This window comes from Gopherus flavomarginatus, chromosome 1 (assembly GCF_025201925.1).
Source record: "Gopherus flavomarginatus isolate rGopFla2 chromosome 1, rGopFla2.mat.asm, whole genome shotgun sequence".
Taxonomy (NCBI): Eukaryota; Metazoa; Chordata; order Testudines; family Testudinidae; genus Gopherus; species Gopherus flavomarginatus.
Genome location: NC_066617.1, coordinates 71571467 through 71693362, shown reverse-complemented (window position 1 = coordinate 71693362; position 121896 = coordinate 71571467). Strand labels below are relative to the sequence as shown.

Below are 121896 nucleotides of genomic sequence, written 5' to 3'. Positions count from 1 at the left end.
CTTGACAGCTTGTGTGTGGTTTAGCCATATTCCCTATATAACATTACTTTCACAGGGTTATTCATACAAATATTATAGAAATATATTGTGCAAGGTTCTCAGTATTTTGCTCTAGAACATTCTAAAGCAGAACTCAGTTAAGTAATTTGATACTTTTAACTCATGTAATATACTAGAACAAATAAAGCATTAGATTTTCTGTTACATAAAAAGAATTACTCAAAAGGCCAATGCTCAAAAGGGAACAAAGGTATCATGATGCTTCCAAGCAATTTCCTGTAAAACAGGAAATTAAAGGCTGTGGAGATGCTGAGTTCTGAATTCTTGACTTTTGCTGAATGAGTTTTTTAGTTATTAACTGATGAGAGATAACACACTGATATTAAAAACAAAATCCGTACTGATTCAGCTAACCCTTTGCCATGTTTGCTCACAACAGGTATGAGAAGTTTAAATAGGTCTCAAGTCATTGCAATGATTTGCTTTATCTACTGAAGCCTTTTTGTGTCAATTTAATTTTGCTTTGGACAGTACCAGCATCATTTATAATAGTAAGTTGCTCCAAAGTAGGAGGGGGAAATACTTCCTTTGTCTACTCACTATCAACAATGGCTTTGAGATGAACAATATGTTCTACTCTGAAGAAATCTGATTTCTCTCTTGCCCGTCATTACCCACTCAAAACAAAATTTAAGTGACTTGGGACATAGGTAATAGCAGTTTCCATCTTCTACTTGTTTTCTCATATCAACAACCAGACAATTAAGTTTTTTCTCTAAATATGATTTAATTAAAAAACACTAAATTGGTTTTGAGGTTTATTTTATAATATGTACAATAGTTGCAAAATAACAATGAATATATTGAATCAGTTATGTTAAATACCACAAGACTTCAGAAAATCATACAGCATGGCATGGTATAAACTCACACTGCCTTTTTCATATACAAAAGAATGTTTTATTAAGATCATTGTGATTAAGATTTTCTAAGAGTTTTGTACCTGCTTTTAAATGCCCCAAATAGTCTGACATAGAAACAGTGTAAGTAGGAGTTTACTGATCAGTTAATATACTACTAGCAAATTTAATAAACATTATTGGTAAAGATAAACTTCGCAAGAAATTAATTGTAAAATTACACCAGGTGTAGGACTGATCAGACCCACAAGAAATAGTAATTATTTAGAAAATAGTTTTCAAAAAGAGCCAGGTTGAAATTGTTGTGTATTAATTTGGTCAAACTGACTAATGAACAGTCAAGTTTATTCAAATATTGAAAATATGCCTATTCCTTTAGTATTCACAAATAATTGCTTATGTAGATAGTATATATATGTGTAAGTGAAGAGATGTTAAATGTAAAAAATATATTGTTTATCCATTCCTGGGTTACACAAAATTCAGTATCTGGACATTAAACTGCATAAGTCAAAACGTCCATTTCAAATGTACATTCAAACAGCAACAAATATTTTTGTAAACATTTGAGAAGGAAAAACCTCTGTTCATTCACAAAATGTTCCTCTTCTGGAAATCACCATCTTTTCAGCATGGAAATGCTGTACAGGAGCTTCAGTTCACCCATTTTGAATCTGATCAAACCAAAGAATCACCAAAGCTCAGAATAATAAGTCAAAACTCAGTAGATGCATCATTTCCAAATCACCCAGCTTGTAACTATTAGCCATTTCCAGTTCATTACCAAAAAAGAAATGCACTTCGCTACAAAAATAGTAAGGAATGTTATTGAAAACAAAAGGCTATTTTGGTAGAAGTAACTACAAAAATAATTAGGTCAGGTCATGTTGTAAAGCTTTAATGCAAGAGCATTACAGTACAGAATTTCTTTCCAAAACCTTAAAGCTTAATCAAACACCAAATTTTAAACATCCACCTCTCAAGTGCTTGAAAAAAAAGAGCTGCAGTAAAGTGTCTCTTCAAGAATTTAACCAAGTGTAATTATGTAGGTGTCAATCTTTGGGCACTATGTGTCACAGCCGTGTGTTGTGCGTTATCTCTTGTTCCATTGGCAGCAGTTACAGGCATTGAGATATTCTGATATGTTGATGAAGAACGCCTCATCACAGTAACATTTTCATCTTCTCCAGTGTCCGAATCTGGTGTTGTAACAGCACTGGTCTCCATCCCCAGGACCTCACAAACTGCTTGAGGCAATTCCTATGAGGAGGAAACATTTATCATTTTATTTTTTATTCTATTAAATTAAATTGAAGAGTTAATTGAAACACATTAGCAAGCATATTACTCTTAATGACTTCTTGAAAGCACTTATACAGATGAAGTCTAATCTGTAGTGAAAATATGTTTAAATATTAATTTTGCATAAGGGTTGATTATTTTCAAGAAAATTGCCAGCTGTATCTTTGCTCCCTGAAAAGATCTTTACAGCTGATAGGGAAACCTTTATCCCACAGTCTAAATTATATTCATGTAATTATTATCTGATTAACATTGCTATTCATATTTGCTCTGAACCCAAAGTATAAGTCAAATCCAATCAACCATTATAAATTTCATAACACTGCCTAAAACTTTTTCCACCAATCTATCAATACACAACTTTTCAGCACACACCAAAACTAAGTGTATGTGCTTTTAGTCCAGTAGGCAGCAGGGTAACTCAGACTCCCCTCTCATCGCTCCCCACACATCGAATGACAATTCACCTATATACCAGCTAATCTCACCTAAACAAAGTAAAAACAACCTATCCAAGGGCAAAACTCCAGCTTTTTTCTCACAAGTAATACACTTTTGATACCGAACGTACAACTCTTGCCTAGATAGGTGCATGAAGCTTTTATACATATCTAATCAAAGGCTGACAGCAGATTCCCATCACATCCAAAATCTGAACTATTTCAAAAGGGATTATTTCAAAACTATATGTGTATATGAATGTGGACAACTATATTCTTTTACTGTCTCGAATACTCATCAATATACTTTAAAATAACTTTACCTTGCAATTCATCATCTGGATAGAAATTGCTTCCGCTTTACAGAGTATATCTTCCACATCAATTTTCATAGACAGTTCATTGATATGCTAAAAATATATTCACAAAAAATAAGAATGGCAAATAGACTAGAAAAGATATGCTGTTGCATTAAAATAATATTCTTCTCTATTGTAAGTGCTACATTGGAGATTAAGGGGTCAAACCTGCAAAATGCTCAAAACATTGTACATGGATTGATAAACGGGAGCTGAATGTGCTCAATATTTCATAGCAATTGGTCAGCATTTTATAGGATTCTTAAAATGAGTCCATATCAGTGTTCCTTATTCTAACGTAATATACAATAGCATATCACATCAGACAATCCTAATTCACAGAGCTGAAGAGGTAATAAATAAATAAATTTATAGAAGATGAAGTAACAATGATTTAGATTTATGCAACTTCCTAGGCGGTTTAAAAAGAACAAGTACTAATATTCTATCTACTAAAGTGAAAATATTATTGACACTTATTAACCCAACATTAGAGGTTTAACCTCTTAATATAGGTGAAAAATTTCTGACCCATAATTATATTCATTGGGTTGCCTTGCCCCTTAAAGAGTTCTGGAATGAAGTAACTATAACCACTCAGGCGACACACTGTACATCTACATCCTTTTTCAGTGTAGAACCAGCAAAGAATCCATTCAAAGGGTTAATTTACACCTAAAATTAAGAACCTCAGCAGATACCTTTAGTATTTCATTAAAACCATAATGCTTATCCATTATTTGCTGCTTTTCAGATTCCAGGATAGCACAACAGATGAGAAGATGAAAATTCTGGCAAGGCAACTCTGTCCACATTACCTGTTAAAATATTAAAACGGCTTTTGAAATTGGAAATGAGAATTCATGCCTTTCTTCTGAAGAGCAAGACAGACATTGAAGTATAACAACTTTTCACATTTAATAATAATATAGCTTCAGTATGCCTTCTGAGCCTAATGGTTTAATTAAAAAACAAGCTCCTTTTTTAAACCAATTAAATATTCCTATCACTGGCTGAAAAACACTTAGTGATAAATAAATCTAAGTAGTTACATGCTCAGTTCAAGATCAGTTGGTCCGCTGAAGATGTCTATGATGGATACTATCAAGCCCAATATGCTTTCATGGTACTACTGATGCCTGCTGGCTGTCCTAGTTCAGGAAAAAAATCTCTTACTCAAACAAGAGGACAGGTAATTGTATACAAAACATTTATGAATTCTAATTGTTTTCCATGGCTTGACAGGTCTTGGTATAAAGCCTGGAGAATCCAGCAAATTGGCAGAAACGCTTACTGTGCTTTCAAATCTTTACAAAAGCTTCTTATAAGCCAAACCGTCCCTCCATCCTCACCCCACCACTCCATAACAACAAGCCTGCAAGTCAAAGAGCACACATGCCAAATAATGGCTTGCTGCTTCAGGTCAAATACTGATCAAAGAAATCAACAGAAAAACCCCTTACTGAGTTCAGTGGGACCAAGATTTGGCTCTTTGAACACAGTACACTTACAATTATGATGGCTTCATTTTTACATTAGGAGTGGCGACTAAAAGAGTAGATTATAACCATTGTTTGAGGGAAGGGGAAGCGGAGAGTCAAGGGAGTAACCCGTGACCATCCCCACATGACCCTACCCTTAGCCCAGGACCCCCACACTCTCCCCATCCTATCCCTTCCCACCTTATCTGGGAAGGACCAGGGTAGGATGTGTCTGGCCTGGCTGCAGCTGTTCCGGCAGGCTGGGCAGCGTGGCTACCGCCTGCTCCGGCGGGCCAGACCAGGCGGTATGGCCACAGCATGTTCCAGCAGGCTGAGCCATCGTGCTCCGACAGGCCAAGCGGCGTGGCCACACCCTGCTCGGGGAGGCGGGGCCGAGCAGCCTGTCATCCCCGGAGCTGCAGTTGCTTTGGAGGCTGTGGGGAAAGCAGCATGGCCAGAAGCAGAGAGACTCTGGCCTCACCTCTTCCCTTCTGGCTCTGCTAGCTGTGCTGCCTCTCTTTGCTCCCTCTGTTGGGGGGATGGGCTGTCCCCCATCACTCCCTCTCTATATCCATTCATAAGCCGACCCCCTTCTCTGGTGCTTCCCTTTTTTACTAAAAAAAAATTCGGCTTATGAACGAGTATATATAGTAATTAAAATCCCTCACTTTGTATGGATAATTGGGATTATGTTTTCCATTGTGCATTAATTTGCATTTATCAACACTGAATTTCATCTGCCATTTTGTTGCCAGTCACCCAGTTTTGTGAGATCCCTCTGTAACTCTTTACAGTCTGCTTTGGGCTTAACTATCTTGAGTAATTTTGTATCTGCAAATTTTGCAACCTCACTGTTTACCCCTTTTTCCAGATCATTTATGAGTATGTTGAACAGCACTGTCCCAGTACGGATCCCTGGGGCACACCACTATTTACCATTTATTCTTTCTTCCTACAGCACATGAAGCTATTGATTCACGAACTAATGTCCTGCACCCAGCATTTCTAAGGTAAAATATACTACTCTCAAAACATAAATCAAACTACTTTCACATTTTTATCAGAATTTTCTATACATCTTAAACTGATAAAATTTAACCTGTATCAAACAAATGCTAATTATAAAGGATGGTGTATACAGGTTTTTTTTTTTAATACTTCTTTTTGTTTACAATATTTTTTACACAATATTTCCATTTTATATGCAAATGCAATATGAGAACATTCCAACATTATACTGGTAAACAGTGAAATTATGTACTCAGGTGTAACCTAACAGACTTTTCTACAAAAAATGTCACTATACATATATACATGAGTCAATTTGAAAAGACAACTTGTTAGCCCTATCCCATTCCAAAAGTTTTAGAAAGATGTGTACGCTCTCTTCCAGCTTACTCTGAAGAAGTTGCTTAATTATTAAAATTACACAATAAGAATGGAAAGAAGTAGCACTTGGGTGTTAAATGCCCTTCCACACGATTCTATTGCAGGTTAAAATATTTTTGCACAGTATACTTTGACTAGTTCAAGTAAGAACTCTTTCACTCAACCTACTGTATTTAGTTATTACAGGAGCATGAAAAATAGGTTTACTTCACGGTTATAAGGTGATCTTGAAGCATTTAAAGTAAGGAGAGCCTGTCAGCCTTAAACTCATAGCTAATTCAGAGTTACAGCAGACCTTTCAAATTGCTGTAAACACCTGTTGCATTTAATTTTACTACCCTATAGATCTCACTTATATGCTGTAGCAAGCTTTATGAAGGATATTCACCTCTATACAGGAACACGGGAACTGTTATAATGGATCATTAGTTTTATGCTGTTACATCCAGACATCAATAAAGTCCTAAAGCGAAAGCAGACATTTACTAGGCCAGTTAAACAATACTATATTTTGGTGGGAAGAGAAGACTGGTAGCAGGGAAAAGGCATAAGCAATTCCTTCTTGAAACCGCTTGATGCTCTGTTTGTGCCTTTGATATCACGGGTTTGATATTATAAGTAATTTCTATCTTAGCTAGCACAATTATAGTTTCTAATCTATTTAAGATTCAGGGTCACTGCTATTGAAGCTAAAAGAATAGTCTATTTTATTCTTGCACAACTGTCACTGCAATGCACACAGCCCTTTACTAGAACTGTATAAATCTGAGTGACATCCAAACCAAATCAATTAAAAATGTTTAATTACAATGCAATTAACCTTGAAAGTTTCATTCACTAAGCCATGACAGATTAAGAATCTGTTTCAAATATCTGATACTCCATTTTGTAATTAACCTCAATTCATTCTTTAAAAAGAAAATGAAAAAGGATTGATAAATGTTACAAACTGTATCAAAGTGAATTGCATGCAGAGTCCACTTCTTTGCTAATTTTCTTTTAATTCTGCTGTTCTCACACTATAAAATAAACACACATTGACTGCCACACAAGGATGTTGCTAGCAATCAAATCATTGTCCACCCATCTTCAGTATACTCAAATTTCCATAGTATTATTATTAAGGTCCTAATTCATTCGCAATATTGTGGAAATTGTGGATTCTGAAGTATTAAGCTTTCACTGTAATTTTGCTTTAAATAAGCACACTTCGCACAGTCTACAATTTTACGTACATTTTGAGGTTTGGAACACACACTTTTTTCCTCTACTAGTACATTAAATAATCTTGGAGAGTTTTGGGTAGGGCCCTAACCAGGGCGGGGCAAGTGGGGCAGCCGGCCAGGGTGCATAGCTGGAGGTGGTGGTGGTCAGGAAATGGTGTGGAAAAATGGCTAAAAAGGGGTAGGGGCAGAGCCCTGCAGTGGGCATGGTATTGCCATTCTTACCTTCTGTGCTGCTGCTGGCAGCACTGGCACTACTTCAGAGCAGGTGTCATAAACAGATAGTTAAGGGTTAATGCCTCTTTTACCTGTAAAGGGTTAAGAAGTTCACCTAGCCTATCTGACATCTGACCAGAGGAACCAATGGGGGAACAAGATGTTTCAAAGGGAAGTTTCCTTTGTTTAGTCAGTTTCAGCTGGAGTGGAAAAGATCAAGGAACCAGCCTCTTATCAGAGTAGTAAGTTTTAGAAAGGAATAAATAGGTTTATGTTTATTTTCTTCTGTAACTTGTCTTGGTGCAATTAGGGAGGAATTATCAAATTGGGTATTCTTGCGTGTGTGTGTGTGTATTAAGATTTCTGCCCAGGGGAACATCCTGTGTTTTCAATCTATTGTCCGAGAGATACGCTGGTAGGCTCTCTCCCAGAGGGTTTATTCTTTTACCTCTCTTTTCTTTAATTAAAAGCCTTCTTTTTAAGAACCTAATTGATTTTTTCCCTGTTTTTTAGGTTCAAGGAAATTGGATCTGGACTCACCAGGGACTAGTGAGGGGGAAAAAGGGAGGAGGAGGAGTAATTCTTCCTTGTTTTTGGAGATCCAAGGGAATTGGATCTGGACTCACCAGGGACTGGTGAGGGGGAAAAGGGAGGAGGAAGGAGTAATTCTTCCTTGTTTTTGGAGATCCAAGGGAATTGGATCTGGACTCATCAGAGAACTGGTGGAGGAGTCTCTCAAGGCTACCCAAGGAGGGGAAGATTTTGGGGGGAAAGGGAGTGATCCAGGTACTCAGAAATTCTGGATGGTGGCAGCGAGACCAGATCTAAGCTGCTAATTAAGCTTAGAAGTGTCCATGCAGGTCCCCACATCTGTACCCTAAAGTTCAGAGGGGGGGTGAGACCTATGACAGCTGGGCAGCCGGAGAGTGGCGGCCACTGGCCAGATGCCCAGCTCTGAAGGCAGTGGTGCCAACAGCAGCGGCACAGAAGCAAAGGTGGCAATATCATGCCCGTTGCAGGGCTCTATCCCCTAATGGTTTTTTATCATTTTTCTACACACACCGCCTTCCCCTCACGTGCTCCTCTCTGCCCTCAGCTTTGCAGCCTGGATGGCTGCCCCACATGCCCTGCCCTGATCATGGCCCTGTAGTTGCACCAAATTGTCTGGTTATCAAAAAAAATCAGAAGGCATAACATAATAGTTGAGTGTTTATATCGTTCAAGCAAATTTTTCTTAAACAAATACATCTACTGTGGCTTTTCCAAATTACGGCTATTAATAAAGGTCCATTATTACTTTGCCATGATTTTCCATGTCTTGTCCGCAATTCAGCCACAATTAATTGAAGATCATCCCATGATTCAGGTAGGGTCTTAATCATTATATATAATTAATCACTAATATAACAGGTATAATTACTATTAACAGAGATCTAGCAGCATGTTAAAAGGAATACAGAGCAGAAAATATCACCTCCAGGAATTTAAAATTGTACACCACACACAAACGATAGGATTCCATCGTCTTTACTGTAGGCTGGTGTCTATCAAAATACAGCTTTGGTTAAAGATCTACTGTCAACTTGAATAGTTTTTTTTAAGTTTACATTTCTTTTAAAAATGTGATTTTTCTAATAGAAACCCCTTTAAACCAGATATATTGAATTTTAAAAATATATTTTAAAGAAGAAGTTTTTATAACAGTTTTTCTGCTCCATGTTGAAATCTTATAGGGCCTGATCCAACTACCATGGAAGTATTGTTACATCCAGAAATTTTATTGGGAACAGAATAAAGCTAAGAGGGCAAATGAATGTGCTGAGGCTTATCCCTATCCTATCCATGTACACAGCTGCTAGCTGCTGCCTCCATTCCAGACTTCCTGTTGTTGTTTCTGATAACAAGTCTTTCACAAAGCATGGAGAAGGATGTACACATGAGCTCCTCCAAGGGAGTGCATGACAGTAAAATTACATACTAGCGGATGTGAAAGGAAGTGAAACTAACTAACAAAAATTAAACTGAGCATATACAAGTGCTATCAAAATGAACAATCTCAAAAAAATAGAGAACAAGGCTTCCCCCCACCTTCTGATTTTTCAGATACAGTCATCTTAGGGATTACTTACGTCCACTGCTACCTCACTAGGTATGAATATTTGTAATAAGTACTAGCACAAAAGTCCCAGTTCACCACTGTCATTCAAGTTTTATGTCATTTGAGTTGCACCAGCATAAAATGGGTTTAAACACAGTGGTGAATAAAGCCCTTACATATGTTCAGTTCATATTGCAAATACCCGTGATGTAACAGTGGAATGGTCCAACTCTGCTAAATCACACTTCTGTCTGAAAATATTGCATTTACTGTAGACAAGTAACCCCTACTTTTACTGTATCTGAAAAAAGTCTGACTTAAGAAATTGAGTATTTTTCCTGTTTACATTGTACATTTGACAGCACTCTATTTTTGTATCAGTAGAATGGCCTGGATATAACACTGGAGTGATGTAGTGGTGAATCAGGCTCTAACTTTCTAAAAGAAAGGCATTAATCTTCAGATGGAGGAAATGTTGGCATAAATGTCACAACTTGATTAGATGTTAAATGGGTTTTTGAACATTTTAAAAAGCAAACTAAGCATGTGATTTTTAGCTCCACTTTTCCTGGTAACGAAACTGAAAAATAATGTTTGTACCACATTTTTTAAGATGCACTGGAGGGACCCAACACATTATTTTAGTAGGATTCCACCAATATCTTAGATGTCTTTATTCATTAGTTGAAAGGGTTTAGAATAGCAAAAAACAATCACTACAGAAAGTTAAAGTGTGTGCGCGTGCGTGTGTTCATATACACACACATATACACTTAATATTTAGATATGATATAGAGATGTTATACAAAACTGACATAAAATGTCAAACCAATAATTGGTAATACCAAGTTTCATATTCCTCTATAGATTTTTTAGAAATATCTGTACGTTTATATAGTTCATTTGGAATCAACAGTGCTCAAAATGGTATTATCCTGAACTAGATTTCTCCAGATTAAATTTTGAGAGTCTGATCTTACAGCCTCTTTGTACATGGTACAACACATTGAAGAAAACGATAGCAGCCGTGTACTGTGCTCACAGCACACAACTTAATGAAGATGTTATTGAGGATATATTAAAAAAACCATGAAATATGAGACACAGTGTAAAACTGCTACATCGGAACAGCCTGTTGGGCCACTATCTGGAAACCTGCCTCAGCGGATGCTTCAAAAATGGTGGGATGAGGAACCTCAAAAAAACAAAATAGCCAGCGTACAGTGTTACAATACTGGGAAAGGAAAAGGAAAGAGGTTGGAAAAAGCTACTTCCAAACTCCTCTTTTGTGATCACCTTATGCCATGGAATAACTGGCTAAATTATTTTGTATTTGTGAATTGTGGTTCATTAGTAAATGTTATTTATAAAGTTATCATTTGAAATTCTGATGAACTATTTGGCTCAATAACCTCTTAAGGCAGAAAACTCCATAGGCTGACTTTACATTGGCCAAAAATGATTTCCACTTTGCAGTTTTAAATTTACTGCCCTTCCATTTCTTTGAAAGACTCCTTTTTCATTTGTGGGATAAAGTGAATATAAAGTGTCAAATCAGTTTTCATTGTAATAATAACTGTATATACCTCAATCCGGCTGTCCCCATTTGTTTTCTGTTCCAGGCCAATTATTCAGTTTTATGTAATATCTTTCTACTGCCCACCCTTCTGCTTTGTGCCATTAATTGAACCATTTTATTTATACTGTCTGAACCTTTTCTATTATCTACTATACACTTTTTGAAGTAAGTTGATTATATATTTGGGCTAAGATCATGCTAACATTTAATGTGGTGTTGTATTTCATTTTGTATTTCTCACTTTTAAAAATTATAATCAAGATTTTAATTTGTTTAATTGGCATCATCAGGATCATTCCTAGACCACCTCAGCCCACAACAGTATCCTACTAGCTCAGAGTCCATCAGTATTTCCATTTTTCCAGTAAGCATTGTCTTATATTAATCTACATATTTCTAGCATTGTGCAGCCCAATTACCCAGACTGATTAGATCCCCCAACAGTATTTTAAACCCCACTCCACTTGGATTAACTTAGTTAGCTTTGTGTTGAAAGCAAGTTTCTTGTCTCACTATTCACTTCATCAGATATGTCATTTATAAAAATATGGAACACATTTAACCCCAGTACCAATCCTGGGAATGCCCCAATAGACTTTTCACCCTTCTGAGAAGCAGCCATTTATTTTGGCTGTTTCCTATAACCTAACCAGTTTTTCAACCTTGACCTGAGCATTACCAGAGCATCTGTGGTTATTTTCCTTAAGAGTCTTTTCTGATGGAGTTTATCAAACACGACTTGAAAAGCCAAGTAAATTATAATCATCATATCACTCCAGTATTACAGTGTAACTTTAAAAGTCTTCTTATAGGTCAGAGAGGCATAATTTATCTACAAAATCTGTACACTAGTTTGTCCCCATCATGTCAGATTTATCCCATTGTTTCACTACTCTGCCTTTGATTTTGCTTTGAATCATCTTCCATAAATATCTAACTATGTTCTTACCTCCCATAATCGAAGAATATCTTGAAAGCTAAATTCTCTTTTAAATCGGATCAGAAGCCATCGGAAGCAAAAATAAAGGTATCCCGAGTCTTGAGATTCTACAAAAAGAATGTCACATTTCTTATGAACATCAAACAAAGAAAATATGCATCTTATAGGGCTGTTATCCTGCCATCAATTTGTAAAACTAAGTCTCCAATAAAGTCAGTGGGAAGTTCTGCTTAAATATCAACGATGTAGCTCTGTTATATTTTGCTATCCATGAAAACCAATTAAAAAACCTATTAAATGTTTTTAATTTGAATATTTATTGTTCCTTTAGGACAACAGCATCCCTAGTGATACATTAAGGACTCTGCACTCTAGGGCTCAGAGAAATAAAACAGTAAGTTTCTTTTCTTTCAAAGGCATTGTACTAAAGCCAAATTATTAGAATGTGGCAGTCCTGCATTAATAATGTAACAGATTCATGTTGGAAAAGTGTTTAAGGGCCCTTTAGAATGTCTATGCACATCTCTCTCTAGAAATAAGAAGTTGTTTGAGTTATTACACATACCTAAGTAACTGCAAAATCCACTGTCTAGAAAGCGAAGCAAAGTACTCAGTTGAATTAGCTGTGTCTTCATACCCTGCATTTGTTCCTCAAAGTTCTCGTGCTTGATGGGAAATAATTTAGCACTCTGTCAGGTATTGATACTGGTAAATAGTTCACTAGGTCAAATACTGTTATAAACCACAAAACTATGATTAGTTTACATGCAAGTTAAATTCATTGTCCTGGTAACAGAAGGTCTGACCCTTTAACTGTTTCACATACTAAGCGTTTAAAAGGACGGAGCCAAGGTCTGGTATATTTTTGCCTTCAACTGGAAGCTTAAAGCAATAAACAGTGAACTTTGTCTCTCTGGCTCAGGGATATTTGTACTTAATCTTCCACAGTCATACTTACACTGCAACTTAGAATCATAGAATATCAGGGTTGGAAGGGACCTCAAGAAGTCATCTAATCCACCCCCCAATCCCCAAACAGATTTTTGCCCCTATCTCTAAGTGGCCCCCTCAAGGATTGAGCTCACAACGCTGGGTTTAGCAGGCCAATGCTCAAACCACTGAGCTATCTTGGATACAAGATTTGGTGTGAATAAATTCATCTGCCTCCAAATTGGAGCTAAAGAGTTGTAGGCAGGAATAGACAGAGTAGAGAAAATTATTAAAATGTTATCAGAGGACAACTGAGGGTATTTTATTCTAAACTATTGTATTTGTGTTTCACAACATCCCATATACAAAGTTGTTCTTGGAAATGAGCACTTGTTTAAAATTAATAATAATTTTATTACCCTACAAGAGCTCAGGCATGTACAAAATTCATTTTTGCAGTATATCATATATGTAATAACAGTCATTCTTTATGGACCAGACCCTCAACTCCATCACTGTTGTGCCCAGTCCAGCAGGACAGAAGAGGAATTTACTCACCTTGTGCAGTAATGATGGTTCTTCGAGATGGGTGTTCCACACTAGGTGGTTTTCATCCCTGCACTGCTGATCATTGAACTTTGGTAGCAGCATCTGTTCGGCCCACACATGGGCTGTGCCCCTCCTTGTGCTCTGCCATGAGGCTAACCAGCATTGCGCAGGCGAACCTTCCTCAGTTTCTTTTCTACCATGAGTCAATAATGAGAACTCCAAAGTAGAGGGGAGGAGAGTGGGTCATAGAGCACCCATAGGGACACACGTCTCTAAGAATCATTGTTACAGCACAAGGTGAGTAACTTCCTCTTCAAGTATTGTTCCTAGCGGTGCCCCACTGTAAGTGACTCCCAACCAGTATCCCAAATGGGAAGCTAGGACTTCGGAGTCGAGTTTGCTATAAATGATAATACTACAGGGCTGAATCTAGCATCGACATCAGAGTCCCCCATGACGGCATAATGTTTTGCAAAGGTGTGTGTAGATGCTCATGTAGCTGCTCTGCAGATTTCCAGGATAGGGACATGGTTGAAGAAGGTGACTGAAGAGGAAACCGATCTTGTAGAGTGTGTATGGATTGTAGATGGAGGTACTAAATTGTGAGCCTGATAACAGAGTTTGATGCAGTTCAAGACCCATTGAAAAGCTACTACTGCTGCCAAGTATACCTTTAGTGAACTAATAGAGACTTCTGATTTCTTAAGACTCAGTAAATAGTCTAAGACTAGTGGCAGAGTAGTCGATGTTGGGTAATTCCTCTAGAATGGCACCACATCTGAAATCTGGCCCACTTTTGTAGATAGATATGACAAGTAGTCACTTTCCTGCTGTGTAATAACACTTCCTGTAACTCCTCAGAGCAGGATATCGCTATATGCTGGAACCATGAAGAAGCCAGGCTTTGAGCCGTAGTATCCATAGGCTGGGATGGAGACTGCATCCTTTGTTCTGTGAGAGAAGGTAAGGTGTGGGTTGAAGAGTGATCGGAGGACACATTGCCAGTTGTGACTGTTAAGGGTACCACATCTCTCTTGGGTAGGTAGGAGCAATCACTATGACATTTGCTTTCTCTCTCTTTATTTTCAACAGGACTTTCAGCAAGAGAGGAAACAGGGGAAGGTGTATAAGAAGGCCTTTGTCCCATGAGAGGAAGAGAGCATCCCCCAAAGAGTGCTGTCTGAGGCCTGCTCTGGAGCAGTATTGCGAGCGTTTCTTGTTCTGGTAAGTGGTGAACAAGTCTATTGGTGTGACCCCATTATTGGAGTATGTTGTAGAGTATCCAGGGCTGGCCTTAGGGGAAATGGCACCCTGGGTGAACTTGTATTTTGGCACTCCCTATTACTCCTGCCCCACGGGCTCGCTGGGCTTCCTCCACCCCCAACCACCTCTGGGCTTCGATGCCTCCCTCAGTTTTGAATTTGTGTTGAAAGATATGACAGAGCTCAGTCCTGACACAAATTAAGCACCGGCAGGGCAGCCTGATACCAGCGGGTGCTGACCAGGGGCCCAGCTCTGAAGGCAATGCCACCGCCAGCAGCAGCGCAGACGTAAAGGTGGCATGGTATATGATGTAATGCCACCCTTACATCTGCGGTGATGCTGTGGCTGTTGGTGCCTGGTGCTCAGCATATGGCTCAAGGTGGGCTTCGTGCTGTCACATGGGGGGCTGCATCTTGCCAAAGCCGATGGCAGTCCTGCAGCCCTCTGGCCACTTCTGGCTCGCCAGGGCGCCATTTCAGATTGGGGGGGAGAGGGGGAGACAACTTTAACTGTGATTCCAGGGGATCCTTAGGCACCTGAAAACTCTAGGGTTTTTTTTGCAGATAACTTAGAAATTAGCAGTTGATTTCCTCATACATAGAGAAACCCATAAGAATATTTCCATTAGTAACAACTGACATTTACACATAGGGAAAGCAAGAAAAATGCTGCTTGAGAACTTGTTAGAGTCAAAATTCAGTAATATAAACTTCTGAATTAGGATCGTTACTAATGTACTATTGAATGAATAGTTAAATCAACAAATTATTTCTGGTTTTAAGGTATTTATTTTGCATATATTGACATGTGATATTGACACTTAGTGGTTTGTACAGTATTGTTGTAGTCATGTTGGCACCAGGATTTGAGAGCCACAAGGCCAGTGAGATAATATATTTAATTGGCCCAACTTTGGTTGGTGAAAGAAACAAACCCCACAGAGCTCTTCTCCAGGTCTGTGCAGCTCAAAAACTTGTCTTTTACCAACCAGAGTTGGCCCAAACAAAGATATTACCTCACCCACCTTGTCTCTCTGTTTGTGTTTTAACTCTTCGAATCTCAACTTCTACTGACATTAAAAAATTATCTGACCTTCCCCCATAATTTCCCACAACTGTGGAAAATTAAAAATTAACATACAAAAATGCTTAAAAATAAACAGATATCACGTAAACTAATAAAATAAAAATTGCATTCTATCAAGCCTATACATAAGTCACCAGAGCAGCAGGGTTGAGAACCAGGGCGGGAGGGAGGCATGGAGGGGAAGAGCCTATCCCCACTAGAGTCATCTCCCAGTTTAAAGGCCTGAAACTTTAAATCACAATCACACATTGTCCTCACACTAACAGCAGGAACCCAGCAACTTCCAGAGGATGAAGGAGGCTTGCAGGATATGGGATTAAATCAGAGATGGGAATAAAGAAAGGAGTTTCTTTATTCTTGATGTGGTATAGAAATGTGCAAAGCACTTTCTCCAACAGCTTTGACAAGGCCCTGCTCCAAGGAATTCCAGTATAGTGATAAGTACAACTAGTGGAAAAAGTTAAAATAAGAGAGCCTGAGGGTGGGGATAGGCAATCATGACTGAAAGAAAGGGAGATGGGTTTCAAAGAGGTCACAGCAGAAAGGCACCACCTACTTAATTTCTGATCTGCCATTAAAACCAAACTACAGAACCACTGTGTTGGGAACCTCCCTGGGATAAGGCACAGTGCAGTGAGCCAGCATGCTGCTCCCCTATCCACTGTGATGCTCATTCCCACTCCTGTTCAGATGGAGGGGGGAGAGGCACATGGGGAAGCTGATCTCAGACCCATTTATCTCCTGTGCACCTGCCTGCCTGACTTAGGGGAGGCACCCACTCCTGGGACCAAGTGAGTGAAGCTTCTGAGCCAGGGGAGCAGGGATGATCCCTACCCCCCCACCCTCTCCCTCATTTCCCCTGTGGGAAAGCAACTGTTCCTTCCATACCTCTCCCTGGGGAGCTGCTGCAGCAGCCCTTCCCTACAGCTCCCAGCTATTTGGTGCAACTGCTGTTTGTTTGCCTCCTGGTCTCAGGCTCCAGAAAGTTGGCAGGGTTGGGGGGCTTGGCAGGCAAACCCCGGTAGAAAACGGGGGGGAGGGGGGAATGTGACCCTGCATGCCCCCTCACATGCATCATCTCTCTGCAGAGACAGGATGGGAGCAGGTTGCAGCGTCCTGGTTAGCATGGTGCTCTGCAGCATAAGTAAGTGCTGGGGGGAAAGCCCTTTCTTGGACAAGTGTGTGGCTCTTAGAGGATGATAGTGCATGTCTACCCCCACCACAACCTATATAGCAGGGAGGCTGCTCCAACCCTCCAGCCTGGACACAGAGGCAAGCTGCTGGAGCACACACCCCTCCTTCTCTCCCTCAACTACCACCACTCATCCCAGAGATCAGATTGGGAGCCTCTTCCAGTCCAGCCCCACTCCAGGCATTGCTCCTAAGGGGGCCCTCTGTCCCAGGACAATGGGGAGCCCTAGACACCCATTCCTGCTGTCACCCGCAGAGTTACCTGGCTGAGTGCTTAGTCAAGTTGCAGCTTGGATCTGCCCTCTGCAGTGCTGCATTTCTCTCCCCTAGTTGGCTGCCTGCCTGCCTGCTTGCCTCCCTCAGCCCAAGCTGGCTCTTGGTCGACAGGGCAGGTCATGGGGAGAGAAGGGGTTATCAAACTGCGCCTTCTTCAGTATGTTGCCCTGGGCCGGCGCCCTGATGAAAGGCTGGCCCTGGGAGTATCACCAAGTCTATCTCCCATTTAAGGTTGTGTGGGACCTTGCGGCCAAGACTGCTGCTGTTGTGTTGTGCACTCCCGGCAAGTAGGCTGCTGATATGGTAACAGTGTGGGAGATGCACCAGTTCCACAGCTTTAGTGCTTCCGTAAAAAAGGAGAGCAATCTGGAGGTCCCTTGATGATTCATGTATTACATGCATGCTATGTTGTCCATTGTGACCTGTGTGTGCATGCCTCTGATCAGTGGGAGGAAACACGTGCATTCCTGACTGCTCTGAGCGTGAGGAGGTAGATGTGAAGACATCTCAGGGAGCGACCATTTACGGTTTTTGAGATGTGCGTCCCACCCTCTGAGGGATGCACTGATGGTGAGAAGTGGAGGAGGAGGAGGTTGCACAAATGGCATCACTATGCAGACATTTGCTGGGTTTTTCTACCAATTCAAAGATTGTTTTATCTTGGTGGGTAGAGATAGTGGTTTGTTGGGGCTGTCTTTGTTCAGTCTGTAAACCAAGCTGAACCATGACTGGAGGCATTTCGTAAGAAGTCTGGCATGAGCTATCACAAAATGTGTCCATGGCCATGTGTCCCAGAAGCTGAAGGCAATGTCTGGCCAATATCTGAGGGCTGGTTTGCACTGTCTCTATAAGCGTGTTGAAACTGAGCAATCTGTGTTATAGAAGGAGCGCTCTCACTTGGACAGAGTCGAGATCGGCTCCTATGAATTCTAAACTCTATACTGGGGTTAATGTCTATTTTTGTATGTTGATTTGTAGGCCTAGTTTTCTGAATAAATCCAAAGTCGTATGGGTAACCTGCTGAGATTTGTCGAAGGATTGTGCCCTGAGGAGACAATTGTCCAGGTAAGGGTAGATCATGATCCCCTGGAAATGTGGATGGGTTGCCACTACAGAGAGGACTTGGAGAATACTGTGGGAGCCAATAAGAGGCCAAAAGGGGAGTTCTCTGTACTGGTAGTGGTCCTGCCCTAGTGTGAAGTTAAGATATCATCTGTGAGATGGTATGACTGAAATATGGAAATAAGCATCCTGGAGGTAGAAGCCGAGTACCAGTCTCCCTGTTCCAACACTGAAATAATTGTTGCTAAAGTGTCCTTAGGTAGCCTAACGTGTTCTTCTGGGATGGTACGACGTGAGCTCTGGGTTCCGCATCTGGATGGCTTCGGTACTGTCAGTACCAATGATACCGAATGAACTGGTGGTTTTCGGCTGGTTCAGGGCTCACTATGGGGACTTACGGCTCTTTTTTTAAAACCCTCGTGTGAGTGGCTCATAGGCGTCATCTTAGGCTCACTTTCCTTGGATGTAGAGGGCTGTGGTGAGGATTCCCACTGTCACGAGTCTTGACATGGGTCTGAAGGCAGTTGGAGAGCTGCTTCCATTAGAAGAAGTTTAAGTCTCAGTTCTCTATCTTTTCAGGACCACAGTTTCAACTGCTGGCATAATCCACACTTCTGGGCAATGTAATTTTCCCCAAGGCAATGGACACAGTGGGAATGTCAATCTGTCATCAGGATGGAGTCTTTGCAGCTGAGACGCTTCTTAAAGCAGACTGAACCAGGCATACCCCATCTCGGGGAACGCAAACACACCTACAGTGGAGCACCCATTGGGACAGTGTTCAAAGAAGAATGGTAGCTTTATCCTGGTGCCAAGCAGGGGCTATTTTGGCCACCAGCACAACTCAGAATACCTTCAGGGCTGCAAACCCTCCCAAAAGGGCTATGTTCTTGTGTACAGAGATCCCAGCTGCACTCAGAGAGGAAACAGGGGTCCTTAGAGAAGGCTATGCTGGCTCTGTCACCCGAGACCTCCTCTTACATTAGGAGAATTTCCCCATAGCTGGTAAACTTTCTAGAAGCTTTGTGTTCCCAGAACATCAAAAGCTATCAGAAGCTGTGTCAAGGACCAAACATGTTTATTATACAAATAAACAAATAGAAGAAACATAAGGGAGAAAACAGGAGACTTCCCAATTTTTGTCTGTTGCTAAAGTATATATACACATTGATAAATATATAGAGCGCTTCTGGGTAACACACCGCCAGTTAGAAGCTGGCCATATTGTAACAGAAAGCTGAAAGGTTTTAGTGGTGGTGTACTTCTATCAATCCACAGATGTTGTAAACCTCTAGTGACTGACTGGAAATGATGGGCATTTGATCCTCCTATCTTTAAAAAGAGAAGATAAACAAGTGCCACCTACTTCACATGGGCATAGTCCATTTATTGGACATATGTGCCTCTGAGCTATTCTGCAGTCATACATACACCAATATTAAACTGTTTCTTTCTGCTTTGCAAATATTAAACACTTCTTTTCACTAAATACAACAGAGGAAATAGTGCAAAACTTTCCAGTCTAGTCATGAAGACAAGAGATAAAATGACGAAGTTTTACATCTAAATTCAGATAATGAAAGCTGCATGAACACTATAAAATAAACGATCTTGTTTTTACCATTTGATCCATGTATGATACAAAGCACCAAAAGGCATCCACTTCATTTTCCATGACATACAAGACAGGAGAAAGCAAGTCACTCATTCCCTGAACATACCCTTAAAAAAAGAAATAATTAAACTTAATCTTAGACAGTTAACTTGTGATTTACACAATTATGAACTCTAAATTAAATGATTTTCCTTTTTTTCATCCAAGAAGCAAGCTTCAAATTTGTTACTGAACACCAACTGTTTGCACAATTGTTCAGTGGTACAGCAGATTGTGTAGATATATTCCAAATCAGCATAACCAAATAGTTTGAAAATTCCATTTCCTCTGTATGACTTTAAAAAAATACCTGCATTTGATCATTAAAAGTTTACATTCTGCAAACATGGACAAAAACTGTAAACATGTATACCCTGGATTTACCAAATCTTTAGAAAATGTACACTCATATTTCTATTTAATTTAACTTTATTAACCTTCATAAAGTATATAATTATACACTAAAATATTTTTGAAATGCAATAATACTCTGAAAAGTGATCCTTGCTCACTAACCATTAACTTTTTATAAAAAAAAATATTCAGACAAGTCCCACTTACCTAAATCAAAGTCATACATACAATAGGTCATCAAAATGTCATGAAGCAAGATCAATCCTGGATTATTTTGGCCTTCATAGAACTTGTTTGTTCTATCTGTTCTGTTTACATCTTTTTCTGAGAAATAACCCACAGACATAAAATATTTTCAAAACATTTTTTACTAAGCCTATATCTAACAAATGCACAATGCTTTTTAAGTTATTGATTTCTCAAAACATTATTGCAGAGCTTTGAAGTGTTTAATAACCAACTATATTCACTGAATGTCATTATAAAATGCTTTAAAGGAGCTTTTAAGAGTACTTAAAAGAAAATTCTTCCTGTCTGGAATAAGATGATTTACTTACAAGCAGATTTGCATTTTTTTGTTTTAATTGTTACACACTTTCTACAGAAACCTCATGATTAAATATAAAACATTTTTACTGAATTCAAAGCAACAATGAAGACTACTTTAGATGAGTTAACTGTGAAATGCCACTCGAATGCATATGATATGCACCATAATTTGAAAACTATCATGGGAAAGCTAATATGCAAACAAGCTTAACGTGATTGTTACACCTGTAATTGGTTGGTTCATTATAGCAAGTATTATGAAATTTTAGTTTGTCTTGTTTCTGTAAGAATTACTGAGCTGAAACTGCCTGCTTGTTTCTAGATATAGACTGTACATTTTATGTGTTGTTTCAATTACCAGAGTTCACACTATCTGAATTTGATGACAAACTGCACTTCTTTCGTATGGCTGGTGTAGAGCAGCATCTACAATTTCGCCTGAAGTTGACTGAGCCAAATAGCTACATCAGGAGTAGCAGAATTTATTGTAGTAATGCCTCCTTCATATTTATAAATTGGGCGCTAGGTAGTGATACGTTCGATGGTCTGTCATGGGGAACCACACTCACACCAGGGAGTCCTTGATTTTCCATGTGTGCATTAGATGTCCGCATCTAGCATGGCTGGTTCTAATTTTGTTCAGAGATGACCAAGATGACCATGGAAGATCATATCCAGAAACCTTCTGCGTGGAATCTGGCACAAGGTGCTTATTTTTAAAGTCTTGTTTAGCCCAATCTTCTTTCCAAGCCTCCTTCTGATCATAACCTGATTGCATGAGGCTCAAATGTTCCCAGAAAGGCTTGCGGGACTTAAGATGTTGCAGGGGGAGCCTTCTCAAGGTCTTGGTGAACAGGAAGACATCTGTTTTCACAAGTGTTGAGCTTCGCAAAATGTTGCAGCAGTTTGGTGTACTGGCAGGGGAGCAATGTTAGACAGGACAGGTAGCCATGGTGTTGGAGTTGACTTAAGGGTTCTCATGATGCACTGCATCACTGAATTTAGCTAGGCAGCCACAATTCATGTGTGGCTACATCTGCTCCATATTGGTGCAAAATAGTCAGTTTCTGAATATACAAGTGCTACTGCAGATGTTCACAACACTGATGCGCCCCACATCGTACCTGCTAGTTTCTGGATTATGTTGGATCTTGTTTTTATCTTAAAATGAGATAATAATGACAAACTGTACTCAATACTGCTTTTATAATTTCAGAGTCACTGAAGACCAGATGGTACTCCTTTGGAGCAAGGCAGTGCTGTTCTTCACTGGGGAGGTCTCTAATTAATTGTAGACATGTCCATGCACTCCAAGAAGCTTTTTAAGAAAGTTAAGTGAAAGCTGAGATTTTGGAGCTTGATTATGCAGCAAATTCTCTGGCCACAAAATACACTGAGCAATGGCTCTAGTATTCTAAATCTCAAGAGCTTCAGTTCTCTTTTTTAAAATCCCGCCATTAATCTAATCCATATCCATACGTTACATGCTAAATCTGTTAAAGGAAAAATTACCTATAAGACTCTTATAGTCTCTTAATCTTGAATTTCGTTTTTCTTGCTCATCGCTGACTGATTTCCACTGAAGTTTCATCCTGAAATATTCATCTCTAAAGAAAAAGAAAGGTCATTTTTAAAATGAATGCAATTTGCTAAGTAAATTCACTTTTCATTATTTGAACGCCACTATCTCTCAAAAAATAAAAAAATGTTGCATACAGGAGTAAGCCATGGATAACTACATTCAATTACATTAAACTGTCAGCTTTCTGCAGACTTAAGACGATTTCCACATCGCTACAATAAGCATATGCTTGAAAAAATTCTGAAACTATTTAAACCTTTGTACTATAAAAGTATGTCTGTACTCACGTTTTTCTTTTTTGCAAATTAGTTCTTTCCTCTCTAGTACTGTGCCAAGGAAAATAACCCAAAAGGAATTTCCATACTTCTTTTCTCAAAGCATGGCAGAGTCCCTAAAGAAAAATATGCATATGCAATACATAAGAATCAAAGAAAGTAAGATTCTAGCTCTAGTGATGAAACAATGCCACAATAAGTAGACACATCTTAAAGCAATAATTGAAAAAGATTAAGACGACTTTTCAGGTTAACCGAAGGCAAAGTGTATCCTCCCATAGAGCTTGACAGTACCTACAACCTCACCTTGTTATTAGGTTTCACAGGCTATGTCTATGTTACAAGCTAGGGATGCGATTCCTCAGTATGTGAACACATACTCCCATTCTCATCATGCTAGCAAAAGTATAAATAAATAGCAGTGTAGCCACGGTAACACAGGTAGCAGCAGCAGAGACACAGCTGAACTGTGCTGAGTACATACCCACTGGTTTCTGATGGATTCGTACTCAGCACAACTCTGATGTGCCTCCACTGCCACTGTTGCCCTGGATTTGAGAGGTGTGTATACCCCAGAACATGATTAACTTAATTGCCATCATATTATGTGCATTCAGCCACCCTGAAGTAATGAAACTGAACGCCACATAGTTAAAGGTTAACTTGGAGACAGGCTTTTAGACACAAGGTCAAATCTAGCTGTCAGTTTCTGCCAATCAGTATGGGAGGAGGGGACAGACAACTAAACAACTGAGTCTGAAAACCTTGGCAGTTGGAAAACTTTGTTTAGACGCCTCTGATATTAAAAGTTTATTGAAGTTAGAAAAGTGATGATACAGTAGGGGTCATTATGACCTATGCGTTTTGTAGAAGTAAGTTATAAAAGATTATTAGCTACAAGAGTGCACTTTTAGAGCAGTCCTCTGAAGCCATCTTGAGAGACGTTTTTCCTGACACACTTTCTCCCTGGTGTATAAGCAACTGGCCACTGCAAAACTGCAGTTAATTACTCAATACTGTTTCAGATGTTAGGTAAATATTTGAGATATTCTAAACCTATTGCTTATGTTTCAGTGTGCTTAAATCTTATAAACTGCAGTTTTAGAGCACGCTTACTTGCATTTTTCCTTGATCAGACAGAAGTGCTGAGTTCCTGGTGATTTGATCCTTACACCACCCGAAGTGAAGTAGTTAAGTTGTCCCTGTTGGGGGTTCTGAAAACCCTAGGTAAGACCACTACCCATGCTACTGTGGCCTTACTACTATTTATACTCGCACTAGCTTGACAAGTAGGGCCCTACCAAATTTACAGCCGTGAAAAATGTATCATGGACCATGAAATCAGACTTCCCCCATGAAATCTAACTATTGTAGGGGAGGGGGACTGGCAGGGTTGTGGTTGCCTCACTGGGGGCTTCCATGCACAGGGCTCCAACTACTAGTCCCAGCAGGGCTCAGGAGGGACCAGACTTAGTCTGCATGGCCGCTCCTGCAAGTGATCAGACCCACTTCCAGGTACCTCCCCTGGCTGCAGGAAGCTCCAAGGCTGCATTGCCTTCACAGTTGGGCTCTGAAGCAACCACGGAGCTTCCTGAATCTGGGGGGGATGTCCCTGGAGATGGGTCTGATCTCCCCCGGGCTGCTGGGAGTCCCCAGCTGGGGGCTCCTTGCTGCTAGTCCCGGCCAGGCTGGGGAGGGATGGGACTTGCTCTTTCCTTGCATGGCTGCTCTCAGGAGGGAGATCAGACCCACCTCTGGAACCTCCCCAGTCTGCACGAAGTTTTGTGGCTGCTGCCCTCAGAGCCCAGCCCAGCTCTGAAGGCAGCACAGAAATGAGGGTAGCACAGAAATGAGGGTAGCAATCCAATGACCCCACTACAACAGCTTTGCAACCTGCCCATAAACCTCTTTTCGGTCAGGACCTCCACAGTTACAACAAGATGAAGTTTCGGATGAAAACATGTGAAACCTTGAAATTGACTATTTTAAAAATATGATTGTGAAATTGACCAAAATGGTCAATGAATTTGGTATGGCCCTACTGATAAGGATCTGCACCAGCAGGGGAAATCATAACCCTAAGCTCGTAGTGCACACAGTCACAGACTTGGACAGAGAGAATCTAATTAAATGTGTTTCTAAATAAAGGCTAAAGAACCAATGCAATTTGTTTGCCAAATGACTGGAATAAAATCAAATGATTACATAGATGCTGGTGAAAACTACAGAAGCATCAGGCACAATCTGGCAACAGTGAAAGAATATATCACTAAAAGATTAAGTCACATTTCACCTTACACTTCTCTCCCTTCCCAGAAACATCATGGTTGAACCTTTGTATAAGCATTAAAAATAATAAGAAATTCTAGACTTAAATATTGAAACACTGTACTGTAACTAACAAGTCCAAACTTTAGTTTGCATCCCCAAAACCTACTCTCCGCTAGACCCAATTACCCAATACTTCAAGGTCTGGTGTGCCATTTTTTAATATAAAATAGCCCTTGTGTCACAACTATAAATAAGAGCACATAACATGCAGATGATCCCACCACACAACTCACAATATGGGTGCGTACTCAATAATGTTTATTTGTCAACAACCTTTCATAGTAAATCTGGCACTTCCTACCACATCTCTCTCCTATATCAAGGACTACTCCTGCCTGAACATTACCTGCCCTCAGATAGGAGATGCAAGGGCTTGTCCTATGGGCAAACATCTGCACTATCCCTGTGGTGACAAAACTAACATACTTAACCTCTGTCCATGCCGCTGTTCAATAATCCAATCTTAGTCACTATAACAACAGTATTTCTTTACTCCTCACTATATTCCCCTCTTCTACAAGGTTAAAACAGGCGCAATAGTGCATCAACCTATTTGCACGTGTTTTCACTCAAATTTATCTCCTGTCAATGTAAGCACCCCATTATGACAAAGCAGTAACACCACTTCCGCGAATGATGCTGAACCATGGCTGACATTGTGGACAACACAGTGCAAGCGCTTACACTGTGTGACCCATATTGACATTAATACTCCTCCAGCAGCTGCCTCACCATACCCAACAGTGATGGCTCTAGTCACATTTGTGAACTCCATTGCCCCCGAGTCATGGAAGCCATCCCCTTTAAAACTCTATGTATTTTTGAAATGCTTTTTTCCTGATTGCACTCCTCGGAGAGCACACCTAGCAGTTCTCCCTCGTTGTATGCGACTGTCCAACTAACCTGCTGACTACATGCTCTACACTTGCTCCTGCCTGGAGTGGACAGAAGGTATTGGATCTCCTGGGCCTGCGGGGAAAAGAGGCTGCGCAGGCACAGCTATGGACCAGTCATAGAACATATAAAATGACTGCACATGAGTTGCAGGTGAAGGGGTATGACAGGGATCAGCAGCTTTGCCACATGGAAGTGAAGCAACTGTGACAGGCATACCACAAGGTCAGGAAGCCAAGAGTTAATCTGGTGCTGAGTCGTAGGCCTGCCACTTTTACAATGAGCTGTACACAATACTTGGCGCAGACTCCACCAAGCACCTCACACAAGATACCTCCAGGGAGCCCAAGACCCCTGCCGTGAACCGAAAGGAAGAAGATGTAGCAGGAGGGTCCCACTACACTTTGAGCCAGGATCTTTTTGAGATTCCACCACAATCTAACCAGTTCTACCAGCCAGGCATGGGTGAGCTCAATAAAGAGAAAGGAATCTCAGGTGTGTGCATGCATTCTTCTTTACAGTGTTTAAATGTGAAGTATCAGGAGGTAGCTGTGTTAGTCTGTATCCACAAAAACAACAAAGAGTCTGGTGGCACCTTAAAGACTTACAGATTTATTTGGGTATAAGCTTTCATGGGTAAAAAACCTCACTTCTTCAGATGCACGGAGTGAAAGTTACAGATGCAGGCATTATATAATGACAAGAGAAGAGAGTACCTCACAAGTGGAGAACTAGTGTTGACAGGGTCAATTTGATCAGGGTGGATGTAGCCCACTCCCAATAATAAATGAGGAGGTGTCAATTCCAGGAGAGGCAAAGTTGCTTTTGTAATGAGCCAGCCACTCCCAGTCCCAATGTGAAGATGGAACTCAGCTCAATCCCAAGGCAGAACTACATAGTTATCTACCTTTCATTGTTTTTCTCATATGAAAAGAGATACATAGGTAGAGCTCTTATCTGCTTTTTATTCCACTGTAGGGTTAGGTGGGGAAAGAGGAGCTATGTGGAGCAGTTTGTTTATGTACACTGGGATGTCCTTAGCATCCTCTTGAGAGATCTTGATGAAACTTTCACAGAGGTAACTCTGCAATCCTCTTTTGAAGGTTTCTAGGGATGGCAACCTTATTTCTTCCATCACGATAGGACATTCCCATGCCACTCCATAATGACTTCAGCAGGCATAATTGCAGTAAACAGGTCAGCAGTATACAGACCTAAGTAGCTTTGGGACACCAGCAGCAGCTGTGTTCACTGTGCCTTTGTTAGCCCCAAGGATGAGGTATCAGCTTAAATCATTACTCTCGGTGGAAAATAGTGCCAGTACTCATTGCTATTACCCTGTGCTCAGATCCATGGAAACAAGGGATGAAATTTTATTGTTTTATGCAACCGAACAATTGCCTCATTTCCTACCCCACCATCCATCCCTGGCAGGTCAGACTCCCCATGTGCAGATGCACTTCAAAGCTGATGTGTCAATAAGTACGTCTTATTTAAAACTCTTATGAGAATAAGGGAAGAGAGCTCTGAAACTTATCTTTTGCTTTCCACTGCCATTGTAAATACACCACCACATCTTTCTGTTTTAGCTGTAGCTGCTGCTGTTTTTGTGACCTTGAGGGGTGGCCCCTTCAACACCCATGTGAACATCTGACTTTGAGGAAAAGGAGAAAGAAACAGACTAGGGAGGACATATTCAATGAGATCCTGCAAGCTAGTGTGGCATCAGACTGTGAACAGAGGGCCTGGAGGATGAATATAGCAGACAGCCTGGAGAAGGAGAAAGCAGACAGGAGAAAGGCACAGGAGTCCCAAAAGGAAAAGGAGAGGGAGATGCTATAGGATATAGTGGAGCTTCTCAGACAGCAACACACAAATGCTGCAGACTCTTGCTAGACTACAGATCCAACAGTCACAGGCTCCCCATCGCTGTCAATGGTTAACTCCATTTTAGCACCACTTACGCTTCCTCCCGCCTCCCCTCCCACTGTAGGTGGCATCAGGGGCTGCATCCTTATCACTCCACACCAGGAAACACTAAGGAAAACCACAACCTCACATACACTGACCTGCCAAAGCTCTAAGGTTGGTGAAGGTTTGGCAGAAATAGACTGTAATAAGCAGGAATGTTTTCTACCATTCTAATTTTAAAGTTCTGTTCCATTAATTTAGTTCAGGAATTCTCAAACTTCATTGCACCGTGACCTGCTTCTGACAACAAAAATTAATATATGAGCCCAGGAGGGGGGACTGAAGCCTGAGTCCACACAAGACCCACAGTCCTGTGTGACAGGATTCAAAGCAGAAGCCCAAGGGCTTCAGCCCCAGGCAGGAGGCCTGTAACCTGAGTCCCGCTGCCCAGGACTGAAGTCTTCGGGCTTTGATTTCAGCCCCAGGAGGTGGGACTTGGGCTTCAGCCCCGGAGCCCAGCAGGTCTAAGCCAGCCCTGGCGACCTCATTAAAATGGGACTGCGAACCACTTTGGGGTCCCACCTGCAGTTTGAGAACCGCTGATTTTAGTTTACAAGTTTGCACCATACTTCTTAATTGCACACTATTTTTGCTCTGTAATACATTTTTATTTTTCAGAAATAAAACAACAGCTAGGGCCCTACCAATTTCATGGCCGTGAAAAACATGTCATGGACCACGAAATAAGCTCTTCCCTGGGAAATCTGATCTCCCTGAAATAGTTGGGCTGGGGAGGGACAGGACTTGTCCTTCTCGTGCATAGCTGTTATCCGAGGGAGATCAGACCCACCTCCACGGACAGCACAGAAGTGCCAGGGCTGGGGGCTGCCTTCCCGATGTCTCCTGCCCAGGGTCTGGACTCCTGAGCTCTGGGGTTGCTGCTGCTGCCCCCATCTCCCCCTGCCCAGGCACAAGCTCTGGGACTTCCACTCCCTTCCCATCCTCCCTCCCCCCGACCATGGCTCCTGCCTGGGCTCTGGCTGGGGACTGCCACCCCCACAGCTCCTGCCAGGCTCAGGGATGCCACCCCCATGACTCCTCCCCAGATTTGGGCCTGCTTACCCCCACTTCAGCCCCTGCCTGGACTCAGGGACCTGGACTGGGGGCTACACCTCCTGCAACTACAGCAGGACTTGGGTCTTCCACCCTCTGCAGCTCCTGCCTGGGCTCAGGGAAGCTGCTCCCCCTGCCCACAGCTCCTGTTTGGGCTCGGGGATGCTGGCCCTCCTCCTCGGCTCCTGCCCAGGCTTCCACCCCAGGGCTCCTGCCAGGGATGGGGCACCCATTTTTCAAATTGTCCAGGGCCCCAGGCTCTGACTAGAAGCTAGGATCCCCTGGTTGGGGCATTCCCAGTAGCACTGGGAAAATCAGACCAGCCTCTACCTCCGGGAGCCTCCTCCAGCTGCAGGAAACTCAGCAGCTGCTGCCTTCAGAGATTAGCTCTGAAGGCAGCACAGAAGTGAATATGGCAATCCTGAAACCCTCTTACAACAGCTTTGGGACCCCCGCACAATCCCCTTTTGGATCAGGACTCCCACAGTTACAACACAGTGAAATTGCAGATGCAAACATTTGAAATTGTGAAGCTGACCAATTTTAAGACCCTGTGGCTCTGAAATTGACCAAAGTGAACTGTGAATTTGATAGAGCCCTATTAATAACATGCCTAACGATACTCAAAGCACATCACTTGTAATAGAACAGGACCACAATTCAGATTCAGTGAAAAAGTAGTGTAATAATTATAAATGTAAAGTAGACAGCACATAGTTCATTGGTTCTTTAAAAGTTGTGATTCATAAATGCACACCAATTGCTATGCAATTCCTAGTAACCCTCAAAACTTCAGGGCCAGGTAGAGCATAGTCCAGCTGAACCCACTACCATGGCTGATCATTAACGTGCTCCTTCAAGTTCTCCTATCAGCTACACAGCTTCAAGTTGAGCTCTTTTGGATCTTTCATCTGGCTGTTCAAAGTCAGCAGACAGCTTCTCCACTTTTGCCCTCCACTCCTGCAGCAAACTTTTGCCCCTTTGCCTCACAGACATTAGGCAGGACACAATGGGTAGATATAACCATAGGGATATTTTTCTCACTGAAATCTAATCTAGTGAATAAACACCACCGGCATCCCTTCAGTCTACTGAAAGCACATTTAAGTGTCATTCTGCACCTGCTGAGCCAGTAGCTGAAACTTTCCTTCGAGCTGTCAAGGTGGCCAGCACACAGCTTCATGAGCCAGAGACGCAAGGGGTAGGCGGGGTCTCCCAGGATCACTGGCATTTCAACTTCACCAATGACAATCCACTGGCTAGGAAAAAATATCCCTGGCTTGCAGCTTCCTGAACAGTTCTGCATTCTTAAAGATGTGAGTGTCATGCATCCCTGACCAGTCTACACTGATATCAGTGAAGAATCCCCATTGATCCACAACATTTGCATAACCATACAGAAGTAGCCCTTTCTGTTGGGCTGGTACCAGAGACACTCCCCAGACTCCATTTTGCATTTCTAATCTCCATTTTCTAACCCTAGCTTCCACTTGAATAAGCAGGAGTCACTTCACAACTGAGTGTTGTGGGTCACGTGACCACTGCAAGTAAAATGAGGTACGACCACAAAGTGTTTTTAGGCTGAGCATGCCCAGTGCAAAAGTGGGGGAAAGGTCATGGCAGAAAGCCATGAGTATCTAAGATGGTGACTTGGCAAAAAGCCAAGTAGGGCAAGGTCTTAACTCTGCAGTAAATAACAGCAGTGAATATGTGCAGAATGTTGGCATACATCCAAGAATGAGGTAATGTTTAACAGTGAGCATGCTCAGAAATGACCTGATAGCTGACAGAATAAAAAGGATTAAAAAGATGGGCCGTTAAAACAGTGGAGAGCAGAGCAGAGCAACTGCTGAAGGAAATCAGCAGTGTAGCTGAAAGAATTGAAGAGCAGAGCTAAGAAAAGAGAGAGAACACATGCCACACTGATAACTGACAGGAGCTGGCAACAACGGCAATCAAGGAGTGACATCAAGGGATTTTAGAGTGTTTGCTAATTCTCAATATAGTATAGTGTGGGATTATCTTGAGTACATGTGTGTATATGTTGATAAAGGTGCATAAAATGTTGTGTTCATTGCAATTTACCTATGTAAAATTTAAAGTCCAATTTAAGAACTGCTGTCAGCACCCTATACAGACTGGTCATCTGTAACAGAGCACACCCACTTATCATTCAAACTGTACTGCAGTTTGAGTTCTCTTTAATTTGCAAGAAGAGATGTGTGTTTTATCCATGCTTTTAGATTACACTGTATTAGGGGCAAAGAGTTCTGTGGCACCTTATAGACTAACAAACGTATTGGAGCATGAGCTTTCGTGGGTAAATACCTACTTTGTCGTTTGTTAGTCTATAAGGTGCCACAGAACTCTTTGCCGCTTTTACAGATCCAGACTAACACAGCTACCCCTCTGATATTTGACTGTATTACGGATTATTATAGTAATAAAAAGATACTTTATGCTGGAAAGACCACTGCCTGTGTCAATCATTTTAATCAGAGGGCTATAACTGTATCTTCCAAGTGTTTCCTTGATACCTTGGAGACCCATACCCAGGGAAGGACAGATTAAGGGAAGGATAGGCAGATTATTGTAGGGGTGTCCCAAACCTATTTTTCCAGAGTAACAGGGCTGGGGACAAAATAGGAACATGCACGCCATCTAACACTTCACTGTAGATCAGGAACCCAATAGCTGCAAATCTAGCCACAATATCCTGAACACTGCCTAGAGTCACTGTCCTGCACATCAGGATACAATTAACAGCTCTACACCAAGGATCTTAAACACACGGCCCATGGGCTGCGGGCCGCCAAGCTCCCCGGCCCCCCGAGTTATTTCCTGCGGCTACTAACATCCCCTCTGCCTACTTCCAGGTGCTTCTCACCACTAAACAGCTGTCTGGCAGTGTTCACTGCTTTCCAGGATGGAGTGGAAGGAGCGGAGAGCCGTGCACTCAGGGGAGGAGGTAGAGGAGAGGTGGAGCCGGGGCAAGGATTTGGGGAAGGGGTTGGAATAGGATCAGGGAGGGGGTAGAGTTGGGGTGACTTTGGTGAAGGGGTGGGAAGAGATGGGGCAGGGGTGGAGTGAGGGCAGAGACAGGGGGGCAGGAGGCTTTTGTACCTGTATATGAAAAGGTGTCAGTGATGTGGCCCTCGGGTCAATGTACTAGTCCTCATGTGGCCCTTGTGGTGATTTGAGTTTGGGATTCCTGCTCTACACACTTGCATAACAATGGCAGCCATCACGGATTTTCCAATTCCAAAAAGATCTCCCACTGACAGTAGCAATCCAGCACTGCAAGCTTCCAGAGTGCAATCACCACTTGCTTCTCAACTGTCAGTGCAGCTCTCATTCTGGTGTCTGTGCACTGAAGGGCTCAGGTGAGCACTGTATACAGATCCAGGAATGTAGCCTTTCACATCTGAAAGTTTGAAAGTCACTGCTCATTGTCCCAAACCTGCACTACAATGCAATCGCACTAGTTGGTGCTGTTTCCCAGGCCCAAAAGCTCTTATCATCTGCAGCTACTCCATTAATGCCACCAACAATCTCGAATTGTTTTTCACTATGTCCCACAGCCATCTGTCCTCAAAAGAAATCAACATGTCCTCTGTTGTTCCTGCAGCTCTGAAAATACCAGAATATTGTTCATTCTGTGTTTGCAACAGTCATGACAATAGCACAAAGTTCTACAGGCTCCATGCTTCTCTCACAGATGGTAGATAGCAAAAAGCGTCATGTGGGTTTGTGGGATTTTTAAAAAAGGCATAAAAGTTATGGGATGGGTATGGCATTATGGGATGGGAAAAGCTGCATGATGGGAACCTGACCCCTTGCTCACAACCCTCCCTACACAACTTGTGTGTGCTCCACAGTGCACTGCAAAAATTCTGCAAAAGGTCTGCAACACAGGGTGGTGTGTGGCACACCGCAATACCTACCCATGATGTACCACACTTTACATCAACACAAGCACTCCTGGTGAGTAGTCAAAGACCGCCGCAAGCAGCCAAGTATGAATTCGCAAGTGATATATTAACCACAAAGGCTTTACACCAATGTAACTTGTGACAACCAAAGTCTGTAGCATAGACATGGCCAAAGTTAGAACACTTTCCCTCCCTAAGTAGTTTTGCCTCTTCTACTGTATTGGCCAAGGCCCAGTCACCTATCTCCACCTTTTTACTTCCAAATTCTCTTACCAGCCAATAAAAGTCCTCTGTGTCTTGGGATGGCATTTCTTTGTGTTGCTGCATACTTGCCTTAACATTGTTTGAACTCAACGGACTTTGTTTATCCTGTCCAACAACACTGATAAGTTCAAAGCCTTCTGGAAATTGCAAGCATGATACGATCAGCTCGATGGCAGAGTTTGCAGAGAAGGGGAAAGATAACTAAAATCTGACTGTAAGGGGGTGGTTGACTCAGTTCCTAGCAACAGCTTCATTAATGAACATAAATTACCCCTTTGAATATCATGCGCTTTATAAAGTCAGCATCTAAGATTCTTCCTTCTGAATCCATGTTCTTAGTCCATTCTTCAGCAGACACTGGTTCTCTTCTGATAACGTCAGGTCGTTTACCTAGATCAATCTAAAATATTAAAAACCCTATGTTACATAAATGTCATTGCATTGATCCATTAATTTTCTTTAAAAAAAACAAACAAAAAACACCGTACGATAGTATTAAATCCAGCTCTTGCCTCCATATGCACTTGGGGCTACGGTCACAGCACATGCACTGTGTATAGGGAGTTAAAAGGGAAGGGGAAAACAGACAGATTTGAGGAGCATGCCACAGAGGTTTCTTGCACATCATAGCATAGTAGGGACTTGGGGATGAGACTAGCAGACCAATTGCTGTGTACATACACTGGCCATTCTCCCCTCAGCTCTGGAGAGAGGGCAGTTTTGAAAGTGCAGCAAAGCTCCATGGCCAGGAAATTACTTGCTCCTCAGCCTTCAACCCAAATATGTGAGCACTGAGTAGGGCTCAGGCTTCAGACCAAAGTTTCTATTTTAGCCCTGATGCCCAAAATATTTTGCCCATGGCAGCAACAAAGTCTACTTCAGCTCAAGTTGGTTTTAACTGCTTAGAAGCCACAAAAATTTAGCATATCAAGGCACACAGGTCAATGTTATTTCAAATAAATCATATCTTTTCTGTAATGGCCATGGTTAACTGAATAACTGCTGGGTAGTAAATCCAAGGAATCTACAGATTACGTAGTTGAACTTGCTGACAATTTTCATTTTCAGCTATTGAAGAAACCTGAATAATTTGAGTTTTAAAAAGTTTTATAAACACTGCTTCTGAAATATTTAATGTCACATCAAAGCAGTGGGCTGCTCAACTAATCTCACTGCCATGAATCACTTATATAAATAAAACACAAATTATTTTATTAACTGTAAAAGATATCCATAGAGTTCATAATAAGTGATTCATGGTCGAATTACAAGTGCATGGAATTACTTGCTATCCCCAAGTCTTTATACTACGACTACAACTGAGCATTCAATTTAGTATTTTATTTTAATACAATTAGACCTGTTTAAGTATAAATGGATATTCTAAACTGTTTAAATTAACCATGCAAAAATAAAGTTAATTGCACGTATATATTAAAAGAGACTGAAGTACATAATATAGATCTAAAGCCAAACACAGGAAATAGGCCAAGCGTAAACTGAACCAGTTTCGTTTCTATGGGGATGGCCTTGTAAGATGAGCAACCTGAGTTTCCACTGGTGTCAATGGGAGATAAATCGGACACCAATGTAAGCAATGACACTTCGTTTTCCTCTGAATGCATGAAAGGAAGAATTATGTACATTCTCAAGCTATTAATGTTGACCTTATGCTACGTCATGGTTTATAGTAGTGCTGTACAACTTGATGGGATGCAACAACAAAGTGCCTAGTCTGAATCAGGTGGAAAAACAACTGAACCCTCTTGGGCTCTCCTCCTCCAGCCTGTAGGGTTGGCATGGTGGTGACTGTGTGCCCTGCTCTCGCTGGCCACTGCCACTTTGTGGCGTTTGCCTTTCACGCTGCAGCACACACATTGCACAGCAGGGGCCAGCGTTCAACAGTATCAAAGAACGCAGCTGCTGCCATGCCAACCCCACAGGCAAGAGGAGAGTCAACCTCGTGGGTAGGAAGTGGCAGTGCTGACTCAGGTTCAAGGAGAAGGGTCATGGTCTGGTTGTAAAATTTGCTGACCCTTTTGGGCTCAGAAGGGATAGCTCAGTAGTTTGAGCACTGGCCTGCTAAACCGAGCGTTATGAGTTCAATCCTTGAGGGGGCCATTTGGGAATTTAATTGGGGATTGGTCCTGCTTTGAGCAGGGAGTTGGACTAGGTGACCTCCTGAGGTCCCTTCTGACCCTGATATTCTATGATTAAGTTAGGTGGGCTTGGTTTCAGTCTAAAAGTTAGGTCTGAGCAGACCTTTACTTTATAGACAATACATAAACCAAAGCTTCAAGAGCAAACACAACATGCATCAACAATTTTAAAATCAGTGAATGTAGTGGTGAAGATATTCAGTATGTAAGAAAGGAGCTTTGTGTCTATATTATGCTAATATGCTATCTACACACTCACTCGTGTAATAACTTCAAATCCTGGTTCTTCCTGTTGATTTATCTTTAGTCCTGGAATAGCATCACTGAGGAAGTCTGCCATTTCAGATGGTGGTCGCTGTTGAGTTGAAGGGTCACTTCCTCGCAAACTATCAAAAATATAGTTTGTCACTTTGGAAAATCCTCCCATAGTTGCTGTATACGGATCCTTCTTCAACTTCTATATAATAGGAGGAGAGGAAAACAAGTTAACAGTAACAGCCTCACATTTCAGACAAGTATTCTAACAAAAATATAAAATTATAACCAAGGGTAATTTCTCAGAAGTTATTCTGAAAGTTAAGGTTTTATAATAGCAAGTTTGCATAGTATAATTTTAATGTGTGAAAAAAGTATAAAAATGAGAAATCACAACAAGTATTAGTGATTTAATTTGAGAGATTGGCCAACGATGTGCTAGCTAAATCTAGCCTATTTATATTAGAATAATAAGTCATGTCCAGTGCTTACTTTCCAATGGTGAACCGCCCAAAATGTCTTTCTTCTGTCTAGTAGTTCTCCCTTCACAAAGAAAATACATCTTGAAGCAAGAAGCATCCTGCTAGAAATCTTACAGAAAAACTATCTTTGATCACTAAATCTGAAAACTAATACAATTTAGTCAATATTACCTCCTTTGTAAATCAAATCAATGGGGTGAGATCCTGGCCCCAAAGAAGTCAATGGGAATTTTGTCACAGTCTTCAGTGAGGCCAGGATTTCACCCAGTAATTGGCAGTTATAAAACAGAATAGTTTACATTTGTGCAATATTGTGCACTGAACTCCACATATATTAGGTGAAAGAACATTATTGGTGGGAATAATTCTTTCCTTGAATAATTTACCTAATACATAGGGGCAAGACTTGCCTTGTGTTTCTTTCCCCCCAGTCCCCCATCTCAATGAAAAAAAGTTATGGAGTATATTTAAATAATATAAAATACCTATATCCGTAAGTATAATGCTTTAGGCAAAGCTGACGTAAACAAGCTTTTTCCTATTGAAATAAAATCTGTACAACATGGAGGAGCAGCACTTGGACCTTAAGGAATGGCTGATCATGTGAAAAATAATGAAACTTTATGAACATGTAGTTACAGTATACAAGTAGAACATAAGTTCTTCTCTTTCTATAGAAAGCTTAATTGTTTTGGAAGTTTTTTTGGCAGTGGAAGGGCAGAGGTGTTTTAGATGACTTAGTTTGAAAATCAGAAAGGAATACTGATGAGTAGGTAGGTTTTATACATAGTACATACCTGTATTAGACCATACGTTGGTTCATCAAGGAGATTTTCAAAAGACTGTGAAAGACTCTTGTTCGGACAATTGACAAGAAGAATTCTTTTATCCTGTGGAGATCTGTAATAAAACATGGTTTGTATTACAAGTTTTCCTACAAATTTGTGAGAGAAAAGATGATGCCGAACATAAGATCATTCTTAGTCCCTTTACACAATACACTTACTAAAATATTTACAATATGCATTTTTTTCCCCATTTTTATACACACACCTCTACCCCAATATAACACGACCCGACATAACGCGGTAAAGCTGTGCTCCAAGGGTGGGACTGTGCACTCCAGTGGATCAAAGCAATTTCGATATAACATGGTTTCACCTACAATGCAGTAAGATTTTTTGGCTCCCGAGAACAGCATTATATCGAGGTAGAGATGTAGTTCTCAATCTATTTAAATTGTCAGAGTTTGATTAACAAAATACATTGATAATTAACAGACTAGCATTCTCTAAGAAAATGGTACATAGTGCCTTATGACTTCAGTGCCACAATTCTTCTTTGAAATTACTTTCTGCACTTTGATTCGTTGTGAATTTTGTAACAAAAACATCAGTTGATGAATGAGGAAATGTATGGATGCTTGATTGTGTCTCCCTAGAAGTTTATGCTGAAACATCCTTGAATTAAATAAAGTATAACAGCAAAGGAGCATAAACAGACTGTATATTCCTTATACATTCCAGTGGTTGTTCTCAGCACCTGGTGGATTTCATGCTAAGGTACCCAACAAAAAATTGTAAATGGTATAAGAAATGTAGCATATAAATGCATAAGTAATAAACTGCATTTTCCCAGAACAATGCAAGTCTTCCTGATTTTATTCTGTGAGTTCTTCAATCAACAATATTACAATCATGATATCTTTCAGCCATATAAGCATATAAAATTAATGCAGCTTGTAAATAGCATAGTCATTGTATTCTGAAACAGAACTGTCATATTACAGCCCTGCAAAAGGTATTGTCATTTGGAATTCAAATGCTAAATCCACTCTGAAACCTGATCATCAGATGGTTGAATTCAATGTATTTGAGCAATCCAGTATTTCAGTGAAGCATTTAAAAAATCATGACAAACTCCTCCCTCCACTGCCCTTCACCTGAAGCTCACTATTCAGGAAATCAATTGGTTAAATTCACTATTTCTAGTCTTTGAAACAAAAATTACTTCTTATTTCATTGCTACATAGAACACATGCGTTGCTATTAAAGTCTAAGATAAGAACTTTAATAACTGTTATCTCTTTTCAGTTCCAGCATGACAGGATACAATGTTAATGCAGGAGGATATGAAATTCAACAAGAGATCTCATTTCAAGTCTGCCAGACCGCAGTCCTAGGTCTCTGGCAATGGCAGTTAATAAACCTCAACTGAGTTTTGCTAAAAGCAGCAGAGGGGGCAAAGGTTGAGTCATTTATTATGTTTTGCCAAGCCAGGAGGATGAAAACCCTTGTAAGAAATTTCCATTTTAATTAAACATTCTCTCTCTGGAAAGATACTTGTTCAAAACAAAATGTGGAGCTACACACATTCACAAAAGCATTTATTCACAAAATTCCAGTTTTGACAATGTGGCATCAGAACACGATTGTATTCAATAAAATCAGAGATACAAAGCCAAACTAAATAGCACAGAATGTTCAAAGTGACAAATCCAATAAATATATTTGTTCCATCTCCACCACTTCAGACATACTAAAGCAAGCAGTGACTGAATACTTTCATAACAGAATATTATTAGATGGAAGGAAAAAAGGTTATCAAAGTTCAGGAGGAGGGGGGAAATGCCAGCCTGTCCTATTATATTGTTTTAGAAAGCAGTCAACCTACCCCTATATGAATATCAAGGGCACAATATATATGAATAATGGTAACAGCAAGAAAGCAAAACATTAAATAAATGATTATGTAACATTCGTATATAATATCACAGGTGTCTATGACATCACACAGAGAAAAAATATATTGTAACTGAGGTTATGTATGTCAGGAAATAAAGCAAGGGGATTTACACATAATAAGGTTTTAAGTTGGTTGTTATCACAAGGAACATATGATCTCTTTTTAATTTTTATTATGTTGATCATATTAAACAGACAGAAGTTCAGATATTTGTTGGAGAAACTATGGAAAGGAGTTGGTTTAGAAGAGAGGGAAGATGTGGGGTACAGAATGAGAAAACATTATTCCAAAGTTGAGGGGGGAGAGAAGAGGATTGAGGAATTTCAAAAGTACACATTTATTAAAATTAAGATTTTTTAAAAGCAGGTAAGTCAATGACACTTGTAGATAGTGTGGTCCTATCTCCATGCAGATCTACAAACAACCTCAATTTTTGTTAGCCACCATAACCATGCATAACTCTCAAGCACTCAAGGCACCCTATTTCTCACCATATTAAAATAAAAACCACTATTACTCAAAAAGTCTTTAGAAAGCATTTTTAGTGTTTTTATATCAACATACTATACACAGTAACAAGCTGAGGAGCAAATGATGGGGAGGACAAGGAAACATCTATAATGATGCAACAATAAAAATGTAATAATTTAACAATGGCCATGCTGGGTCAGATCAATGGTCCATCTAGCCCAGTCTCTTTTCTTCTGACAGCAGGAAATGCCAGGTGCTTCAGAGGGAATGCAAAGAACAGGGCAATTTACTGAGTGATCCGTCCCCTGTTATCCACTCTCTGCTTCCTGTAGTCAGAGGCTAGGGACACCCAGAGCATGAGGTCACATTCTTGACTATTTTGACTAATAGCTATTGATGGGCCAAGCCTCCATGAATTTATCTAATTCTTTTTTGAACCCCGCAATAGTTTTGGTCTTCACATCATCACCTGGCAATGAGTTCCACAGATTGACTGTGCATTGTGTGAAGTACTTCCTTTTGTTTGTTTTACACCTGCTGCCTATTAATTTCATTTGGTGACACCTAGTTCGTGTGTTAGGGGAAGGAGTAAATAACACTTCTTTATTTACTTTTGCCACACCAGTCATGATTTTATAGATGTCTATCATATCCCCCTTAGTCCTCTCTTTACCAAGCTGAAAAGCCTGTCTTTTTAATCTCTCTGCATATGGAAGCTGTTCCATGCTCCTGATAATTTTTGTTGCCCTTCTCTATACCTTTCCCATTTCTAATGCATCTTTTTTGAGATGGAGAGACCAGAACTGCATGCAGTATTCAAGGTGTGAGTGTATTATGGATTTATATAATGGCATTATGATATTTTCTCTTATCTATCCTTTCCCTAATGGTTCCTAAAATCGTTAGCTTTTTTGATTGCTGCTGCACATTGAGCTGATGTTTTCATTGAACACTCCACAATGACTCCTAATCTCTTTCCTGAGAGGTAACAGCTAATTTAGATCACATCAAAAATAAAAGTTCTATTATCATAGGGATGTCTAAGTCCTGACCAAGACAAGTTGCTAAAAATTTTAAAGAATGGGCACACTGAAGATAAAACAGAACAAACAAGTAGAAAAGACTTCTCCCTAAACTGTCTTAAGTAATTATTCTTTTTGGGAATTCTACTCCTTCTGAAGCATTTGGTACTGGGTACTAGATCTGGATAGAGAAAACTAATTATATTTAGCGGAGGATTTCAAAATTTGGTTTCATTCCAATTTGCAATGAAAACCAAAAATTTCAGAACTTTCAATGACCCAGACCCTTTTGATGGACTGAGCCAGAGCTAGGGACACTTGAAACCACGGGGAGCAATCTGGCAGGAAACCAGGCAGGTTTCCAATGGAATCCTGCCTCGTTCGGTTAGAACTTTGTCAAAATTAAACTGTCTCTGTGAAATGTTTAGATCTCAACTAACAGTCAAATTCCAATTAAAAAATGGTTCAGTGTGTTTCTGACCAGAGCTAGTGGTCGCTACTAGAAAGAGGATACCACCCTAGGAAGACCACTAGTCTGATCCAACATGGTAGTTCACATGCTCCTAATCAATGCTACTTTGTGGCCAGGTTGCAGCCTGTGCTGCATACCAGCGCAAGGGAGCAGAGGCAGTGGTGGACATGGGGACACCCTCTTACTCCCTTCTGCTCCCTTGTACTACACTGTACCACTGCTTCCTGTGTGCAAAGGGAATTAGGCTTTGCAGAACTGCTAAGTTTCCCCTCCCAGACAGGCTGGCAAGAAGGAAGGGAATCATCACAGCACCCCTCCAACAGGCCTGGCAGCACAGATACACCAATGCATCATGAAGTGTAAACTCCTCCCAATGCTCTAGGAAAATCTGGAGGGGAGACTGACTTCCTAAGCCACAGTCTCTCTCCCAGTCTGCTCCACGAGCAGCCCCTTACTAAGGACTAGATCACAAACTGACAGTCCAGTCTTTGGCAGAAGTATACTTTAAGCAACAGTTATATATTTGGGCTTGGTCTACACTTAAAAATTTTTCTAGTATAGCTAAGTTGCTTAGGGGTATGTTTTTTTGCTGACATAATTATGCAGGCAAAAGCCCTAATGTATATGCAATTATACCAGCAAAAAATATCCTTTTGCTGATATAGCTTACTTCACTTGGGGAACAGGCTATAACATATCCCAGCAAAAGGACTTATGAATTAAGTCTACACTGACAAACTCTCTTAGTGTATCTATACCAGCAAACCTTTTAAACAAGTACTAATAATCCTGCCTTATTTCTTTTTGTGATACTGATATTATCGTGTTTATAGGCAAACAAAGAAGGATGTTTGTTTTGGTTCAGAGCACACTTAACATCTCAAGTATAATACTGAATGAATGTTGTGAGAAGGTATTGACTTTACTGTCAAAAGAGTGACACTTCAAAGGAGAGTTGTCAAGAAAATAAGAGACCATACATTCATCTTTGGGCTACAGTAATGCAACAACAGATCATGGTGGAAAGGAAGTAGTGCAAACTAAACTATGGGCCAAATGGGATAGGTGGCGACAAGGATAAATTATTCTCGGCTTATTCTCCAAATGCATCAGATTTATACTCAGCTACAAAAAAGAAAAAAGCATAGAAACTTGTGCTAACAAACTAAAGTGATTACAATTACTGTATTTACAGATTCACAATTTATCTTGCTATTTGCCATAAATTATTTTTCTAATGTAACAAGAAAAATAAATTACATGTGCTGCTACCTTAATGTTATTTCTAGAAAACATTTGGAATATTGTTTTTAAAAAAAGAGAATTGACTCACAAATATAGATAACATGCTTCGAGTCTCAACATGAAGCACTCGTGAACATGAAGCACGCGTTCTAATCCCCAAAACATATTTTACATATTTTTAACACTAGATAGATCTGTAAGAAAATACAAAGCATTAGACAGCTTTTCAGATTAGAGGGGGGTTGCATAGCGAAAGGATATTTTTCAGTTAGAAATGACTACTGTCTACAGTAACTACGTTAACACTGTGAAGCTTGTCATACAGTGAACTGGTCAAAATATTTATTATAAAATTTCATAATTACTGTTTCTTTTTTCGACAGGGTGGTATGTTGTGGCCTAATACAAAACCATCAGATCTGTATTAAGAAAAATTGTTGGGACAAATGGAAGTCTCAAGTAAAACTGCATTTTCCTGCTTCTACCTCGCAGAGCAGTATAGAAAATCTCCTGGCTAGGCTTCAGTAGCCTCCAGGAGATAGTCTCCTGGAATCAGGCCCTCTCTGTGAAACCGGGAGGGCTCAACTGGCCAGCGGCCTGGGCCAGCTCAGGGGTCAGTCAGTAGCCTGGGCTAGCTTGGCCAGGGCTGCTCCATCCACAAGGGGTTGAGGGAGTTGGGGCTCTGGCAGGCAAGGCAGGGGCTCAGGCAGAAGGGGTGAGGCGGGGAAGAGTCACATGCCACCCACCTAACCCCTCCACAGACTGGAATGGAAGATTTCTACCACCAAATCTCTGTACCCGTGGAGAGCAAGGGTAGAAGAACAAACAGGGAAGAGATAGACAGGTGGAGAAAGATCAAAATACTTCTCTAAAGATCATTTTCTTGGCTCATAGTTTTGATCCCATCTACTGTCTTTCATCACAAGAACCAACTACTTGTCCTAATTTTCAAGATCCTTCATAATCTATACCCACCCTAACCGTTATATCTCATATTCTACCGGGATGCTGACTCACCCCTCTGTCCTGCCTTTGTTGCCATCCTTCATCAGCCACTTGCTTTATTTTCCAAATACCTTTATATTTTCTCCCATACTGCTCTTCTCGCATGGGAGGAAGAGCTCCCCATAAAAATCTACAAAGCAATCTCATTATCGTCCTTCTAACCTGTTCTTTGCCATGATGCTTACAAAAAAACTTGACAATGGTTAGACAGCTGGTGTGTCATATTTAGGCCTTGTCTACACTACAATTTTAGGTCGAATATAGCAGCATTACCTCGATTTAAGCCTGGACCCGTCCACATGACGAAACCCTTTTTTCCGACTTAAAGGGCTCTTTAAATTGATTTCTTTAGTCCACCTCCAACGAGGGGATTAGTGCTGAAATCGGCCTTGCTGAGTCAAATTTGGGGTAGTGTGGACGCAATTCGATGGTATTGGCCTTTGGGAGCTATCCCAGAGTGCTCCATTGTGACTGCTCCGGACAGTGCTCTCAACTCAGATGCACTGGCCAGGTAGACAGGAAAAGACCCGCAAACTTTTGAATCTCATTTCCTGTTTGGCCAGTGTGGCAGGTGAGTGCAGATCTCATCAGCAGATGTGACCATGATGGAGTCCCAAGATCGCAAAAGAGTTCCAGCATGCACCGAACGGGAGGTACAGGAATTGCTCGCAGTAGCACGCAATCAGGAATCATTGCATAACAAAGCATGGCAGCGTATGGTCCCAGCATTTGCTGGCATTCAAACAACATCCGTTCTTTATCACTCTCCTGAGGATAACAGTGAGATATCATTCATGGTCACCTGGTTGAAATACGGTGCTTTTATTAATGAGACATTCAGAAGTGCCTGTTCCTGCTCGGCTGTGGCTGAACAGAAATGTTCCCCGCTGTTAGCCATGCAGTGGGGGGAGGGGTGAAGCGTGAGTGCTCTCTCACACCAAACCAGCAGGCCCTCAATACAAGAGGCAAAATGCAACCTTGTAACAAAAGCATATGTGCTGTGTAATGTGAACAGCAAGGTTTAACACGAAATAGTGTACCCATTGTTCTATAAAATGTGTCTTTTTAAACTACCACTCTCCCTTCTCCTCCACCAGCTGCAAATGTTTCTCCTTCGCAGAGGCTAGTGAAAATTAGAAGGCAAAAAAAAAAAAAAAACACTTGAAACCACTTGGGATGAAATGTTCTCTGAGCTCCTGCTGTCCTCCCACACTGACAGAGCACAGCAGAATGGGTGGAGGCAGACAGTGTCACAGCGCAGGAAAGCACAATATGAACGTGAGGAGAGGTGGCAGGCTGAAGAGCGTAAGTAGTGGGCTGAAGATGATAGGTGGCGTCAGTTTGCTGACAGAAGGCAAGAGTCGATGCTCAGGCTGCTGGAAGATCAAACTCGTATGCTCCAGCGTATGGTTGAGCTGCAGGCAAGGCAGCAGGAGCACAGACCACCGCTACAGCCCCTTTGTAACTAACAGCTCTCCTCCCCAAGTTCCATATCCTCCTCACCCAGACGCCCAAGAACGCAGTGGGGGGTCCTCCAGCCACTCCACCCTAGAGGATTGCCCAAGCAACAGAAGGCTGGCCTTCAATAAGTTTTAAAGTGCAGTGTGTCCTCGTCCTTCCCTCCTTCCCCCATCCACCACCCCACCCCACCCGGTGCTTCCCTCCTCCACCACCCCTCTCGCGCTACCTTGGCAGTTTTCCCCGTTTGTGTGATGAATTAATAAAGAATGCATGAATGTGAAGCAACAATGACTATTGCCTCTGCAAGCGGTGACTGAAAGGGGGAGGGGAGGGTGGTTAGCTTATAGGGAAGTAGAATGAACTGGGCGGGGAGAGGGTCATCAAGGAGAAACAAAGAACTTTCACACCATAGCCTGGCCAGTCATGAAACTGGTTTTCAAAGCTTCTCTGATGCGCACCGCGCCCTCCTGTACTCTTCCAACTGCCCTGGTGTCTGGCTGCATGTAATCAGCAGCCAGGCAATTTGCCTCAACCTCCCACTCCACCATAAATCTCTCTCCCTTACTCTCAAAGGATATTGGGAAGCGCACAGCAAGCAGTAATAACAATGGGAATATTAGTTTCGCTGAGGTCTATCCAAGTCAGTAAACTGCACCAGCATGCTTTTAAATGTCCAAATGCACATTCTACCACCATTTTGCACTTGCTCAGCCTACAGTTCAACAGCTCCTGACTACTATCCAGGCTGTCTGTGTATGGCATCATAAGCCATGGCATTAAGGGGTAGGCTGGGTCCCCAAGGATAACTATAGGCATTTCAACATCCCCAACAGTTATTTTCTGGCATGGGAAGAAAGTCCCTTCCTGCAGCTTTTGAAACAGACCAGAGTTCCTGAAGGCGCGAGCGTCATGTACCTTTCCCGGCCATCCCACGTTGATGTTGGTGAAATGTCCCTTGTGATCCACCAGTGCTTGCAGCACCATTGTAAAGTACCCCTTCTGGTTTATGTACTCACTGGCTTGGTGCTCCGGTGCCAAGATAGGGATATGGGTTCCGTCTATCGCCCCACCACAGTTAGGGAATCTCATTGCAGCAAAGCCATTCACTATGACCTGCACATTTCCCAGAGTCACTATCCTTGATATCAGCAGCTCTTTGAATGCGTTGGCTACTTGGATCACAGCAGCCCCCACAGCAGATTTGCCCACTCCAAATTGATGCCAGATTGACCAGTAGCTGTCTGGTGTTGCAAGCTTCCACAGGACTATCGCCACTCTCTTCTCAACTGTGAGGGTTGCTCTCATCTTGGTATTCTGGCGCTTCAGGGCAGGGGAAAGCAAGTCACAAAGTTCCATGAAAGTGCCCTTACACATGCGAAAGTTTCGCAGCCACTGAGAATCATCCCAGACCTGCAACACTATATGGTCCCACCAGTCTGTGCTTGTTTCCCAGGCCCAGAAGTGGCGTTCCACAGCATGAACCTGTCCCATTAACACCATGATGTGCACACTGCCAGGGCCCATACTTAGCAAGAAGTCTATGCCCATGTCTATGTTCTCGTCACCGCGCTGCCGTCGCCTCCTTGCCTGGTTTTGCTTTGGCAGGTTCTGATTCCACATATACTCCAGGATAATGTGTGTGGTGTTTACAAGTGCTCATAGTTGCCGCAGTGATCTGAGTGGGCTCCATGATTCCAGTGCTATGGCATCTGGGCTGAAAAAAGGCACGAAACAATTGTCTGCTCTGACGGAGGGAGGGGTGATTGACGACTCAGCTTACAGGGAATTAAAGTCCACAAAGGGGATAGCTTTGCATCAAGGAGAAACAGAAACAACTGTCACACAGAATGGCCCCCTCAAGGATTGAACTCAAAACCCTGGGTTTAGCAGGCCGTTGATTTCACAGAGGGAGGGAGGAAGCAAATGAATACAAAATAAATCGGATCTATTTCTTGTTTTGATCCACTCCATCTATCTTTTACAACTTTAGGGTGGCAGCAGATGGTGCAGTTCGACTGCTAGCCATCGTCATCTCCTGGGTGCTTGGCAGAAGTTGCCGCATTATGACTGCTAGCCATGGTAATCTCCTGGGTGCTCAGTAGAAGATAGGAATGACCTGGCTGAGTCACTCCCATGTCTGCCCAGGCGCCTCTGACTGACCTCACCAAGGTCGGTTAAAAGAGCACCCAGGAATACGACGGCTACCAGTCAAAACACACCATCTGCTGCCAAAAGGCAATGAGCTGCTGCTGTGCAGCAATGCAGTCCGTCTGCCAGCACCCAGGAGACGGTCAGCTGTGCGGGCTCCATGTTTGCCATGGTATGGCGTCTGTACAGATAACCCAGGAAAAAAGGTGTGAAACGATTGTCTGCTGTTGCTTTCACGAGGGGCGGGGCTGATGACATGTACCCAAAATCACCCACAACACTGTTTTTGCCCCATCAGGCATTGGGATCTCAACCCAGAATTCCAATGGGCGGTGGAGACTGTGGGAACTGTGGGACACTCCAGAAGTTGATGCTAGCCTTGGTACTGTGGACACAGTGCGCCAGCTTAATGCACTTAGAGTATTTTTGTGGGGACACACATAATCGACTGTATAAAAACGATTTCTGAAAAACCAACTTGTATAAATTCGACCCAATTTCGTAGCATAGACAAATCCTTAGATTCTAAGCTCTTTGAGGACACAGTCTTTACATGTTTGTACAGGGTGCCTAGAACAACGGGGTCCTGGTCCATGACTGGGGCTCCCATGGGCTATCACAATACAAATAATAATTAAAAGACACCAAACAACAACTTCTGGAGCTCAATACAGTGGGAGGTATTATGAAGCATAAGCTATGCATCTGATCAGAAAACGAATTCTACCAGCCAGAGGACAACACAAAAGAAGTTCCTGCAAGGCAGAACTCCAGTGAGAAAACCAGCCCCTCTGGTTCTTTACATAAAGCTAGTCTAATAGTGACATCATATGCTATCAGGAAGGTATCAGGGTTCAAGATTTGTATTTAGTCCCTCATTTCTGGGTCAGCAGGAGCATATAATGCTCTGTAACAGGAACAACTTCATCAGAAACTGGAAGAATCCACGGTCAGGTTTCTTGGCCAGTTTTTTTCTTTTCTTCAAATCCTTAAGAAGAGAATGTGAAGTTGTTAAAAATAAACAGCAGTAAATGGATACCACTTTGGAGGAAACATTTATATATAGATTTGGATGACAGGGTGGTGCTTTTTTTTTTTTTTAAAACAAAGTTTAACTTCCAGACTCGTTTATCCTAACAACGACACCTAAACTAGGAATCATCATCAATAATAATTAATTTGCTTATATACGAGACACACAAAGTGGGTGAGATATCTTTTCTTGTACCAACTTATGTTGGTGGAAGGGACAAGCTTTTGAGCTTCAATGATTTTCAGGTCTGGAGAAGAAAGCTGACAATCCAAAGTGATTTACATAGGTTGACTATTATCACTCCCATTTTTAGATGAGGAAACTGGAAGAGAGAATAAACTCACAGGTCACAAACTCTGACAATAGTGAAGTAAGCAATAGAACACAAGTCTCCTTATTCCCATTCTGTACCCACTAGAGGGTGCTAATACCATGAAACATTGTAGCTTTTTGCAGAGGTGGTTTGATTTTCAGTAAATTGATGAAGCTTGTTTAAATATATCAAAAAAACATTTAAAATGAAAACATGAACTATTAAATCAATTGTTAGAAATGAGAGATTATTAAAGTAGTGAGAAATAAGATTAAAGGGAAGGGATTTTATTAAGTTGTGTTAAATTTTCAGAACCTACTTTCATACTGGCAAATTTATTACTAGAATTTACACTTGCCATTATTTACATTTATATTATATATTAACATAATTAAGAACTGTATGATACTTACTCACACAACACCACATATTTTTCAAGCGACACAATCAATAATTTGCTATCACCATGATGGAAGTGAAGAGCTGGAAGGATGACATCATCCTTTAGACAGAATACCAAATAAGACCATCCCATGCCTTCTTTGTTTTGTTTGATTGACTTCAGATCTGTCAAACTGAACTGGAATGACCACTTGCTTTCTCCATTTGCATGAGTTGCGGCATCTTTAAAGACAAAATTGTGACAATTACAGTTCGGTTTCCACTATTAGCATCTACATATACCCAGGAGAGGATTTACCATGAAAAACTGTGCAGTGGCACAAGGGTTCCAACAACGGGGGGCCCCCAAAATGCAGGACAAATCTCATCTGACAACCTGCCCTCAAGTCCTGGCCGGTGGCACAGCAGGGCTGAGGCAGACAGGCTGCCTGCACGCTGCTCCCAGAAGCCGCCGGTTGCTGACACATCTCTGTGCACCCCTGGTGGGGAGAGGGGGGCTCCACGTGCTGCTCAAGACACGCTGCCCTCCCTCCCCTCAAGGAGTGCACAGAAACGTGCCAGCAGCCTAGAAGCCACTGCCAGACGGGTGTGTGTGCTGGTCGCTTTGGGAGCCGTGCCACCCGAGGTAAGCACTGCCCCCCTGGCCCTCTCCTGCACCCCTGCCCCAGCCTAGGGCCTGCACCCAGATTTCCTCCCAGAGCCCAACCCCTCACCCCTCACACCCCAACCCTCTGTCCCATCCCAGAGCTGACACCCAGCAGCCAAACTCCCTTCCAGAGCCCACAGCCCTTACTCCTTCTCCTGCATTCCAATCAAGGTACCTCACTTTATTTTCATTTACTTCACATTACTTATAATATAGGAGGAGGATGAAGAAAAAAAGAATGAAAAACAGGGCAGGCGGGGGGGGAAATGAAGCTGCACACAGAGCCCCACTAACTAAATCCACCACTGCTTATACCCCATATGAATACTGCCAACTTTTCAGAAATGTAACACTAGCTCTGAGAATGGAGTGTGCACTGCAGCATTCTTCAGTTCACACTATATCTGTCCACATCCCAGAGGTTTCTAAACATTTAATATAGCTATCAGACTTCATTTTCCTGCTTATTTTCTACCCAGTTTATCTGTAAATTCAGTGGCTGAATAAAAGCCCAGCTACAAATGCCATGTGTCATGATCCACCTAACGGCTCCAATCAGATTGTACAGTGCCTAGCACAACAGAGCCCCAAACACATGGGTAGGCAGACTCCTTGCCTCAAATGGATCACTATCTAAAGCCCTGATGCTGCAATCATATACATGTGAGTAGACCCCTCACCCAAGTCAGAAAAAGACAGTTACTCACCTTTGTAACTGTTGTTCTTCGAGATGTGTTGCTCATATCCATTCCAGTAGGTGCGCGCGTGCCGCGTGCACGTTCATTGGAGACTTTTACCCTAGCAACACTCGGTGGGCCGGCAGGGCGCCCCCTGAAGTGGCGCCACCATGCCGCCGGTTATATACCCCTGCCGGCCCGCTGCTCCTCAGTTCCTTCTTGCCGGCTACTCCAACAGTGGGGAAGGAGGGCGGGTGGGATATGAGCAACACATCTCGAAGAACAGTTACAAAGGTGAGTAACCGTCTTTTCTTCTTCGAGTGCTTGCTCATATCCATTCCAGTAGGTGATTCCCAAGCCTCACCTAGGCGGTGGGGTCGGAGTGAGACGTTGCGGAATGCAAGATTGCTGAGCCAAAGGCGTTGTCGTCTCTTGATTGCGCAACGAGTGCATAGTGAGAAGTGAACGTATGCACTGATGACCAGGTAGCCGCGCGGCATATCTCCTGGATGGGAATGTGCGCCAGGAAGGCGGTCGAGGAGGCTTGAGCCCGAGTAGAGTGGGCAGTGAGACAGCCAATCGGGATGTGGGCCAAGTCGTAGCACGTCCAGATACAGGACGTTACCCATGATGAGAACCTCTGAGAAGATATAGGCATACCTTTCATATGCTCCGCCACTGCTATAAATACCTGGGGCGAGCGCCTGAAGGGTTTTGTCCTCTGGATGTAAAAGGCGAAGGCTCGGCAGACATCCAGGGTGTGAAGCTGTTGGTCCCTGCTTCGGGAAGAAGACTGGTAGAAAAACATCCTGATTAATACGGAAGGCAGAGACCACCTTGGGAAGAAAAGCCGGGTGCGGGTGTAGCTGTACCTTATCTTTGTGGAAGATCGTATATGGAGGGTCTGCCATTAAAGCACAGAGCTCCGAAACCTGTCTGGCCGATGTGATAACTACCACGAAGGCCGTCTTCCAGGACAGGTACAGCAGCGAGCAAGTGGCTAAGGGCTCAAAGGGTGGGGCTGTGAGCTGAGTCAGAACCAGGTTGAGATCCCAGGTAGGGGAAGGAGGCATAACCAGTGGGTAGAGGCGCTCCAAGCCCTTAAGGAACCTCGAAACTATCGGGTGAGAAAAGGTGGAACTGTTCGACTCCCCCTGATGGAAGGTGGAGATTGCGGCTAAATGCATCCTTATTGAAGAGAGTGCCAAGCCTTGTTCCTTGAGGTACCACATGTAGTCCAGGACAATAGGGATCGAAACGGCTTCAGGAACTAGGGAACGCTGTGTACACCAAAGAGAAAACCACTTCCACTTGGCGAGGTATATCGCCCTCGTGGAGGGCTTTCTGCTTCCCAAAAGGACCTGTTGAACCTGGGCAGAGCAGCGGAGCTCGGAATGGTTCAAACAGACAGGAGCCACACTGTCAGGTGCAGGGACTGCAGGTTCAGATGGTGAAGCCTGCCGAAGTCCTGCGTTATAAGATCCGGGCAGAGTGGCAGTGGTATTGGAGTCATTAGGTATAGGTCGAGCAGCATGGAATACCAGTGCTGTCTCGGCCATGCCGGAGCGATCAGGATCAGTCTGGCCCTGTCCCTGCGGAGCTTGAGCAGGACTCTGTGGACTAGGGGAAAGGGTGGAAAGGCATAGAGAAGACGTCCTTTCCAGGGGATCAGGAACGCGTCTGACAGAGAGCCCGGGGAGTGGCCCTGAAGGGAGCAGAACACCTGGCATTTCCTGTTCTCCCTGGAGGCAAATAGGTCTATTTGGAGAAAGCCCCACTTCCGGAATACAGAAAGAAGGATGTCCGAACAGATGGACCATTCGTGGGACAGGAAGGACCTGCTCAGGTGATCTGCGAGAGAGTTCTGGACTCCCAGAAGGAAGGAGGCTACAAGGTCTATCGAGCGGGCTATACAGAAGTCCCACAGTCGCATTGCCTCTTGGCAAAGGGGGGAAGACCGTGTGCCTCCTTGTTTATGTAATACATGGCCATTGTGTTGTCCGTGAAAATCGCAACACAAAGGCCCTGTAGATGGTGTTGGAAGGTCTGGCACGCCAATCGGACCGCTCTCAGTTCGCGGACATTGATATGCAGACTCAGCTCTTGCAAGGACCAAAGGCCCTGGGTGTGAAGGTGCCCTAAGTGTGCACCTCAGCCCAGGGATGAAGCGTCCGTCGTTAGCAACACTGAAGGCTGCGGTGGGTGGAACGGGTGACCGGCACACACCAGGGAGGGTGACAGCCACCAGTTGAGGGAGTCCAGCACTTTTGTTGGGACTGTGACTATCATGTCCAGGGCATCCCTGCGTGGACGATAAACTGAGGCAAGCCAAGTCTGGAGAGGGCGCATGCGTAGTCTTGCGTGCTTCGTCACGGAAGTGCACGCAGCCATGTGGCCGAGTAGAGCGAGGGTGATACGGACAGAGGTTGTTGGGAAGGCTTGTAGCCTCTGGATGAGGGAGACTATAGCCTGGAACCTCTGTGGAGGTAGACTGGCCGTTGCAAGATTCGAGTCCAGCATGGCCCCGATGAATTCTATTCTCTGCGTAGGAAGCAGAATGGATTTGTCTAGGTTGAGGATCAGACCTAGGTGGGAGAATAGGTCCTTGATGACGTTTACGTGTGCGGTAACCTGAGCCTCGGAGGTCCCTCGAATAAGCCAGTCGTCGAGATATGGGAAAACATGGATTCGACGGCGACGGAGGTAGGCGGCGACTACTGCCATACACTTTGTGAATACTCGAGGGGCCGAGGAGAGGCCGAAGGGAAGGACCGCAAATTGGTAGTGATGACGATTTATCACGAAACGAAGGAACCTTCTGTGTGGGGGGTAAATCGCGATATGAAAATATGCATCCCTCATGTCGAGAGCAGCGTACCAATCTCTGGGATCCAGGGAGAGTATAATGTTTCCCAGGGATACCATGCGGAACTTGAACTTCGTGATGAACTTGTTCAGAGCTTGCAGGTCCAGGATGGGCCGGAGGACCCCTTTCGCCTTGGGAATTAGGAAGTATCAGGAATAGAACCCTCTTCCCCTTAGGTCCTCTGGAACCTCCTCTATAGCTCCCAACGCAAGGAGCCTCAAAACTTCCTGCAGAAGGAGTTATTCGTGAGAGGGGTCCCTGAAGAGGGACGGGGAGGGAAGGTGGGAAGGAGGGGACAAAATAAACTGGAGATGGTAGCCACACTCCACCGTGCTGAGAACGCAGCAGTCCGATGTTAGCTGGGACCATGCAGGGAAGAATGCGGCAAGGCGGTTGGCAAACTGAAAAGGATCCTGGGAGGCAATTGGTACAGTGCTCTCGGGCGCACCCTCAAAAGTTTGGCTTCGGTCCCGCCGGTGGTTTGGTGGGGCCGGAGTTATTACCCCCTTGTGGGCCAGACTGGCGTCTCCGGGAAGTACGGCCTCTCCTTTTGGAAAAGTCCTGTCTTGGCCGAAGTGGGGGATAGGGGCGCTGGGGTTGTGGGCGGAAAGATTGCCTCTGAATCTGCGGCATATGCATTTCCAGCGAACGCATGATCACGCAGTTGTCCTTCAAACTCTGGAGGCAAGGATCCGTCTTTTGGGAAAAGAGGCCCTGACCGTCAAATGTTAGGTCCTGTATCGTATACTGCAGCTCGGGTGGCAGACCCGACGCTTGCAACCATGATATGCGCCTCATAGCAATCCCGGAGGAGACAGTTCGAGCTGCCGAATCAGCGGCATCTAACGAGGCCTGGAGGGAGGTCCGTGCAACTTTTTTGCCTTCCTCCAGGAGAGCCGAGAACTCCTGGAGGGAATCCTGCGGGACTAGCTCTACAAATTTCCCTACTGACTCCCAGGTGTTATAATTGTATCTACTCAAGAGGGCTTGCTGATTCGCCACCCTGAGCTGGAGGCCTCCCGCGGAGTAGATCTTCCTTCCAAACAAGTCTATGCGTCTGGTCTCTCTCGATTTAGGCGCAGGGGCTTGTTGGCCGTGGCGCTCTCGTTCGTTGACGAATTGGACTACTAACGAACAAGGAGGAGGGTGTACGTATAAGTACTCGTACCCCTTCGATGGAACCATATACTTGCATTCGACGCCCCTGGCTGTAGGTGGAACGGATGCCGGGGTTTGCCAGATTGTATCTGCCCGAACCTGTACAGTACGAATAAAGGGGAGGGCCACCCTTGTCAGAGCCTCCGCTGATAGAATGGTGACCACTGGGTCTTCCACCTCAGGAACTTCCTCCACGGGTAGGTTTATGTTAAGAGCGACCCGGCGGAGGAGGTCCTGGTGCGACCGAAGGTCGATTGGGGGCGGTCCAGATGTGGCCGTCCCCACTACTGCCTCATCTGGTGAAGAAGAGGAAGAGACCCCGGGGACCAGTGGGTCTTGAAGTGACTCCTGGTCCTGTGGAACGTCCTGGGGTGGTTCCTGCACATCCGAGACCTGCGCTGGGAGATGTTCTGTACCCGCTGGAGGTGGTCTGCTCACCGTGGCCTCTGGCTCCCTATGTTCGGAGGGGCCCGAGCGCGGCGGCGGATGTGGGGCACCTTGGCTCTGATGGTAGGCCCAAGGTGTCCAAAAGGACCACTGATGAGGGTCCTGCTGATTGTCCGAGTCCCCATAGGATGCCGACCCGGCATGGGAGGAGATTGATGGCTGACGAGATGGCCATGGCGGGGCACAGACCGTGAAGTGATGGTCCCTGCGTCCACTGGAACCGTCCCTACGCAGTGTCGGGGAGTGGTGCCGAGAGCCTCGATGGTGCCGAGATTGCAACTGGGACCTGCGACCAGCGCGGTGCTGGGAGGTCGACCGGTGCCGGGAGCCATCGTGCCGAGATCGGCTGCGGGAAGCCCGGTGCCACGAGTGATGACGAGATCTGGAACGGTGCCGGTAGTACCTGGACGGCGACCGGGACCTCGAGCGGTACCGCGAGTACGACCAGTACCGCGACGGGGAACTGTACCGGGACTGCGAGCAGCTGCGGGACCGAGATCGATGGCGGGACTGTAAGCGTCTGCGGGACCTGGACCGGGACCGAGAGCGACGAAGTCCCATGGTACCGGGCAAAGAAGGTCTTACAAGTGCCGGCTTGCCTGTGGATTGAGGGACCCGCACCGGCAGTGCCGGGGGTCGAGGCAGCTCAGGCTCCGTTAAGGCGATCAGGTCCCGTGCCGTGGAGAACGTCTCCGGAGTGGAGGGCACGACAAGCTCAACCACGGCCCGCGCCGGGGAGCTGGTAGGCACTGGACTCGATGGCTCTTCCGAGGCCGGAATCAACGGTGCGGTGGAAGTCAATGCCGCGGCAGACGGCAGTGCCGGGCGGTCCGGCCTAGCTAAGCGCTCTGATTGCGGTGTGGAGATAGCAGCCGCAGGAGGCTTGCACTTCTTGCTCAAAGGTGAAAGTGAGTGGTGCCGGATAGAAGCTGGTGCCAGAGAAGGTTGGTCGCTTGGAGTCTTCGCTGAAGGAGCGGTGGGCCGGCAGGGGTATATAACCGGCGGCATGGCGGCGCCACTCCAGGGGGCGCCCTGCCGGCCCGCCGAGTGTTGCTAGGGTAAAAGTCTCAGATGAACGTGCACGCGGCGCGCGCACTCCTACTGGAATGGATATGAGCAAGCATTCGAAGAAGTTAAGTTATTCACTTGTAAAGTAACTAAAGTTCTTTGAAATATGGTGTCTGTATGTGTATTCCACTCTAGGTACGTGTCACAAATCTTACCAAAGTACCTCCTTCTGGCCACCTACTAGGACTGTTGTGAGGGGAATCCATGCCCCTCCTGAACTGGATTACTATGGTGTTTCACATTCCTGCAGCCTCAGCTGATCAAAGCACTGGTTCCTCCCTTGGCCTCTTTGGCACATTTCCTGGGCACTGACCCTCAGTCTACTAGCTACCACTTCTCAGAAATGGAGCTCCTCAGCCCACCTGCCCTAAGCCCCCAGGATCAGCACTGACCCTCAAGACACTCAAGTTACTTAACCACACCTTGTCCCAGAATTCCACCACAGACGTGTGAAGCTTTTGCTTTACCGGTTCAATCTTTCAGGGTCACACAAGCAGTTGTGAAGCACATAACACATCAATACTTTTACTTAACCATACAAAGCACAGGAGAGTACAAATCATACAAAACAACAAACATCTTAAACATATAGAGTCCTTCACAAGGGAAGGCGAGCTAGTGAGTCCTACTTGGGCAACCATCTAGGTCCAGGAAAGTAGGAAAGGTGTCCCCTGCCTCAAGCAAACTGTTACACAGTGAGTCATCTCTCCCTCGTGGAGCCCCTTTCCCACCTTGTGGCCCTGCTCTCTCGCACCCCACATTTCCTTTTCCTGTCAGGCTCATTGTTCTTGTGAATTCCCTGATTTCAACTCCTCCTGGTCCCCTGCGCTGCCTCACTTCTGCTCCTGGTAACTTTGCACTGCTCTTACCTTCCCCAGCCCCCTTCAGAAGGGTTATGCTAAAACCAGATTTCTAAGGATGCAACTGCTTTTCAGAATAATCTTTGTGAGATCTAAATACCATTGTTAACCTTGAGTATTTCCCATTGCCCCTGTCTAGTGTGTACCTGTCAGCAATAGCTGATCCCTATACACATAGGCACTCATGATACAGCAGGTTTTCATAATACACCTTCACAATATCAACCAAAATTCATGAACTGAGACAAATATCTGTACAACTTATAGTACGCCTGCACCTCATGTGCCTGAGATAGGAGATTTTAGCTAGCACTGTCCATTTTTGTGCTCAAGCATGCTAAGTAATATGCCTCATACCAAAGATATACAGGGCAGTGCAGAACTAACTGCCACTCCAGTTTTTTGCCATCTTCGAGCCTGAAAGCATAGGATGACTCCAAAGCAGAGGGGAAGGAGGGTTGGCTATGGAATATACAAATGAAAACATCTCAAAGAACTCCAGTTATTGCACAGGTAAGTAACGTTTCTTCTTCAGATGCTTCTCCATATGTGCATTTCATTCTAGGTCACCCGCAAGCAGAGATCTAAATTAAGGTGTTGGATGCTCAGTGTCTTATCTAAAAAGAGATGGAAGGAATGCTCTACCAAAAGAAATGCCTGCTTTAGATCCTTCTTTACAGTATAGTCGTTACTAAGGTGTGTATGGAACAGCAGGTGGAAGTTTTACAAATATTAATTATGGGGTAGTTTCCCCCCCCCAAAAAAGTAGCAGCTGATGCCACCTATGTCCTAGGGGAATGGGCCCTGACAATACTCAGTAGACCTAGTTTAGTCAATTCATGATGCCCTGAAACCCACCTTAACAGCTTCTGAGTAGAAATATGATGGCTTTCATCCTTTCAGCAAAGGAAACAAAGTCTTGGTGAAGATCTAAAGGGTTTTGTCCTCTGAAGGTAAAAGACAAGGACCCTTCAAATACCCAGGGTCTATAACCTCACTTCAGCATCTTTAGAAACAGGGCTTTGGAAAAAATATGGGTAAATGAATGACCTGATTTAAAGGAAACTCAAGAACTTTGGACATGTCTAAGGGATACCTTATCAAATTAAAAAAAACTGTGGGGGCAGCAGCAAAGAATCCTGTGGCACCTTATAGACTAACAGTTTTGGAGCATGAGCTTTCGAAGGTGAATACCTACTTCGTCAGATGCATGTCATCTGTGGGGGCAGGAGAATCAGTCATAAGGGCCCCTATTTCTCCCACTCTCTTTACTGATGTGATAGTTACAAGGAAGGAAGTCTTCACAGACAAGTGCAAGAGACAGCATGAAACCACTGGTTCAAATGGAGGTCTCAGGAGATCTGTCAAATTACATTTAGATCCCATATAGAAGATTCCATTCTTTTGTAGGTGGGAATATCCTTACTAAGCCTTTAAGAAATCTGATCACAGGTAGGCAGAAAAACACCAAAAACCCATGTAAGTGGGTAGTATGCCCTTATGGCACCAAGATGTACCCTGAGAGAGCTGAGTGATAGACCCTAAGGTTGTTAATGACAGCACATAGTCTAAGATTGCAAGAATTTGCAACTGAAGAGGCAAAAGTCTACAATGCTTACACCAGGTGATGAAACTTCTCCACTTCGCATCATAGTTTTTTTCTAGTGGAGATATTTTCTGCTGTTGATCAGAATATTTTGAATGCTAGTACAGCATGGTCTTTCTATTTCTGACACGCATCCAAAATTCACAGAGATGAAGTGTGGATAGGTTGGGAAGATGGGTCTGACTCCCATCCTTAGATAAGAGATCTCGTACTAGCAAAAAGAAACATTAGAGGACTACTGGAGAAACATATGAGCCCCGGAACTCAAAATTGTCTTGGCTACCAATACAGAAGTTATGAGGGAAAGTGTGACTGCATCTTGCCTGGCCTTCCTGAGCACTCCTGGAAGTAACGGAATTAGTGAATATGTATACATCAGAAGACAAGACCATAGAATGAGGAACACATGTACCACAGCTTCTGACCACATCTGGAACAGAAAGTTGGGCATTTCTTGTTCTTGTGTGTCAGAAATAAGTCCACTGAGATGTGACCCCACTTCTGGAAGACTGACTGAATTACAGAGTTGTGTATCTCCTATTCATGATCTGCTGAATAGTGTCTGTTCAGCTTGTCTGTCAATGGTTCTGAGACCCGGTAAGTGAACTTCTCTGAATGTAATGCAATGTTGTATGAACCAATTCCACAGCTGCTCTGCTATCTACACAGGGGAGATGACGTGCCCCTCCCTGCATGTGTATCTAAAATATGACAGTTGTATTGTCCATCATAATCTGAATGTAGGCATTTTGGACAGCTCTTAGCTCCAGAATATTTGATGTTCTGTGTGGGTTTTCCAACCCAATAGAGATGCATTTGTAACTATCACCTTTGCTGGAAGAGGTAGGGAGAAGGGAACTCGCATGCACAGTGTGGGTTCTTCCACCAATTAAGGGAGACAAGAACCTCAAGGGACCACTAGTGGCAGGTACAAACTGTGCTTGCTCAACATATGAACAAACTTCATCCATCCTTGCAGGCAGCATAGGTGCCATCTGGCATGCAATATTATGAAAGAGCAAGAGGTCATATGGCCTAGTAAGCTGAGAAAAGTCCTTGCCAACGTCTGAGGCACTGTCTAAAAAGTAATGTGTTAAGTCTGGCCATAGTCTCAAACCTGTTCTTGAGGTAGATAGGCCCTTGCTGTTTTGGAGTCCAATACAGCCCCAATAAATTCTATTCATTGTATTGGAATGAAACAGCGCAAGCGTTGACTCGCAGACAGAGATCGAAACAGATGGAGAATGGTCTGAGTGGAGGTCTGATGTTCTTGGTAAGAGTTCTTTTGACCAATCAGTTGTCTAGGTATGGAAATACTGATATCCCCTGTTTTCTTAGGTGAGCAGCCATTACTGCTATGTTCTTTGTAAATACTTCTGGAACTGTGGATAAACCAAAGGGTAAGATACTGTTTTGGCCTACCACAAACTACAGGACTTCTGTGGTGCAGGATATACGGTAACATGAAAATAAGCATCCTGTAGGTTGAAAGCTGCAAATTTATCTTTCATATTTAGCAGTGGTAACACAAATATTAAGGTAATCATCCTGATCCTTATTTGCTGAATGAAGGTACTGAGCATTCTGAGGTCCAGGACAGGTCTCTAACTTTCCTTCTTCGGTATGAGGAAATATTTGGAACAGAAACCTGGAATAGGATTGAACAGGGCATGAGGTTGAGCGATTACAGGGATGATACTCTCTGTTGCAAGGAGGTAGCTTCTTAGGTTAATACTTTAGGCCTGGTCTACACTTGGGGGGATCAATCTAAGTTACGCCACTTCAGCTATGTAAATAACGTAGCTGAAGTCGACACACTTAGAGCTACTCACTGTAGTGTCTTCACTGCGGTGAGCCGATGGCTGACGCTCCCCCGGCAACTCTGCCAGCGCTTCTCAGCCTGGTGAAGTACACCAGTAGACAGGAGAGTGCTTGGGGATTGATTTATTGCGTCTAGACTAGACAATAAACAGACCTCCGCTGGATCAATCGCTGCCTGCCAATCCAGCGAGTAGTATAGACATGCCCTTCAATGCCTATGTATGAGAGCAGTCACTGCCACTGCTGCAGGTGATAAACTTTCGATACACACAAGAGGTGTGTATATGTCTAATGATTTCAGGCTTGCTTTAGAGCTTTTGAGCAAGTGTAACATATTGCTTTCTTGCCAAACAGCTCTGCCTCTTCATATAGCAGTCTTTTGTAGAGGTCCTGTACTTCACACACTAAAACTTCTCTGAGAGGAAGTCTAGAGTGCAAGTTCTGTGAAAATATGTCAGAAAATCTTCTCCACTATGCTAAGAGTGAATAAAATATATTCAACTCAAAGGGAAAAGCTGGATAGGCAGGGTGGTAGAAGGTAGGGCCAGCTCTGGGGTAAGTACAGGAGAGGACGTTGATACCACTGAAGTATAAACCTCCCAAATCAAAGAGATATGCAGCCTTCCTGATAGTAATAGAGTCAGGCTCCTCAGCATAACATCCCTGTGCTGATGTTACAACACCCTAATAGGCACTGATGCCCTGGATATAGGAACCAGACAAGTGGTACACTACATTCCACAAGAGATCCACCACTATCCATTCCAGGCCATGGAGACTTGGGAGGCAATTTAGACCTCTCCTTAGAGGATTTATGGAGAGATCTAACTCTAGATTGAGGGAGGTGGATATCCTTCAGCCCTTTCCCCAACATTTTCCTACAGGACTGTTTAGTAGAAGGAGTCCTATCTCGTCCCACATTCTTGCATTACTGAGAGCGGAGCTTGAGGGGCATACTTTGAACTTGCTGACCAATGAACTGGGGGTGGGGGGGTTAGGGTGACCAGACAGCAAGTATAAAAAATCGGGACGGGGTGGAGGGTAATAAGCACCTATATAACACTAAGCCCCAAATATCAGGACTGTTCCTATAAAATCTGGACATCTGCTCACCCTAGGGACTGTTGATGGGTCTGGCTCCCTGGTTGGTCCCAAGGAGTAGTCATACATTTTCAGTCTTGTCCCCAGTTTCAATACCCTTTTTGAAAAGGACTCCCCTTTTTGAGGGGATGAGTGATTCCCATAAACAAAAGACAACGCTGAGTGCGTCCATGACTAAAGCAAAATGCTACCTTGCAAGAAGAGCAATATTTGAAGCTAGGTGATTTAGGCTGAGGCATTCCTCAAAGCTAACTGAAACCTATCAAAAATTATAAACAGCTACAAAATGATAATCATCAACAGGCAAATCACTAGTCTGACATTAAATAACCACTACGTGCAGCAATAAAATAATAAGAGCTAACTCTACAGGAGTGCAGGACACTGAGCACTCCATCACAGTTGTGGGCAGTGAGAAGGAATTGCAATGGTGGTAAGTCCTGCATTGTCCTTTATACCCTTGGTTTGAGGTACAGTGGTACCCAATGTGCATGAATAGACTGAACAGTCACTGCTAACAAAATATCTTCAATATCCAGCACAAGCGGCTCATGTGCACCTGGAGTGAAATACACATGGACATGCACTCTAAGAACCACCATCACTGATGGGGTGCCACATGAACATAAGGGTCCCTTGTGGTCTTTTGCAGGGTCTCTGCTGCCCCTGACTAGACATCTTTAGTTTGCCCCTGAGCAGGGCAGTTCTTAGACCTTCAGCGCTAATTAAATCTAGAAGTATGTTTCAGTTTCTTGGCTGTGTTTGTGGAGGCAGCCTGGTGCAAGGGTGTTACCCATTTACTGTCTCAGGCTGTTCTGCCTACCTTTCCTTCTCTGTAGTCTCCCCTTTTTAGCAGGTTTTGTTATCTCTATGGATGACGTTGTTGGCGCCTGCCTCCATGATTGGCAGCTCTTGCAGCTGCGTGAGGGTGTGGGCAAGCCGTTTGCCTACAAACAGGAGAGGCTCTCCTCCCCTTTCTGTCTACGCTCAGTATGGGATGTGTAGGCGCCATTACAGTCTCCAGTTACGGGACTGGGTCTAATATAGGGCAAGACCATGAATATAAAAATATGGAGGGGGAGTACAGAGGGAGGACAAATGTAACTGTAATAAGATCACACAATTACAAGCAAAACAATAATGGGAAACATTCGAACTGTGCACATTCTTGCTATGCAAACTTGATGGTTCCCAATTCTTTAGTTCTTTCAATCTTACTGTATTTATTTTCTTATTTTACCAAAACTTGAGTGTTAGGTGTGAAATAGAGTACAATTCTCCAGATATTTGTCTTTTTCTGATGTGCAAGCACTCATTGCACAGTAGTATAGTCAGTCTCCCTCTGGTGTTCCAGTAGTGATGTAGCATCTGCTTAATACAGCATTAATCTTCTCATTCTCTCTCCTAACTATTGTATACATTTGTTTAAGTTATACTTGCTTAAGAGAGATGTGAAGGTCGTATGTATACTAAGACAGGTATAGCAATGCTTTACAACACAGTAGGATGAGCTCTTAAAATGCTGGTTAGACATAGCTTCAACCACACAATCCCCCCTACAGTGATTTAGCGGGGAAATCAAATTGAAGAAGCAGACAGCTTTGTGGGTGCAGAGATCAATTCATCTGGAAAAATGGAAGTAATTCAAGCCACAATTCACCTCAGCATTTCACTTCCTAAGGGAATACATTATAGAGTATTTTTTATAACTAATGGATCCTTCAAAACTAAGTTAATCTCAAAGAAAATATTTAAAGTTTCAGAATTTATTTCTGCAAGTACCTCCATTAGAACGTAGCTTCTTTTTAAACGAGACAGTGTTGACCATGTCCCACTCTGCTTCATAATTATTCTGGTGGTCCAACCCTCGTGGAGATTTTTCTTTAGGGGTTTGTGTCCACTCTACAACTGAACTGGAATCCTAAACAAAATTTAAAAAAAATGAAAAATGAAAACTGAATTTTATCAGTAGCTAATTTCAGGTTTAAAACACACGAACACCTTTGGTAAATTGGAGTTAAGGTTGAAAGTACACAGACTTGAGTGTTAAAATCCTCAGAAGAACACAGTTATCAGATAAATATTAGGCGGAAAAAACACAAGAAATTCCATGTTAAGTTTAAATTCAAAAGAAACCCAAACATTTGAAATTTATAGAAAAAGATAGTGAAGATCATCAAAATAATCTTAAACCTGCCCAACTAAGAACAAGTAGAAATTTTAAAACAATCTTATCTATTCAAAATTGACAAATTCATTTCAACCCAGTAATGACATGTATCATTTATTACGCTAAATTGTACAATGCTTGAGCCACTTCCACCCTTCTTTACGACCACAGATAACAGAAAAGGATGCATTTTAACAACTCCAGGTTAAATAAATAGCATTTTAAAAGCAATCATTCCCAGCTGCCCGCAAAGATTCATGTGTCAATTATACAATGGTAAGAAACAGAATTGGCCTTTGTTCTAAATCAAGATCACAGCATTAAGGCAGCAACACAGAAAGAATAAAAGTTATTAAGATGGCAAAGCATTACACTTTGCATTGGAGACAGCTATGTATGAAGCCAGTTCTAATATCAAATGCTTTCATAGGTGCTGGAACTTAAAGTGATTATCATCATATACAGGGTTGGCAGTCTGATTCAATGGCTCTCAGCACCCTCACAATAAAAATGGTTCCAGCACTCCTGAATGCTTTGTGATTCTGTTTCAGAATTCCACTTTCAAAAGTTTTCACATACAGAGTTTTCTCCAAATGTAAAGCGTGGTTCGATCTTTGTAACAAGGGTCCTGGGGGACCAGATTAATTATTCTCCTTAATCTCCACATCAAATCTGATCATTCTGCAAGTAAACAGACATTTTTCTAGCTGTGAGCCCAACAAATTTACCAGAGGCTCTGAGACAAGTTGAGTTCTGCCACCGTGTTTACCACCACCAATAAAAAAGGCTCTGCAAGCTGAGATATGGTTTCTTTCCATGAATAGCTCCCCTACTTGTCTCTGCTGCTGCTTATAACTTTCTTAAAGTACTAACAGAGTGAGACTGGCATTTTTCTAGTTCCACTGCTGTCCTTAAAGCAGAAGAAGGGCAGGGGAGGAAAAAAACTACTGTCTGCTGCTGCTTAGGAAAGTTATTAGAAGCAAAGGAGACACTGAAGTAGTCTGTCAACACACTCCGAAAGACAAGACTAAATTAGTATACATTAGTATGTTATCTTCACAACCAAAGGAATAGCAACAATTTTTTAATTTTAATTTTTTTTTTAATTCTGTAGAAATTGGTGGCTTAGGCTTCCTCTTAACAGGGAAAGCTTCCTAGCAGTGTATAAGGCTTTGTCTAAACTACACAATTTTGTCAACAAAAGTCAGCTTTCATCAACAAAATAGTGATGTGTACACACTACCTACTGTGTGTGCTCCTACCGCTGATTTAGTTCTCCTGCTATGCCGTCAAAATAAAACCAGCTTGACAAGCAACACAGAGCTTTTTGCAGCTAAGGCTAGGTCTACACTGGGGGTGGGGGGGTCGACCTAAGATTCACGTAGCTATTCGCGTAGCTGAAGTCGGCGGATCTTAGGTCGATTTACCTGGCCATGAGGACAGCGGCAAGTCAATCGCTGCTGCTCCCTCATCGACTCCGCTTCTGCCTCTTGCCGCAGTGGAGTTCTGGAGTCGACGGCAGAGCAATCGATAGATGCGATAAAATCGATCCCCGATAGATTGATCACTACCTGCCGATCCAGCGGGTAGTGTAGACGTACCCAAAGTTAGACTGATGCAGTGTCAGTGCACACATTGCACTTGGTTATGTTGCCATAAATGGCCTCCAGGTGGTGCAACATCCTGACTGCTCTGGTCAGCAGTTCAAACTCTGCTGCCAGGTACACAGGCATCTGCCCCTCACCCTTAAAAGGACCAGGAAATCTTGAAACTCCACTTCCTGTTTGCTCAACCTGGACAGCTCACATGGCATCTTTCCAGCTCACCACGGCAGCTCCACGCACTAAACAATCTCCCGCATGGAGTACATCAGAGTTGTTGGTTCTACTGGAGAGGAAGCTGTGCAACCATAGCCCCACTCCAGCTGTAGGAACTTCGATACATACAGGAAGATTTCTCACGGCATGTTGCAGAAGGGCTACAAATGGAACACGAATCAGTGCCATACAAAGATCAATGAGCTGAGGAAGGCGTACTAGAAGCAAGGGAGTTAAATCATTGCTCTAGTGCTACATCGAAGACTTGCCGCTTCTATAAAGAGCTGGAAGCCATCCTCGACAGTGACGCCACCTCCATGAGCCCTGTGCCTACTTCAGGGGAACTGGAGACAGTGGCCAGCGGCCTCAACCCTGAGGACAAAGAAATGGAGCTGGAGGATGAGAGGGGACAGGAGACGAGGTTGTCTGGGATCATGGCAAGTCAGGACCTCCTCTTGACCCGAGGGTTCAGGCCAGTCCTTAGCACTCTGTGGTGTGCACGATGCAGGAGAGGGGAGTTCTAATAAGTGCTCATTTTGATTGGATACTGCTCGGTTACATGAGGAAGAACTGTCCTTTGCTTTGTTATATGCTAGAAGTTGCTTAAGGGATAGAAATGTACAAGACTAGTTGAGTTTGCGTCTGCTTCCCATTCCCCTTTGCAGGTATGCAGTGAGGGCTCTGAGAAACAGTGTGTTAATGCACATACATTTCATGGGTACTCGCCAATCCTCTGCTGAAGGTTCCTTGGCAGAGCTGCTTTGTTCCTTCCTCCCACTGTAGGAAACTTTTCCACAGCCACTGGCAATCACTTTCGAAGGGACCAAAGCGGCACACAGGTAAACAGCATAGGAACCAAGTCTGAAGCTGCACACATGCAAGAGATGCACCCTTGCATCCTTTCTTACCCTCAGGAATGAGATATTGGTTTCAATGACCCCTGCCTGTGGAAAATGGTGGCAGAATTTACAATATTGTCCCAAGTCACTGCAGTGATCCCCTTAACAAAAACCACCCAGACCCTTCGCCCCATCTTGGAAGACTGCACCTCCCCTCACACGGCCAAACTCATGATGTTTAGGGCAGTTGCCAAACTGTGTGCTTGCCAACGGACAGTGAAAAAAAGGTTTATTTATTATGATTCAATGCTCTGAGTGCACTCACAATTAGAGCCCTGTGTGAACACAAAAATGAGGATTCGCATCCGCAAGAATCAACTTGTACCAGAACTGTGATTCGCACTCTGTCTTTAATCTATATATACACATCTGCACCAGCACGCTACCTCACAGTGTCTCTTGGGAGGAGCATTGTGTGAATGCATGTGTGTACTGTATAAAAAAAGCGATATGGCTTAAAAACATGCAGAGGCATAAGAAATTATACAACAGGCATCAAAACAAATAGCCTTTTACATTAAAATAAATTTCTCAAGTCAATAATACTCAAAACCACAAACTGAACTATAAAATAAAGAAGTCTCCCCCTTATTTAGCTTGCGATTTATAAAGTCATCACACTTAGAGCTCAGCAATCCCAGTTTCTTTGCACCAGCCACTGTTCTCCCTGTGGAAGCATGCAGGGGAATACTATCACAGGCTACGGTGCTTAATATTTGCAGGGCTTGTGGGCAACCCTGGCACCTCTTGGGTTGGCAAGTCATCCTCCTAGGGGGCTGCGAGGAGCAACAACAGTAAATTACCCCACATTGGCACAGGAGGGGGGTGCAGGGATGAGGAACACAGGATGGGGGTGAAAGTGCTTTCTGGTTGCCTAGCAATGTTTAATTTTTACCAGGGCTGAGCCCTAGAACCTCTTGACTTGGCAGGTCATCCTCTGCACCCTCTCGGGGGCTGTGAGCAGGGGAGGGGAGCAACGACAGCAGGCACTCCAAGACTCCAGGTCAGTTTCCCTAGGTGGGCGCAGCACGGGGGTGCAGGGATTAGGGGCCAAGAGGGGTGTGCACAGGTGAGGGGCACAGGAGTTGGGTGGAAGCACTCTCCAGTTGCCCAGCCAATGTTTAATTTGTGCTGTATCAGGTCAGTTAGAGAAGGAGGCTGCTGCTTCTGCAAAGTAAGTCAGTATGGATTCCTGACTTACTTTGTAGAAGCAGCTGCATCCATCTCCAACCGAGCTGATGTGGCAATAAAGTCGGGAGAGGTTTCCTAAATTGCTTGACTGCATAAACTGAGGCAATAGGAGCATGGGGAATTTCACTGCCTGTCTTGATCTATCACCTCCCCTTTCTCTTCCTGGGGGGTGGGGAGGAAGGGAATATAGGCTCTGGAAGACGGGGAAGTAGCCTCATAGGCTATGAGCTGCAAACAGCTGCTTCCCTGACTTTGAAATCCTATATTTAGAGCCCTAAAATACATACAAAATTTGTATGTGTATCCAACTGGCATCTGCAAAAATGGTCCGCAGATATCCGCATCCGCGGATGGGGACATCCATGGACATAAAGCTGATTCCTGCAAATCTGCAGGTATCTACTTACGATCATGCCTCTGTTTATTGTTTCTTGAGCTTCTGCAGATGTGGCCTTGAGGGCAACCCCATACACACCAGCAGAGTGCCTCCGCCAGATAAGGAAGTGACCCAGGAGGAGTAAGAACATGTTTCGAGAGATGCTCCAATTGTCTGACACCAGAGATCAAGATCAAGGGGGAGGGATAGCTCAGTGGTTTGAGCATTAGCCTGCTAAACCCAGAGTTGTGAGTTCAATCCTTGAGGGGCCATTTGGGGATTGGTCCTGCTTTGAGCAGGGGGTTGGACTAGATGATCACTTGAGGTCCCTTCCAACCCTAATAATCTATGATTTCTATGATCACAGGATATGAAGAGAGAGAATTAAAAATTAAGAGTAGATGGCCAGGAGAGGAAACAGGGCAAGGAGTGAATGATAAAAGTGATGGAGGACAAAAAGAGATACTGATGTCCCTAACTGCACTCAGGCAGAACACGTGCATGCTCACACACCCTACCCCGCAGCCCATACAGAACTGCCTGCCATGCCCTCCCTAAACTCCACCCACACATTGCTTGCATCTTCCCAGCCCCTCACAGTACCCTGTTCACTCCACCTCTTCAGACACGTTCCACCCAATGATAGCTTGACTTACAGCTACGAGAGCCTCCAGCAAGAGAGTTACGTCCCTATCAAAAAAGCGTTTTTGGTTATTGCTGTTTAATAAAAAGGTACTCTCTGGAAATAAAATCAATCTTTATTTGTCTCCTACACACGGTGGCTGCTGCTAGAATTAATACACAGTGGCAACTGGCACATTTGCAGACTACAAATCACAGTCCGAAAGGAATCACCAAAATTTTCATTCCACACAGCAAGTAAACAAACCATGGCAGAATGCTTTACAAAAAAGACATTACTGAGGCAAACTGTCAAAATTCAAATAGCTCTCCAGTGAGCACCTCTAACAGCCCTGTATCTGGTTGCTCAAAATCAGTAGCCAGGTGATCCGCCTCCACACTCCACCCCAGGGAAACTTTTCACCCTTAGCTTCAAACATTATGCAGCATACAGCAGACTGCTATGAGCACAGGAATATTTTCTTCATTGAGGTCTAACATCTGCCATAAAGGCAGTGCCAGCAAGCCTTTAAACTATCAAACGCACATTCAAAGGTCATTCTGCACCTGCTCAGCATGTTGTTGAAGCGCTCCTTGCTGCTGTCCAGGTTTCCAATGTAAAGCTTCATGAGCCATGGAAGTAAGGGGTATCCTGGGTCTCCCAGGACCACTATGGATATTTCCACATCCCCCACTGGAATCTTTCGGTCTGGAAAGAAAATCCCTGATTGCAGGTTTCTGTACAGGGCAGTGTTCCTGAAGATGAATGCACCATGCACCTTCCCTGACCACCCCATGTGGATATCAGTGAAATGACCATGGTGATCCACAAGTGCCTGCAATACCAGAGAGATGTATCCCTTTCTACTGATGTACTCTGTCATAAGATGATTCAAAGCTTAAATTGGGACGTGTGTACCTTCTATTGCCCTGCTGCAGTTCCTGAATCCCGTTGCCACAAAGCCATCTATATTTCATGTACATTTCCCAGAATCCTTCATACCAGGATGTGATTAATGGCTCTGCAAACTTGCGTGAACACAACCCCCACGGTGGACTTCATGACTCCAAACTGATTTGTGACTGACTGGTAACAGTCTGGAGTTGCCAGCTTCCACATGATGATTGCCATGCATTTTTCCACTGAGAGGGCAGGCTCTCATTTTGGTGTCCTTGCACTGCAGGGCAGGGGCAAACTCCACAGACAGTTCCAGGAAGGTGGCTTCACACATCTGAAAGTTCTGCAGCTGCTGCTCGTCATACCATACCTGCATAATGAAGTGATCCCACTACCGCCCCAGATTTGAGGGGTGTACACCCCAGAATTTGATCAAGCTAATTGCAACTATACTGTGTGCATTCAGCCACCATGAATTAATACAATAGACCTCAACATAGTTAAAGGTTAATTTGAACAAGCTGCAATTTCTGCTAATCAGAATGGGACAAGGGGAGAAAGAGTCAAGTTGAGACTAAAAGAAAACAAGTGGATTTGGGTACCTTTGATATAGACGCTTATTATGACTAAGATTGTTAGGAATGCTAGTTGAGAAGTGTTTACTGAAGTTAGGAGAGGTGATGACCCAGTAGGAGTCACTATGAGCTGTGTTCTGTAAAAGTTAGTTATAACAAGACTAGATAATGTACCTTGGAGCAGTTCTCTGAAACTATCTTGAGAAAATTTTTCCTGATACCAAACTCCCCAGCAGAGAAGCAACCTGCCATCGTAGATCAGTTGTAAAGTACTCAATACTATCTCAGATTAGGTAATTATTTGGGATGTTCTAAACCTATTGCTCATGTCTGTGTGTACTTACATCTAATAAATTGTAATTTTACATAAGAGTACACTTACTTGTATTAATCTTTCATCAGAATTTCTGTGTTCCCATTGATTTATTCCTGACACTGCATGGAGTGAAATAGTTAAGTTACCACTTGTTTAGGTTCTGAAAACCCTGGTAACACCACCACTCAGTGCTTACTTCCTGAGCTCAGTAGCGAAGGTTCACCATGCGCAGTTGCTCTGTGAATACCAAAAGTAATCTAGAATTGTTTCTGTCCATGGCACACAGCAGAGCACACACCACAGATTCCTGTTCAGATCTGCAGTTCATGAAATACTGCATGATCAGCCACGTTGTTCATAACACTTATCACAAGACTAAAGGTCAGTGCAGGATCTATGCTTTTAGGCAGAGATGGCAGGAGCACAATTTACAGGGGCTGTTGAAAAACGCTACGAAACATAGTTGGAAGCCCATGAAATGTCAAGACAGAAAAATATCAGAGGGGTAGCCGTGTTAGTCTGGATCTCTAAAAGCAGCAAAGAATCCTGTGGCACCTTATAGACTAACAGACGTTTTGGAGCATGAGCTTTCGTGGGTGAGTACCCACTTCCTCAGATGCATGTCTGCATCTGAGGAAGTGGGTACTCACCCACGAAAGCTCATGCTCCAAAACGTTTGTTAGTCTATAAGGTGCCACAGGATTCCTTAAGACAGAAAAAATGCATCATGGGATGGGGAGCCCATGCCCATGATGCACTGCAATCCATCCCCGTAACTTCTAGCAGCAAAATGTGGCAAGTTGCACAGTGGGATAGCTACCCACAGTGCACTGCTCTCTCTCTCTGTGCTAGAGCATCAACTGTGAATGCACTCTGACACAAAGAGCGTTGTGTGAACACGCACAAGCAATGTAATTATAGTGGTTTATGATTATCAGCATAACTTGTGTCAACTTAGGCTATATCTGCTCTACAGAGTTAAGTGAGTTCAGTTTTCAACCCCAGGGTATAAAGGGAATGAAAGAGAGAAGTTGGAGACTGATATTGCCATGAGGAAAAGTTAAAGTTATTGGGTAACCTTCTTTGTGCATTCTCGCACTTTTGTATGTTTGTGCTTCTTGTAACTACCAACACAGAATTTCCTGGTTTTCGAGATTTGTGGGTCATGTGTTTTTAAGCAACAACGCTAAAGGATCTTGAACATTCTAATCTTTTATAGGGCTTTTATTTTAACATACTTAGTAGGCAGAGGCCAAAATTGGGCTTATGATAGTGGAGAGGTAAAACCACTATAGCTGAGGTAGATATAAGCTTAGTGTTTGAACACTTAGAAAAATTGGAAGTTAACATCTACATACATACGAAGATTGCACAGATCCCTGACCAGCCCATGCAGAGAGACTTCTGCAACATCAAGAGAGGAGTAGGAAACAATTACTTGTCTTAGGCCTAGTCTTTCTTGACTAGGATTTAAATGTCTGATGTTCACTCATGTTACCCACCTCAATTTAAGGCCTTCCAAAATTCTAATCAAAACAAGGCAAGTTTTATTTATTTGTATTATAATAGCTTTGTTTAAAGCCTAGAGGCTTTAATCAAGATATTTTCTCTCCCAGACTTAAATCATTTTAGTTAGGATGTGTGAGCTAACATCCTAACATAACATCTTTAAACCCTTGTCTAGACAGAGTAATAGTGGTAGCATTCCCCTCTTTCATGCTCTGAAGACCAGGTTTCACTGGATCCTAGCACCCTCCACTCAGACAGCAAAACATAACTGTCTTTTTGTTCTGTTTTTACAGTGCTTAGTATAATGGGGTCGAGGGCGAGGGCTCCTAAGCACTACAGTAACAAAAAATAACTACCACCCTGAATAAACAAACTTCTCGTTTTAGGATCATCTAGCTAAATTTAACTGACGAACAATACAAACAAACCTGCAGAGAGATGAAAAGGTGAAAGCTAGTAATTAATAAGCATACCTTTCCAGCACAGAGGATATTGGAAGAGTCCAAAGTATCATCCGATGGTCTCCAGTCTACTATTACTTCAGCTTCCTACAAAACAAGTTACACTTATGCATCAAACACAAATTCAGTAAGATTATAATTAAGAAAATGCAGATCTATCTATTTATGCAAAGATATACGTATGTTTACTTTATACATACATTATTATAGGTATAGCTGCCAAACATCATGGTGTTCAGTAACAAATAAAAAAAGTGATGATTTTTCTTTTAATATTTTAAACTTGTGAAGGTATGTTAGATGCACTGAAGGTAAATGTAAGAAAAAAAATCTAACAACTGTATCAAATGATTACCTTTTCTATGACACGCAGTACTCCTGATATTATACTGTCCTGGTCATCATTTTTTGCACAGGAGGAATGAATGAAAACCCCTTCTTGTTCATACACAACCTATAAAAAACAAAAATGGATCAACTTCTTGTTTTAATGGCAGAACAACATTTAGACAACATAAGTACCTAGACAGATAATAATGGGGAACTTTACTCACAGTATTACTGTCATGTCCTAAAAATCATATTTACAGCACCAAAATGTTACTATACAATTAGTTTGATCTACAATTTTGATTTGCCCTGCAATTCAAAATTAATCCTGCCGCATAGACACAAAGTCTTATTCTGGACAAAGAAATGGTTGTTACACAAAATGCTTGATTTCAACTTCAGTATATTGAAAGATTAATTTATAGGATCAATGAAATACTGTAGTACAAAGTTACTTTGGAAGAATTTTAGATCATTAAAATTGATCTGAATGGTGATCTTTGAATGTCTCTTATTATTTGACTATCTATATGATGTAAATTTAAGCACACCAAAAGTTAAAGACATACTTACTGTGTAAACTATATCTTCTCAGTGAGATTATATTTTCCCTTATATAAAAATTAATTTGCAAAAATCTAAACAGTGTTCTCCTCTGCCAAGATTCAGCATAATCTCCTGTGCTGCTTGATTTACATAACCTTAATCAAAAGTCTACCAAAGGAAATGAAAACCAGGGTCGTTGGGAACCTGAACAAACCCGCTCATTTGGCTGGGGGTGGGGGAGGAGGGGAGGGAAACCGAATGAAAAAACCCAGATGCTCAATACTAAGGTTTTGAAAAGTGAAACATACAACATTATGTGATTCATTTTGTGGACATATTTGTTCCTCAAATATAAAACAGCATGCATGTTCAAAATGGAGAAATGTACACTTCTGAAAATAAAATGTAATAATCTTCTCTTCTAACTAGCTCAGCCTTTTGTAAGTGTGCTAAAATACCAATACCCTTTAACCAGCTTAATTGCTTTCAAAAAGTTGTTGCCAATTTAGCTACTTTTGTCACTAGATTTAGTGACCTTTTGGTTTCCCTAATGAGAAAACAAGTGTCAAAGTGACCAGAGACAATTCTACAACTTTCACTGCCAATTACAGTGACATTTAGAGAAAGAAGTCACCAATATGTATAGTCAAAAAATTATTCACAAGCAGCTCAGTAGTGTTAATAAAATCCATTCCAGGCTCTTCTTACTACATTCTTTTGCACACCAAGTCAATGTCATTACATCTCAGCTGTAAATGTCCTCAGAAGAAATCACATTCCAGGGCTTCTTGGCCTGAGATCACTATAATCTGCAGGCAAGGAAAAGAAGTCTGTGGAGACTAATTAAATACTTTGCTAAAACCAGGAGTACTTTGGAGAGAGCAGCACATTAGCCAAGGCTTATTTTACTCAAATGTGTTATTTTTTGCTGCTCCATAGTAGGTAGCACACACTGTGATGCAGGGAAAAAATGGCTAATGAAGTGGGCAGGGTGGGGCAGGCAGGTTAGCTAGGGAAGAGAGCTGCATGGATGAAAGTTGTGGTGGGATGAGACAGAGGTCACCAGGGATGAAGCCCTTAGTACAGGACCAAAAGGTAGAACTAGCTTGATTTCAGCTCCCCTTTACTCTTTCCCATGGCTTGGCTTTGGGTTAGCTGCTCAGCTGTTTTCAGAAATCAAATCCTAGAAGTGTGGGGGGGAAGGGGTCTGGATAGCTGATTTTTATTTTTAAACCTACGTTCTTGCAGGGCCGCCAAGAGGATTCAGGGGGCCTGAGGCAAAGTGGGGGAGCTGCAGCACTTGTACTCACTCGACAGCGGTCCAGGTCTTCGGCAGCATTTCGGCGACGGGCAGCTGTTCAGTCGTGCCTTATCTTTGGCAGCACTGAAGGGCCCTCTGCCGACGAAATGACGCCGAAGACCCAGACTGTCGCCAGGCCAGGGCTCGCAGGCCATTTCGGCGGCAGAGGGCCCTTCAGTTGTTCTGTGTCTTCAGCAGCACTGAAGGGCCCTCCCGTAGCCAAAATGTCGGTCAAAGACCCGGATCGCCACCGGGCTAGGGTCCGGGCAAATTGCCCCACTTACCCCCCCCTCCTCTGGGTGGCCCTGCTTTCTTGGCTCCCTGCAGCACTGAGCTCAGGTCAAGTGCATGCCCTCTTCCCTCTGGCTCTGGGCTCTCCATTTCACTAATCTGTCTGCTCAAATCCAGGCTGGCAAGAAAAGGAGGCTCACCTGAAATTAACCAACCCAAGCCACCGTAGGCTGCAGTGTACAGAGCCTTCCCAATGAGCAGAGGGCTGCAGTTTCCTTCCCAATGAGTGGAGGGCACCCTCCTGATGATGGCAGTGTACTACTGTAGTAGTTGCTTCTGGTGTGCTACAGTAGTAAAAAAGAGCATGGAATGGATTTTTAACAATATTATTGAGCTGCTTGTGAATGATTTTGTGACTATACTTGCCTGGACATGCACATGCATGTATTTCTCTAGAAATTTTGCTGCTGACATTTTTTACTCCTTCTGAGTACTTAAACAGCTACATCTAGCCACTGTTCAGGGTTTGACTGTGATCAAATAATAGGCAGTCAGTTGACGGGCTTGCCAAACCTGGCTTTCTGGTTTCAATGGCACCTGATCATGAAAGCCAGATAGAATTTGTGCAGGATTCTAAAACACCACTGTTTACTTAGATAGCATGAGAAATATACACATCTATACAAAATAATCAGCACTCCTTTATGCATTTCCCTGCCTTGGGTTCCTCACCACTCTGAAGAGTTCTTTGGGCTTGGGCTAAGTCCTCTGGAGTATCTGGAATCCTTCTGCGTATTGCTGCATGGATGCTGGAGCCAGGCTTTGGGGCCTGAGCCAGAAATTCTAAATCGAGAGTGTCACCAATAAGTGTGGATGCTCAAGCCCTCGCATTACAAATGCAGAGTACATGGACTCAAATCCTGATAATTCTGGGTTTGACACTGCAGTGTAGACATACCTTTCATCTACTTTGCCTTGTCTTTTAAAAGTAAAGCTCTGAAGTTAATATATCATCAAAAGTCTCATTATTAAATTTGTAGCGCAGCTTCTTCTAGATCACAGGATTGAGGCTTCACTATACTAGGTACTCTACACAGACACCGTATTAAATATCATCTTGAACTACTACAAAAAGGTTGTAATACTCTGTTTTACATATATAGTTTCTGAAAATGGACAGACTCTCACATTAATAGGATTTTATGTCCTACTTTTATGACTAGCATGGTACACACTTCCTCTGCAGTCCATTTTACCTTTAGAAAAAAAAATGTATTCTGTTTTTATTTCAGTACTGTACTGAATAAAAGCTGAGATGAAAAGGCAGATGACGTAACAGAACTGTTTTCTTTTTGAGCGTGACACTCGAATAGGAAAGATATGTCTGGAAGAAGGTGATATCTGTCAGGAGAAACTAAATGAAAGCAAATGGAAATACTACTTGAAAATGAAGCAGAAAGAAAGAGAAGCTTGTCTGGAGGTGAAGAAGATGACAAAAGATGCCTATCAATATCCAGTAGATTCAGAAGGAGGATCTCACAAGCAAGAAATTCTTGTTTGGAATACTGAGAACAAAGATATCAGTCCTGATAATTTTGGATAAAGAACTGAAGAGTGAAACTACCAAAAAGCTGGCTAGCAGTGATCCAGATACACAGAAACAGCTAAGAAATGCAGACAAAGATTTGATTCTACTGAATAAGGTTCCTAAGAACTCAGCCTCTTTTCCATGAGATTCCTGTTGAATACTTTTCCAGTAAACATTTTTGAAGACCTTGCTGAAAGAAAAAAAAAAAAAAAGTGTCCAGAAATTGGCTTGTATGGAGGTCAGCATGCTCAACAACTGATCCGCTTTCCTTGTCTTTTTGATGGATGCAGTAAACAGTTGCAACAAAAGTTATCAGTGCTTGGCATGTCTGATGAACTCAAAAGTAACCATGTTTGAAAGCCAGGAGCACAGTTCTGTCCATTTTTCACTCTACTTTGACTGGAAAAAAGTTTGAAGAACCACACTGGAATTGATGATGCTCTTCAAAAACAAGTTGAGGAAGAAACCATAAAATGGCATGAAATATTTATATGCATCTTAGATGTCATATTGGGTTTAGCTGGTTTCATTTTGCAGATCTAACAGCAAAACAGGGGACCAAGGGAACAACCTTTTTTTTTGTACTTTACAGTTGCCTGAGGTATCAGAACGGAGTTCACAGAAGATAGCTAAAACCGAGTCCTAAACACTTATGCAAAATGTACAGAAAGCATTCTACTATGATATGACTGTTGACAGAAAACCAAATGCTCCCTATAGAGAGCAAATTATTTTTGTTTTGTGATACATTCAAACTCAAAATAATGTATGGGAAATTAAAGAGTGCTGTTTGATGTCTGAGGACTTGGGGGGGGGGGGGGAAGGGGCAGGGGGACGACACTGCAGAGCCAATATGCAGAATGCTTGAAAAGAGTGGTATCAGCCTTCAAAACTGTAGAGGTCAAGGACAGGACAATGGGTCAAACATGGCTGGAATTTCTGAAGGAGGATTTTACAGAAGAATCTTCAGGCAAACTACTCACCACATACTGCATACAGTCTGAGTCGAGTCTTTGTGGTGTGCATGCAGCAGACCTAAGTGCGGACATAAAGAGTTTCTTTGGAAACACTCAAACTCTGCAACTTGTTCAATTCCAGCCCTGCCTGATTAAAAGTTCTACAGAAATCTGCAAACATTTTGTTGCACACTAAGTGGTACTGAAAAACTGAAGCAGTGAAATCACTATCAAAGCAATCGAGAGAAGTTCTACAAGTTTTGGTGAATCCAAAGAACCAAGTTGATTTGTCTGTGGACGTATACAATAAAGTAGAATATTTGTTTGGTTAAAATATTTCAAATTCATTTTACTGGCTTAAAACCCTGCAAGCCATCAACAACGTAAGATGTTACTTCAAGACTCAGAGCTTACATTTGGTGAAGAATCAAGGCTGATGAAATCACCTGCAAGTGAAATGGTGCACCTTCAAGAATCTTGGCCTCTGAATCTTGAGAAGTTCAAACTTGTAGCAGCTGGCCTGGGTCAGAAGAACAGGGGCAGAAAGAGGAAGACATTCTACAACAAAGACAGGATCACCACATATTACCAAGAAAACCAAGAAACCAAGTTCAAGGTTGACTTTATGCTGCTACAGACATTCTTATCAGGGAAATCACAAGAAAATCTGAAACAGCTAAACAAAATCAAAAAGCATTGTTTCATTTATTTGGAACCTGACTACAAACAACGCTAACATCAGCTCAAGAACAATTAAAATGTTACCCAAGAGATTTGATAGAGGATTTTGCTGAAGAAATTCACCTTCTAAACAAACTGACACACACACACACACACACACACACACACACACACACACACACACAGTTCAGAAAAATTACTTCAATTAAGCTGTTATACAAGATTTACAAACAAGGACTACAGAATGTTTTCCTGCAGACCAGGACTTTGATCTAAGGACTTTGATCTTGATACCTATTTCAGTTTCCAAAAAGGAAATGCTCCTTTAGCAAGTTAGCCCTGACAAATTAAAAAAAAAACCTGCTCCCAATCTACCATGGATAAGGTTAAGATTTTGTCATGGTTATTTTTAGTAAAAATCAGGGACAGGTCAAAGGCAATAAACAAAATTTCATAGATGTCCATGACCTGTCCCTGACTTTTACTAAAAATAACAGGCAGGCAGGGAAAAGGGCTGAAGCAGAAACCCTGCAGGAGTGGAGAGGGACTGACAGCCCAAGTTCTGGCCCCTGCCTCTGCTGTGGGGGCTGATGCCAAAGAAGTAAGTTTCCTTAAAGTCACAGAAGCCATGACCTCCGTGACTAAATTGTAACCTTAATCATGAGCTAAGATCACATATCAGCCTTAGTGATGCTGTCAGAGGACAATCTTGCAAAGAGTATAAATTACAATAGTGTGTTATAAAAAAGCAAAAAAGATAAACAAGACGTGATTTGCCTTTGGTGATAACAAATCAGTTTTAAAGTTTTCAACAGCGTTCTTCAAACGCTTTCTTCTCCATTTTGTCCTGGGCCCCCTTAAACTTCTGAGTAGTCCTAAGCCTTAGCCAAATCTAAACACCCTTACATAGCAAAAGCATAAAATGTGGTGCACGTAGATAGGCTGTTGCCATACGCAAGTGTGGTCTCCTCACCTTCATAAACACTTTCTTAGTCCTCCGAGATTTTTCCTTCAGTTGCTGGAAGTACAAATTGTTCATTGAACTGGGTCAGAATCTTTACCAGATTATCTAATTTTAGATCATTTCATAGTTTCCAAGAAAATATAAAAAGGCCATCAGCAGTTATCTTAACTATTGCAAATTATCAGAATGTTAATATGTTGGTGTGAAAGTCACAGACATTAATGTAATACGGTTGCTATCCAACTGAGATGCTGGAACACACAGGTCACTTTTTGAACAGCAAATTAAGATATTTGAAAAGGCTTAAGAAAACTATGAATTTATTCTTCGACTGTATATCAGCATATGATGATTAGTAACTTTAAAAGTTATGTTACATTGTACTGAAACAGAAGTAGAGCAATTGATTGTAATAAGGCTATGTTACATAACTAGTTCCAAGCACAACAGGCCAGAGAGGAAAATGTTTCCCTCATTAGTATTCCAAGAATGGAAACTATCCACTAACTGTCAATGTTTTTTCCGTATCTGGTGCTCTTCTTTAATTCCTTGGATGGGTCAAATTGTGAATAGGAGTATGCTAAGTAAAGAAGACACCGTGTAAGCACCAGCTTTCCTTCCTTTTATGTCTGAACCATGAGGGTTATCACAAAAAACATACCACTATGGCAATTTTTTAAATTATGGGAAAGGAGGAAACAGAGGTAGTTATACGGATCATGATAAAAGTGCAGGCTTTTAAAGATTATGAAGTTTACAGTTTGGAATAACATGCATATCATAAGTTAGCTTAGCAAAACACTGTGAGTGGTAACTGTCTATGCCCTGAAAATGTACCTATATACTGAAAATACTTAGGGTATGTGTACGCTAAAAACTTAAATTAGCCTGTATTAGGTCAACTTGCAGACACTACAGTAATTACTGCAGTGGTGCACGTCCATATCACCCTTCTTGGGTCGGTGGTGTGCGTCCTGACCAGGAGCGCTTCCACCAACCTAAGAGAGGCAGTGCGGGGAGCTGAGAGCCCCATCTCTCAGCTCTGCTGGCAGCTCCCTGCCAGGAGCCTCGCTGCTCCACAGGCTACTGGGCTTCCGGCGGGCCTCCCGGGGTTCCCCACCTCCCAGTTCCCCTGGGCTTCCCATCCCTGGGAAGCAGAGTCCAGCTGCTCAGTGTTCTTGTCCACCTCAGCTCCCACCTGCTCCCAATCATGAGCTATGCAGCTCCAGCATGGAGCTGTGAAAATGACAAGACAGCCAAAGTTCCCAGCTGGGAGCAGGGTCCATTCTTGCCCCAGCTCTAAAGTGAAGCAGGGGGAGCTGGGCTTTAGCTGCCTGACTTGCTTGTCAATTTCATGGCTCCACTGGAGAAAGCTAACAGCTGATATAAGTAATGCAGAGCACAGACACTGCATCCTGCTAACTACACTTCCATAATCCCCAGGCCTCTCATGGAGGTGGAGTTATTATGTCCATGTAGTACAGCACTTACATTGGCAGGATAAGGCTGTACTGTAGACAGAGACATAATTAGGCCAACGTAAGCTGCCTTACATAGACATAATTGTGTAATGTAGAACAGGCCATAGAAATGTTTAAGTACTAACAAAACAGTTACTTATTTTATATTTCAACTAGCTGGAATAGTTGCAACTTTAACCATGGGTCTATCACAAATCTGTTCAGTTCTAATGACAGCTTTTGTGACGCCAAACCAAACCATGCAAAAGAATGCCCATATCTGACTTAAATAAACCAAAAAAACCCAACTCAAGAAGTAGTCACACATGGATAATACAAGTCTGGGAAGGAGTGGAGACAAGGTACTTCTGTTTTATCAACTATAATGGATATAAAGGTCACACTGAATCAATCCTAGCTAGGTATTCCATGGTACAATAACCTAGTAAATGATGAAGCAGTGCTAGCAGTCATCAAAATCTCACTATTGCAAGGTTTTTCCTAGGAGTTGTGGGCTCAGGAAGAACTGAGGCTGAAGAATTAAGATAAAAAGCAGTGCAACAGCTCATATTTGGAAGCTTATCTTTCAAACAGTATTTTTAAATTAAAGCTTAAATTCTGTAGAAATTGAGGGGTTTGGATTCTGACACTGCTAATCAACCATAAGCATTCAAAAAACATGAATCAGGCCCCCCCAAAAGATCATGAGATGGCTTAGAGTTCAGAAGCTTTTAACAAAATAAATAGAGTTTTTATGTGCATTCTGCTTTTGGCGCATTTAGGGCTCACATCTTCGAGCTCTTTCACGACAATGATAAAGACTAGAAAAATCAGCTCTTTTTAAAGTGGAATTCTCATTTCATTCCAGGAGTTGGGGCTTTAAGTAAAAATCTACCAAATACTGTCAGGCTTGCCAGAGCTGGAAACAATGGGAACCACACACACTGGAAAGGTTTCCTACTTGATGGCAATAAGCAAATTTTTCAAGTCCTGCCATAGGTTCATTGAAAATGTCTTGAGCTATTAGAATAAGTGTTACAGCTACTTAATTATACATAACATACATAATTATACATACATAACAGTGGTATTTAAACTAAAAAACAAGTCTCTTAAGCACAGACAGGGTAAGAGCCTCAGGTAGTAATAAGCAACTTTTACTGTGAGCATTTATGCAACAGAAGTTCTTATTGAGTTGGGGGTTTTTTCGTTTATTTAAGTCAGATATGGGCATTCTTTTGCATGGTTTGGTTTGGCATCACAAAAGCTGTCATTAGAACTGAACAGATTTGTGATAGATCCATGGTTAAAGTTGCAACTATTCCAGCTAGTTGAAATATAAAATAAGTAACTGTTTTGTTAGTACTTAAACATTTCTATGGCCTGGTCTTACACTAGGCACAGAAAAACATAGTGACTGCAATAAAGGGCAGAGAACTGAAGCTCACAAGTGTTTTACTGTAGGCGATCATTATTTGAAAAAGAATCTGAATCATGAACCATAATAAATGAAAACAAATTAAGTTAATACTACAAATTGGCCATACAGAGAACAGAATAATCATTATTAAAAGAGAAAAATAGGGCTGTTCAAAGGTATTATGGGAGGTGTGGTAACAGCAAAGAACACAATCAAAGAGTGCAGGAACAAACTATGGCAAAATCTTAGCTGTCATGTAACATCTCAGGGCTTGTCTACATCACAAAGTTGCAGCGCTGGTGAGGGGGTTACAGCGCTGCAACTTAGGAGGTGTACACATCTGCAGGGCATCACCAGCGCTGCAACTCCCTGTTTGCAGCGCTGGCCGTACTCCCATTTTGTCTCGGGTGTAGAGGATCCAGCGCTGGTAATCAAGTGTAGACACTTACCAGCGTTTTTCTTGACCTCCGTGGAATAAGCAGGTATCCCAGCATACCTGAGGAAGCCTCTCTGGTAATCAAGCAGGTCTCCTTCCCCGCGGTTTGCTCCGGTGTTCTCCGAATCCCCCCCCAAGCGGGTCTCCTTCCCCGCGGTTTGCAGGGGGGTTCGGGGAACGCGAGAGCAAACCGCGGGGAAGGAGACCTGCTTGCTCGGGGGTTCGGGGAACGTGAGAGCACACCGTGGGGAAGGAGATCTGCTTGCAGGGGGGTTCGGGGAACACTGGAGCAAACTGGGGAAGGAGACCTGCTTCCCCGCGGTTTGCTCTCGCGTTCCCCGAACCCCCCTTGAAGCCGCCCAACAGCGCTGCAGTGTGGCCACATCTAACACCACTTGCAGCGCTGGTTGCTGTAAGTGTGGCCACTCTGCAGCGCTGGCCCTATACAGCTGTACTAATACAGCTGTAACAACCAGCGCTGCAAAATTGTAGATGTAGACATACCCTCAGGAACATGACTTGTATAACAGAGGCAACATATGATGCAGAAAACAGAGCTACAAAAGAATAAGTACAGCTAAGATGTTGCCCTTACGACTGGTACAACATACAGCCAAGTAGAAAGGGGGAAAAGAGCAGAAAAACAAAAACCATGTACTGTCCTCGACTGTCAGCAAAACTCCAATGAGTATCAAGAAACATTTTGCATGTTTATCAGAAGTAATGTATGATCAAAAGGCAGGACCATTACAAATAGGACCTAGAAAGCAAACGTGACTTGGACATGTTGTAAAAGTGGAATACCCAGTGAGGAAAAAGTGAGTGACTGAGGCCCTCAAGAAGGGACTGCAATAGGACAGAGATAAATATTAAAGTAAAGAAGTGAAAGAATTAGGATCTAGGGTAGTGGTTCTCAAGTTATTACATATTGTGGGCCACACATGCGGCCTACAATGTGTTACCTGGGCTGTAGGGGCTGGGCAGCAGGGCACTGGCAGCCCAGACCCCGACCCTGGACCCTCGCCATGCAGTGACAGTGCCCCAGGACCCCTGCCGTGCAGCTGCCCAGGCCTTTGGAGCTCATGGGGCCAGCAGGCTGCCCCAGACTCCAGAGCTCTCAGAGCTGCCCCGGGACCCCACGGGGCCAGCCGGCTGCCCGCCCAGGGACCCCGCTGTGCAGCTGTCCCGGACCCTGGAGCTCACGGGACAGGATGGCTGCTCCGGACCCCGGGATCCATGCCATGTGGGGCAGACTGGCTGCCCACCCCAGTCTCCCACTGTGCAGCTGCTCACAGGCCCCCAACCCTCCAGGGCCAGATGGTAACCCCGGACTCCCGATCCCACAGGGCCAGTGGGAGGCCAACCTCACCGCACTAGGCAGCAGGGCTGCCTGAACCTGTACTCCCAGGCAGCTGGGAATCTGAGACTCCAGGCACGACCATGGCCTTTAGCACACAGCTGAGCTGGGCCACAGCTGTGTGCTAATTGGGCCACCTGCGGGCCATGGGTTGAGAACCACTGATCTTGGATAACTCGGGAAGCAAAGGGGGAGAATTAATGAAATTTTAGTTTAGTTAATAAGAATTGGCTGTAAGCGTGTATTGGGGTAAGATCTGAGATATTCATTAATCTGGTGGGTAATGTGTTCAATCCTTTGGGATTAGTAGAAATTTTTATATGATGAACAAGATTTTCAGTAATCTTCATCATATTTGACTTGGCTGTCTGGGTGGGAGCTCAAGACTGGGCTACTTTAACGGAACTGTATTTCTGGCTTCAGGGTAACCAGTAAGGTATTGTAGACATAGGTGAGTGCTCCAGGGCTGAAGCACCCACAGAAAAAAGATTAGCAGGCGCTTAGCACCCACCAGCAGCCAAGCTCCCCTCTCGCCCCAGTGCCTCCCGTCTGCTGATGGCCTCACTGATCAACTCCTCCCCCTCCTTCCCAGCACCTCCTACATGCCAAGCACCCCACAGGTAGGGAGAAAGTCAGTGCCTTGACTGCAGAAGCTGTTTTGTTGCTGGCTTGGTGAATCTAAATATTAGAATACTCCCCAAAACTGCTGGTTATCTGCCCCATTCTTCGCAATTTGCCCTAATTGAGCAATCTTAGCCTGACCCCCCTGAGATCCTGGTCACACATGGTTATACTGAGGTAACTGCTCTGGTGCAAACCCTGAGGGCAGATGCTTTAAACTAGCATAAACCATGACTTACATCCATGGACCTTTATCACAATGTAGATAAGTCCTTGGCAGGGGGAGAGAGTTTTCTCCAAGCTCACACGTCAACTTGGGAGTTTGTATTTACTTGGAAAGATCAGCACTCTGCATGTTTTAGCTTGTATCTATGACATTTATGAGCTAGAATGTGAAAAATGAGTTATGCAAAGAATGTAAGTATTTTATCTAGCCTTGCGAAACAGAGTTCCCTTCAGTATTCAAAATAAATGAAAGAAGTTAGTAAAAAATAGCAGTCAAGCCTACAGACTGTCCTTTTAAGATAAAAATTACTTTGAGATCCACTAGTAGGCTTTAGTCTGTTGTTATGGCTTCAGGTTATGAAAAGGGAACACTTTTGTGTTGTATAACACCAGTGTCTACTTTTCTCATCATTACAGAAGCCTACACTAACACTGTTCCAATTTCCATTTCAACTTCTCATTGCTGAAGTTTTCAAAATAATGTATCAAGTCCCTGATTAAGGAAAGAAGAAAGATGGGGATTTCAAGGGAAGAGGCACAGACACCTAGTAATGAAGAGTGACTCTAATGTTGATCATCCAATAAATTGCTGGCCTGTAATGGACACAATTTAAAATTTCACCCAAAATTTAATTTTTGTAAAAACAACCCAATACACTTTTCAATGAATATAGCTCCTTCAAAACAAATATTACCTGCAGCCTTTGAAACAAACATTGCAGCACTAGGAATCTGAAAGTTATACTGATTAAAAGCAAAAACAACTGACTTAGTTGATTTTTGTTCAACTCATGAAAAATGCAAAGTAGTAAACAAAACTCAGTAACAAGTAAACAGGCTTCTTAAAAAATTCAAGTCTAAAATGTCTAGCATTAAATAAATTTGTTTGCAACATATTTTTAAATTGATAGTTTAACAATTCTGGGTGAACTGACAGTTCACCTCATCCAACTTGTAACTAACAATGAAAAATGGTCTCCTGCATTAGCTTCCTTGCAGCCTCTATCTAGCACCAGGACAGCAATCTATTACGGAGCTCTCTTTACTAAATTCTTCCTCTAACTCCACTCAGCTAGATGGACTACTCAATGCCCTCTGAGAAAGGTACACTTCGCTAATTATGTGTGTTCTCTTGAGTTAAGAGCAATACCACTGAAACTGCCATGTTCTGACATTTACAAGGAGACTGAAGTAGGACACCATTCTTTCTTTTCAGACTTTGGTGATGTGCACCAGTGAGCCAACATACCTAGGATTTTCAGGTTCACACCCCAGTAGCTGGTTCTCAAGGGTGGAACATACAAATGTAACTTGTTTTTTAAAAATCATTCTGAACACGAATTGTGATAAGCAGAATTTTTTGTTTGACAATAAAAAACTTGTTGAAGGACAACTTGGATCCAATTTTATTTAATCCCCTCAAAAATTAATGCAAACCAAGATTCACATTAGAGTTAAATTCCAGAATTTCTCTTTGTTAAATCATGGTGCTACAGTCAAAGACAATCAAGGAATTAGAGCTCTGCAATGGGACTTGGATCCTGTGGGTCCCACAGGACTTGCTGCCATAACAGCAAGAGTAGGTAAAAAGTACTTTGTTGCAGGTGGGATCAGGTGAGAAAAAAAACAAACAAACAAACAAAAAAAACCCACCACAACCAGACCGTGGTAATTTGCTGAAAAATACTAAATCTCTCGTCAGTTTAACACATAAAAATTGTGTCTGAATTCTAATTATGTATATAATATATTAACTGACTATTTTCTTTTGTTTGTTTTTTAGTAGCATGGAGGTATCTGTCTCTCTTGTGGGATTTGCAGGAACTAAGGTTTTTGCAGGTGAGAGTGGGATAAAAATGCAAGAAACAATGCAGGAGCAGGTGAAAGTAGGAATTGCAGAGCGGGATGGAACTAAAAAAAATAGTCTCATGCAGGGCTCAACCATGAATCAAAGGTTCAATGAACACACAGATCATACATCCGAAAGTATCAAAAGATAGATACAGTCACTCCACTAAAAGCAGCAAAGAGTCCTGTGGCACCTTATAGACTAACAGACGTATTGGAACATGAGCTTTTGTGGATGAATACTCACTTCATCGGATGCATGTCACTCCACTGAAACCCAACCCACCCTGGCAAAGAAGGTGGCTGCTAAACACCATGGCCAAGGACAATGGGACAACGCCACTTCTTCACAAAAGCGCTACGATTTTAAACAGCCACCAACTGAGCAGCAGCCTGGTATTCTCCACGGAAACACACTGGAGCTGAGCTGCCTCCGCCAAACGAAAGGCCGAACAACAACTCGCCGCCCCCAGCACTGGGGAAACGCTGGGACTGCAGCACGAGCGGCTGGTGGGCCCGGGCAAGACAGACACCGCTTGTCGGGGCCAGGCACCCGATGTCACCAGCTCCTCGGATGGAGGGGGGGGCCCCGAAGGAGGTCGCTGTCACCATACACCTCCCTTTCCCCCACTAAGGGGTCCGTCTGAACCAAGCACAGGGTTCCCGGCCTCTCCCCGCGCTACAGGAACCATCCCCCCCACCCACTGGGCGCCACGGCCTGGGGAGACACACACACCCCGCAGCCGCAAAAGGGATCTCCCTCGCCCCCTACCCCGCCGGGGCTAAGAAGCAATACACCCCAGCAGTACGAGGGACCGCGCCGCGCCCGGCCTCGCTCCCCCACCCCCAGCCTAGGACAGACAGACAGACACGGGGCTGCACCAGGGCCGGGCCGGGCGCTGCCGTCAGCACAGGCCGCGCCTCCCACTCCAGCCGGTGGGCAGCAGCCATCCCCTTCCCCCGTTACCTTGCTGCTGGCAGGAGCCGCCATTTTCTCTACTAGTGTTTATGATGACGTTGCGCGCTTCACGTGCTTCCAACCGCTCCACAACAACCTCGGGACCCCGCCTCTCGCGAGCCCCAGGGCCAAACGGCCGGCGCATGCGCACCGGAAAGCGCGCCTCGTGGCCGCGGAGAAACGCGGATATGGCGAACGAGGGGCGGGGTTGCGTTCCGGAGCCAGAGGTTGTCGTGACCTCGCGCTCTCGCGGCCGGAGCTCCTCTTTCCGCCGCTGGTGAGGCAGCGCTGGGCCGCCTGCGGGTGGGGACGCGGCCGGTGCCGCCGCTGCCGCCGGAGATGTCCCCGTGGTGAAGAGATCCCCCTACCCCAATCCCACGTGCAGGAGCATTGCCTGTCTCCCACACACCACCACTAACCCCGCATACACGTGTCTCTGCCTCCCTACCTCACACACTAGGTGTTTATCCCGTCTGGAGTATGGGGGCCCTGCAGAGTGATGCTGCTCTGGTTCCTTTCTAGTGCTGCATGGCCTGAGTGGGAATCCTCTGCCTCTGAAGTGACCTGTGTGTTTATTCTTCATGACCTAGATATCCTAAATCATTTCTTTCATTAGTAGTAGTAGTGAGGTTTAGTCTAGGTAGTGTAATTTAGTTCTTCCACCCTCAGAGCTTTTCTCTGCAAAGACCATGCCCAGAGCCAGGGTTAAAGAACTGAATTTCCTGCCTTCATTCTCTCTCCAAGGGTGATGAGCTCCAGTGTTGCCTTTATTGCCTTGGGAAGGGTCACATCTCTGTCAGATACAGCATTTGTCAGTCCTTCCCTCCCTGAACCCATGAGGGACGATGGCTCCGACTAAAGAAGCATCTCATGGAGGAGGCCATAAGAGCTCAGTTGGACCTGGGCTAGAGAGGCATCCTCCAAACAACAGCCTCAGTCAGCGGGCAGTGCACCTCCAAGCACAAGCTCAGGAGCGAAAGCCAAAGCAGCTATCTAAACAACTGTTACTTAGGGCTTCTCACAAGAGTAAGGGGCACTGTTGCAAACACAAGGACAATATCCTTTCAAATCTGCACCTAGAGCAGTGGTTCCCAAACTTTAACAGCCTACGAACCCCTTTCACTAAATTATGAAATCTCATGAACCCCCTCCTAAAAATGAATATTTCCAGGGATTTAAGTTTAAATTTCCTCAGTGTGATGAATGTGTTTGCTTTGCTCTGCAGAGCTCTTGCAAGTCCGGAACCACTGGAGAAAGATAAAGTCTCAGGTCTGGTTCAGCATGAGGTCTGTTTCTATATTTGGTTTTCAGATGTGCATACAGGAAAAATGCTTTCTCACATAACTGTTGTTGAAAATGGTAACAAAACTGCAGCAGCTTTTTCTGCCAGAAGGGAGTACTCATTTCTTAAACTCAGTCAAAAGTTGATCAATGACAGATTTCTGAAACTCCTTTTCAGTTCGTAATCACAGGAGATCTCAATCAATTTCTGTTTTTCCTCAGTGTTCAATATCTGTGTTGAGAAAGTGGTATCATCAAAAGGGTTGCGAATCCAGTCATTATCACCTGACATAGCTGGAAAGTATTCCCTGAAAGTTGTGCGAAGTCCTTTTAGGTGTGCAATTATATTGGTTTTAGTGCACTGATCCAACTGAAGTTTATGTTCTGCCAGGAAGTCATGAAGATTACTGAAACACTCAGTTTGATTGTTTTCCAAATAACCTTCCCAGAGCGGCAACTTCTTTATTATGAATTCAACTCGCTCTTGTACATTGAAAACTGTTATGTTGAGACCTTGAAGAGATAAAGTTAGGTCATTAATTCTTGAGAAAATATCTGCTAAATAAGCTAGGCTCTGGAGCCAGACATTATTTTCCATACAGCTGGCAAGGTGGAAAGGGTGGTTATTGAAAAAAACTAGGATTTCCGTTCTAAGCTCAAACAAGTACACAAGGATTTTGCCCCATGAGAGCCATCTAACTTCAGTATGGGTCAACAGAAAATTGTGTATACTACCCATTTCTTCACAATGTACATGAAATATTCTGGAATTTGTTGGCCGTGATTTTATGAAATTTACCATTTTCACTGCATTGTCCAGCACTTCCTTCAGTCCCTGAGACATGCGTTTTGTTGCAAGGGCTTGTCTATGAATGCTGCAATGCCTCCAAGAGACTTTTGATGCAACCTTTTTTGTTCGAGCTACAAATCCAGTATACTTCCCCATCATTGATGTGGCCCCATCAAAATGCCTAGGCAACGAGACCAATCTATTTCCTTTTCTTGAAAATATGCATTAGTCAGATTGAAGATATCTTCTCCAGTTGTACATTTTTCCAATGGTCAGCAAAACAACAAGTCTTCTTCAACCAGACCTTCATTCACATAATGTACAAACAGTAGCAAAAAAGCTAGATTAGCTACATCAGTTGATTTTTCCAACTGTATAGCATAATATGGACTATTTTTCACTCTGTACAATTGTGGTCTCTACGTTATTTGACATGTCATTAATTCTTCATGACAATGTATTATTGGACAAATGTAACATGTCAATCCTTTTTGCAGCCTTTTCTTCAAGCATGCAATGAACTACTTCTTTTATACATGGACCAATCAAGCTCTTTGCTATGGTATGGGCTTCTGATGCTTTTGCTACTCGATAGCTCACACAGTATGACACTTCAAGTGCATTTTCATTATCAGTACTTGCTTTGGATATAGAACTGGTAATGTCACTTTTCCTCTCAGCTAATTTTCACTTGAAAAAATCAACAGGCTTGTTGAGGTGTGCAGGATGCCTAATTTCTAAATGGCGCCGAGGTAGAGAAGGTTTGAGGCCTTTGTTTGCTAGAACATCATCACAAATCACACACAGTAGTTTTGGACGTTCTTGATCACCAGTGAATGTAAAGCCATATTTTATATAATCATCATCATCTTTTCTTTTCTTTGTAAGTGACTTTCCAGGACCATCAGGATCATTAGACTTAGATTTTCCACAGTGCGACTTGAGGAAACACTAGCTGATTCTTGCGTCTTGACACTTTCCTTTTTCAGCCACTTACCCATTGAACTTGTGTACAAGTAAAGTATTACCCTATTTAGGGACATTACAGCACTGGAGAAAGAAGCCAATGTGAAAAGATAACAATGCTCCCCCACTCATCCAGCCAGAGTATTTGTTCACCAGTACCAATGGCTCTGCCGTTGAACTGGAACGTACCTTCTCATTGACCAAGTCAGAGGCTTCAGACAAAACATCACCTCCGCACAGGGATGCTAGCCTGGACAAAATCTCTCAAAGGTCTGGGATCCATCCTTCACCCAGACATACATATCCATGGGGACTGATGGTACCTAATGTCGTAGGGTCACCCAACCAGTCAACCCTTCATACTGGCATTATTGGGGTCCATGGAATCTCTGCTAGACACCTTGGACCCATGTATGAATCTCACCTACCATCTCCTAGGCAAAATCAACCAGCTTTGTTAGAGTACAAGAGAAAAGAAATCAAGCCAGATCCACTGGGACCAACAGTTCCAGAGGGAGTATCCTCCTCACCAGATGAGGTGATTGTCCCTCCATAATCATCATCCCCTCCTGATGACCACAGGCAGTATCAAGAACTCCTGCAGAGGGTGGTGACTGAGGTCTAGATCCAACTCAAGGAAGTCCAGGATATTCAGCATAGGCTCCTAAACATTCTGCAGCCTTCTGGTCCTAGGTGGATTGCCCTTCCAGTGAACAAGGCTATTATGGAACCAGCCAGGGTAGTCTGTCGTATTTCTGCTTCCTGCGCCCTCACCCCCAAAAGGGCTGAGAAGCATTATTTTATACCAATCAAGGGAGTGAAGTTCCAGTTTACACCCAGCACCCAACTCCCTGGTAGTGTTAGCAGACACTAAGAGGTCCAGGCAACACTAATGGACAAGGGTACTAAATGCCTTGACTGCCTAGGTAGGAAGGTATTTTCTTCCACCAGCCTTCAGTTTCAAATTGTTAACTACCCAGTCCTGTTAGCAAAGTATGATTTCACCAACTACTCCAAATTCTTGGACTTTAAGGACAAACTCCTTCAAGAGGACAGTGCCCATTTCAAAGCCCTCATTGCTGAGGGCAGACTGATAGCTAAAACTTCTCTTCAGGCTGCAGTGGATGCTGCTGATGCCACTTTGAGAGGGATAGCTACAGCAATTGTCGTGAGGCACGAGTCTTGGCTCCACTCTTGGGGATCCCCCGAGGAAGTACAAAATACCATTGAGGACCTACCCTTTGATGAGGCTAACTTATTCAGTAAAAAAAATGATGAGTTCCTTCACTCACTCACTCACTCACTCACTCAAAGACTCCTGAACAGTCCTCATTGCCTGTGTAATTCATGCCCCATCTCCAAAGAGGAAACACCACAAACAGATGTATAGGCCAAGATCGCCCCCTCAACCATTCTGTCACCAGCACTCTTACAAACTGCTGTTCATACTCAAGAAGTTACAGAGACCTAGGTATCTGACTTCTTCTAGGTGATGGGGTGTTCACCCCACACCACACCTGAAGGGGTGAACGTGGCTCAGAAGGAACTAATTAACCTGCTAAAACTACACAGTTTTGTCGACAAAAGTCAACTTTCATCAACAAAACAGTGGAGGAGTACACACAACAATGCTCCTCCCACCAATTTAACTCTCCTGCTACGCCAACAAAATAAAATCACCTTGAGAGGCATAGAGGTTTTTGTAACAAAGTTAGATCAATGCAGTGTCTGTGTAGACACTGCGCTTGCTTATGTCACCCTAATTGGCCTCCAAGAGGTGTCCCAGAATGCCCATCATGCCCTGGTCAGCAGTTTGAATTCTATTGCCCTTCAGCCAGGTACACAGGCATCCGCGCCTCCCTCATTTAAAGGCCCAGGAATTTTTTAAATTTCTCTTCCTGTTTGCTTGGCATGGACAGTTCACTCAGCATCTTCCCAGCTGATCATGTCAGCTTTCTGCAGTAGACGTGCTCCAACCTGGAATACCATCCCATCCCCCAAATTGGGGGAGGGATAGCTCAGTGGTTTGAGCATTGGCCTGCTAAACCCAGGGTTGTAAGCTCAATCTTTGAGGTGGCCATTTAGGAATGTGGGGCAAAAATCTGTCTGGGGATTGGTCCTGCTTTGAGCTGGGGATTGGACTAGATGACCTCCTGAGGTCCTTTACAACCCTGATAGTCTATGATTGTTTTATTTTTTGGGGAGAGGGATAGCTCAGTGGTTTGAGCATTGGCCTGCTAAACCCAGGGTTGTGAGTTCAATCCTTGAGGGGGCCACTTAGGGATTTGGGGATTGGTCCTGCTTTGAGTAGGGAGTTGGACTAGATGATCTCTTGAGGTCCCTTCCAAGCCTAATAATCTATGATTCTATGATACACTGGAGCTGTTGGATCTGCTGGCTCTCTGGGGAGAGGAGGCTATGCAGTCGCAGCTTTGTTCCAACCCTAGGAACTTTGGGCTGATTGCTAGTGGGATGTAGGAGAAGGGGCATGAAAGGGACACACTGCAATGCTGTGCTAATATCAAGGAGCTGAGGCAGGGGTATTAGATAGCAAGGGTGGTCAACTGACACACTGGTGCAGCGCCGAAGACATGCCGCTTCTGCATGGAATTGAATGCCAACCTTGGTGGTGACCCCACCTCAAGCACCAAGAGCCCCATGGATACTTTGTAGGGACTGGAGGCAGTGGCCAGCACAGTCAGCTCTGAGAACAAAGTGGAGTTGGAGGCAGATGTGGAACACTTGTCTGGTGGTGCAGCAAGTTAGGATCTGTTTTTGACTCTGGAGGGGACTAGCAAATCCCAGCACTCCAGCTCTGGCATGTCTGAAGCAGGGGAAACGAGCTCTGGTATGCACTCTGACGTTGCACTCTATGTGATTTTATGAAAATATGCTAATAAGTATGAATATGATGTCACTGGAATATGCTTCATGCAAAAGGTCTTTTGTAAGGTAACATTACAAAGCTTATAATCTACTGAGTGTGTTCATCCTATTTGTATGAACGTATTATTCTTGTATCTGAAACTAGAAATATGAAATATAACTCTGAGGGTCTATTGTAATTATGCAAAGTGTGGACCATTAATGATGGTTTGGAATCTTGATGGCTCCCATTAACCAGGACAATTGTCTGTAGATGGCTCTGTTTTACTTGTAAGTCTTCCTGTATACGTGTGTACTGGCAAGTGAGTAATGAAATCTTACAGTGACATGTGATCATGTCACCTGAACTGGAATTCATCTTTACCTTGGTGCTCTTCCATTGAGAAGGGGGAGAGGTGACCCAGAGAGACAAAAGATTCCCGCCTTGTGCCAAAGCTATATAAGGGGGTGGAACAGAACAAAGGAGGCTGCAATCATGAGAAATCCCCTAGCTACCACCTGAGCTGGAACAAGGGCTGTATCAGGGGAAAGGATTGTGCCCAGACTAGGAAGGCATCCAGTCTGTGAAAGAAACTTGTTGAAACATCTCTGAGGGTGAGATTTTATCTGTATTCAGTTTTATTACTGTATTAGGCTTAGACTTGCATGTTTTATTTTATTTTACTTGGTAATTAACTTTGTTCTGTTTGTTACTACTTGGAACCACTTAAATCCTACTTTCTGTATTTAATAAAATCACTTTTTACTTATTAATTAACCCAGAATATGTATTGGAGGGGGAAGCAGCTGTGCATACCTCTCTATCAGTGTTATAGAGGGTGAATAATTTATGAGTTTACCTTGTATAAGCTTTACACAGGGTAAAACAGATTTATTTGGCTTTGGACCCCATTGGGAGTTGGGCATCTGACTGTTAAAGACAGGAACACTTCTTAAGCTGCTTTCAGTTTAAGCCTACATCTGTTAGGGGACGTGATTCAGACCTGGGTCTGGGTTTGCAGCAGGCTAGCAGGTCTGGCTCAAACCAAGCAGGGCACTGAAGTCCCAAGCCACCAGGGTAAGAAAGCAGGGGCAGAAGTAGTCTTGGCACATCAGTTGGCAGCCCCAAGGGGATTTCTGTGATCCAACCCGTCACACACACATTTTGCTTTGATACTGCACAGTGAGAGGAGATTGAGCTGTCAAATATTTGGTTATATGGTAGAGGAGGGATAAGAGCCAGAAATTAACAGATGAGCTTATGCAGCTACTCAGTGGTGGCCTAGTGGAAAAGTTTGTTAATGTACACCAGGATGTCCCAGGAACTAGGAAAGTTTCCTGTAGGTATTCTGCAATCCTCTGCTAAAAATTCTTTGGCAGAGCTGCATTGTTTCTCCTCCCGCTGTAGGAAACTTTGCCGCACCAACTGGCAATTATTTCTTCAGGGACCAGAGCAGCATATGAACCCGCTCTGAAGCCGCAGCATGCAGGTGATACACCCTTGCATCCTGGGTTACCCTCAGGAGTGAGATATTGGGTTCGATTCCCCAGCCTGTGGGAAAGGGTTTCATTATTCAGAACGCTCTCCCTAGGTGCATGTAGTGATCCTCTTCACAAAGCACCCAGACCCTTTGTTCCTTCTTGCCCATTCCTACTTCAGAAACCACCAACCCCTGCCAATCTCACCATATTTCAGGCTCTCGCTGAGCTGTGTGCTAGCAAAGGGATAGTGAGAAAGAGGTGTGTGTAACTAATGATCATGGCTGTGAGCGAATTCACAATATTCTCTGTTCATTATTTCTTTGGCTTCTACAGATGTGCCCTTGAGGACCTACTCCTCCACACTGGCAGAGCGCCTTCATCAGATAAGATGGCAAAACAGGAGGAGTAAGGAGGATACATTTCACAAAGTGCTGAAGTCAACAGATGTAGCACATAGTGAAACAAGAGCACGGAGGAAGACTATAAATGAAAAACTCAGGCGGGATAGCCTGAGTGGATGATAAAGCTGCTGGAGGACCAGACAGATGCTCAGGTCCCTCATCCATGCATGACTCACCTTGCAGGCAATATAGAACTTTGTTCCATGCCCTCCCCAAACTCCTGCACCACATTCCTCACATGTTCCTGGTCTCTTGCAGTACCCCGTGCACTCTATCCCTAGGAACTGGTTTCACAATGAAAGCTGGAGTTACAGTCAGCTGTTAGAGTCGTAACCAAGAGACTGTACCTCATTTCCATGTCCCCCGTTTGACAAAAATATTGTGTTTTGTCCCGTTATTACATTTTAGTCTTTGAAATAAAATGGGTCTTTATTTGTGTCATATACATGTGTGATGGGGCAAGGCCAGATGGCTACAGTAAAGTAGTGAGGAACAGGTATGTTAGCCCCAGGCTAACCAAATCCCTAGTACCATGGTAACCAAATGGCAGTTGCTCCAGGTTAATCAAGATACCTGGGGCCAATTAAGATCTTTCTAGAAGGCAGTGGAGATAGCTACATTGATTGGGCCACCTGAAGCCAATCAAGGGCTGGCTGAAACTAGTTAAAAGCCTCCCAGTTAGTCAGTGAGATTTGCATGTGAGGAGCTGGGAGCAAGAGGTGCAAGGAGCTGAGAGTGAGGGAATGTACTGCTGGAGGATTGAGGAGTAGAAGCATTATCAGACACCAGGAGGAAGGTCCTGTGGTAAGGATAAAGAAGGTGTTTGGAGGAGGCCATGGGGAAGTAGCCCAGGGAGTTGTAGCTGTCATGCAGCTGTTACAGGAGGCACAATAGACAGCTGTGATCCACAAGGCCCTGGGCTGGAACCCAGAGTAGAAGGCGGGCCTGGATTCCCCCAAACCTTCCAACTCCTGATCAGACACATGAGTTGACCCAGACAGTGGGTTCCACCAGAGGGGAAGATCACTGAGGTGAGAAAATCCGCCAAATAAGCGCAGGACCCACGAAGGTAGAGGAGGAACTTTGTCACACATGTTAGTTGGTGCTAACATTCAAACACAGTGATTATAGGCAGGAATATTTGCTCAGTACAATTAACACTCAGGAAGCAAGTACTACAGGGGTCATTTAAGGTGGCAAGTAAATATTGCCTGGCTGAATGCATCACATAAAGACACATTCCTGGGAATCATTGTCAAAATGCTCCTTCAATGGCTCCCTCAGCTGATCTACCTTAGTGCTCCTTTCCCCTCTTTGCTTCACAAATGTTATGCAGAGTTAGTACAGCAGGCTGCAATGACCCTTGGAATATTTTCCTCACTGAGGTCTAACCTGCCAAATGGGCAGTGCCAGCAACCTCCTAATCAGCCAAAGTCACATTCATCAGTCATTCAGCACCTGTTGAAGCACTCCTTGCTGCTGTCTAAATTCCTGGTGTAAGGCTTCATGAGCCACAGGAGCAAGGGGTAGGCAGGGTCTACCAGGATCTCTATGGTCATTACCACATCCTTCGTTTGAATCTTCTGGTCTGGAAAGAAAGTTGCAGCACCCAGCTTGCTATCAGTCCAGTGTTCCGAAAAATGTGCCTTCCCTGACCCTCCCACATTGATCTCAGTGAAACAGCCCCAGTGATCCACCAGCACCTGCAACACCACAGAGAAGTAGCCCTTTTGGTTGAGGTACTCCATCGCAAGATGGTCTTGGGCCAAAAATGGGATATGCATTCTATCTATTGCCCCATCACAGTTAAGGAATCCCGTTGCCTCAAAGCCATCAAGTACTTCCTGCACATTACCGAGAGTTGCAGTCCTTCGTAGCAGGAGGCAATTAATGGCTCTGTGCACTTGCATCATTCCAGCCCCCAGGGTGGATTTTCCAACTTGAAACTGATTCGTGACTGACCAGTAGCAGTCTGGAGTTGCCAGCTTCCACACAGCGATTGCCACTCATTTTTCCACAGTGAGGGCAGCTCTCATTTTGGTGTCCTTGCATCACTGTGCTAGTGTGAGCTCTGCACACAGTTCCAGGAAGGTGGATTTGTGCATCCAAAAGTTCTGCAGCCACTGCTTGTCATCCCATACATGCATCACAATGTGATCCCACCACTCAGTGCTTATTTCCTGAGCCCAGTACCAATGGGGTACTCCGTGCAGCTAGTCCTTGAATGCCAGCAGCAATCTTGAATTATTTCTTTCCATGGCACACAGCAGGGCAGGCACCATCAATTCACTTTCTGATTCGCATCTTATGAAATACTGCAGGACCAGCCGCGTTGCATTCGTACGCTCATCACTAGACTGGTGAACAGTTCAGGATCCATGTTTTCAGGCAGAGATGGCGGGCACACAGTTAACAAGGGCTGTTGAAAAATGGTGCGAAATATAGTCGAAAGCCTATGGAATGATGGGATAGAAAGAACAGCATCATGGGATGGTGAGCACTCCCTTATGATGCACTATGATCTATTCCCAGAGCTTCCAGAGGCAGATGGTGATGAGTTGCGCAATGGAAGAGCGACCCATGATGCAACACTCTCTCTGTCAATGCAAGAGCACCGACTGTGGACACACTCCACCAACACAAGGAGTGTTGCGTGGACGTGCACAGCCGATGTAATTAAAGCAGCTTATGATCATCAACATAACTTACGAAGTGGGTATTCACTCACAAAAGCTTATTCTCCAATACATCTGTTAGTCTATAAGGTGCCACAGGACTCTGTTACTTTTAACGTAACTTAAGTCAACTTAGCTCTGTTGTGTAGACATGGCCTTAGGCTTAACTGACAAGCACTAAATTAAGAAGAGCTCATCTGGGCAAACATGTAAAGCCCGGAAGGGAGAGCAGAACAGGCTGTAATGTGGAAGTCTGCAATCAGTCTCTGGGCCTGGAGAGGAAAGAAGGAGGAAACCAAAGAGGAGAACAGAAGGCCTGGAATCCTGATGCTGAGGGAAGGGGTTTATTGAGTGATAGAGAAGAAAGCCAGCAAATGGCAGAGAAGGAAGAAGGCCAGGGAAATGTGAGCAAGGGTGAGAGGTGCAGACCTTGACCGCTGATTGTAAGGACTCTGGGATGGAACCGAAAGTAGCTGGAAGGTGCAGGTTCCCCGACCAGCCACTGGGAAATGGCACAGTCTTGAATGGGAAGACTGCTTGGAATGGCACCCAGACATCAGGTCTGGTGAGATTTGGTTACCCCAGAAGGGAAAGACCGTATATTGACTTGGCTGGAGGGACAAGCCACAAAGAGGAAGTACTGCAACTTCTAGAGACCAAGAGGGGCTGTGACATGAGTGACTGAAGGAAGGGGGCATCAGGCCAAGCAGAAGTAATCCCCATGTAACACATCTGCCAGGTGGAGTTTGCAGCAAAAGGGCTGGGTTCAATATCTAGGGGTTCCTCTTAACAATACAAAACAGAATAGGCTTGAGCGCCACCCAGTAATCTGGGAAAACATATCACCACTCCTGTGCACCTCCAAGAGGAAATACTTCCCTTCTTGCAAGCACAGAGTCCGTGTATAACAAATGAGAAATTTTAATAAAAGGGAAGGGGAATCAAGCATTAGTTTGGGAAAACACCACAACCACATTCAAAAGCACACAACCGTAAGCAAACACCCAACTGTACAATGTGTTGGGCAGAGCCCTTTTCCTGACTTTCCCACCAAAAGGTGGGAAAGTCTGACAAACTAATGTCCCTTTAACATATCACTTCCCTCTCCCTCTGTTGTACCCGACTCACAGTTGGCTTTCCTTTGTTAGTGAAGACACCAGGTTCAGAGGTGTGTTTGCAAGTGTTCACCTTCCGCCCCAGAAGGGGCATTGAGCAATGTCTCTGTGGCCACTGCGCACCTCAGCAACTGGCTGTTTGCTGCTGCTGCTGCTGCTTTTCTGTGCTGCCACTGGTCACTTGCTGTCACTGCTTTTCTGTGCTGCTGCCATTGGACGCTCACTGCCACTTCTGCGATTCTATGTTCTGAGGTTCCACACTTAACCCAGGTCTGTAGTGATTTCAGCTCTTAGTGATTTAACTGGGTAGCAGGGAACCTCTTTGCTGGTACAGCCTCTGCAATGTTTTTTCCTTTCACCGTTATCCCAACTTTAGGGCTAAGGCTTAGCTCCTTGTTTTGCTTATCACTGAACAGGAAAAAATGACTCTCAATTGAGTCTAATTATCCCTGTCATTAAACGCTGGAGAGGAGAAGATCTAATGGTGTCTAAGACTTTTTAGGCAGAGTCCACATCACCAGATAGGAACACCAGTTCTCACCTTCTCCTTTCACTGGTATTTGACATCTCTACCCCCTTGTTGCCTCAAAGCAGGAAAAAGGTAACCCTTAAAATAAATCAGGTGTGGTAGAGGGAAAGAAAATGGATACCCCTTTTACTCAGAAGTGCAAATAGGACCCACTCTGGTATCTGATCACCTAGTGGACCAATATCCCAGGTATGGTGTGGTGTAAACAGGGCCGGCGCTTCCATTTAGATGACCGCTAGGAATTGGGAGGGCGGCAGACTGCTCCAGTGGACCTCCCGCAGGCGTGCCTGCTGGGGGTCCACTGGTCCCGCGGCTCCGGTGGAGTATCCGCAGGCACACCTGCAGCAGGTCCACTGGAGCTGCGAGACCAGCGGACCATCCGCAGGAACGCCTGCGGCAGGTCCACCGGATCCGCGGGACCAGCGAGTCGGCCCTGTGCCTAGGGCGCCAAAAACACTGGCGCCGCTCCTGGGTGTAAAGTGAAAAGGAGACAGGTAAGTAAGGTAAAAACAAAAAGATATGTATTAGGGATAAAAAATATAGTTAACAGGGAAGAGGAAGAAAACCACAAATGCAAACAGGTCTAGAACCAATGACAATAACAATAGTGACTGTGACTTCAGTGGGGCATGAAGCCCAGACCCAGATAAATCCCTCTCCCTTGGCCAAATACCCTATAACAAAATAGATGTCTTCCTACTCAGTCTAGGTGCTGGGTTGTGCGGTGGCGATGCTCAGGACTCTATTATCGAGCTAGTGGAAAGCCATCAAGGAGGAACTCTGAGGAGTCCAAGAGATGAATGGTGATCTCGTGGAAGAGAAGCCCTCTGGAGACGGAACAGCAGGATAAGGTAGGTGTTGAAAGTCTTCTCCAGTATCTTCGGGATAGGAGTCACTCTCATCAATATAGTCGGAACCACGATGAGACCCGTACCACGTGCAGGCTGCCGCTCAGATGGAAAGTGGCCTCATTCGCACAGGAGTCAGTCCTTTATAGATGTCAAGGCGGGAAAAAGTGGACTGTTCCAGATGGCAATGCCAAACAAGTCTGAGGTAAATCTGAGGTAATAGAACCTTCAGGGATTTGGGTGAGAAAACAGATGGAATGTCTGGAGCCCAAAGGTGGGAAAATCCAGTTCTAACCAGTTGGGGCTAGCTCTGAGTCAGTGTCCCTGAGGTAAACAAGGATTGAATCCTGAAGTCACATGTCAACAGACTCCATTTTGTATTTCTTACTTTTAATTATCCCAACGCCCTGCTTACCAAATAAGATTCAGTTTAGGGTGACCCCCTCAGTCAGAGCAGGCTACGTACAGTTCTGCTTCTCTTTCCTCAGACAATAAGGATAACAACATTTAATTACCCCACACTCAATATTAAAGTGATTTGTAACACACCACCAGCCAAACATGATAATTTTGGCAAATAATCCACCATGTTGCGTACCTAGGCATATCTATGTAAACACGGTCTGTTCCTGAAGTCTTTTATTCACCATATTTCTTAGTTCCCAAGAAAAACAGATAATGGAGACCAGTTCTCAGTCTACATCAACTGAATGTCTGTATTCAAAAATCAAAATTCTGCATGGTCATATTGGCATCGATTATCCCCTCTCTGGAGGAGGGCACATGATTTGCACCTCTCAACATAAAATATGCTTACTTTCATATATACATTCACCTGTCCTGCAGAATGTTTCTCAGATTTCTGCTAGAACAGGAGCACTACCAATTCATCTGGGACCAGTTTGCCTCCCAGATGAACAAGTTTCAACCAATTTGCCTAATACTGAAGTTAGGTTTACTAGTTTGTAATTGCCAGGATCACCTCTTGAACCTTTTTTTTAAAATTAGCATCACATTAGTTTCCCAAATCTAGTGACTCAAGAGAATGGTGAGATCAGACATACCAACCCACGCCCTCTTCATTTCAAAGCTTGGTATTGGGATGGGCATCAGACTTACAGTGTTCATGTTCAGAGGCCTTCGAATCTGTTCTCAATCAAAACAAAAAGGACTCCGCCAGGAAATGCTGGCTGGCAAAAAGGAGATGTTTCTCCATCTGGATGCAACAGAACCAATTATCCCCCAAATCTATGTTATTTTAGACTACCTACTCACTCTCAAAACATCAAGACTTTCCATTAGCTCATTGTAAGCCCACTAGCAGCAATCAGAACCTTCCATCCTTCAGTTGAAGGCTATGCTATATTTACTCATCCAACAACAGATTCCTGAAGGGCTTCATTAAAACTTTCCCACCAGTGGTGACACTAACAGTGCAATCTTGTTCTTTCAGTACTTGCCAGACCTCCCTTTGAATCGCTAACCACCTGCCCCATGTCCTACCTCTCCATGAAGGTCACCTTGCTAGCCAATATCACATCAGTCAGAAGAATGGATGAACAAGGAGTGCTTATGGCAGATCAGCCATATACCACATTTCATAAGGAGGTTTCCCTTCACCTCCACCCAAAATTGATCCCTAACATCATTTCTGAATTTCACATGAATCAACCTATTCATTTACCAGTAATCTTTCCAAAACCTCATGCTTCTGATGAGGAGAGTAGACATCACTCTCTCAACATCTGATGGGCTTTGGCATTCAATCTGCAGAGAACAAAACCAATTAGGAATACTCCTAGACTATTTATCACTTTAGCAGAGTGATCAGAGGGATAAGCATTATCTGCTCAGAGATTCTCTAGAGGATCTTCATCTGCATCATTCTTTGTTATCGATTGGTGCATATTCCTTGGCCGGAAAAGGTAAGAGCCAATTCTACTAGAATGCAAGCCACTTAAACAGCATCTTTTGAGAGATACCTATACTAGATATATGTAGGGTGGCTACCTGGAGCACCATCCTTATTTTCATGAAACATTGTACGTTATCCAGACCTCTTATGCGGGTACAGCTGCGGGGACAGCAGTATTACAGGCTTCTATACCAACTGCATCCTTGCTTCCCACTCCTGTTTGACTACTGCTTACCACTCCTACAAGTGTGGAATACACATAGGGACCAGCACTTGAAGAAGAAATGAGGTTACTCACCTATAATTGGAGGTACTTTGAGATGTGTGGTACATGTCTGTATTCCAGTATCTGCTCTCCTTCTCTTCTGCTTCAGATCTTAATCTATACTTAGAAGAGAACTGGAGAGGCATCGGTCCAAAGCACCCCGTATAAAAGCAGTCTTGGTTTGGAGCACAAGGAAAGCAACTGCACAGTTTCAGACCAACAGACACTACTTGCTAGAAATCTGTAATCTCAGGCACATATGATGTACATGTGTACCCACATGTGTAATACACAGGTGCAACACATCTTGAAGAACCTCCAGTTACAGGTGAGTAACCTCCATTTCTGCAGCCACTGCTTGTCGTCCCAAACCTGCATCACCATGCAATCCCACCAGTCAGTGCTCATTTCTTGGGCCCAGAAGCAGCATTCCACTGTCTACAACTTCTCTGTGAATGCCATCAATAACCCTGAATTGTTTTTTGCTATGTCCCTCAGCAAACTGTTCTTGAAGAAATAGCCATCTCTGTAATGGAATGCTAAGCTACATTATACAGTTCAGCCACTAACTAGCACTGTGTGTGAAATATGTTTATTTAAAGCTAAACTTAACCATAACTGGAAGAGCATTAAAGGATCTTATGATGAACACATATGGTGTGTATAAGCAAGTTCTATGACCAGTCCACGTCAGGTACAGGAACATGAGAATGTCACCCTATGATGGTGTGTCCACCCTACCCTGGACTGGAAAGGGTTAAGATGGTCAGGCAGAGGAGGAGCCAGGGATCAGGGAATTGACTGGAAACAAGCTCAGATGGTGGTACATGGCGTACTGGGATATCAACCCATCTATCACCACACTTTATATTAATACAATCACTTCTAGAGGATACTTGCAGTGCTGAGGCAAGCAGCCAAATATGCACGTGCCCAAGCAATATACAAGCTTCAGCAGCTGTACACCAACCTAACTTGTGCCAACCACAGTTTGTAGCATAGCCATGGCCTAATATTGGTTGTCTCATCTGCATATGCCTGTGAGTGTCTCTGCTAGAAATCAAACTCTTCATAAGAGACTTTTCCTGTCAGCGGCTGTGAGGATGTGTTACTTTAATCATAATCAACTAAACACAGCAGGAAAAATACAAAGAACTAATAGCAGAAGATCATTAAAGTCCTGGATATATCTGTTATTAGGCATTGCATTCTATTTTATTCCCACCAAAGAGAGAGAAACAAAATAAAATTGGAAGGACTATGAATAAGTAGAGAGACAGGAAAGGACAAGAAAACAAGGTAATGGTACTGAATCATATTCAAGTAGAGAGAGTAAAAAAATAAGTGGGAAAAAAAAAGAAAAACAGCTATAAATTTGTAAGGCTGTAGATATGAAATCAGTCTGATCTGGTTCTCTTGGGCTAGTGAAAGCAGCAGATAAGCTGCAAAAAGGGTGAAATTGGTGAGATCAAGTTAGGTCCTGCAAATAGTGAAGTGAGAAAATTCAATGTTTTAGTTCCCACAGGAACCAGAATTATTAAGATCCATTAATAAAGTACCTTCCGAGTCTTTCATGAGGCATCAGATGCTTTTTAATTACTGTGATGTACTTCCTCAGGGTGCAACCTGGAAGTGAGGTACCACTGAGCCCTCTGTATTACCAACCTGAGCTCCCTCTCACATTGTGATGTTGTGACAGGCTGCAGAACCCTCCAGATCCTGCACTCACAGAAACATTCACAGACAGAGACACACCCAGCTATGTTACATGAGTGCTTTCTCTAGCTACCCATGAACCAACAATAAAGAGGCTCCAGCCAGCTCTCCCTCGATCTGCAGCCTAGGACCCCAGACCTGTACCGTCTTGCCCTGGTCAAAAGCCTGACCAGTGTAAGTTGTGACTCAGTCCGCCCCTCCCTCAATGTGCAAAGGACAATGCACCAGCCCCTGTTCCTGAGCAGATTTCCCTTTGCACTTCAAACAACATTGTTCACTGTCTTAGGTAAAATATATTTTTATATATATATATATATATATATATATATATATATATATATAAGATTTATTAACTACAGAAAGATAGATTTTAAGTGATTATAAGTAATAGCTTACAGATCAAAGCTGCCTGCCTAAGAAATAAAACAAAATCACAATCTAGATGTAATTTGAATCAAGCAGTGTCTCACCATGATGGTACAAACAGTCCACCGATCTTCCATGCACAGGGTAGAAATCCTGTCATCCTGGGACCACCGCCCTAATCCAGTCTTTGTTTCTGAGATTTTCCAGGTGTTGAGTTGTGGGGGGATTTTTTTTGAATAAGCACTCTTTTTCTTTTGTCACCAAATTGTCCTTCATCTTTATCATTCCTTTTTTTGACAGTGTTCATGTAAACTCCATTTGTGGCTGACTTGCCTCTTTAAAACAACTCCCTGTGAAAGGCCCTATCTGAAGTTTTGGAATTTTAGTGGAAACTTTCTATCATCTTTCACAGATTTAATAAGTGATAAATATCTATCTCAGCACATCAGCCTTTCAGAGTTTCAGCCAAAAATATATTTTATAAAGGCTTTTTCTTCAGCAAAACTAGTGTTGAGGTGCTTCGCTCAAAGCATGCAATTGGAATCCTCACTTCGCTAATTGTTTCAAAGAAGTTTTGAGTTTTTCCATTTTTCTAATAAAAATGACAGGTCTTGTAAACCATGTAAAATTCCACAAAGAAAAATTACTTGTTGAAAGGAATTAAGAACGATGAAGCGTGACATCCCTCATCAACATAAACCTTAAAAAAGCAAGGAAATGCCAATTTATGGGACACAACCAAACCATATCCTACAGCCCACTCAGCATGTTTCCACTGACAGTGACAAACTCAGCATCTTCAAAATGAATTTCCTTCTGCCTCCAACTGATAAGAAAACACATTAATTTCCTCCACAGAATAATGCTAAACCTTGATTACAGTCTCAGCATATTAGCAAATAATTAGTATTCACATGTGTGCTGTCTTGTTATAAGTTGGTAAGGATTGGAAAGTATAAGACTTTCCATTGACTTCAATGGGTTTTGAATCATGATTCATTTGAAGGGCATACTCTCCATCAGCTATTGCTTGAACATATTATAGATGTTAATGCTTACTACTACTTAAATATAACAACTTTCAACTTTTCAGTCCATACATTTAATCCTTCTGACAGCCACACTTAAATATCTTTTTGAAAGTCTTGCAAGAAGAAATGTCAGTTTTTCACACTCCCACATGTTATCTTGAAATAGCTTGAGCAAATTAAAGATGGCCTAAATATTGACTAAGGCTCCAGGCTACTATTTACTGCATGTCATCTCTTATTGAAAAGAGCAGGTGTGTGGGGAAAGCACATTTGTCCCCCCTTCAGCTGCATGTTTTGAGAGACTCTATGCCCAGCCATGCACAGAAATGGAAAGAGAAAATTAAATTAGAGACAGAACATGCAACCTTGTGTTGACATGTAGGTACATACCCTAAAATGCTGTAGATACAATCAAGTTGGACACGATAACGATGATTGTGATGGTTTTGTTGGAATTTAATTGGACTATAGTAGAATATTTTAGGGATCCCACTGAAAAATATACACACTGAATGGTGCATCACTGCAAAATATAAATGCCAATAAACACTCTTTGAGGGTTAAAAGCTTCTTGACTGCTCTCCTCCTATTACCCCTTCACTTGCCCCGGTGACTGCATTTCAACCCATAGCCTTATCTTCCTTGCATCCACTTTCATGTCTCCCTTACTTTTCTCCTTAATCTTTCACACTGGCTCTTTCCTCTCACAATACAAGCACTTCAAGTATCTTCAAAACAAAACAAAACAAAACACACACTCTTGGTCGCACTTACCTTTCCTACTACCACTCCATCTCTCATCTCCCTTTCATCCTTAAACTCCTTAGATGCCATGTTTACAGTTAGTATCTGCACTTCCTCTCCTCCAGATCCATCCTAGACTCTCTCCGGTCTAGAGACTTTGGCAAGAATGGTCCAATGACCTCTTCCTAATCAAAGCTCAGAATCAGTACTCCATCCTTATCCTCCTTGATCTGTCACTTTGACTCCATTGACTATACTCTTCTTGAAATCTTGTCCTCCCTAAGCTTCTGTGACTGTCCCCTCCTGGTTCTCCTCCTACCATTCTGATTGCTCTCTGTGTGTCATTTGAAGTCTATGTATAGGTATAACTGATTGTTTTATGTCTTTGTGGTTGCCATTGAAACACAAGTAAAATACTACCAACATCAGCACTTATGCTCCCACCCTGCCAAATGCTGATGATGAGAAAGAGACATTCTATAGTGACTTAGACAAACTCATCCTGTCTGCACCAGCATCAGATAAACTGATCATCCTGGGGGACTTTAATGCAAGGGTTGGAAGTAATGTGATAACCTGGCAGCATGCTATAAAACATCATGGGATTGAGGGAAAGAATAGCAGTGGGATTCTGCAACTCAGTGAATATGTGAAGTGACAACTAGTGATCATGGATACCTTTTTCCACCTACCAGACAAAAAAAAAAGTCATGGATGTACCTAAGATCAAACAATGGCATCATATTGACTACATCCTCAGGCAGAAGATCAACAGGATGTACAAATCACTGCAGCCAGGCATGTGGCAGACTGTTAGATTATTGCATTATCCACTCCAAACTGTTATTGCTAATATGGCCAATGCATTGCAAGTCATCATCTAAACCAATTGAATGTAGAGTGATTACAAGATGAAACGATATGAGCACAGCTCTACTACAATATCGCAGCAGTTCTGTCTGGTCCTGCTAGTTTGACCTCTAGTGCTAATATTCATAGTGAATGGGTAACTTTTCATGATGCTATTTATCAAGTTGCTCTCACCACCTTGGATATAGTAAAACAACATCACCAAGATTGGTTCGACAAGAGTGACCCAGAAATCCAACAGCTACTCACTAAAAAACATGAGATGCACTGCTAAATTCTTGCAACCCATGTCTCTGTAGGCACAGTAGCAACATACAGGAATCTGCATCATGATTTCCAGTTTAAGCTTAGAGACATGCAGGATCAATGGTAGAATGCCTCGGCAGATGAAATTCAGAGGTATGCCGACTGTCATGAGACCGAAGACTTCTATGCTGCTTTGAAAGACATATATGGTCCTACCCCCACCATTACAGTGCCTTTGAAGTGTGAGGACTGCCTAACATTGATCACTGATCAAGAAGAAATCCTTCAGAGGTGGCAGCAGCATTTCAGTAATTTTCTGAACACATCATCCAACATCATAGATGTGGCACTAATAAGAATAATGCATCAGCCAACGTGTAATGACAAAGTGGACACAGGTCCTTCCCTTGAAAGAAGTCATGTGCAATGAAGAACTGCAGGGTCCCCAGATCTGCTGGCATTCCTGCAGAAATATTAATGTATGGAGGTGAGACCTTGCTGAGGCAACTCCATGGACCCTTTCTCTAAAGATATACTACAAAACTTCGAAGGTAACACTACTGTCACCATATCCAAGAAGAAAGGTGAAAAGTCTTACTGTGGCAGCTATAGTGGCAGCTTTTCATTACTGGAAAGATTTTGGCCAGAATACTTTTGATGGTCTGCTACACAACATCACTAATCATGTGCTATCAGAGTTGCAGTGCTGTTTCAGGCCAACGTGAGGAATGGCAGACATGATATTTGTAACTCATCAGTTGCAGGAGAAAAGCAGAGGATAGCAACAGGACCTTTACACTGTCTTCATTGACCTCGCATTTGCCACCATCAGTAGAATTGGACTTTGGCAACTATTAGGTTTGGTTGTCCAGAAAAATTCATCAACATTTTGAGGCTATTTCATGATGGAATGCTTGGACAAGTGTGTAGATGTTCTGTCTGACCCATTTCCTATCACTAATGGTATTAAGCAGGGCTATGTAACTGGTCCAATATTGTTCAATCTCTCCTCTGCAGCAATACTCAATGACTCCAAGAGACCTGAATGCCTGTGTCAGAATACCTTTCCCATCCTCTGAAAAATTATTCAACCTGAACAGGCTGCAATCTTCCATGACGGTCTTTGAGGCAATTGTCCATGAGCGGTTGTATGCTGATGACTGTGCTATGGAGACACATACTCTAGAACAGTGGTTCCCAAACTTTAACAACCTGTGAACCCCTTTCACTAAAATGACAAGTCTCGTGAACCCCCTCCTAAAAATGAATATTTCCAGGGATTTTCTCCTTTACTTGAGTATAAATTATAAAAAGCAGTGATATTGGAAATATATTTGTTTTTATGACATGCTTATTATACACTATTTATTATTATTTATCATTACAGTGTTTCTATTACATTATGGAAACAGCAACACTATTCCAAGATCTCACTTTTGTAGCTTGTATCACTTTGAAGAAGCCTGTTACAAGAGAAGGCTCCTATATTTCATCAAGGAGTATCAGATGTGAAACAGCATAAAGATATTTAAGAAGCCAACTCAAAGAGTTCCTCCTACCCAAGCTCCTCCTACTGCTCAGGTCTTGAGCAGTCCAGGCAAACAACGCACATTACAACAAAGCTTAAACTTGCTCTTCATAATAATTTTAAATACAATACTAGCTGCCTATTTAATTTTAAAAACAGCAAAAAATATCCACTTCCATTTCCATTTCTTATAAGAAGTCTTGAAGTTTAAATCTCCTCAGTGTGATAGATATGCTTGCTTTGATCTGCTTAGCCCCATGCTGCCCGGGATCCCTGGAGATAGCTCTGTCCGCCGTTAGGGAATTCCCCCCCCCCCAAGAACCCTCTGTAATATTTTGTGAACCCCCAGGGGTTCAAGAACCCCAGTTTGGGAACCACTGCTCTAGAAAATATATATTTGATTATAAACAGATCTTCAGTGCGTGCAAAACAGTACGGGCTGACAATCAGTCTGAAAGAGACAGAAGTCATCTTTCAATTTGCATCAGGGAAACCCTATACAAAACCAAAAGTCACCATCAGCAATACATAGCTGTAAGCTATTACAGACGTCTTCTCTCTTGGCAGCATACTGTTGAATGATGCTACTATAGACAAGGAGCTGATAAGTCGCATCAACAAAACCAGTTCATCATTTGGCAGACTATCAAGCAGAGTCTAGCAGTGACAAGTTATTAAACTTCAAACAAAATTAAAAGTCTTGTACATATCAAAAGCCTGGTACATATCAATTTCTTTGTTAAATTGACAAACTCATATAAGCTTGCAGTGTCCAGTGGGCATAACTGGACACTGCAAGACAGAGGTTCCTAGAGTTATATCTGGGACCGGAGATATTGGCTAGTGTTATTCGGTTGCAAGCAGCTGGGAGCAGCTTACATGCCAGAGGCTGTGTGTGAACAGCCCAGGAGTGGGGTTTCTCACAGCAGAGCAGGCTAAGGCTGGCTCCCAGAATCAAGGATTGGAGTTACCTAGCAGATCACCGGTCCACATAACACCAGAGAGGAATGTCACAGCCAGTTCCTTCAGGGTGTCGTAAACCTCAGTAACTTGGTACCTCATTGGCCTCACACTGTCAATGTGGATCTCCCAGTTTAGCAGCTTCACGGTCAGATTTGTAACATTGTCCGTGAGGCTCTTCCACCTGATAATTGATTCAGAAAACAAGATGTATGTCCTTTGCAGTACTCCGAAGAGAGAGAGTGAATCTAAAGAAGATGATGCTGCATCTGACACAGCCAGGTTGAGTAAATGGCAACCACAAGACATGAAGAAAGCTCTTGGATTCAGTGCAAGGATCCTTGTTTGTTGTAGCCTTGGCCACAGCAGTCCTGAAGCTTTATTTTATTCTCATTCAAAACATTCATAAACAGTTCTGTTAGGCCTTTTCCAGTAAAGTCGTCCACAGACTGGAAATAGATAAAGTTTTCCTTTACTTGGATACGGCCATCCTCGTCGTCAACAATTCTTACTGTAAATGACATCGTTTCACGGTCACTAATGTCGGGAGTGTAGCACAGATGCCAACTTTCCTTGGCGCCAGTGGGTGCTCGTGCCTCCTCGGGCCTCTCCCACTCTGCCCCTCCCTTCTTCTATTGGACCCAACCCCAAATCCCAGCCCCAACCCCACCTCTTCCCTGAGTGCGCTGCATTCCTCCTCCTCTCCCCTACCCCCCTGCTTGCCACATAAAACAGCTGTTTATTGGCGCAAGTGTTGGGAGGAAGGAGGGAGAAGCAGGACTCAGCGGCGCACTCAGGGAAGGAGGCAGAGGTGAGCTGGGGGGGGTATTGGGGAGCTGCCGGTGAGTGCAGAGCCCCCACTAATTTTTCCCTGTGGGTGCTCCAGCCCCGGAGCACCCATGGAGTTGGCACCTATGGAGTGTAGTCCATTACTACTTCATCATAGGGTGACCAGATGTCCCATTTTTAAAGGGACAGTCCCATTTTTGGGGACTTTTTCTTATATAGGCACCTGTTACCCTCCACTCCCTGTCCCGTTTTTTCACAGTTGCTATCTGGTAACCCTACTTCATCAATATGTTATCAAGCACCTTCCTTGCCATAAGGTTAATCAATTTGTTTTGAATTGTTTCGCTGCGGTAGTTGTAATAGCTACTTTATGAACTACACAGTGTAGGTGATCACACATGACATCATCGTATTTCCCAAGCACCTCTATCAAATTGAGGAAATTACCATTATGTTCAGTGAACAACTGATCCAACGAGCACTGGAAAGCCAAATTATACTTTGCAAGGAAGAGGGTAATTGAGATCAGATGCTCAAGAACATTTCACCAGTGCTGGGTTTCTACATTAATAATGCACTGTTTTTCTGCATCTAGGCATTTATTCAGCTTTAGCCTGGATTTGACCTCCATCCATTTGGAGTATGCTATAAAATGGCCAGGTGACTTTTCATGTTGCTTCAGAGCATCAGCACTTAGGCTAGTAATTGTACCCGGGTAGTGCAACCAATGGTTTGGCATTCTTGTCAAATATTTTACAACAAAAACAGAACAGTTTGTCAGTTGATTTTGAGTAAACTAGAATCATAGATTATTAGAGTTGGAAGGGACCTCAAGAGATCATCTAGTCCAACCCTCTGCTCAAAGCAGGACCAACCCCAAATAGCCCCCTCAAGGATTGAACTCACAACCCTGGGTTTAGCAGGCCAATGCTGATTCAGTTTCTCACCATTCTTGAGGCCTCTTTCACAGTGCAACTTTGAGAAGTGCTACTTCTGCTCATTTACTGGAAATGTCATATACTCAATTTTGCCTGGCCTGTTCAAAATTGTATGATCAATATCAGCAGACTTTAGGATCATTGGCCATAAAGCAGGATCTGATGTATCGATTTGTGGTGTGCAGTTTTTCTCAGTGCTGTTTCTGTCATCATGCAAGGCTGATTCTTCTTTATCATTTATCTCCTTTTCATGTAAACCAGATTTTTATTTGTCATAGTTCTTTCCCTTTTCATGTGAGCCACATTCTTTTTTATCATCACTCTCCTTTACACCATCAAGAAAACTTGACCATTCTCTATCACTTTCTTCACATTTGCATTCCTTATCTTCAGGTAAATCTGCTAATTCCTTAGTAATAAGCCTTCCATTATTTACACTTCACTCCTCAATTTCTTCTGCACTAGGACAATTGCTACTGCCTAAAGCCTGGTCTGTGTTGTTCTGTTTTAGATATTTCCCCATCAGATTTTCCCCTTGTTGCAAACTAGATTGCAATTGAGCTTTTTGCTTCCTACACTTTGTTCCTGAAGGCTTCCTCAGGGTCAGCTTTTATTTTCTCTGGGGGAAAACAGGCAGTATTAGGGAGAACAAAAGTCTGTGTTCCGCAGTCTTAGAAAGTCATCAAACTTTATGTGTTAAGCATGGGAAAGGAAGTAACAGTATTTCATTTATATTGTTGCACAGATAGGGGTTTGATAGATGTCTCTGGTGTTATTAAATATGCCTTTTATTAGTCACTACTTACATGTCCTCAAGTCTTAAAACACAAGTACATTTTCACAATAAAACACGAATCACAATATAGCAGCTGGGCTCTCACTTCACTTCACTTTGTCCTTATATCTCACGTCTGACTGGCAATACCCAGCCCCTTATAAACCCATGAGGGCATGGCTGACATCTTTCTAGGAAGCTTGAGGAAAATGTAGTTCTCAGAAAGTCTGAAAGGTCCAGAACATTCGAGGAAATTAGTGAAAAATGAATACACATACAGAATACCTGAAACATTTTTCTTCAAACATTTTATTTTCCCTTTTGCCACTAACAATAAAACCAGCATCCAAGTCTGGCACCACACCCCCAGAGCCTGGCACCCCCCAGGCTGGGTTGCCAGCCCCTAACTCTGGCCCCTATGATAGGGTTGCTCGGTTTGAGATTGATCACCATATTGATCTTGAGGCACAGAGGCTAAGTCATAAACAGTAGCAGATTCAGCAGATACAGACTGTAATCTCTTCCTCACTATCAAGCTACATATGCATTCAGTGCAGACAGGACTGCCACTCGTGCATTGGCCTTTCTATCCACACTCATATTCACAAGACATAATACTATCATCAGTGTCATCTTCGGTCACAAAGGACAACAATGTACATATACCTTACTCAGACAAACTCCTGTGAAAGCTGTTGGTTCTGCCTGAGTGAGGACTGCAGAGTAGGCTCTAATTATGGAAGCATACTGCTGCAGTTTAGGTGAGCTTTAAGTAGTTATGTGAAGTGGCTTTACAGAGAATCTCACTCTGTCAATAGAAGAACTGATAACATAGTTAGAGCCATAATCTATTAGGCTTTATTTAATAACATATATGAAGTCTTCATCTCCTTGAATTCCCTGAGCAGTAAAACACAGAGGAAAGCCCACAAAAAGGAAAGCTATTTGCAAGTAAACATTAAGCTTCCACTATGCAACCACAACAGGGAGCACTAGGCTAGGGCTACCTGGAGTAGCTGGCAAGAAATTGGAAGATTAAGGGATAAATCCTGCTCACATTACTCATGCAAATAGCCCTATTAGCCTGAATGCAAGAAATGTAAGATAATGACTTCAGTTCATAGAGTAAAGCAGGGGTAGTCAATTATTTTTTTCAAGGGCCAAATTTCTTGGTCAAGGTAGAGTCAAGGTCCAGACTCTAGAGAAAATAATAATCAACAACAATGATAATAAGTAAATAAGAAGATTTTGGGGTCTGTTCAAAAGTGTCTGTTGGTCCAGATTTGGCCCTCAGTCCACCTATTGACTGCTCCTGGAGTAAAGTATGAATTTGTCTCTAATCCTGATGTAAATTTTTGTGGGCTTCTCACTCCGCCTCTCTATTTTTCTATGTGTTTGGGGTGTATGAATATCTTTTTTTAAAAAAAAAAAGATGTTTGGGTATTTCCATGATTTTCTTAATTAATTTATTCACGTTTAGTCTAAATACAGATACTCTCCTAATTAGAACATTTATGTAATGATATACTCATGGGAGTGACACCACTGTAGTCAATAGGATTATTCGCCTGCACAAAAATGTTCAGGATTGTGTCCTAAACAGACCATGAATTGACAAGCAATCAGTCACATAGAGCTTGATCCTGAGAGAAGATGAGCTCTCTCTATTTCCAGAGCCACCACTCCCCCTGCCCCACCGCCGCCTCATGGACAGGTGGGGTTGGGAGGCAGGTGGGATTGTTGCCCTGGGCTCAAATGCAATAAGAGGCTCAGGAAAAAAGAAGCCAGCCTGAGCAGCAAGCGTTGATTTCATCCTATGACCCTGGATCCCTCCCCAGACCCTAACCCCAGCATGAATCAGGCTAGCAGGGAACGAGAAAGGTATACAAGCATCAGCAGAGAATTAAACATGCCTGCCAGGTTTTGCTGCTGATCTAACTTTTACAAGGAGAGGAGAGGAATGAAGAACAATCCTTCCACCTTTGCCTAGCCATTAGGGGTGGAGACCATAAGAGACACTAGCCTCTGGGACTAGGGAGATTCCTTCACTCTGGTTGATTTGTCCTTCCCTTGCTGCAAGAACTGGGAGATGAAAATCCTTGCAACCCCTGAGAAAGGACATACACATTGCAGAGTCCTGAGCTGGGCAGGCATAGCATACTAGGGCCTAGTGGTGTAAACCCCCAGGCTAAGCCCTCTGCACCCTGCTGCCATAGGCAGGGGCAGCAGGGACAGTGAAAAGAACAACACATAAAACCAAGCTTAAGGGAGGGAACAACTAGAACCTCCAGCACTATGATATCGTTTGCATAGTGTTTGTAATTGGGACGTACTGGGATGTGTGAGGCACAAAGGGAATACATGAGATAGTGACATTTTCTTTTTTTTTTTTAAGTGTGTGTGTTATTTCAAATATCACTTGCATAACCATAATGCTAAGTTAACCAAAAAACACACATTTTTGGGTAAGAATATAAATTAATAATAGAACTTGGAGTTTAAAAGGCATCATCAGAGAATTACATGGTCTGGCACTGGCTGATGAGACAACTTCATTAGTTCATAATAGAATTTTATGTCTGGAATGGCTTATTCGCATAGATTTATAATGCCTCTATTTGAGTGGGACAGGGAAGTGATTTTTAATACCAGAGTACTAAAGTGAAATGCTCTGAATTTGCCAATCAAGGAATGTTGCATGGTTGCATCAGCCTCCACAGAGACTAGAGGGATGGGAGGTGATCCTGTGAGTGGTAACAAAACAGAGGCTGATGTGTTGCTCACTGACTGGCACATGGCAATATTGCCAAATCTGAGGATTCATGAGCAGAAGACAAATAAAAATAAGCCCATCCCCCAGTGCACATGCACTACAGCACTATTGCAATTAGCAATATTTCCTGGAAAAAGCAGAAAATGTACAGGACAATTACTGTAGGGTGGGGATAGTCACTGCTGTACTCCTTACTTACCATTCAGAAAGCACCACTTATGAATTGGCCATGTTACACAATTGCTGCCTCTTCCATCAGTGACCCTTCCTCCAGCCCACCTTCAGATCCACCTCAGAGTTCTCTATTTTTTTCTAGCCAGGCTGCTACCCTGAGCCACCCAGCCTATTATTAATAATAATAATTTGTATTGTGGTAGTGGCTAGAGGTCCAGTCAAGGTTCACAGACCCATTTTGCTAGGTGCTGTGCATATATAATGAAAAGATGGCCCGTGCTCTAGAACTGCTACAATCTAAATATACTTTAAAACTTCTTCAAGCCTGGATAATGCACCCACTCCCCTGACCAATAGGGGCTGGTCTCATGGTCCAGCAGTGTACTGTGGCTGCTGTAATGTCATAACACATTGTCTTCTGGGATAAGGATCTCCCACAAAGCAGGATTAGCTGTGTTGAATGCTTTGCTGGCTCTTACTAGGTGAGATATCCAACCCATAACTATGATTACAGGATGTCATTCAAAGGAACACATTTGCTGAAATATAGAAACGTAAATGGGATAGTGACCGTGTGTGGGAAGAAGTTGGTAAAACAGATTTGCAAAGGATCCTTTTAATGTGCCGACAGACCAAACAATTCTCTTCATGTTTTTACTGTGGCACTCATTAACAAGAGAGAATGAAAGGACCAGCCAGTGCCAGAAATAGCCCAAGCTTCCACCACACTGCCCTGCTAGCACATCACATCAGCTGTCCTAGCCAATTCCTAGGTTTTCTTGTGCAGACACTTTCAATGGCCCAGTGTTCACAAATGTCCATTAGTGACTTAATCAGGATTTGAACAGAAATCACTGGACTTAAAAATCCAGGCCTGGGCCTTGGTTCCTCCAGACCTTTTGTGCCACTCCAGTGGTACACATATGCCCATTTTACACCACCCTGACAGAGCAGGGTGGTGTAAAAAGGGGATATGTGGCTCTCTACCACTTGCTTCTTTCCATACCCCATGAGGCATCAGGGGCTTTTCTGGGTAACATGGACAGGTGAGGGAGGTTGAGCTGCACTCTGGGGATGCCCAAGATGTGGTACAGTCTTGAGGGGGCTGTTTTAACTAACTGATATAATTTAGAACACTCGGTCAGCTGCTCTGAGTTCTGCCAGGGCTGGTTTGGCCCTTTAGAACCACTGTCTGCCCCAGCACGGGTCCTGTGCTGAGTGCAGCTCTGAGGGACCCAAAGTCTGTCCCCATATTTGTCACATGTGCATTAAAAAGAGTTGCAGTCTCACCAGCGATCGTCTGTCGCTCTTTCAGCAAATCTTTTTTTATCCAAGTTCTACATTTTCTCTGCTCTAATAATTCCAGGATTGGCTGTATTTCAGACTGTTCATCACTGACTGAGTTTTGTGGCTTGCTATCCTTCATATTGTACGATAATGCTACTCAGTCATAGGCCGGGTGCTTTAGACTCTTCTGCTCTATTTTCTTTTATCGATCTTCAGTACACTAATGGTGTCCCATCTATTGATCCACACTACCTTGTATTAAGAGTGTGGTTTCTGAATATTTTTTTCACCTCTTGTATTTGGCATTGAATGAATAGCAGTCATACTAAAGATGGTCCTTAATCTTGTTTCCCTTTCTGTTTGATTGATAGGTTAGTAGTCCTTGGAGTTTTTCACAGAATCGACTCCAGTTAAAAATGTTGTTGAATAAAACATTTGACCTGAAAGGTTTTCAGAATTCCAGCCACAGTGATATATTGGGAAAGTGAAGGTTTTGTGAAGTACTATACGTACTATTTATGAGGGTATCATTTCTAGTCTCCTGTGCTTTCCAATTTCCAAATGGAATCCTTCTACGAGACCTGACATTGCCACTTTGGCTAATGTGTTGTTTGAAGTATTGCGACTTTTTCATTTAGTCTTCCTACTGTGGTACCTTTTTTTTTTTTTTTTTTTTGGTTTGGAGCACAGTATTCTGTCAACTTGATAGTGCTTGATAAGCAACATTCCCTTGATGAAAACGATTCATTTTGACAGCCACTAAGATACCCTAGTAGGATTAAATAGGATCAACAACATTACACTCTTTCTGCCTCCATTTCTCTTATTTTGCTAAGAGAAATAGCCCATTTAAAGGAAAGTATTTTCTGTCCGACATGATAGGTCACATTCTAATAGCCTTAAAGAACTGAGTAATTGATCACCATGGTAACGTTTCATAAATAATCTCCTTTTAGTCCAAAATATTGGCATGGGAAATGCAGACTCTCTCCTCTACTTTGCCAACAATGCCTACAAGCCACTTGACAATATTCAAGCAGCTGGCGCTTTGTGATTGCTGTTTATAATTGTCTCACTGTTTGTGCTCTCTCATATCTCCCCTCTGTCTGTTGTTGCTCATCTTAAATTTAGATTGTAAACTCTTTGGGGCAGGGATCATCTTTTTATGTGTTTGTACAGTGCTCTGACCACAAGGCCCTGGCCTCTAGGTGCTACCACAATACAAATAATGATACAGGGCACATAGAGCACTATATTTTAACTGGCTCTAGTCAGGTAAGTAGGAGTAAGTGTTGTACAAGTTTTGCCACACATCTTTGCTGCTAAATCAGTTCATTCTTGACCTGCAGACCCTGACTAGTATAGTCCTCAGTCTTTTCTAAGACAGGTAGTATGGCAGTTTAGTAATGTGGACAGACATTCCGTAAGGACGCAGTGGAGACCCCCAAACTAATTTCATCAAAGGTGATCTTTAGTAGTAATCATGAGTGTCTGATTATCAGAGCTGTGGAACACAAGGAGGTGTGTGTGGTGGGGGGACAGCTTAATGCCACCATGCAGTCCCTCAATTATAGCGGTGGCTAGGGCCCAATTCTGGCCCTATCATAAGCTAAAGCAGCCTCAAGGCTGCTTAGACTTACACCTGGCTGCTAGCAACCAAAAGGGGCTATTACAATAACCAGTAACAGTACGAGCAGAGGGACTGTAGCCATACCACCTTTCCCTTGTCATGCTCCTTACGCTGACAGCTGTGAATGGAAGTGGTGTGGAGCCCTCTGTACACTACCCAGGGATTCTCCTACATGGTGCAATTTCCAGATTCACTAGCTTTATGGCCAGCTTGTACTGGCAGAGGGTCTATAGTCTGATGGAAATATCTGGGCCTGAATTTTCAACCAAGCTCTGGTTCACTCCTCCAGCCAGGTCAGATATGATGGAACTATAGAGCTGGATGTCAGTTAGCATACTGTATGCACTGCAACTCGTGGCTCTCTACTAATCTTCCCAATGGGCTCATGTCATGGTACAATTCCCCACACTGAACCTTAGAGTCCAAAAGATGGGGTACCAGCATGAATTCCTCTAAGCTCAATTACCAGCTTAGAACCTGTAGCGCTGCCATCAACCAGGAATTCCAGTGCCTTGTACACTCTGGTCCCCCCAAAACCTTGCCTGGGGACCCCCAAGACCCAGACCCTCTGGATCTTAACACAAGGAAAGTAAACCCTTTCCCTCACTGTTGCCTCTCCCAGGCTTCTCCTCCCTGGGTTACCCTGGAAGATCACCTTCCTCCCTCCTTCTCTTTCCCCCTCCCAGACTCTTCCTGAGAGAAAGTAATCCTGGCACAGAGAGAAATCAGCCTCTCTCTCCCTCTTCCCTCCTTTCTCCCCACCAATTCCCTGGTGAATCCAGACCCAGTCCCCTGGGGTCTCACCAGAATAAAAAAACAATTAGGTTCTTAAACAAGAAAAGCTTTTAATTAAAGAAAGAAAAAACAGTAAAAATTATCTTTGTACATTTAGAAAAAATGGAATAGGTACAGGGTCTTTCAGCTATAGACACTGGGAACACTCTCCCAGCCTAAGAATACACGTACAAATTAAAATCTTTTCAGCAAAATACCAATTTGAACTCCTTCCAGCCAAATGCACAATTAAAACTCCTTCCAGCCAAATGCACATTTGCAAATAAAGAAAACAAACAGAAGCCTAACTCGCTTTATCTACCTAGTACTCACTATTCTGAATCTATAAGAGCCTGTATCGGAGAGATTGGAGAGAAACCTGGTTGCACGTCTGGTCCCTCTGAGCCCCCAGAGTGAACAACAACCAAAACTAACAGCACAGCACAAAAACTTCCCTCCCTCAAGATTTGAAAGTATCCTGTCCTTTGATTGGTCCTCTGGTCAGGTGACAGCCAGGCTTACTGAACTTGTTAACCGTTTACAGTCAAGGAGATATAAAGTACTTCTGTGCTATTAACTTTTCTTATCTGTTTATGACACGCCCCCCAAATCGCTGACAGTGTGGAAGTACACTGGCAGTGATTTCTCCCTAGAACTTTAAAATAAACAGATCAATAAACACATGCATCCTTACATATGCCACTAATTAAGTAAAACTACAAGATTTTTCACATTGTAAGGACAATTTTTAACCAGTTGATTTTAGGGAACTTTCACAGGAGAGTGCATCAACTTCTTGATCTGTTGCCACTGCAGACCTTTCCCGGTTGTGGAGAGGGTCACCTCTCCCACGCCACCGTTACTTTTCCCTTTATTGTAGACACCGTCAGGCCACTCAGCGTCATCTCCTCCCTGGGCTGTGAACTGACAAACCTGTAAGTCTCTGTAATAAAAGGGCCTGAGAGAATTAACGTGGTACACTTGGGGCTTTAGGGAGGAATTGGGAAATGCTATGAGGTAGTTAACAGCTCCTAGGCGCTCTTGGACCGTGAATGGCCCTTCCCATGATGCTTCCATTTTATGGGCCTGTTGCGCCTTTAAGACCATAACCTGGTCTCCTACCTTGAAGGAACGCTCTCTGGTATGTCTATCATACCAGGCCTTTTGCTCTTTTTGAGCATCCTTTAGGTTTTCTTTAGCAAGGGCTAAAGAGTGTCGGAGGGTATCCTGTAGGTTGCTCACAAAGTCCAGAATATTAGTCCCTGGAGAAGGCATAAACCCCTCCCATTGCTGCTTCACCAACTGTAATGGCCCCTTAACCTCGTGGCCATACACAAGCTCAAATGGTGAGAACCCTAAACTGGGATGTGGTACAGCCCTGTAAGCAAAGAGCAACTGCTGCAACACTAGATCCCAGTCATTGGAATGTTCATTCACGAATTTACGTATCATGGCCCCCAAAGTTCCATTAAACCTTTCCACCAGGCCATTGGTTTGATGGTGGTACGGGGTGGCAACTAAGTGATTCACCCCATGAGTTTCCCACAGTTCTTTCATGGTCCCTGCCAGGAAATTAGTTCCTGAATCCGTAAGGATATCGGAGGGCCAAACTACCCTGGCAAAAATGTCTATTAGGGCCTGGCACACAGTTTTAGCCCTAGTGTTGCCTAGAGCTACTGCTTCTGGCCATCGGCTAGCAAAGTCTACGAAAGTCAATATGTACTGCTTTCCTCTGGGGGTCTTTTTTGAGAAAGGACCCAGAATATCCACAGTTACTTGCTGAAATGGGACCTCTATTATGAGGAGTGGCTGGAGAGGGGCCTTGACCTGGTCTTGGGGCTTTCCCACCCTTTGGCATACCTCACAAGACCGGACATACTTGGCAACGTCCTTGCCCATCCCCTCCCAGTGGAAGGCCTTCCCCAACCTGTCTTTGGTTCTGTTCACTGGGATGATCATGGGCCAAGCTTAAGAGCTTCCCCCGGTACTTAGTTGGAACCACCAACTGTTTTTGTGGATGCCAGTCTTCCTGGTGTCCACCAGAAAGAGTCTCCTTATATAAAAGTCCTTGCTCTATAACAAACTGGGATCGGTTAGAAGAGCTGAGAGGCGGTGGGGTGCTCTGTGCCACCGCCCAAGCTTTCTGAAGGCTGTCATCTGCTTCCTGCTCAGTCTGGAACTGTTTTCTGGAGGCTGGAGACACCAGTTCTTTCTTAGACTGTGGACTTGGGCTTGGTCCCTCGGGAAGCAATGTAGGTGCTGGGGTTGTTTTCGTGGTTGGTGAACCGCTCTCTGCTGGTGCACCAGGTGGTATTTCAGGCTCTGGCTGAGCCTCTTGGGAATGGTGGTCTGCTGCTTCTGCCAGTTCAGGCTCGCTGGCGCCCTCTGGCGTTGGGGTTGAAGATGCGTTTGCAAGCGCTGGAATCAGTGCTGGCAATGGTTCTGGTGCTGGTTCCGTTTCCAGGTCCGGGTCTGGGACTGGAAGTACTGGTGTCTGTTGCAGTCGTTGGCAGGGGATCTGGGTCCGCTACCTCTGTCTGGGTCTCTGCTAACACAGACGGGGCCCCTGTGGACTGCTCAGGAACAGGGATGGGTCTGGAAGCTTGCCTGGCTTGGCTGCGTGTAACCATTCCCACCCTCTTGGCCCACTTTACCTGGTTGGCCAAGTCTTCCCCCAGTAGCATGGGGATGTGATAATTGTTATAGACTGCAAATGTCCACATTCCTGACCATCCTTTGTACTGGACAGGCAGTTTAGCTGTAGGCAAGTTTACCACTTGGGACATGAAGGGGAAAATTGTCACTTGAGCCTTTGGGTTGATGAATCTGGGGTCCACCAAGGATTGGTGGATAGCTGACACTTGTACCCTCGTGTCTCTCCACGTGATAACCTTCTTTCCGCCCACTCTCAAAATTTCCCTTCGCTCCGAGGGTATTTGAGAGGCATCTGGGCCTGGGGATCTTTGGAGTGATGGAGATATAATGAACTGCACTCGGTTGGGGTTCTTGGGGCAGTTGGCCTTTATATGTCTCGATTCATTACACTTGAAGCATCGCCCAGCTGACTGGTCACTGGGCCGAGGTGGGTTACTGGAGATTGGTGAGGTGAGAGAATAGGGAGTAGACTGCTTTTCTTGGGTTGTAGGTGGGGTCTTCGTTTGCCCTCGGATATAGGGTTTATTGTCGGGGTGACCTCTGTGATATTCGCTCCCCTTGATAATAGCTCTTTTCTTTTCTGCCACTTCCACCCATCTGGCTCCAATCTCCCCCGCCTCAGTTACAGTTTCGGGCTTCCCATCTAGGATGTACCTTTCTATTTCTTCAGGAACACCCTCTTAGAACTGCTCCAATTGTATTAGGAGTTGGATGTCGTCCAGAGATTTAACATTGGCTCCTGATATCCAGGCATTATAATTCTTTCCAATGTGGTAGGCGTGTCGGGTGAATGACACATCTGGTTTCCACCTTAGGGCTCTGAACCTCCGACGGGCATGCTCAGGTGTTAGCCCCATTCTGATTCTGGCCTTGGTTTGAAAAAGTTTATAATCGTTCATGTTCTCCTTAGGCATTTCAGCCGCCACCTCTGCTAGGGGTCCACTGAGCAGTGGCCTCAGCTCTATCATGTACTGGTCTTCAGAGATGCTGTACCCAAGGCAAGTCCTTTCAAAATTTTCTAGGAAGGCCTCAGTGTCATCACCTGCCTTGTAGGTGGGAAATTTCTTGGGATGTGGAACAATAACTGGAGAAGGATTGTTAGGGTTGGCTGGAGCATGCTGCCTAGCC

The 121896-nt window shown here is 43.4% G+C and overlaps 1 protein-coding gene across 7 annotated transcripts; it reads right to left on the bottom strand.

Annotated features, from left to right (window-relative positions):
• Positions 1 to 805: 805 nt before the first annotated feature.
• TBC1D15 (TBC1 domain family member 15) lies at positions 806 to 86492 on the bottom strand. Of its 7 annotated transcripts, none has more exons than XM_050935151.1 (19): positions 86390 to 86492; positions 71815 to 71913; positions 71472 to 71546; positions 65522 to 65557; positions 62409 to 62547; positions 48388 to 48598; positions 36857 to 36959; positions 36070 to 36120; positions 35582 to 35779; positions 33435 to 33563; positions 22731 to 22834; positions 22374 to 22468; positions 20520 to 20636; positions 19926 to 20026; positions 12513 to 12612; positions 11957 to 12054; positions 3723 to 3839; positions 2986 to 3072; positions 806 to 2180 (listed from the first exon to the last, which is right to left on the bottom strand). In XM_050935151.1, exons 1-19 carry the CDS (start codon positions 86411 to 86413, stop codon positions 1962 to 1964), a joined length of 2103 nt encoding a protein of 700 aa, XP_050791108.1. In that variant the 5' UTR covers positions 86414 to 86492; the 3' UTR covers positions 806 to 1961. The 7 variants fall into 7 exon arrangements, with proteins under 7 accessions (XP_050791108.1, XP_050791117.1, XP_050791137.1 ...); XM_050935160.1 differs by lacking the exon at positions 86390 to 86492 and adding an exon at positions 78065 to 78095; XM_050935180.1 differs by lacking the exon at positions 36070 to 36120 and having other exon boundaries at positions 86390 to 86491.
• Positions 86493 to 121896: the final 35404 nt, after the last annotated feature.

What these genes read in the sequence shown, in the direction of transcription:
- TBC1D15 (XM_050935151.1), bottom strand. Translation starts at nt 86,413, where the DNA reads ATGGCGGCTCCTGCCAGCAGCAAG. An exon ending in AAATATGTGGTGTTGTGTGA is followed by an intron (nt 36,960 to 48,387) that starts GTAAGTATCATA and finishes GTTTTATTACAG; the next exon opens with ATCTCCACAGGATAAAAGAA. An exon ending in AGACTATAAGAGTCTTATAG is followed by an intron (nt 20,637 to 22,373) that starts GTAATTTTTCCT and finishes GTTATTTCTCAG; the next exon opens with AAAAAGATGTAAACAGAACA.